We start from the raw sequence: 139,641 nt of genomic DNA on the forward strand, positions 1-139,641 counted from the left end.
TGTTGGGCTCCATGCTGAGTGTGGAGCCTACTTTAAAAAAATAAGAATTAAAAATAAAAGCCAAGTGACTATAGGCAAGTCTTCTAAATTCTTTGAACTCCAGATTCCTAGTCCATAAAATGGAAATAAAGAATCATAGTTCACAAATTGTTCAAGGGCGTTAAATCTAGAAAGCTTGACAATATGAAATGTGGTCAAGTAATTCCATCTGTGATAACCTGGGAATGCATCTTACAGTTGTATCCCCAGTCCTCAGCCTGACACACAATATGCCCTTAACACAAATATGCTGAATGAAAGAAGGTCTGAATGAATGTTCTGGTAAGTAAAGAGGTTGGAAATCTAAATCTGACAATGGGAAGAGCCAGAAGCTAAAACTGTGGGCATTTGGTGTGTATTGGTCTAACATCTCAACCTCTCTGAGCCAGAAGATGTGGAAAACAGACTATGTCGAATGCCTGTGGGCACTTGGGAGGGAGGAGGCATCTCCTTATCTGAAAACAAAACAAAACAAAGCAAAACAGAGACTTATACTCCCCAACCCAACCAACTCTCATTTACCAACTCTTCTCCACCATAGGATCCAAGAAAAGGAAGAATATTTGGGCCAATAGACTGCGCCAAAGAAAGAACCTGATAGCATATGAAGAGATCAGTGATCCCGAGGAAGATGACTAATCCTGTAAGTAACCCTTCAGTCCATACCCGTAGCCCTGCAAAATGTACTTGTCTGTTATAGAACTGGTATCCCATCTTGTCGCTTATTCCCCAAACCATTCCTTTCTCCTAGTCCCTTGGGGTGCAGCATTGAAGCTAAATGATGAGGTTTCCCATGCTATTTCTGCTCCCTGCTCAGTATACCCAGGGATCCTCCCTACCTAGAATGATGTGGGCTCCCAAACCCCTGGTCAGCTCCTGATGTGTAGGCCACACTTTCCTGTAGTCTGGGAAAACTCAAAAGACAGGTAAGGGGGTCACTATGGCATGAGCATAAGGTTCACTTTGAGGAGCAGTGGGAGATGCATGCTGATGATGAAGTAGGGTAGAATCAGAGTGCTCACAGCCAAGCAGGTGTGGATGAGGAGTTTGGTATTGATTTATCAGTCAATAGGAGCTCACTGCCACTGATTCTCCTTCTCTTTCCTTGCCTCAACCTCAGGGATGTACAAGTGCCCATGATAAGAAGCAGAACCTGGTGGCCTTTCATGAACATGGGCATGGCTGTGAATTCCTAGCCATCAGGTGTATAGCAAGCAAAAGAAAGAGTTCACAATAGTGAAAAGTTAAGCATGATTTTTGTTACTGTGCGCCAAATATTCTGTTAGACATGAGTTTTGTTGATGAGTAAAACATATACCTAATACATATTTCTTTCTGTGTATCCATGCACTTATCTTAGAAAATAAGTATTGTATTGTCAGGTAATTCTCTGCATAGAACAGCACTACCCTCCTCCCCAGATGTGCAGATGTGACTGCTGAGGGCAGTTTTGGGTGTTTGATTTCACATGTTTTCCTCTGCATTTACACACACACATACGGTACTACTATAAGCATTTCCCACGTGCTTTTTCCCCACTACCAGCGTGTGTCCTGGACAAGTACCATTCATTTTGTTCCTGTTCAGCAGGTGCTCCATGTTGTAAATCCACATTATTAATTTACGTTGTATTAGTCATTGACAGTTAATAAACATGTACAAGCTTTTCTCAGTTGTTTGCTCCTTTCATTCTTCTGCACAGAGCCCTGTGCATATGTGTGAGTGTTTCTTTAGCACGCAGTCTTAGAAGTGTAATTGTTGTGTCAAAGGGCTCATTCATTCAACAAACACCTATTGAACATGTACTGTGTACTGAACACTGCTCTAGGTGCTTGAAAGACATCAGGGAACAAGACAGACAAATGTCCCAGCCCAAATGGAGCTAACATTCTAATGGGTGATGTTTCCAGTTTTTATTTTGATGGACACTATACACCCCAAATTCTGGGGCAGGTGCTGGTTGGACACCTTGGCCTTTGCTCTCTGTAAGATCTCCTTAGTAAGGGGCTGGGATAGTCCATTTGGAAGTCTGTGAGAGGAGACAGAGATAAAACCATCAACTGGGGAATGTAGAAGAATAGAAAAAGGAGTGGTCCCCTGGAGAGCATATGGTGCGCAGGAATGGAAGTTTGCTAGTCATGATGCAGGAGAGCAGCAGATGGAAAAATCCACTGGACAAAAGTATGAAACTGCCCATCAAGGGTCTCATGACCAAAGTTTTGAGGGCTGGGGAGGGGATGAAGAGTTGAGAATGGGAGAGTCTCCTCCTATACATACCATTGCAGACCACATAATCAGCTCTGGGAAAAGGAAGAGGGGAGTCTTTGAGGGAACAAACCATTGTGTGGTACATTAAGGGACATTAAGGTTTCCAACAGAGGTCACCAAGGTGACTTGCATTGGACATCAAATACCAGCCCCAGATGGAAGCAGGGTTGGTGCTATTTTAACCATCCACTGCCCATCACCTCAGCCTCCCAGCAACCACCCAGCCTTGGCAGGTCTCTACTCTTCCGCTGAGGCTTCCATCTCCCCTACCTCTGCCTTTGTCCCACCTCTGGACCTGTCTCCTCATCCCAATAGATTTGGATCCAAAGCAGGGAGAAGCCATAAAGCCACAGATGATTGGGTCCTAAGGAGACAGACAAGAATTAAAGGCTCTCCTGGGGGTCTGACTGATCATTATGACTCGAGGCTAAGTCCACATTTGCTGGGCCGGAGTTGGGTCTGCCCTCTCCCATGTACACACTATGACAGCTGCAGGGTTGCTGTCCTCACATCAGCCCTGAGGCTGGGTCTCCTAAAGCCCTGAGAGTTGGTGGACCCTACTCCGGAGGACTTTGCCCTGAGAGATTGAGAAAAGCCTCAAAGAATCACCATTCATTGGAGCTCTAGACAAGACAGACAGGTGAGGAATAAAGCATGGCCAGGGGTATAGGCAGATAGGGATACATACATGAACTCTTTCTGACCAGCATGTTCCCCATGATACAGCCTTCACAGGGGCGACCCTCCCCACAAAGTCAGCTCCTGGGGAATGTGTATCGAGGACATCCTTGTTTACCTGCTTCTTTGAGAATATTATCCTGTCACTTGTCACACCTCTGGGTGGGACAAGTCCCAAATCCAGGACTTTACATCCCAGGACAAGAACACCATCTGCAGGAATGGGGGAGGTCTGGTTCACTGGGGTCTTCTCAGCCCACCTTCCATAATAACCATATAAAGTGCAATTAATATTCACCATGCATTTAATAGATGTTATATATAAATAGAGAGAGATTATACACAGAGACACTGGCAGATGTCAGACTTCTTGCCAGAGTTCCTGTAAATTGCATGTGTGGGATGGATGGGCTTGGAACTCACTGAGACTTCAGACATTAAGGAGAATAGGTGTGGGGGTACCTGGTGGCTCAGTTGGTTAAGCTTCCGACTCTTGATTTAGGCTTAGGTCATGATCTCACCGTCTGTGGGATTGAGCCCCGCTTTGGGCTCCGCACTACTGACAACGCAAAGCCTGATTGGGATGCGCTCTCTCTCTCTTTCTCTGCCCCTCCCTGCCCTCTCTCAAAATAAATAAATAGGTAAACTTTTCAAAAAAGGAGAACAGGTGTGTATTGGAGGGGGAACATGAATAAGCTCAGGTTCTGTCCCAAGTCTCAGAGTAGAGGACAACATGGATGGCCTTGAGGGTATAATCCTAAGTGAAATAAGACAGAGGAAGACAAATAGCATGATTTCACTCATACATGGAATCTAAAACAAAACATAACAAAAAACAGACAAACAACACAAAAACAACCTAGTAGAGAACAGATTGATGGTGACCAGGGGGGGAAATGTGTCGGAGGGTGGGCAAAATGAGTAAAGGAGCTCAATTGTATGGTGATGTATGGTAACTAGACTTTTGGTGGTGATCACTTTGTAGTGTATACAGATATTGAATTATAATATTGGTACACCAGAAACTTATGTGATGTTATATACTAATTTTACCCCAATAAAAAGATTTATTCTCCTTAGGGAGACACATGTACTTGTGGGAATAGTTTTTGAGCCAGTGAAATAGGCCAATGATGCCTTTGACAACATTTTATGTGTTTTACCGTTTTATCTAAATATTACTATCATAAAACGCATGAAAGTTTCATTGTAGGGTGCCTGTTTCAGACTCTCTGTAAGCAGGTAGGGCATGCTGAATATTCCTCTTTGCTTTGGCATGACTAGCCATGGAGCAGACAGACTAGAAATGGTCCCTTCTCACGGAATCTGGCTGGCTCAGCCAGTGGAGCACGCAACTCCTGACCTCGAGGTTGTGAATTCAAGCCCCACGTTAGGGGTAGAGATTACTTAAAAATAAAATTTTTTAAAATGGTTCCCTCTCTACAAATGCATTTCTCTCCTTCATTATTACTATGGAGGGCTGAAGGTACCCCAGGCTCTGATATGCTTCTTTCTCAGCATTCCTTACATGCATCCTAGGGGACTTTCCCATGTAGGAGGTAGGGAGTTCATGGTCATTAGTGTGCCATCTGCCCAGTGTAAGTAAGGGTGTTGAAGGTCCAACTAGCCGTTTAGCTGTGAGTGTAGTTCTTGATTTTTTATCCATTTTACCCTGTTTGAAGTTTCTCCAGATATATTCTTCTCTTCTTGGTTGTTTCCTCCTGCTCATTTTGGCTTCTGGCTCCCTTCCCCCTTGAAACTCTCATCTGAGCTACTTTCTGTTTTTAAGGAATCCATCACAATTTCTGGTCCCCAAATGACATCCTTTCTTGTTTCCTGGTACTCTATACAATTTTTTTCTGTTATTTCAGTGGAGAGGTAGACAAGTTTGCTCAAGCAGCCATCTTCAGAACATCTTTAAGGGTGTTTTTTAAACTTCCGAGTAGAAACCGTTCTTTTACTTTTATTGTGTTCAGAGAATGTCCCTTGCATTTTCTACGTTTTGAGGGGCAGCTTCAAGATTTATTTGTAGCCTATTACATGGTCAAATGTATTAATGTTCATGGGTATTATACAGAAAGTTGGGCAGATTCCTGATTACTTTCTTTAATGAACAGTTATTGGAGTTGCACCTTAGAGGCAAAAAGGGCTACTGCCAGCCAATCTATGTAAGTGTTGGAGGGCAATCTACCAATGAACTTTTCAATGAACTCACCAGATGATTATCCTAAGCCCCCCCCCCCCCCCGCTCTTTGTCCTTTTTGACTCTGAGTTTGGACTTTTTCGGAGGCTTTGTTACAAAGAACAGCTCTTGCCTCTGGTGATTTGAGGTGTGATCTTGTCTCCTTGGACTTCTCTCTCAGTCTGATCCCACCTTGTTTCTATCTTCCAGGAGTGTTTCAGCATTTCTGGTGGCCCACCAGCACCTTTTCCCTGTACTGTTAAGAATGTATCCTGGGACACCTGGGTGGCTCAGTTGGTTAAGCGTTTGACTCTTGATTTCAGCTCAAGTCATGATCTCATGGTTTGTGAGTTCAAGGCCCACATCAGGCTCTGCACTGTCAGTGCGGAGCCTGCTTGGGATTCTCTCTGTCCCTCTGTCTCTGCCCCTCCCCTGCTTGCAGTCTCTTTTCTCTCTCTCTCTCTCTCTCTCTCTCTCTCTCTCTCTCTCTCTCAATTAATAAATAAACTTAAAAAAATAATTTGTCCCTGGCATGCCTGGCTGGTTCAGTCAGTAGAGCATGCAACCCTTGATCTAGGGCTCATGAGTTTGAGCCTTGCATTGACAGTGGAGCTTACTTAAAAAAAAAAAAAAGAATTTATCCTTAAAAACACTTCCCAAATCAATATAATGTTGGGTGCGATGGGAGAGAGACGTACCGTCTTTATTTGCCATCCTCCTCCGATCATCTGTTTGTAGATGTAATGAATTTTTGTCACTATATGAGTGTAATTTTCCTCCATTTTTTAAGGTTGCACACCCAGCATGGAACCCAAAGCAGGGCTTACTTATGACCCTGAGATCAAGACCTGAGCTGAAATCAAGAGTCAGATACTTAACCAACCGAGCCACTCAGGCGCCCCAATTTTCCTCCATTTTATTCTCTAAATGGCATTTTATTCTCTAAATGGTTCTTGAAACCTATCAATTATTGTGTATAAGGGGCGCCTGTCTGACTTCATCAGTAGAGCACACAACTCTAAATCTCAGGTTGTGAGTTCAAGCCCCACGTTGGGTGTGGAGCCTACTTTAAATTTTTTTTTTAAATTATTGTATATAATATTTTGTAACCTGGCTATGTGCAGGTTCCATTGGGGATATGCTTTTGGGTTTTTTTGTTTTGTTTTGTTTGGCTTATAACAGCAAACATTTTATATGCTCAGGATCTTATGGGTTAGCTCTTTGGGTCGGGCCAGGTGGTTCTTCTGCTGGTCTTGCCTGGGATCACTCATTCGACTGCAGTCAGTTTGCAGGTTGGTAGGGTGCTCAGCTAGCCTGAGTCTTTTTACTTCCTGTGGTCTAATCCTCAAACAGGCCAGCCTGGGCTTCTTCACATGGCAGGCTTAGGTCCTCTGAGACCTGCTCCTTCCCCAGGCTCTGCTCTGCAGTCTCTCTTGCACCAATGCTAGCACAGGACTCAATGTGTTTTATTCCCCAAAGGAAAATTCATTTCACAAGGCAATATCATTATAAAAGGACAATTTATTGAAGATTTCATAGAGAAGACTAGTGGAGGTGAAGGAAGTATATATTTTACAGAGCTGAGAAGTTCATTGCAAAAATCACCTAAACTGCCTTCCCTACCCCCAAAAAAAATCACCCTTAAAGGGTGCCTGGATGGCTCAGGCAGTTAAGTGCCCAACTTCGGCTCACGTCATGATCTCACAGTTTGTGGGTTCGAGCCCCACATCAGGCTCTGTGGAGCCTGGAGCCTGCTTCAGATTCTGTGTCTCCCCCTCCCTCTGCCCCTGCCCAGCTTGCATTCTGTCTCTATCTGTCTCAAAAATATATTAACATTAACTTTTTAAAACTTGCCTTTAAGCTATTCTACTGTTTCTGTAGCCGGGGTATTGTGGTACAAGAGTACCTGGCTCCAGGCATCCTAAACAGACCAGGTTCGGCCACTCGCCACTGACAAAACCCAATGCCTGAGAAACGAGTGGTAGTGGAACAAGAATGGAAATGATTTCAATGAAGCCAACACCGGGAAGACAGCAGACTAGTGTCTCAAAGACTGACTCCAAAATGCCAGAAAGTTCCAAGTTATATAAGGAAAATGTGGGGTAAAGGCGAGTGGGTAAGTGCAGGTGGGCAATGAAGGTCAAACTGATCGTTGTCTTGGGGTCAGTCACATGGGGTCTTGCTGGCTCAGGGCAGTCCCTATTGCTTGGGGAGTGTACTTGCAGTTCCCATCAGGGGATGCTTTTGCCCTGGGGTCTTCCACCTGAGCTAAGAGACAAACAGGAAAGAACCCAACTAGAAAGCTCGAGGTCAAAATAGAGGCATCTAAAGTCCTCTTTCCATTCTTCTATTCCTTCTAAGACAGGGAAACTGAAGGGGCCCCATAATATACTGCTTTATTCCTGCCTCTGTTCTGGCTAGGACCTCTACCCCCCTCCTTACACACACCTTATAGAAAACGGTGTATGTACTCCTTGTAAAGGTCATGGAGTTAATGATTTCTTTGGAGTCTTCCAGTACAGTACCTTTCCAGACCACTGACTCCAGGCCTGTGCCCCCAGGGCATAAGTGACTTATGGAGGACACCTGAGCACTTATCCCTGGGTTTTTTTGGTATTTTATTTTATTTTACTTTATTTTATTTTAAGAGAGAGAAAGAGCACAAGCGGGGAAGGGACAGAGAGAGACAGAGGATTTGAAGCAGACCCTGGGCTGACAGCAGTGAGCCCGCTGTGGGGCTCCAACTCATGAACTGCAAGATCATGACCTGAGCCAGAGTTGGACACTCAGCCGACTGAGCCACCCAGGGGCCCCGCATTCATCCTTGTTTTGACTAGTTCCTGGATGCCTGAGAGGACAACGTACACCAGATCTCCATCCTCAATAAAAACCTCAGACCCCAGGGGCACCTGGCAGACTCAGTCGGTAAAGCATGCCAACTCTTGGCCTTGGGGTCATGAGTTTGAGCCCCACATTGTGGGTAGAGCTTACTTTTAAAATAAAATAAAATCTCTTCCTTAAAAAAAAAAAACTGCAGACCCCAAGCAAAAATGAGACTCTCTCTTTTCCTCTCTAGTCTCCATTCTACTATACTCTATCACTTCTACTAATCAATAAACTCTGCCATCACTTCCTCTTCAGTTCTCCATTTCTATTCTTGTGTGAAGCCAAGGACCCTCTTGGCTGGTCCTGTGGGATCCCCTCTGGGTCCTTGGCCCTAGCCAGCATACATCACCTCCATCTATCCCGAATCCTCATATTTGCCCTTTTTCTCTTTTGGACAATTTTACTCTGCTCAGACTTGGGTTCTCCACAATCAACACTTAACATGGCCTTCACAAGTTCAAATGACCATTGTTTAAGGCCAGATTCCCAAAGAAACAGACTTTGGGCATATAGGATGTCTCCAGGCAGATTATACAAAGAAATGCAGCTCAGAACTTTGCATGAAGAGAGGGAGGAAGGAGAGACTTGATCTGCCCAGCTCACTCCCGGATCCTTTTCTTGTTGGTCAAAATGCACCCCACAGGCATGAAGGCATGAACTCCCCACATTTCCAGATTGCACCACCTGACCCCTTTGACAGACGTTTGGGAAGCCAGATTACACACTTCTGAGACCCAGCATTTCATACAATCAGAAGTGATGGGAGGAGCCAAAAAGCCCAGGCGTGCAGCTCACTGGCCTGGCTTTAGAGCAGCATCCAAGGGTGAGCGCTAAGTACTCCCAGGCAAGTCCTAAGTTCACCTGGTAGTTGTACTAGCCATCTGTGCTAGCTAATTGCCTTTATCCACTATCTCTATGATAAGCAGGTGCTTACAGCTTGGAGCCAAGCACGTAGGTGAAACTCCCAGGTGACAGGTAAATGGGATGCTTATCTTCTTTGACAACCACATTTCAAAGATATGGCTCCAATGCTCTTATTAAGAAAGGCATTCCTGGGTTATAGGCTGGCAACAGTCTTATTTAGCTCTTAAAAAGATGTACAGACATATCAAAGAGGCAGAGAAAGATTCAAAATCCTAGGTTTCTCAAGGAAATGCTTGAAGAAAAGTGAAGGAGGGGAAGTCTCCCTTTTTTGGCAACAGGGAAAATTCAGTTTTGTGTTTATTTACCCTAACAATGTTCCTCTTTGGTTATTCTTTTACAGTGACACTACCATTTTTATGTTTTTAAATGTAGATTTATTTTGAGAGAGAGAGAAAGCACACAAGTCAGGGAGGGGCAGAGAGAGAGAGAGAGAGAGAACCAAGCAGGCTCCTCACTGTTAGCACAGTGCAGAGCCCGATGCAGGGCTTGAACCCACGAGCTGTGAGATCATGACCTGAGCCGAAGTCCAACATTTAATGGACTGAGCCACTCAGGCGCCCCAACACTATTAAATGGAGATATTTAAAATATCTCCATTGCCATTTCTGCCTTTCTCGGGGAGTTTGTAGCCACCAAAATATTCAGTAAACCCATAGTAAGAGGCAAAGGAAAGCAACCATCATAATTACAATAGAATGAATTTAAAAGTTCAATAAATGGGGGTGCCTGGGTGGCTCAGTCAGTTGAGCTTCCGACCTCAGCTCAGGTCATGATCTCACAGTCCATGAGTTCGGGCCCCGCATCGGGCTCTGCACTGATAGCTCAGAGCCTGGAGCCTGCTCGGGATTCTGTGTCTCCCTCTCTCTCTGCCCCTCCCCAACTCATTCTCTGTCTCTCTGTCTCTCTCTCTCTCTCTGCCTCTCAAAAATAATAAAAGAAAACTAATAAAATTTTTTTTCAAAGTTCAATAAATGTATTTAGCTAGTATATTGAAAGTGAAAAAAATAAAATAAAAAATAAAAGTTCAATATAATACTCACCCTTGGTGATGGAAGGGAAACCTTTATGCCATACCAGGTTAAAGCAGATTCTTGCTTAGTATTGTGCAAAAATTATCCTTCCTCGCACATTCATTTTACTGCTGTGTGGTTGCCTTTATTGCTTGGACTTTCTGTCTTTAAACTTCTGACAATCTGTATGCCTGAAACTGTCTCTATTCCACCTTATATAAAAGTTCCTTTCTTTCAACACTTTGGAGTTATTACACCCTAGTCTGCTTGCATCTGGTATGGTATTTGAGAAATCTGATGTCAGTTAAATTACTTTTGCTTTGTAAGTAAACTTCTATTTCTCTGTAGATGTTTTAAAAATCATTTTTGGGGGGCACCTGACCGGCTCAGTTGGTGGAGCACGTGACTCTTGATCTCGGGGTTGTGAGTTTGAGCCCCACACTGGGTGTAGAGATGACTTACAAATAAACTCTTTAATAAAATAAAATGAAAATAATTTTGTTATCTTTCATAATCTGGAATTTTACTGTGTCTAGGGGAGTGTATATATGTGCATGTCTTTATCTATTCTGTTCAGCATACTATGATCCCTTTAAATCTGAAGTCGTCTAAGTCTGAGATACTCTCACTCATTTTTTTAATGTAAGCATTCTGTCCTTACGAGGCTACTATTAGATGGGTCTTGACATGTATACATCTATCCTCCATATTAATTAGCATTTCTTTCATTTACTCCATCTCTATCCATTCCTCATCATGTTTCTTGCCTTTTCAAATGCATCTGTTTTAATATCCAACCTAGCCCACTGAATTATTTATTTGAGAAATTAATATCTAGTATTCCTAATAGTTCTGTAAGCAGAAAGAGCTGGGGTCCCCAGAAAAAAAAAAAAAACAGACACAGCTTTCTTGACATAAGAAAAGTTATTTTAGGCCCCCAGTCGACTTGTAAAAGAATATAACAAACAGTCACTATCAGGCCAGGAGATAGTCTAATCCCACTCAAAAGTGAAGACTGACCAGATGCATGCTGAGTTATCTTTGCAGGATCTAAACCCCTTTAAGCACTCAGAGACTGGATGATCTGGAGCCAGAGAACTGATGATGCTGGCCCTTGCTGGCCCTTGTGACTTTGACCTGGACTCAGTCACCTTAAAATGACTTTTGCCCCAGTTCCATGCTGTAATTCCCTATTGTGCAAGCCCCTTCATAAATATGTATGCACTCTTAGCTTAAAACTAACCTGGTTTTAGGGGCACCTGGGTGGCTCAGTCAGTTGAGCATCCAACTCTTGATTTTGGCTCAGGTCATGATCTCTAGGGTTCGTGAGTTCGAGCCCTGCATTGGGCTCTGTGCTAACAGCATGGAGCCTGGTTGGGATTCTCTGTCTCTGTCTCTCTTTCTTTCTCTCTCTCTCTCTCTCTCTGCCCCTCCCCCATTCTCAAAATAAATAAATAAGCTTAAAAAAATTAACCTGGCTTTAGTTGTTGGAGGAGACACTGCTTTGGGAAATATCTCTGGTGTTCTCCTATACCTGTTGCAAGTAAAACCCTTCCTTTTCTTATTCTTTGGCTTAGTTTTGTCTTTTAGCTAGACACCTACCAAAAGGTGAACCCGGGTTCAGGTAAAAGTTCTATATAACCTTCTGGGAAGATATGTAGCCTGGACATTCCTTGTGGGTTTGAGGGTTTGGAGGTTGGTATGTCAGGGTAGAGAACTTCTAGAGTTGTCCTCTGGGCTCAGCTAATCCTTCTTTTCCCTCCCCAGCCTGTGACTCCCCAAAGAAACTTCCAGGACTTCTGCACCAAGTGAGGATGTAGAGGGGCTTCGGGGGGGGGGGTGTTATTTGTTGTAGTTTCCTAGCCCAGAGGGTGAAGGGAAGAATGCCTGCCTATATACTGGCTAGCCTGACTGCACATTTTCTATGAGCTTTCCAAACCCACTCTGCCCCGATGTAACCATGCCTCCTCAGACTGGCACTGGGCCAGCCCTGCCACTTTTTTGCTTTGTGGTGCTTACAGGACAGGTAATGAGCCTTTCAAAAAATATAAGGAGACAAAAGGACACAGTTAGAGAGCTCCACCTCAGCTTATCCTCCATCGATGACCTCTGACCTTTTCCCACTCTGGGCCATCGCATCCCCGACTGGGGACCAAACCATCAAGAGTTTTGTGACTAGGAAGTATTCTGAAACCTGACCAGCTCCTTACCTCTTCTGTGGTATCTGCTATTGCTTGTTCAACATCTTCATCTATAGCTACATTTACATTTTATTTATTTATTTGCTTACTTACTTATTTATGAGTTTGTTTATTTTGAGGGGGGAGGGGCAGAGAGAGAGGGAGAGAGAGAATACCAACCAGGCTCCATGCTGTCAGCACAGAGCCCGATGCAGGGCTTGATCCCACACACTATGAGATCATGACCCGAGCCAAAATCAAGAGCCGGACACTCAACTGACTGAGTCACCCAGGTACCCTGCCTTATATTTTAGCAGACATTTGAAGTCATTACTTAAGACAACAACAACAATAGCTGAAATAGATATACCAATTACCATGTGACAGGGGCTATTCTAAGTGCTTTACATATATTAACTCACGTAATCATCATAACCATCCAGTGAGTTCAATAACTATCCCCAGTTTACTCTTGAGTAGACTGAGGCACAGAAAGATTATGTGACTTACACAAGGTCACACTGCCAGTAAATTGAGAAGCCAGAATTTGACCATGTGCAGTTTGACTCCAGAGTTTACACTTTAAAAAGCAACTGTTCTACAATTCTACCATTAATTTGCATCTACAGTCATCCCTTAAACAACATAAGAACTCTCTTTTCTTTCCTCTTCCTCCCCTCATCTCCCATGTTTATATTACCTGGAATTTTAGTTCAAGATGGTGATCTTTAAAATTTACAATCAAAACTTATTTAGACTTTTCAATGAATGTTACTATTTTTCCCCTCACCATTGCTTACCAGAACCCCCTTCTGGCTCCTTAATCCAGTTTCCTTCTGCTGGATCACATACCCTAATAATCCTTTAAGAAGGGGTAGGTGTGTGATGAATTTTCTGAAATATTTTTGCTCTCATCTGGATTATCTTGTCTAGATACAGGTTTTTTGAAATATAGGTTCAAAGTTATTTTTCATCAGCTCTTTGAAGAACTCCTCCACTGTATTCTTTCTTCTCTCTTTTCTTGCTGGGACCTTTCAGGATTTTGTTATCCTTTAGGATTTTATTTTTAACCTAGAAATTTTATTTCTATGGTGTGTGTGTGTGTGTGTGTGTGTGTGTGCGTGCATGCGTGTAAATCATGCTTAGAATTTAGTGGCTCTTTTCAGTTTGATGATTGTCTTTTTTCAGCTCAGAAAATTCTAGAACATTATTTCTTCAAGTATTGCCTTCTCCCCACTGTCTATTTTCTGTGTCTGAAGCTCCTATTTGATGAATGTTGAAACTTCTGGGGCCTATCCTCCATTTCCTTTATTTCTTTCATACTATCTACTTCTTAATCCTTTGTGCTGTAATGTGAAGTAATGCCATTGCACGAACACATTTTTTTTTCATTGAGCTACTCCAGTTTCTCTTATTGATCTGCAAAAGCTTGTTTACATATTAGGGATAATTACTTTTAATTTGTCGCATATTGTAGGAGACCAGAATATGCCACCCCAAAATATGCCTCTTTGGCATAAGGATGGCTTTGAGCTGATCATTTTGAGAAACAGCAGATAGAAGCTCAGGTCATGATCTCACAGTTTGTGGGTTCGAGTCCCGTGCCAGGCTCCATGCTGACCATGCAGAGCCTGCTTGGGATTCTCTCTCTCTTCCTCTCTGCCCCTTCCTGACTCGCATTTTCTTTCTGTCTCAAAATAAGTGAATGAACTTTTTAAAAAAAAATAATAAATAAGCTTTTTAAAAAAACCAGCTTGTTGAGCTCTAGTGTTGGGCCTAGTGGCAGTAAGGAATGAAGAGTGAAATAAGAAGGATACCATATTCAACTACAGTCAACTGCCCTATTTCTAAATATAGAGAGGAGAAAGATTATTATCTGTGGTGGCTTGCACATGCATTAAAAATTATCTGGGAAGATAAACAAAAAGTCTCTTAAACATCCAGAAACTTCTCTCATAAAGAAACACATGCGAATTTTAACAGCAATACCATTTTCACCTAGTAGGTTGGCAAAAAATCCATGTCTCATGACTCAGGATGTTGGCAAGGCTGTGGTGAAATTGGCACTCATACACATTGCCAGTGGGAGAGCAAGATGGCCATGCTGGCTCCTGTTGGACCTGCCATGCTTGTTTCTACCTCAGGGCCTTTGCACTTGCTGGGGCCTCAGCCAAGAACACTTTGTCTAAATAAGCATGGGACTCACTCCTTCTTGCCAATCTAGGACTGACTCAGCTCCTTGTCTGCTCGACAGTGAGGCCTCCCTGACTACCCCCTCACTGCCCCCTGCACACCACACTCACATCACTTATTTTCCTCACAGTGTGCATCTTTTTTTAAGCTTATTTATTTATTTTGAGAGAGCCAGAGACAGCCTGAGAGGGGGAGGGATAGAGAGAGAGGGAGAGAGAATCCCAAGCAGGCTCTGCACTCCCAGCAGAGCCTGACGCGGGGCTTGAAACCACGAAACTGTGAGATCATGACCTGAGCAGAAACCAAGAGTTGGACGCTTAACTGACTGAGCCACCCAGGCTCCCCTCTAAGATTTTATTTTTAAGTAATCTCTACACCTCACGTGAGGCTTGAACTCACAACCCTGAGATCAAGAGTCGCATGCTCCACTGACGGAGCCAGCCAGGAGTCCCTCATAGGGCTCATCTTTATCAGAAATAATTAATCTCTTTTCCTCTCTTCTGCTAGATCAGGGATCAGCAATTTTTTTTTTCTGAAAAGGACCAGATAATAAATAGCTTAGGCTTTGTGGGCCATGTGGTCTCTGTTGCAACTTGTCAGCCCTGCTGTTGTAGCAATAAATAACCATAAACAATATGTAAGTGAGCAAGCATTATTGTGTTCCAATAAAAGATTTGCAGACACTGAAATTTAAATTTCATACTTTTCAGGTGTCACAAATTATTCCTCTTCTTATTTTTTTTTCAAGTACTTAGAAATGTGCAAACTATTCTTGGCTCAGGCCATACAAAAAGAGGCAGCAGGCTGCTGAATTTGGCCTGTAGGTCATAGTTTGCCTACTCTTTTGCTAGAACACCAACTATAGGGATTATTGTCTGCTTGATTCAACCCCAGCACCTAGAACAGTGCCTGGAACCCAGTAGGCTCTCAACAGGTTTCTTGAGTGAGGAAGTGAATGGAACAATGAGTTGAGTAGCAAGTTACTGAAGGAGCGGAGAAGTGAGTGAATACTTGAGAGCCAGTTCAGCCCTACTGTCAGGGCCTTAGTTTACCCCTGTCTGAACCTAGGCAGGCTCCCCCAAGAAGACTTAGAAACAGATGAGAAGGCTGAGACCAGAGTTGCAATGCAGCATCTTTATTCTTCCCCTTTAGCTCGAGGGTGATCCTGACAAACAGCTTCTGCCAAGAGAGGCAGAAAGGACTGGGCTGGGCAGGGATTCCCCAAAGACCTGGTCTCCTCCTCCTCCCATGGTGTTGGGCTTAGGGCCATGATCCAAGCTCAGCATCCCTGGGGAGGAGGGAAGTGGACCACTCTGCAACCTCTGCAGCCCCCTACCTCCAACAGCCATGATAATGGGAACCAGCCACCTCCACACAACAGGCAGGAGGGACCCAGGAGAGGGGCCCCATCTTCCTCCACGTGCACAGGAGCATGCGCACAGGGGCCCAGGGAGGAGCAGGGCATGGTCAGTGTCCAGACACAGGGCTCTGGCCTGTGGCCCAGTTGGCAAACATAAAGCCTAGACTGATTGCCATGAAGAGGACCCCCAGGAGACCAAAACACAGAGCCTGTGGATGAGAGGGAGACAAGATGCAGTTGGTTGGGTCTCCACACCAGAGCTCCTCCTGAGAATGTCCCTCTAGCCCTCCATCCCCTCCAGAGTGCCCCATGCATTCCAGACCCTCCTGCTCCCTCCCCTTCCTCAAAACCAGCCCCTTCCTAAGAATTCTTCTTTCATCCTTCTAGAACACTTCAGAGAGTACTCTCCTATATCCTCCTTGAAAGTGCTCCTGACCCTCTTCAAATAGTACTCCTTCTGTTGTCTGTAGAATGCTCCCTCTGTCTTTGCAGACCCTGCTGGTACTCTGTCTGCTCAGCCCCTTTCTAAGACAATCTCCTTCATTCTTCCAGACCACCTGCTCCCTTCCCCCCAGCCCCCTCTTGAAAATGTTCTTTTTATCTCTGGCCATCCAGGAGTGCTCTCTCCTCAGAATTCTCCCTCTTCCCCCAACCCTCTCCTGGAATGCTCACCTGGATCTTAGGCCAGGAGTAGAGGGGCTCCACCTCAGTTGGTACAATGCGGAGGTAGAAGATGCTAGGAAGGATGAAGATGAGGCTAGGGGCTGAAGTGGACCCTGAAGGACAAGCAGGAGGGACAGAAGCCAATGTAAGTTTGGGGTACCAGGCCCGTATTAGGTGGGGTCTGGGATTGGGGTTAGGGGTACTAACCAATAACCCCAAAGATATCCCGGATGGTTGGCACACAAATGACAAGAACATTGACCAAGACAAGCAGGATCAGGGCTATGGCCACGTGTCGTGGCCAGCTGAAGTCTCTGCTTGGGAAGAACAGCTGCTGCAGGGCCCGGCGGATCTGTGGTCAGAGTAGGGCAGGACACCAGTCAGGGCCCACGTGCTGCCTCCCCACTCCATGCGGTCATCTGACTTTAACTCCACCCTCCATCTGAGCACCCATCGTGCCTCCACCCTGTGTGAGATGCCTGATTCCCCCTCCATCTGACTATCTACATGTCCCCCTCGTCTGACCACCCATCGGTGCCTCCACCTTCTGAATGAGTATCCCACCGCCCTTCTGACGATCCATGTGTCTTCCTTCTGTCTGATCACCCATCGATGCTTCTACCCACTATCTGAAATCTCTGCCTCCCTGTCTGACCACCCTCTTGTCCTTCCATTCTGTCTTAGATCCCTGCCTCTCTTTTGCCATCTGACTACCTCAGCCTCCCTTCTCTGTCTGAGAGCCTTGGCCCCCCCTTATACCTCACTACTTCTGCCTCCACTCTTTTTCTGTCCATCCCTGTTTCTTCATTCTGAGTGTCCATCTCTATGCCTCTACCCTGTCTGAGTATTCCTGCCTCCCTCTTCTGTCTGGCCAGACATCTGTGCCCCCTCCCTCCAACTGACTACCCCTCTCCCTCTCATTCTCTCTGCCCTGACATCTATCCCCCATCTGTCTGACCATCTATTTTTGCGTTCTCTGTCCATCTGCCAACTTTGCCTTCCCTATCTGTCTATCCCTGCCTCCTCCATCCATAAATCCACTCCTATCTCCACCCCCCAGTCAGACATCCATGCCTATGCCTTCTACATCCATCCACATCCCTCCACTCCATGGGCCCACCCTCAACCCCACGCACAGGGAACAGCACAACTGGCACAGTGAGAGTCACGGCGAGCAGCACTGCCAGGCGCACACAAAGGATGAGCAGGTCCTGCTGGCTGTACATGTGCAGCATCTCCGCCTCCACGCTATCTGGGATGTGGGACATGGGACATGGGATGCAGGATGTAGTGGGAGCACTAGGACCAGTGTCCCAGAAACACAAACTCATACACACACACACACACACACACACACACACAACAAAATCTACATGTGTGATGTGCACCCTCTGTTTGGAAACCGATGGGTCCAGTGCACGGAGGAAAAGCACTCAGGTTCCTGCCCCAGCAGTCTGCCCACTCCCCACTCCAGCCCCCACCCAACCCTGGCCCCAGCCCCACTCACTGTAAAAGGTGAGGTATCCAAAGGTCGCAGTAAGCCCATACATGCAGAACATGGCCCCAATGGACACGTTGGCCACAGCCTGCATTCTGTGCTTGGAGGGCCTGAGTCATAGAGGTTATGGAACTGTCATTCCCAGACCCCTGGACTTGGTACAGGCGCTTCCAAAGTAGCCTGCACTCTCCAGAGTCCCCTTGTTCCTGAGCTGACATTCAGCTGGTACATGCTGGGATGCCCATCTCTACCTCCCCTGTGTGATTAGCCACGCCTCCCTCTGTCCAGCCATCTCACCCCATATGACCATCCTTGTCCATCTCCTCTGTCTGCCCATCTTTGCCTTTCCCTCACATCTGACCATCCATGCTGTGCCCCCATCTGATCATCCACACATCCCCCTACCATATAATCCCTGCTCCCTCTTTTGTTCACCCATCCCCCATTCTATCTCCCCATCCCCATCTCCTCATCCCCATCCACGTATACTACACCCTCTTTCTGATCATTCCTGCCTCCCCACTCTGTCCATTCACACTTGTACAGGATGTTAAAAGTAGAATATTTAAGCCCTAATCAGTAAAAAGTCACCGCCCTGCATTCCCCAAGGCCACTTCAACCGCCCCCCACCACCGGCACCAAATAGCCACCATCAAGCTACAGTACAAGGACCACTTGAGGGGCTGTCGGACATTATGACTCTCCTACCAGTTTCTGGCCCATCACATATGCCCACTTGCCTGCCCACTCACCGGCAGAGCTCTGTGTAGATGGGTAGCACCTCAGGGTGACAGACGAAGGCAAAAGCCATAATGGGCACCGTGTAGAACATCTAGGGGAATGGCCCAAGTACATGAGGTTAGAGCCTACAGGGTTATATCCCCTCCTCATCCGCCTGACCCCACCATATAAGACACCATATAAGACACATGGAAGCCCCCCGATATCTGATGCCCAGCTCCACTGTGAACAGAGTGGACCATGTGACGGGACCAGAGGGCCTAAGTGTGGTGCAAGCTCCAAACACATGCCTGCACACCCACCTGTGAGTCAACTGTGAACATATGGGCCTCACAGCTTCTGTTGAGTCCCTGGATGGGAAGGGCCGTAGGGTTCTTGCTCTCCACTTCCGTCTCATTGAGACCTACAGGACAGCCAAGCTGGAACTTCTTATAGATGACCTGGGGGAGGGTGGGGAAGCGAGGTCATGGGGAAGGCTATGACCCAATGTTCCAAACTCTTGCTTCACTTTTTCATGTTCTTCTCTTTCAGACTCACCGAGATGAGAAAAAACAGCATACAGGTCAAAGAGAGACCGCTGGTATATCCCAGGTAGCCTGCAAGAGGTAATATAGAGAGCCTCAGAGGGGCGCCTGGGTGGCGCAGTCGGTTAAGCGTCCGACTTCAGCCAGGTCACAATCTCACGGTCCGGGAGTTCGAGCCCCGCGTCAGGCTCTGGGCTGATGGCTCAGAGCCTGGAGCCTGTTTCCGATCCTGTGTCTCCCTCTCTCTCTGCCCCTCCCCCGTTCATGCTCTGTCTCTCTCTGTCCCAAAAAAAAAAAAAAAACGTTGAGAGAGCCTCAGAAATCCAGGGACTCCCTACAGCAAATATCAAGCCCCAGTTTGGCCTTCAAGGCTACCTCACCCCAGTTAGGCCACATGTTGCACAAGCTTTTACTTCTTCCTGAACCAGCCTCCTCTCCACAGCAAACTCCTATTTATCTGTTAAAACCCACATCAAATAAGCTCACCCCTGGTATTCCATAGCCCTTGAAAATGGGGATTTTCTCAATCTGGCTCCCTTTTTCTGACTCCACTATCCAATGAACAACACAGGAAGCCTCTTACCCAAGTGTCTCATGAGGGCCAGTGGCAGGATGATTAACACACTGACAATGATGATGAGGAGGTTTCCCTTCAAGAACCAGCCCCTAGGGAGACAGGCAAACACAGTGACTAGCTGCCTGCCAAAGAAAACTGTCAGGCAGACAGTCATAAACGACAGCCGGACACACAGATTTCTACCTGCAGTCAGGGGAGGTGAGCTGACGTCTCAGCTGTGAGAAGCCATTCAGGTGGTCACAGTGACAAATGGCACAATAGGATTGACAGAAACAACCAGACTGATTCTCAGACTGTCAGTCAGACACTGTCAGAGGGACACAGCTAAGAAAGAACACACGCACAGCTGGACAAAACTGTGCCATCAGACTCGCCAGCAGACATACAACCAGATGGGCAGAAAATGCCCCAAATCAGTGAGACTCACACAGTCCAACACAGAGTACCAGACACAGAGTGAGTCATGACCCTGGTGTGTCTGACAGGCAGAACAACAGTCTGATGATCTGGTAGTCAGGCAATGATGCAAAGTCAGACAAGAAGTCAGGAACACACACATGTGGTTTTTTGAACAGGTCAAGGTTTGTCGAATATCTAAAAGTAGCCAGGCCAACTTGGCCATATAGCCAAAGACCGAACTAGAGACAAAATCAGCCAGCTGGCTATACTGTTGGAACCAAGTTCAAAAAAAGAGTGGAAACTGTACAGATATTGGAGGGAGGTACCCAGGTAAGACAGTTACACAAAATCAGCTGAAAAACTGCTCATTTGTTCAAAGGAATTTTATTAATTGCCTGCTATGTTCCAGGCATTCACACACTATCTCATACACACAGTTACACAGAAATAAACCAACAAAGCACCACTGGCCATATATATACAGTGGGAGATAATTATAATAATTAGACACACCTAGTCACACAGATTATCAGATACCTAAATGGCTTCAGAATGAAACCAAAGATCTAACAGGATACACAGAGTCAGCCATTATATACAAACAACTGAACAGATTTAGCTAGCAGATGGATCCAAAATCAAACATACAGTCAACTAGACGCATACGCAGAACATCAGTCAAACACACACGGCTGGAACCATAGTACAGAGGACATATAGTCAGAGTAGAGGATCACACACACTCAGCCAGAGAGAATTTGCCAGAAAAAAATGGTTGCCAAATTAAACACACAGGTGGGATTCTACTGGAACATACAGTTGGAGCAAATCACATATACGTAGTTGGCACCACAGTCCGCTGCACACACACGGTTGCAGTTAGTGACCGTGCACTTCGAGCTAGACAGATTTCCGCCAGCCTGATGGACCCTTAATCAAACAGAATCTGCTGGACAGGGAAAGTCAGAGTAAGCAAATGTCAAACACACATGGTTGGGATCACAGCATTCAGAACACAGCTGTAGTCAGTTGTCATACAGCTGGCCACAGAACCTGCCAGTACAGCAGTCCAGAACCAAATCCACAGAGTTTAGGTCTACTCGATATGTACAGTCGCCTGGTCAGTATCAGAGTGTACTGGACATACGGAGTCGGCTACCCAACAGAATCAGCCAGAACAAGTCACAAAAATCAACGCGTGGTCTGCTGTATAGTCAGATCAACGGTCACACTTTCTGTCGGCATCATAATATGTTAAGAATCACAGTCTGACCAGACTGGCCAGCCCAACAATCTCTGAACACCGAGGAGTCAACTGAGCACAGAGTTGAAGATGGCAGCCAGACCGCACAGGTAGAGTCAGTGGCCTGCAGGCCAGAGCTAAGGGGTGTTTCTCACTCACCCCTCAGGGTCCATTTCCAAGAAGGTGCCGATAACCAGAGGGAGTTCGGATTTGATGATGAACAGGTAACTGGACATGGCTGGTGCAGGTGGGGGGAGGTATAAGCAGAAGGATTCCCCTCATCCTCCCAGCCCAGCCTGAGGAAGCCCACCCCACCTCACCCTCTTCCCCCAAGCTGATCCCCTACCTCCCAGAGTCCTCACCCCCAACATTGTGCAGACAGATCACCGCAGCCACCACGACTTTCCCTGCAGGCCCCAGCGCCCTCTGTCCCAGCTGCTCATAGGCTCGGATGCCTGGGGTAGGGAGACAGGAAGGAATGCGCTGTGGGTCCAGGAGGCTAGGCAAGGGGTAAGGAACTGGGTGGGGGGTGGAGGGGAGCAGTTGAGGGTCAGGGAGCTGACGAACTGGGGCTTGGGGTAATTGGATCTCATTGATGGAAGCTGGAGATGAGGGTTAAGCAGTTAACTTGGGCTGGGCTTGCAGTGGAGCCTGGGAGGTGGGAATCTGTGACCAGAGAAAAGGTTGGGGACCAAATGTGGGTAGTGGGTCGTGGGATTCTTGGGTTGTGAAGCTGGCTTCCACAATTAGGGGGAGCTGGAGACTGAGGAGTGGAGGTGAGAGGTGGAGTAATCTGGGTGTGGGGAGGGTCTGAGAAATGAGGTTTGACGCCAGACTGAGGGTGAGGGGTGAGGATTGAGAAGAGGAGATCTGGGAGCCCAGATAAGTTCTGAAGGCCAAGGTGCGGTTTGAGGTCTGGAGTCCAGGGAGTTAAGTATGGGGTCTGGGGTCCTGGGTCCAGGATCTGGGATCCATGTGGTACTTTCAGAATCTAGGGTTTGGGCTGAGGTCTAGGGTCTCAGGTCAGAGGGGTAGATCCAGAGTCTGGGGTCCAAGATCTGCGTTGAGCTCTGGCCTTACCTACAACACCGGCACAGGTCAGCAGGAGATGGATGGAATATGAAGATAGAAACGCAATGCATAGCAGCAGGGCCCTGTGGCAGATGGCACAGCTCAGACTTGGCCCCCAGGCCTCCTGCATGTCCCACACAGCACCCCTACCCCCTGGCCCAGGCCACCCCGGCCGCCCAAAACTCACAAGAAGAAGAGGACCCCTGTGTGAGCCATGGCATAGGCCAGTCCCAGGATGCCACTGCCCATGATGGCGTTGCTGAGATTGAACACGGACATTCCAAACGATGTCTTCCCTTCGAACTGCAGGTAAGGGCCAGGCCGGGCACACATGGGGAAGGAGATCAGGTAACGGGACCAGCGCTGGGGCCCAGGAAAGACTAGGGGAGAAGTGACCAGGGCGGGGAGAAGCCCAGAAAGGACTATAGGACGGAAACTAGGAAGGAAAAAAAAGTGGAAGCCAGGGAGAAGCTGGGGAAGCAAGAGCTAGGAAGGAAGAACTAGGAGGAACTTTGGAGGGGAGCAGCTGGAAATGGAGAGGAACAGGGGAGGAGGGCGGAGCAGCCACCAGAGGCAAAACAGCGAGGGAGGAGAGTGGCTGGGGGGCCAGAGCGGCTGGGGACAGGAAATAGCCAGGCAGGGAACCCCTGGGAAGAGGGAACAGTAGGGGAAGAGATGAGCTGGGCAAGGTGCAGCCAGGACAGATCCTGTGAGGTCACTCACATCCATGAACTCGATTGGCTTCCTCCCAGGAGCAGGAGGATGGCTGGGCAGGAAGCCCTCGCGTTCCTGCCTGTAGCTGGAGAAGGCAGGGAAATTGGGGCTGGTGAGAGGGTAATCCTGACCTCTAACCTTTGTCCCCCTGGGCCCCCGACTCACCCCAGAGCATCCGCAGGGAGGGCTCCGTTCATCTTTGGGTCCTGAAGTTCCATCCTGTGGGCAGAGAAATGGGGGTGGGGATCAGAGATGGGGGGGGGCTACAAAGTAGGGAGAGCTAGATGAATAGGGTAGGGGGTCAGACAGAGACAGATGGAGAAACAGAAACAGAGGTGAGGCAAGGGGAACAGGAACAGAGGGATGAGAGAGACTGAGAGATAAATGGAGAGACTCGAAGACAACAGTGAGAGGACGACAGAAAGAGATGGGAGGCAGAGAAGGGAATCGGAGGGGGAGGGATGCCAACAGTTACTCAGACAGGCAGAAAAAGAGGGCAGCGAGAGACAAATAGAGGGGGAGAGGGGCAGAGACTGAGAGAGAAAGAGAGAGAGAGAGAGAGACCGACCCCACAGCAGACGAGATGGCCATTTGGAGCTGGGATAGCCTGTCCTTCCAGAACCCACACTCACTCTGTCTCTCTTACTGTCTCTTTCCTTGCCACCTCCCCCGGCCCCCCCCCTTCCCTCCACCCTCACCGCTTGGCCAAGCCTCTTACTCCTTACAGGGACACGTGTCGGCCCAGCTGCCCCACCCCTCCTAACGCCCCCTACCCCCCCCTCCCGGCCTGGGCCCCGAGCCTGAGCCCAGAGCTGATGCAAGCTGTTGCAGGAGCTGGAGGTGGGGGGCCAACTTGGTGACCTTAACCCCCCACCCCCACCCCATGCTGCAAACTGCCCTCCGCCACAACTCTGAATATCCTCACTAGAGGCCAAAGACAATTCTCCAATCAGAGCCTCCTTCCAGGGATAGAAGTGACCCAGGGACCCCCACTTAATCCCCCTTTTAGGGATTAGATTAGTATTTTTCTCAGACCCCTGTCAAGTCCTAAACACTCGTTCTTCTGGCAGAAATAACTTTAGAGACACTTCCAGACTTAAGATCCTTCTTGGTCTTGGGGTGTCTCAGGAACCTGCTCTGAGCCCTAATCTCCCCCTCCTGACGATGAGCTATCTCAGAAACCTGCATCAAAAGCTCCATCCCAAGGCCTGATGTGTTTCCTGGGGTGGAGGTGCTCCAGGAGGGGCCCCTATCTTCTGGATGGAGTGTCTCTGAAGATACCCCCTCACCCCGCGCGCGCGCGCGCGCGCCCAGAGCTCACTTCCTGGGAGTGCAGTATCTCAGAAACTCCCATTCAAGGTCCCCATCATTGCTAAAAGTGCCTCTGGGAAACCCCCTCCCCAAGCCCCTACTCCCCTTCCTGGGAAGGGGAGGGCTCTCCAAGAGTCCCATCCTCAGTCGCGAGCACTCTCTGGAGACTCTCAATCACTTCTGAATTCACTTCCTGGGAGCTAGGTACCATTCAATTCTCCACTAGGGCTAAAAATGTCTCCAGGGGAACCCCCCTCCCCGGAGGTTCCCCCAGAGAACCTCTCCCAGGATCCCCACTCATGCCTCGGGGTCTCCGGAGCCCCAACCCGGCCAGTATCCCCTCCTCACCTCCCTGCTCCTCTCAGCTCCTGAAGCCACCGTAACTCACTAGGGCTCTGGGACCCCACGGCCCCGGCAAGGCTCCCCTTCAGCGGACCCTGCCCCCGCCCCGCCCCGTGGCCAATCAGCTCCTCCGCGCTTGCTAGGTGGCTAATCAGCGCAGCCCGCGCCGCATCTGGCCCGCGGATTATTTTTTTTTTCTAGGAAGAACTTTTAATTTTAATTCAGTTTCCCTCCATCTGGCTCTCGGCTGAGGACAGGGGGTGGGGGAGGAGGGCGCCCTCCTTCACCTGCACCCACGTGGAGAGAGACAGAGGTGTGTGGGGGCCTTGGGTAGGGGGAGGTGGACAGAAAGATTGAGGGGGTAGATCCACACTTAGAAGGACATGCAGGCAGAGGCAACTGACTCAGGGATCAGACACACGGAGGATGCAGAGAGGAGAGACAGACATCGTAAGGGAAACGATCACAAATAGAGAAAGGCGGGCAGGCGACACAATACAGGGACAGACAACAGAGAGGGCAGAAAGACAGCCATGTTGAGGAGTGGTCGATAGGCAGAGGGGCAGCCATGGGGAAAAAAAAGAGAGGTGCAGACAGACTCAGAAGCAGACGGGGGAGGGGGGGAGGCCTCCTCAGAAGCATCTGGAGGAAGGCGACAGGCAGTCAGGCCCAGTAATAAACAGGAGACGCAACTGGCAGACAGACAGGTGGACACAGCCAGACACATCCCCAGAGGCTGGGAACAGACACACCAGCAGAGAGAGACAAGGGGAAAGAGGGAGTGGTTGAGGTAGGGAGACACCTAGAGGGACAGATGACGACAGGCAGAGGGAGAGTCAGATTCAGGCAGAGGGACAGACAGGGTAGATGGACAGACCTGGGAGCGGCAGTGCGACAGGTGCAGGAAGACACAGCCAGGCCACTATGGGCTGACCTCAGAGAGAGAGCCTAGCTTAGGCAAAAAAAAGTGCTGGACCCCAGCCCAGGCATTGGGTGGGGATTGTCCACACCCTAACTGAGGAGCCCCACTGTCTGTCTGTCTGTCTGCCTTCTATGTGGGTCTGTCTGTTCACTCTCATCCAAGCATGTGACAGGCATGTCTGTCCCAGGCAAAGCATGTGTCTCCTGCACAGAGTCAGGAGGATCGGACTTGGGGTCCGGGCCCAACTCCACTGGGCTGCTTGAGGCCCTGGTGGACAAGAGGCCTCTGTCTGGGCCTCTTCACCCTCCTGCCCATCCCCCACAGGGAGCACAGAATTCCCGGAAAGGCCAGGGGCTGGCTGGGGCTTCAAAGCTAGCCTAGATGCCCCCACCCTACCCGCAGTCGGAGGAGGGTGAGGGATGGGGCGGTTACTTCCCCCGCAGCAGGAGAGAACACTCAGGGGTCACAACCCCATCCAGGGGCTCAGAGGTAGAGGCCGCCTCACCCATCACCCACAGAAGCACAAACTTGCACGCAGACTCACAGCCACACACAGAGAATATGGGCTGACATAAGAACACTCACAGACTGCGCACGGAGAGCCCAGGTCACATTGAGAGTACAGTCACATACTCAACAGCCACACCAAAAGACTCACTATTCCAGGTATCATCACCCCCAGCCTCAGCGTCGCGTCCAGAGAACACAGACCGACACGCGATGGGCTCGTGCTGATTTACAGCCCCTCTAGACTCATGGACATCATCACCCAGGGACTCAACAGCCATACCCTAGGGAGCCGACAGGCAAATCGCACACAGACTCACAGCTGCACACAGAGCACACAAATATGATTTCCTACAGCCGACAACATCATGCGTGGGCCCAGTGTCTCACAAATCAAATCAGAAGAGACACATATAGGGGTGCACAAACAGGGAAAGCAGGGAGGCAGAGAGTACACTGTCATTACAAAGGGGGAAATCCAGAAAATACATCTCAAACTGCATGGAGATGAAACAAAGGAACCAGAGAGTACACAAACAGCAGCACCAAAAGAAACACACACACCTACACTAGCTCACCACAGACAGACACAAACAGGGTGTCAGAGAAGAAAGGCACACAGACACAGGAGACACACGCCTACGGGCAAGACAAACACACTCAGCGCCCATCAGCATTACGAAGGAGACACGTAAACACCCAAGGAACATACACACGACCCCATAGAGACGAACTGCGCAAACAGACCACCGTTGCCATAGTGACACACCCAGTTGCCATAAAGGGAACACAGGAGTTGGACAGGCAGCCATGGTCACAAGATACACCCAGGCAAGTTGCATAGGAAGACACAAGTGGAGCTCACATACGTGTGTTTGTGGCTGAGAACATGTACAGGCAGATGAGATACATTGAGGATATTCAAATACACACACACACACACACACACACACACACACACACCACAGAGTCTCCCCTTGTCTATCCCGGCCTATTCTGATGTCTCTCTCCTCTCATGGTCCTCCTCCCCCTAGAGCCATTACACATCTGTGCTAGAGGCTGGCCAGGGAAAGAGACACCTGTTGGCAGAGGCCTTGGCCTACCTGGCTATGGTATGTGTGGCGGGTGGGGTTGGGGGGGGGTGGAGGCTAGGCAGATGTCTAGATTTCAAGAGAAGTCTGAAGCGTCCTGCCCAAAAAAGCTAGTATACCTTGGACAACAAACAGATACCCCCATCCACCACCTCCCAGCAGCAATGTCCTGCCCTGATCATTCCCTGGCCCTCCAATATTGCCCAGTGCAGGGCCGCCAGGCACACAGCAGGTGCTCAATAAATGCCACTTATCAAGTGCCATATTATCATCATTCTTATTTTTATTTCTGCCAAGTGAACTCTTCTCCGGGAGGGACGAACCTGCACCCAGCTCCGCACCCTATAGCTTAGCTAAGTTTCAGGGCACTGAAAATGGCAAGTGTTCAACATATGCTGGTAGGAGGGAAAACAAAGGGAAAGGGAAATCTGGCTGCGGAGGGAGGGCAGCTTGCTTTAGAAGGAACAGATGTCTTTAAGCTTGACCAAGGCCTTGAGACTGTGCCAGGGATAAGAATGCTTTGTTAATTCACCGAAGTAAGGTCCTTTCTCGGGGTCATTTAAGGCTTTTGTTGGTTCAGTAAAGCAGACCCTTGTGTGACGTTTGGGATTCCTATCGAGTCTATTAAAAGTCGGCTTGGGTTCCTGTCGGTTCTTATAAGCAGATCCCTGCTTTTCATTAAAACAGGTCACTGCTCAGCAGCCTTCAGGGGAGGGAGCCACAGAGCAAAGCAGTTAACACCAAGAGCTTTCCCCGCTCTGCCACTTACTAGCTGTGTGGCCTGGAGCATATTCTGAAACCTCTCTGTCTCAGCTTCCCCCCGCGGCATAGTAACACCTAACTCTTAGGGCCCCTGGGAAAACCCGAGTGAATTAACACAGGTAAAGCGCTGAGAACAATGCCTGACACACAGTAATTGCTCAATAACATATTTGTGAAAGGAATTAATGAATTCTTCTCCGCCTGTGAATGCAACCCCCTACTGGGCTGCATTTAGGATTCTAATCTCCCCTTTCAGGCAGGCTCCCCACTGAGAGACTCTTCCGTCCCTCAAAGCAGCCCCGGGGCAGCAAGGCTTTTTTGAGTCTGTGTCTAGTCCCCTGCACCTGGACCACCCCTGTCTTTCCCTCCCCCGGTTAGATGCCCTCCGGTACAGAACTGGCCTGGCAGCTCCCAGCTCCTTGACCTCTTCAGGAGGCTGAGGGGAGGACACCTTTACACTCAGTGGGGTGCCGGGTGGGAGCTGCAGGCCGACACCCTACTTCGGGAAAAGCCTGGGGAGTTCAGAGCCTGGATCCTGTCCCCCAATTCCCCCGGGCCCTGCTGGAGGAAGCAAGTTTCTTTGCAAAAAATTAAACATCCTCTTTGTGAGAGGCAAGAAAACAGGACGTGGGAAGCATCCCACAGGGTGAACATGGGCCCCCAATGCCTGGCACCCCCTCCTCTCTGTGGAGCAGAGGCCAGGTGGCTTGAACCCTTGCTTTCTCACACTTGCTCACCTCTGCAGGGGAGCCGTTGTTCCCACCGCCCCACAAGGCCCTGGAGCGCTGCCACCAGCTCTTGCTTCCTCCCTGGCTCTCGGGACTCCTCCAGGAAGTGCTTTCTCCGTGTCTCTGCTTGTCTGTCCACAACTCCCAGGGCCTGGCATAAATGCAGAGCGCACCACTGAGGAAAGAATAAAGGACCAAGGCAACAAAAGCGTGGATTCAACAAACATCTACTGCATGCCACCTGTATGCCAGGCCCTGTTCCAGGGTCGGGAGGCAGCGGTGAAAGGGACAGAACAAAATTCCCACCTAGTGAAGCTCATATTTCTAAGGAATGATGAATCAATCGTTCAGTTCTTTGAATACTCACCAAGCTTGTTCTCACTTCAGGGTCTGCACTCGGTGTTGCCTGTGCCTGGAATGCTCTTCCTCCAAGTATCCCTAGGGTGCGTTTCCCTTTAGGTCTCAGCTCAAATGCCACCTCCTCAGAGAAGCCCTCCCTGACTATGCTGTCTAAAAGAAAAATTCGGGGCACCTGGGTGGCTCCGTCGGTTAAGCGTCCGACTCTTGGTTTCGGCTCAGGTCATGATCTCACAGTTCGTGAGTCTGAGCCCTGCATGGGGCTCTGTGCTGACAGTGCGGAGCCTGCTTGGGATTCTCTGTCTCCCCCTCCCTCCGTCCCTCCCCTGCTTGCTGTCCATCTCCCTCTCAAAATAAATAAATAAACTTTAAAAAATAAATAAAATAAAAGAGCAACTCAAATCCTCTGCTACTCTCCATCGCTTTCACCCTACTTTATTATTCATCATGGATTTTATCACCACCTGACAAACATTATATATTTACATACACGATAGTATGTTTAATTTAGTACAGTTATTTTACTAAGTAAATGTATATAGATACCAGCGTATTTATATATATCAGCATACACATTTACATATTATATGCATAAGACATGTGTATTATATGTACATGATACAAAATGCATAAATAGGTTATATATTTTCTTATATTTACATGTAACAGTATATTTATATTTATTATATTTCTTACTAACATATAACTTATATACTAGTGGATGTTATACATCACTATATTTCTATATAATCACATACATATCAAGCAGCACATATGTTTATATACCTAATGTAATCTATATTCTCCCTATATATCTACAACCTGGGGATAATTACAGTAACTTCTTCATGTGGTTGTTATAAGGATTAAAATGAGTTCAAGGAAAGAATTCAGCAGTGCACTGGAGCCAAGCACAGGTTTGCAGACTGCTTGTTCCATTTTCAGGAATCCTGTCAACCAGTTGGTAAAGAGCTATTGTTTAAAATGAAATAATATAAACTTACAATTAAATAAGTTAGTTTTTTTAAAAGGTGATATTCAAAACTCGTCACTTCCTGATTATTTTACTACATTTCATTCTTTATGCTCTTGAGGAAATTTACCTCTATTTGAACTGTATGGTAGAAATATTACATAATGGTGCACTACCGCCATCTCTTCCGAACTCTGTGTTCCGTGACTACACTTTGGTAATTTAAAATCTGACAAGACGATACTATGGAAACCATGTAAAACTGGCAAATGTGAGAAATCAGGGCTTCCCCCCCCTTTCCCCCCGCCCAGAGAATCGCTTGTTAGTCATTTACCAGCACATCACTGAGAGCACTTTAGGTGCTTTGGCACATTGTAAACGCTATAATGAATGTTTCCATTATTCTATTTGCTTGTGCACTGAGTCGCATGATCTTTTTTTGTGGGTCGAAGTTCAAAACGTTTGAAGAACACAGAATTACAAAAGGACAGACGCTGTGCTAAAGTACACGCATTTAATCCTCCCAATAACTCTGTGAAGCCTATATTAGTGATCCCCATTTTACAGAGGGAGAAACTGAAGTTCTGAAAGGGTACAATTGAAGCAGCGCTATGAATTGGCTGACGTGGATTCGAATTTTGGCGCACAGCGGTTTCAGCGCTTTCGCGCACTAAATTAACGCACTTTCCTCACTCTCACGTTTGCGACCCTAGCAGTAACTTCACCTCGCGCCACGCCTAAAAGGAATGGGTGCCGTCGTGCTCGTTGCATCTTGGGAAATGTAGTCCCCAGTGAACCCGACGGTCCAAAAACACGAGGGGCGGGGAGTAAAGCGATCTTAGCCTTGGAACAGAAGAGTCCGTTCTTGAGCCTCGCGACATTTCGGCGTCCCGGTGCGCGATTTCAGCGGCTTGGGTCTTGCCCGTTGCATGCTGGGAACGGCAGTCCGCGAGACCGGCTACGTCGACACAAGATGACGGGGCTCACGTCGTACGTTCAGGTTGGCCCCGCGTCGCGCCGGAGCCTTCGCGTTCCGCGATGACAGGCCCCCCACGCTGTGGGGGCCCTTAGGCATGCGCGACAGGCATTCGGGTTGACTGAGAACACAAACTGAATCAGCCTTGCGACTTTTGGCCGGTCTGCGCTCTCGCCGAGGCTCGGGCTGCTCACGGACCGGTCTCCTTCGTCCCCCTTCTCCCCACTCCGAAAGCTAAGGTAGGCCCTGGGGTGCGGAGGATGGGGGTCCAGGCCGAGACGGTTGAGGCACACCTGCTCTGTCCCGCCGACGAGGGAAGGAGAGAAGTTCGCCTTCCGTGCTGCAGCCGCGTAGACTGGGCGCCTGGTGCCGGGTGGGCTCCAGACCCAAGGTTTGTCTTTAGAAGGGAACCGCTGTGCGGGGTGGACGGAGGGGTGAGGGTGGGGACTCAGGGGTCCAGATATCGGCGGAGCCTCCTTGAGTGGGGTCCGGTGGTCCCAATGGGGACATGGACGTTGAGGTAATGATGCGAGATCCGGAGTGTGGCCAGAGGACTGTTTAACGGAGGGGGCGGGTAGGTCGCATGAGAGTAATGAAGGTCTGATGGGCGTGTTACCGGGGAATCAGTGGGGGCTAATAGGAGTGTTTTAGTCAACATGCTCACGGGGGCGGGGGTGTGTTCATTGATTAACGAAGGGATAGTAGAATGGACAACTAGAAAGAAATTGGATAATTGGAGGTAGATGGGGTGTGATCTGTGATCCCTGAGGGATTGCTGGACGTGTGGTATTAAACAGGTTCATGAAGAGCGGCAGGCGATAGTAATCAAAAGGATAATGGTGAAGCAGTGGAGGGGATAATAGAGGCCAGTGGGAGTCATGATCAAGGAACTAATGGGGTCAGTGATCAAAGAAAAGTGAATGAGAGGTTGAAGGTGGGTTGTAGTCACGGGCTTTAGGTAACCACGGCATGATAATTGTGGAATTAATGGGAACAGAGTGAGCAAAGGGAGGGTAATAGTAAGCTGCTGGGTGTGATCATCAAGTGATTATTGATTGGGCGCTTGGGTGGCTCAGTTGGTTAAGCATCTGACTCTTGGTTTTGGCTCACATGATCTCACAGTTCATGGGTTCGGGCCCCACGACAGGTTCTTCACTGACAGCGGGGAGCCTGCTTGTGAATCTCTGTCTCCCTCCCTCTCTGACCCTCCCTGGCTTGTGCGGCTCGCTCGCTCTCAAAAAAAGAAATAAAAATTTAAAACTTAAAAAGGTGATTATTGAGGGGGCAAGGTGGGCATTGAGGGAGAATGGGGAACTGATGGATGGTCATCAGGGATTAACGTGGTAATGAAGGGATTACAGGGGACTAATGGTGTGATATATGAGGGATCAGTTGGAGGGCTGAGTTAATGGGAGCTGATAAATCATAGTCACCGAGAGCTTAATGGGGAGTTAATAGGCCATGATCCTCTATGTATTAATGGAGGTTGATAAGGATGTAGTAATAAAGGAGTTACTGGGGACCTAATCATTTCGGGATTAATGGGGAATGGTGTGGAGAGAGATTAAGGGGGTGAGGAGTACAAGGAGGTAGTATTAGGATAACGAGGGTGAAAGCAAGGGATTGACAGCAGGACGATAGGGCTGTGTGAATCTAGGGGCCATGAAGACAGCTGGGGAGATGGTCAGTGAGATGTTAATGGTGGGTGGAGAAGGGTTCAAAGTGAGAGTTGTGGGGCTAAGTGTGTGCAGCATGGGTGGCAGCAGTGGGAGGTCAACAGGGTCAGTAATGGGTCATCTAGAAGTGTTGGGTTTGGGGGATCTGTGGGGTGAGTGGGGGGATCTTTGAGGGAGCAGTAGAGCCTTAGAATTCAGTGATGGGGTCCCTCGGGCCTTGTGAGGTCAGTGGGGTCAGTGACCAGGCTCCACTTTTCCCATCTGCTGAGTGAGCTGTCATGGGGCTCATGGGGAGTTTGTGTGGTTCTCACTGCCCTGCAGAAATAGGTGGTAGCCCACTCACCCAGTTACTGATATAGGGCGGCATCAGCTTACTGTTGGCAGGTCCCTGGGCAAACAGCGTGAGATGGGACGGACATCAAAGGACAAGCGGGATGTCTACTACCGCCTGGCCAAGGAGAATGGCTGGCGTGCCCGCAGTGCCTTCAAGCTGCTACAACTTGATGAGGAATTCCAACTCTTCCAAGGTCCCCACCTGGCGGGCGAGTCACCGGGGGATGGGGTGGGCAAAGGGAATGGACAAGTGGGCCATGTCTGCAGAGCTTCCTGTGGTAGGTGGGCTGACGTGGAGAGTCTGTGGGACAGGGGACAGGTAGGAAGAGGGACAGGTGCTTGAAAGGAGTTGGGCATGGATAGAATGTGGGAGAGGGGTGAACTTTGCAGGGCTCGAGGTTGGGGAGGTGGGTGCAACTGACCACTACACCTTCCTGTGTGTGTTCAGGCGTGACACGGGCAGTTGACCTGTGTGCAGCCCCGGGCAGCTGGAGCCAGGTGCTGAGCCAGAAAATTGGGTGAGTGTGGAGTCCCAGATGGGGTGGCCGGGAGGGGAGGGTAGGCCAGGTCAGGGATGAGCCAGGAGTGAAAACCGGGTTGACATGGGCCCATGCTGTCTGCAGGGGTCAGGGCTCCGGCCATGTGGTGGCTGTGGACCTTCAGGCGATGGCTCCATTACCAGGTGTGTTACAGATCCAAGGGGACATCACCCAGGTAAGAGCATGGCTGGGGGCGTTGGGGTATATCTGGGGCGAGAGCCCCTCCAACCTGGGGGCTATGGAGAGTGGAAAAGGAAGAGCAAGAGAGCATAACCTGAGAGAAGCCAGAGAGAGCGTAGCAGTGGAGAAACAAGATCCGGCAGGTCGTCATCGCAGAGACAGCCAGAAATGACAGTACTAGGTCCCGAGAGATGGAGCCCAGTCTTAGACCGGCAAAGCCTGACGGTCTGGCTGACCCAGGGTTGCTGGCTAGGGCCGTGGGCAGGTGGGGTAAGAGGGCTGCGGACAGGGGGCCTGGGACCACTCATCCTCCCTCTCTTCCATAGCTGTCCACTGCCAAGGAGATCATCCAGCACTTTGAGGGCTGCCCCGCGGACCTAGTGGTGTGCGACGGGGCTCCCGATGGTAAACAGCAGGGGTTGGGAGGCCAGGCGGGGGCCCTGTGTGTGTCCTCCTCTGTGGCTCCCACCTCTGTTGGCTTCTTCACTATTTCAGCTACTCCCTGCCTCTCCCCTCTACTCTCAGCTGTTCCCCGCATCTAGTAACTTCTCCCTACCCCTGCTTCCTGGTCTCTGCCTCTCTCTCCACACCGTACCATTTTGGTTTTGTCTGTTATCTCCCCTTCCCTTTGCTCATCTCTCACCTGCAATTGTCTATTTCTATTGTACTATGTGTTCATTCATTTTTTTTCAGTCAGCCATTCATTCAGTGCACATTTATTGAGCGCCCGTTGTGTGTCGGGCACTGTTCTACACATGGGAAAAATATTTGTGAATAAAATTCCACTAATCTGATCTCATAGACCTGATGTTCTAGTGGAAGCATATGGAAAAGAAACAAATGATAGCCATGTAGCATGTGAAGAGGTGAGTGGTACCATGAGGAAATCAATGAAAAGGAGGAGGAGACAGGAAGTGCCTGTTGGAATTTTAAGTAAAGTGGATGGGAAGGCCCCCCCCACCCTGACTTTAACACAGAGACGTAAAGGAGGTGAGAGAGTAGGTCAAGGGCATATCTGGAGAAAGAACAATCTGGGCAAGAGGACCAGCCAGTGCAAAGTCCCCAAGGTAGGAGCGTGTTGGGCATGTATGAGGAATAGCGAGGATATCAGTGTGGTTGGATCAGAGTGAGGGGAGAGTGGTAGGAGGTGAGGTCAGAGAGTTGACAGAGGGCAAGATCCCGTGTGGGTCCTTGTGGGCCACAGTGAGGACTGTGGCTTTTTCACTGAGATGAGAGCTCAGAGGAAACCAGGAGAGGGTTGTGAGCAGAGGACGGCCATGCCTGACTCAGGTTGTAACAGGATCCCTTTGGCTGCTGTGAACAGTGTGAGGGTCGGAGGGAGGAGGCCACGGCAGTAGTCCAGGGAAGCAATGACAGTGGTAGCGGTGGTGGAGACGGGAAGAGGGTTGATCCAGGAGATCTTTTGAAAGTACAGCCGACCAGACTTGCTAATATTTGAACGTGGATGTGAGGAGAGAATGGAAGGTGTATGGTACTAAGGCTTTTGGCTGGAACAGCTGGAAGGATCGGATGAGATGGGGAAGATGGTGTAAGGAGTGGAGTTTGAGCAGGCAGGTCAGGAGTCTGGTCTTGGACATGTTGAGTCTGATCTATAGTCAGGCGTTCAGGGGAGCAGTCTGGGTTGGAGGTAGAAGTGATGGTAATGGTACTCGTGTAGGAATGCCTGGCTGGCTCAGGCAGTAGGGCGTGCGACTCTTGATCTTGGGGTTGTAAGTTCGAACCCCATGTTGGATGTGGAGATTACTTTAAAAAATAAAATCTTTGAAAACAAATTAATGATACTTATGTGTAAGGTTGTTTTGAAAATTAAAATGAGTAAAGGTTGGGAGGTCAAAATAAGCCTCCAGTTGGCAGATATTACTTTGCAAGCAGAACCTTAGCAGTGAAAGAGCCTGGGATATGCTTTTAGCATTCTGACTTCTCTGGGACAGGAAGATGGCCAGAACTTGGATGGCTCCCCCTAACACTGTTCCTCTTGCTGCAGTAACTGGCCTCCACGATGTTGATGAGTATATGCAGGCCCAGCTCCTCCTAGCTGTGAGTAACCTTGGCTGCCCCTGCCTCAGTTTGGACCCCTCATGCCCGTCTCCACCTCAGCCTTAGCCATTTGTCCCACCCACAGGCTCTGAACATTGCTACACACGTCTTGAAGCCAGGGGGCTGCTTTGTAGCCAAGGTAAGTCTCAGAGAACCTGGTGAGGGGTCAAGAGAGGTCCTCAAGGGCCGCCCTCATGCCTTCATCTCTGCCTCCTCCCCCTACAGATCTTCCGAGGCCGGGATGTGACTTTGATCTACAGCCAGCTGCGTGTCTTCTTCTCCAGTGTGCTGTGTGCCAAGCCCAGGAGCAGCCGCAACTCCAGCATAGGTCAGTGGGGTGGAAAGGCCGGGCAGGTGGATTCGCGTCTTGGGGACACATCCTGTGCAGGGCAGAGGCAGCAGTCTCCCCTCACTCCACCTTCCACCCACAGAGGCCTTCGCTGTCTGTCAGGGTTATGACCCCCCTGCAGGCTTCCTTCCGGACCTGACAAAGCCCCTGCTGGACCACTCATACGGTGAGAGCCAGAGCCCTGGGCCTCTCCCTGGGGAGACTTCTGCCCCCTTATGGAATTTCTATCTCAGGAGGGCCCTCAGCCCCACCCCTTGGTGGAAACTTACCCTTTGTTGAAATTCTGTCCCAAGATGATCCTTAGCCCCACCGTGTGGTAGAAATTCCACCCCTGTATGGATGTTTTGTCCTAGGAGGACCTTCATCCTGGTCCTCTAAGGGTTACTGTCAAGTCTGGTGAACATTCTGTCCTGAGTCCTGCCCCAGTGGAGATTCCTCCTACCTCAGATTCTAGCCTAGGAAGACTCGGTCATGCCCACAGGTGGATACTGCACCCCTGCATAAGAATTTTGCCCCGAGAGAGTCTTTAGCCTGGTCCACAGTGGGAAAAGGCACAGAGTCTGCTCTTAAGCACGCTTGAGTGAGACAGAGTTCAGGCAGCGTATGGTAGAATGGCAGGTGGATATAAGTGCAGTGTGAGGAAAGCAGGGGAAGGTGATATTTTAGAACAGGTGATCATGGAGGGCTTTCCTAAGGAGGTGATCTGAACCAAATGAAGTATTCCTGGTGAAGGAGTGTGAGAGTAGCTGGTAGATACATGGGGAAGACTCTGAACCCTTGCTGTAGCCCAAGTCCTAACTGGTCCCAGGCATCCCAGCCCTGTCCTGTCTTACTTCTCCCTGCTTGTCAGATCCAGACTTCAACCAATTAGATGGACCCACTCGCATCATTGTGCCATTTGTGACCTGTGGGGACCTGAGCTCCTATGATTCAGACCGCAGTTACCCACTGGACGTGAGTGCCTGACCAACAGTAGGTGGATGGGGGCTCTGTCCTAGGTTCCCAGGTCCTCACCGTCCCCCCACCATGTGTCCCTGCAGCTGGAGGACGGCTCAGAGTACAAGTACACTCCACCCACGCAGCCCCCCATCTCACCACCGTACCAGGAGGCCTGCACGTTGAAGAAGAAAGGGCGGCTGGCCAAGGAGATCCGCCCCCAGGACTGCCCCATCAGCACTGTAGACGCGATGCCCCAGCCCCTGGCTGCTCCACAGCGCCACACCCTGCTGCCCTCTGAGGTCTGGAAACACGTGTCCCTGAGCCCAGTGACACCCCCCCACCCCAGCTTTAACTGCACCTTGTTCTACGCCCAGATCACATGATTTCTGGGGCCAAAACACTCCTCCCTGCCTCCTAAGAGCTATAAAAATCAGTGGGTAAGACCAAGTCTACTGAATGGAAAAGCTTAGGCAAGTATCTGAGTCCTTTTTCTTTTTCTTGGGTAGGTGGAAGACAATGGAATGAATTGTTCGCCTTAATACATTCAGGTAAATTTGCCTTTTTATCTAAGAGTTTGAGTAAAGGGCACCTTCAAGAAAAAGCTCAGTAAAATTTCACCTTTGAAATTTTTACTTCAACTGGTAAGATTTCAGTCAGCCAGCCTTTACAAAGTGCCTGATGCTGTGTGCCAGGAACTGCTTTAAGCATTTTACATATTGAGGTATTGAGTAAACATTTATTAAGCACATGCTGTTTGCTGGGCATTGTTCCAGGTTGGGAGATAGAGCAGGGAACAAAACAGGCAAAACTCCTGGCCCTCATGGATCTTCTAGATTGGGAAAGAGGTAATAAAAACAGCTTATGAGTGCAGGAGTTTCTACACATGCATACACATGGACACACCCACTACATACACACACACATATATATATATACGTGCACATTTATAGCTCGCATTTCCCTGTAGCTTGAATTGTAACATTGTATATATACACAGGTGTATTATACACACACACACACACACACACATACATATATGAAGGTAATATGGGATATGAAATTTTTTTTAAGTTTTTTTATTTTGAGAGAGCATGAGCAGGGGAGAGGCAGAGAGAGGGAGAGAGAGAATCCCAAGCAGGCTCCACACTGTCAGCACAGAGCCCGACACGGGGTTTGAATGAGTCAGATGCTTATCCAACTGAGCCACCCAGGCACCCCTGAATATGTTTTTAAATAAAGTAGGGTAAAGAGAATCAGGAATTCTAGGAGTGCCAGTTTGCAGCTTTTAAAAGGGTTGCCACGGAAGGGCTCGCTGAGGTAATGTCTGAGCAAAGACCTGAAGGAAGATGAGGCAGGGGATCCGTGTGTTTATCTAGGGGAAGAGCGTTCCACGGAGAGGAAATAGCACATCCAAAGACCCTGAGGTGGAACCATGCCTGGTGTATGAGGCAGCAGTGAGGGGCCAGTTTGCCTGTAGCAGAGTGGGCTAAACCTGTCTGTGCTGGAGGACTCCTCATCTTCGGGAAGTCATGTTAGAGGAAGTCCCTTTCTGACACTGGCATAGCAGGTTTTTAGACCAAGTCTTCTGTTAAAAAAAAGAAATGAGAGGTGCCTGGGTGGCTCAGTCACTTAAGCGTCCAACTCTTGATTTCAGCTCAGGTCATGATCTCATGGTGCATGAGCTTGAGCCCCACCTCAGGCTCCGCACTAATGGGCTCTAATTTAATGACACAGAGCCTACTTGGGATTCTCTCTCTCTCTTTCTCTCTCTCTCTCTCTCTCTCTCAAAAATAAATAAATGAAATTTAGAATCCTTTTTTAAAAAAAGAAGCAAAAAGGATACCTTTTTAAAAATGAAACAGTGATGGGGCGCCTGGGTGGCTCAGTCGGTTGAGCGTCCGACTCAGCTCAGGTCATGATCTCATGGTCTGTGAGTTCGAGCCCCGCGTGGGGCTCTGTGCTGACAGCTTGGAGCCTGGAGCCTGCTTCGGATTCTGTGTCTCCCTCTCTCTCTGACCCACCCCCGTTCATGCTCTGTCTCTCTCTGTCTCAAAAATAAATAATAAAACATTAAAAAAATTTTTTTAAATGAAACAGTGAATCACAGTGGAAAAACATTATTTGCCATCCCTATATATAATATCCTCTATATTAAAAAGCTCCTATAGGGGCACCTGGGTGGCTCGGTGGCTTAAGCGTCTGACTTCAGCTTAGGTCATGATCTCACAGTTCACAAGTATAAGCCCCACATGGGGCTCTGTGCTGACAGCTCAGAGCCTGGAGCCTTCTTCGGATTCTGTGTCTCCCTCCCTCTCTGCCCCTCCCCTGCTCACTCTCATAAAATTTCTGTCTCTCTTTCTCTCTCTCTCAAAAATAAAATATTTAAAAAAAATTTTTTGAAGAAAATAGAATAGCTAACAAGCACATCAAAAGCTGTCTCTCAGGGAAATGCAAGCTAAAACTAAGATGATTGGCAATACTAAGTGTCCAGAAGAACATGCAACAATAGAAACCCTCATATATACCAGTGGCAGCATAAAATGGTATGGCCACCATGGGAAATCGTTAGCCATTGTCTAAAGCTACATGTGTGCTAGTTACACTCCTGAGAAATAAGTACTGGAATTCCTAGCGGGCACTATTTGTACGCCCAGACAAGATAGAGCCCAAACATCCATTGACTATAGAATGGATCATTAAATCACAGTATATTCAGGAGCCCCTGGGTGGCTCAGTCAGTTAAGCAGCTGACTTCAGCTCGGGTCATGATCTTGCGGTTCGTGAGTTGGAGCCCCACATCAGGCTCTGTGCTGACAGCTTGGAGACTGGAGCCTGCTTCGGATTCTGGGTCTCCCTCTCTGCCCCTCCCCCACTCACACTCTGTCTCTCTCTTTCAAAAATAAATAAACATTAAAAAAATAAATCATGGTATATTCACAGCAGAGAAGTACACAGCAATGAAAACATTCTACAGCTATAAAAAAATAACACCATGTCACTCATTAAACTGAACGTATATAAAACATTTGTGTATTTGTTAAGGTTCACAATAGAAATGGGGGAAAAGTCACAAAACTGTTAGTACCTGCACCAACGATCATTACAGTAGAAGAAAGTGGGAAATGTACTTGTTAAAACTTTCTTTCTCCTTGGTTTTAGTTAGCTGGCAATCTGATATAACTCGGAAGCTGTTTGCTGTCAGGAAAATGAGAACTGGCATTGATGAACTTGTTTTCAAAAATCTCATCATCGGGTCCTGAGCATCCGAGTGGGAACCTGCAACAACCACCATGAACACAGCAAGGAAAGAAACATCACGGAACGCCTGTCTGTGCTGCAGAGGGGATTCTTGAGCCAGGTCTTGCCCCCTCTCTCAGTCTTTCCAGGGGCATCCTGGTTATGTCCAGAATTCACCCCCAAAACAGGGATTCTTAACCCAGATAGAAATCAGGGTATCTGTGAACATAACGGAGGAAAATATTACATCTTTATTTTCACTAATACTGAACTGAAATTTCACTAATATAACTGAAATGTAGCTTTACCCCCAAATACAAATGCTGGCAACAATTCACAATACTAAAAGCGGTGCCTGTACCTTCCCACCAATACAAATCAGTTCCTTTTTAATGTTGAGGTTTTTGCAGGCATCTTGAAATCCTGTTCACGTTTATCACTACTTTGAATTATAGAAGATCTTATAATTTGATGTTCTAATAAAAAAGTCAATATATTACTGTATCCCAGTATTGTTTCATTTGAATGTATATAGTAATATTTTTCCCATTGAGGTATAATTGACAATAACATTATATAAATTTAAAGTATACAACTGAATTTGATACGTACCTAACAGTAAGTTAACATGAATCACCTCATGGTTACAAATTATTTTCTTGTGATAGGAGCTTTTAAGATCTAGTCTCTTAGAACTTTTCACATATACAATATTGATAATTCTAGTCACTATGCAGTACATTATATCCCTGAACTTATATGTATAACTCCAAGTTTGTACCTTTTTTGACTACCTTCACCCATTTTGCCCCCTGTCCCTGGTGACCACTGATTTGTTGTATGTTTCCTCGAGTTTGGTTTTTTTAGATTCCACATGTAAGTGAGATCTTCACTTCCCAGTATTTGTCTTTCTCTGACTTACTTCACTTAGCACAATGCCCTCCAGGTCCATCTGTGTTGTCACAAATGGCAGGATTTCTTTCCTTTTTATGGCTAGATAATATTCCTTTGTATATATAAATACATACACCACACTTTCTTTATCCATTCATCTGTCCACAGACACCTAGGTTGTTTCCATAATTTGGTTATAAGATCCCCTATTAAAGATGTCAGAAAGGGGGCACCTGGGTGGCTCAGTCATTTAAGCATCCGATTTTGGCTGAGGTCATGATTTCACAGTTCATGGATTCGAGCCCCACATCTGGCTGTCTGCTGTCAGTGCAGAGCCTGCTTCGGATCCTCTGTCTCCCTCTCTGCTCCTACCCTGCTCACTCTCTTTCTCTCAGAAATAAACATTAAAAAAAAAAGATGTCAGAAAGCCTTGACTGCAGTGCTGAATTTCTACAATTTAGCAAACAGGAGCTAACAAACTCACCAGCTACAAACTCACCAGAGCCTGGTTCTGCCTGTATCTTTACTCCTGTATCTTCAGAAACACGTTCTCTGTCTATGCCTCCGTTCAGTGGCCTCAGGACCACGCACATCCCAGTCGGTGACCCTAGATGTTTCTGTGTGACCCTAAGGATGTCCATACTGAGTCTGTAATGCCAGATGTCGGGGGTGGGGGACACACTATGGAATGTTAACCCAGGAGTTTTGTCACCCAAGCAGTGTGACCCCAGAAGTGTATGACAAAAGTGTCCTTACAACAGCCTATGTGACCACAGCAGTATCCACACCCATTACCGCACAAATTCAACATGTCTACACTAGAATCTGAGGCCCCAGGAGTGCAAGCCTATCCCCATCGCCCCAAGAGTATCCATCTAATCCAGGAGTATAGGGACACCTGGGTGACTCAATCGGTTAAGCATCCGACTTCAGCTGAGGTCACAATCTCGTGGTTCATGGGTTCGAGTCCTGCGTCGGGCTCTGTGCTGACAGCTCGGAGCCTGGAGCCAGCTTCAGATTCTGTGTCTCCCTCTCTGCCCCTTCCCTGCTTCCACTCTGTCTCACTCTCTCAAAAATAAACATTAAAAAAAATTAAATTTCCAGGAGTGTAAACACACCAGCCTTTGGGACCTGGTGGGTATCTGCATCTCAGGCTCTGTGTCCCTAGTTGTGTCCACCCCCATCTGTGTGACATCCAACATATACACACACAAGTTCCTGTGATGAGAGCAATGCCCAATCCCCAGAATGTGTGACCCAGCGATTTCCACACCCCTGAGTGTGTGGCTCAGGAAGGACCAGCCTGACCCAGGCCCGGTCTCTGACTTCGAGAGCACCCCGTCTGGCCCTGAGTGTGGATACCCTAGCCTTACAACTCCAGGGCTGTCCACGCCCCTCGATGTGACCAAAGCCAGTTTATCCACAGAGGTATGTGTACCCCATGCCACGTGTCCCCAGTTGAGCCCTTACCTTAGTCTGACTCCTGGAGTATTTCCACCCCAGTCTGTGATGATAGTTTATTTTCCAGTCTGTGAACCTAGGCTTGCCATAACCCGGTCTGTGTCGCCCCAAAACGGCACACACCCCAGTCTGACCACTAGTTTGTCAGTTCCTTGGACTGTGTGACAACAATGGATATCCGTTCCCCAGTCTATGGCACCTCAGGGGTCACCACACCTCAGTCATCGTCTCCCCAGGGACCTCTACAATGCAGTTCATGTCACCACAAGGTTATGTGCACTCCAGTCCATATGATACCTGGAGTAATCAAAAACAGTCTCTGTGACCCTCTAAGTGTCCAGATCCCAGAGCTCGTGACCACAGAGTTGTGAAAACTCCAATCTATTTGACCACAGATGTGCCCCCTGCCAAGTACGTCAGTCCGTGGTAGTGCCCACACCCCAGTGACCTCACCAATGGTCATATGTCAGCCTTTGTCACCACAGGAGTGTTCCTCCACATGTGATCCCGGGAATCCCCAGACCCCAGTGTGTGTCCTCAGGAACATACCCCTATCTGTGTTACTGCAGAATTGTTCACACCCCAGCCTGTCACCATGGGCTTTCCACCTCCAGGTCAGTGTCCCCTAGGAGTGATCATTCCCCAGACCTTGAAATGCCAGAAGTGTCCACACCCCAGTCTGTGTCACCCCAGGAGGGCCCACAGCCAGCCTGTTTCTCTGGAAATGTCCACACAATAGCCTGTCTGTGTAACCCCAGGATGATCAACTTTCTGTGTGACCACAAGAGTAGCCACCACCCAGTCTTCATGTCCCCAGGGTGGCATACTCTTACCTGTGTGACTCCCAGGGTTTTTACACCCTAGGCTGTATGGTCAAACAAGTCTCCATGCCCCAAACTCTGACACCGGGGAGTCACTCCCTGGTCTACAACTCTAGGATCGTTTCCACACATCAGTCTCTGTGGCCCCAAATTCATTCACTATATTGTGTGTGTGGCCACAGGAGTGTCCATTTCCCAGTCTGTGTGACTCTGGGAGTAGCCAAGCTCCAGTCTGTATGATTCCAGGAGTGTCCACATCCCAAACAATGTGAGCAAGGGGGTGTCTACACCCCAGCACATGGAACCACAAACATGTTCTCTTCCGTGTCTCTATGACCACAGATGAGTCCCGGTCGTGTCCACATCCCAATGTTTGACTACAGAAACCTCCACAGCCCAGCCCGTGTGACCCCAGGACTGTCTACCCACTCAGTGTGAATCCAGAAGTGGCAAGAGCTTTGCCTTATGTGACCAAAGGTGTTTCCACACCACAGTCTCAGTGGCACCATGAGTGTGTTCATGTCAAACTGTGATCACAGAGGTGTCCACACTCCAGCCTGGGGGACACCACAGGTGTCTGCAGCCCAGCCTGGGATGTTCCAGGAGTGGTTTTGCCCCAGTCCAGCCACTTCAGGAGTGTCTCCCCGCCCCAGTCTCCATGACCTGAGTGTGTCCACACCTAAGTTTCTGTGACAGAAGCTATGTTCAATCCTGAGTGTATTTGACTCCAGTGTTGTCCAAACGGCACAGCATCCAGCACAGTGTTGTGCACGCCCCAGTCTGTGTGGCCTCGTGAAGGTGTGCTCCCATCAGGACGACCACAGGCGTATGAAATTCCTCCCACCAGGATGACCAACCTGTAATGACTGGTGGGTCCACACTCCAGTCTAGGTGACCCAGAGAGGACACCCCCCCCCCAATCTGGGTGACCAAAGAAGTCTCCACATCCCAGTATGTGTGGCCACAGGGGTGGCAATCTCCCATTCAGTGTGACCAGAGGAGTACCCATGCAAAATTCTGTGTGACCACAGGGGTGCCCACCCCCCATCTGTGTGTCTCGAGAGACATCTCTGCTCCAGTTAGTGTGATCCCAATAGAGTCCACACCACAAGCTGTGTGACCACAAAAGTGTCCATGGCCAAGCCTATGATAATCCAGGAGTATCCATGCCACAGCCATTTGGCCACAGTGGCATCTACCTCCCAGTTCATGCATCTTCAGCAATGTTCTTGTCCTAGTTTGTGACCCTAGGCATCTCCAGAGCCCAGAATTTGTGTTTTTTTAAAGTTTATTTATTTTCAGAGTGGGGGGCACAGAGAGAGGGGGACAGAGGATATGAAGCGGGCTCCACAGACAGCAGAGGGCCTGATGTGGGGCTTGAACTCACGAACTGGGAGATCATGAGCAGAGCAGCAGTCAGTCGTTCAACCAACTGAGCCACCCAGGTGCCCCAGACCCCACAATTTGTGATTGAGTGTGTCCAAAGTTGTGATTGTGTCCAGAAGATACCAGATCATAGTCCATGTGACCCCAAGAGTGTCCACACCCCTAACGAGGTGATCTGAGAGGTGTCCAAACTCATCTGTGTGACACCAATGTTGTCCACACGCCACTCTGTATGGCACCAAAAATGTCCACCTACCAATCCCTAGACTCTAAGAGAACACATCTCAGTCTGTGACACTTTAGGAATGGCCACACCCCATTCTGTGTGACTTTAGCCATGTCTACATCCCAGTCTGGGTGACCCCTAAAGCCTCCACATCCTAATGTGTGACCCCAGGAGGGACCAAGCCTAGTCTCTGTGACCCTAGGAGGTCCACACTCCAATCAGTATGTCCCCAGGGTTGCTTACACCCAAATCTAGTGACTTCATGAGTGTCTACACCGCCATATGTTTGATCCTGGGAGGGTCCCCCCGCGACTGTGTGACCCTGAGAGGATCCATACACAAATCAGTGTGACCCTAGAAGGAGTCATGTCTGGAGGAAGAGTGATCCAAACAAAGGGAAAAGCCCGTGCAAAGGCCCTGAGGTGGGAGCATTCTAGGTACAGTAGAGGAACAGAGAGGAGACCAGTGTGGTGGGAGCAGAGTGAGTGCAGGGGCCAGTGGCAGGAGGTGAAGTTGGAGAGGTGACAAGGGCTGGGACTGGAGAGCCTTGTAGGCCACAAAAAGGACTTTTGCTTTTTCTCGGAGAGATGGAAACACAGCAAAGGTCCGAGCAGAGGAGAGCTGAGGGCTGACTTGGGTTGTAACAGAAGCCTCTGGCTGCTGTGAGGACAGACTGAAGCCCCCGAATCAGATCAGAGATGAGGCTGATCTTTGGATGGCAGTGGCCCCAGGGGCCAGCACCAGAACCACTTGACAGGTTTCGCCAGGTTTCTATGTAGTAGAGTTCCAGCCCTCCTCCTGTCCTCCAGAAATGGGAGAAGCCATGGGGACTGAGTGAAGATGACCTCAGTATAAAGCCTTAGGTCAGCCCTGCATTTCCCCAGGTCCCGGGTTTTCCCCTTTGGCAGATGAGTATAAATCTTTCCTTCCCTGCCAGTCTCTCCTGAGAGTCTCTACTCGCCAATTCTCTCCAACCACACCAGCCTCCTTGACGTTCCTCAAATACACCAAGCACTATTCCCACCTCAGGGCCTTTGCACCTGTCATTGCCCCTGTGCCTGGACACTTTTTCCAAAATATATAAGTAGTTCACAGTTACATGGCTGCCCCCTTCATTTTCTTTGCTTAAAGATCATCTCGGGAAGCCTTCCCTGACTATGCAGAACAGCACCCCATCCCTCTCTAACCCTGCATCCTGCCTTGTTTTCTTCACAGCACTTAGCACTTCCTAATAATAAACATCTACTTGTCAAGTCAGCCAGGGCCCTGAGTGTAGCCACCAGGGAGGCGGGGTACACAGGGCACACACAGGTGGAATTTTGAAGGGACCATTTACGGAGGTACAAGGAGGGTTCAAGAAACCAATCACGCTGCTGGCAGCGGAGGAGTGCTGTGACCATTCCTAGGCTTGAGAGGGCAGGAAAGGAAACTGTGTTCCTGAACCCTAGGGGAAGCTGGAGCCCAGCGCTGACCGGTGAGCACCTGGCTTTCTGTGTCCTCCCACTGTCCAGTTACCTGCCAAGGCCTCTCAGGCCAGCTCAGTTGGAAGCCAGCTATGGCAGACTCCAGCTGATAAAGTTCACACAGTCAACCTCTTGGGACACAGAGCAGGGGAAGGAGGGAGAATGGACTGGGGGACAAATGGAATATCCAGCAGCTTAATTTAGTGTTTTCTATCATCTATCAAATAATACCGAGTGGGGCGCCTGGGTGGCTCAGTTGGTTAAGCGTCTGACTTCGGCTGAGGTCATGATCTCGAGTTTCGTGAGTTTGAGCCCCGCATCGGGCTCTGTGCTAATGGCTCGGAGCCTGGAGCCTGCTTTGGATTCTGGGTCTCCCTCTCTCTCTGCCCCTCCCCCACTCACAGTCTGTCTATCTCTCAAAAATAAATAAACATTAAAAGAATTATATAAATAATAATAATAATAATAAAAATAATACTGAGTATGGGAAGTCCCTGAAGGACAGGGGTTTGTATGTGTTGTATTCCCTTCTGTGTTTTTAGTACCTAGAGCTGTACCAGGCACATAGTAGGTTCTTTTATTTTTAATTATTTTTTTAATTTTATGTTTATTTTTGACAAAGAGAGAGAGAGTGTGTGTGAGTGGGGGAGGGGCAGAGGGAAAGGGAGACACAGAATCCCAAACAGGCTCCAGGTTCTGAGTTGTCAGCACAGAACCTGACGCGGGGCTCAAACTCATGGACCACGAGATCATGACCTGAGCCAAAGTCGGCCACTCAACCGACTGACCCACACAGACGCCCCATTTTTTTTTTAGTTTTTTAAATGTTTATTTATTTTTGAGAGAGAGTGAGTGGGTGAGGGGCAGAGAGAGAGGGAGACAAAGGATCCAAGCAGACTCCTCACTGTCAGCACAGAGCCCAATGCTGGCCTTGAACTCACGAACCATGAGATCATGACCTGAGCGGAAGTCGGACACTTAACCAACTGAGCCACCCCAGTGCCCCCATAGTAGGTCTTAATAAATACTCACTGAAAGAATAAATGACATAAAATAATAGATATAAAAGTATAATGCAAAAGCGAAAGGATAAACCCCAGACAGGGAGAAAATATTTTCAAAATGCAGTTCTTGGCAAAGGACCAGTATCCAGAATATATAAAGAATTCCCACAGTTGAATAAATTGGTACAGCCACTGTGGAAGACAGTACAGAGTTTCCTCAAAAAATGAAAAATGGAAATACTAGCCAGTAGTAATTCCACTACTGGCTCTTTACCCAAAGAAAACAAAAATCTAAACTCTAAGAGATACACGCACCCCTATGATTACTGCAACATTATTTACAATAGCCAAGATACGGAAGCAGCCCAAGTGTCCATCCACAGATGAATGAATAAAGAAGATGCGGTGTATATGTACAATGGAATATATGCAGCCATAGAAAAGAATGAGATCTTGCCATTTGTGACAACACGGATGGACCTAGAGGGTATTATGCTAAGTGAAATAAGTCAGGGAAAGAAAAGTGCCATATAATTTCACTTATATGTGGAACCTTACAACAAAAGAAATCAACAACAAACACAAAGCAGAAGCAGACCCATAAATACAGACAACAAACAGGTTGGTTGCCAGAGGGGTGGGGGTGGGAGGAAGGGCAAAATGGGTGAAAGGGAGTGGGAGGTACAGGCTTCTAGTTATGGAATGAATCACAAGAATGAAAGTCACAGTGTAGGGAACATAGTCAATGGCATTATAATAGCACTGTATGGTGACAGACTGTAGCTACCCTTGTGGTGAGCAGAGCATAACACGATCATTATGTTGCACACCTGAAATTAATGTTGCAATTTGTGTCAACTATACTACAATGTAAAAAGTAAATAAGGGGCTCCTGGCTGGCTCAGTCTGTACAGCATGCAACCCTTAATCTCGGGATCATGAGTTCAAGCCCCACGTTGGGCATGAGGCCTACTTAATAAGGAAATAAATACATAAATAGAAAATAATAAAAACAGAATTCCCACAATTCAATAAGAAAACCAAAAACCCAAGGGCGCCTGGGTGGCTGTCAGTTGAGCATCCTACTTTGGCTCAGGTCATGATCTCATGGTCTGTGTGTTTGAGCCCTGCATCAGACCCTGTACTGATAGCTCAGAGCCTGGAGCCTGCTTCAGATTCTGTGTCTCCCTCTCCCTCTGCCCTTCCCTTGCTCATGCTCTGTCTCTCTCTCCCTCTCAAAAATAAATAAAAACATTAAAAAAAAAAAAGAAAACCAACAACCCAATTTTTGAAATGTCCAAAGATTTGACCAGACACTGCACCAAAGAGGAAATACACATGACATTAACCTGTGAGTAGATGCTCTACATCATTAACCATTAGGGAAATGAAAAATAAAAACCACAATGAGATACATTGCACACTTATTAGAAGGACTAGACTGAAAAAAGGCTGACCATGCTAAGTGTTGGGGAAGATGAAACTCACCTACAGTGCTGGTGGGAATGTTAAATGGTACAGACACCTTGCAAAAACAGTTTGGTGGTTTCTCATAAAGTGAAACATACATTTTCCACACGATGCAGCAGTCCAACCCCTTGGTATTTATCCAAGAGAAATGAAAACATGTTCACACAAAAAACTGCACACCAGTAATTATAGCAGCTTTATTTGTAATCACTCCAAACTGAAACAACCCAAATATCCTTCTTTTTTCCATTTTTTAAAGTTTTATTTATTTAAGTAATCTCCACACCCAGTGTGGGGCTATAACTCATGACCCCAAGATCAGGAGTCACATGCTCAAGGCTCCTGAGAGGCTCAGTCGGTTAAGCATACGACTCTTGGTTTGGGCTCAGGTCATGAGCTCACGGTTTTGTGAGTTTGAGCCTTGCATCAAGCTCTGGGATGGCAGCACAGAGCCTGCTTGGGATTCTCTCTCTCTCCCTCTCCCTGCTCCTCCCCCACTCACGCTGTCTCAGTCTCTCTCAGATAATTTAATAAACTAGGGGGAAAAAAAAGAGTCGCATGCCCTTCTGACTCAAGGTAGCCAAGTGTCTCATCAAATCTCTTTCAATTGGCCAATAAACTAACAAATGGATACATCCTTACTTAGTACTCAGCAATGAAAAAACAGACTACTGATGCATACAACATAGAGGAATCTCAAATGCACTATGCTAAGTGAGGGAAGCCTGAATAGTAAGGTTACGTACTGTGTGATTCCACTTACATGGCATGCTGGCAAAGCCAGAACTATGGGAATAGCACCGAAAGCAGGGGTTTTAGGGTGGAGGGAGGGGCTGACTTCAACATGGTCACACAAGGAACTGTTCAGAGGGGAGAGAACTGCTCTGTGTCCCACTTGTGGTGCCAGTCAACTGACCATTTTTGTTTGTCAAGCCTCAGAGAACGGTATGGTACAAAGGGGAAATTTTGCTGTATGTAAAATATACCTCAATTAGGGCGCCTGGGTGGCTCAGTCAGTTGAGTGTCTGACTCTTCATTTCGGCTCAGGTCATGATCCCAGAGTCGTGGGATCAAGCCACACATCGAGCTCTGCATTGAGCATGGAGCCTCCTTGGGATTCTCTCTCTCTTTCTGTCTGTCTCTCTCTCTCTCTTCTTTCTCTCTTTCTCTCTCAACACCTGGGTGGCTCAGTCAGTTAAACCTCTGACTCTTGGTTTTGGCTCAGGTCACGATCTTGCAGGTCATGAGTTTCAGCCCTGCGTCAGGCTCTGCACTGGTAGTGAGTAGGGAAAGGGTTACATTAGGCAGGGAGAGAAAAGGGGCCTTGAGGGAGGCAGAATGCAGCTACACGTGGGAGGCTGAGAAAGTAGCAGCAGCAGCAGCAGCAGCAGCGGAGTTTGGGGAAGAAGAGGATGAGATAAATGTGTTCCCATCCCGCTCGGGCTAGCTCCATGTGTGGAGTCTCACAAACTTTCTAATAAGTTCCCAGTAAAAAGCCAGGACAGAAATCCCCAGCAGTTATTATCAAGTCAGGACCCCTCTCACTCTTGAGAGCTTTGTACTTTCCCTCAATAAACTCTATGGCTCTGCTCGCTCTCTGTTGTCATCCATCTGTGAGATTCATCCTTCGACTCCGTGAGACAAGGACCAGTGTCCCTCCCACCCTCCAGTAACATTCTGGTGCCGAGACCCTGGGACGGCCAGAGGGTGAGTAACAATGGACTCTTTCTCCTTTTCTGAATGCAGGATCTCCTTACCAAGACTCTCAAAACCAGGCACCTGTCGGCCAGTTAAAAGCAGGTCGTGTGGCCGCCAGTCTCGAGTCTCAGGCTTCTGGGTAAAGGTTGGTCAATCCCCCCTTGTGAAAGGGGAACGTTGGCCTAACCCTAACCAGTTCCCCTTTTTTCTGCTCTCGGCTTATTCTTCCTTCCCCTGTCCTTCTTAAATGCCTTCTAAAACCTCTCCAACCCCGATGATCAATATGCTCCGGCAATTAGGGGCTCGTCTCAGGATCTGGAATCCCTCGTTATAACCGTGGCTCGTTCTCCACCAAACACCTGGGGATCTCTTGGGTGCAGCAGTTTCATAGGGGGCCCTACTGATTTTGTCACGTAGGGAGGAAATGCTGTTTGTGTAGCTTTCAGGACCTCCCCTTTAAAAGTGTCTCTCGTGAGAGTCTCGAGGAAGCAGAGAGATCTTTTCCGTTTTTCTGTTGTTTGGGGAGACAAATGTTTTATTGTCAGATATGACTCAGTCTTCCGTGTGGTCAGTGCTCTAGGCTTGAATGCGAGCAGACAACATTTGGGTCGTTTCCCCTCATGACAAGCTAGAAGCAGCTTACTATCGTCAAGTGTTTTGTATTCCCTTGGTGTTGAACATTAAGAATGGGACGAGAGATCTACCATCAGTGCCTTCTTTGTGGGCAGCACCAGCGGGAACCTTAACAATCGGGACCCATCTGCTGATAGGATGTGAGGCATACAGGAAGGAAAGATGCTTGGGGCGGGGGGAGGTGAGGAAATAATGACCGTGTGGACTAGATTCCATGGGTTGGGGGTGCAAGCAAATTGGTACGACCGCGAAATGAGGGCCCTGTCAAGGGGCCTCCAAAGACGGAGGTCGTCAGAGACCCTCTCGGTCATGGGAAAGGTTCATCCAGGGGCACACATAAGGACTGGCGATCCAGCACTCTGAACCTGCCCTGTGGCTCCCATTGGGCACCCGAGACACGTAAAAGGATGGAGACCGGCCCTGGGGGTCACGGCCCGGGGAAGCCTCCTCCGTACGCAGCACATGCCTCCCCGTAACCGCCCCAGCTGTTTGCTCGCACCCATAAGCTTTACAGATAACAAACCTTGAATCACTAAGCTCGCCAAACTCCTTAAGACATTTAGAAGGATCCAGAGGAAGGAAGGCAGGGTTGGGTGGGGGCTAAAGCAGCGGGTCACAACGGCTACCCCACTCATCCAATCCTTCTTAGACCCAGGGTTCCAGGCCATCCTCTCACCTTGGGGAGGGCGGGTCAGGGACGCCTTGATTCTAAAGGGGAGAGCTGATATGCTGGGATGTGTCATAGTCACTCTATAATATAATAGGTACTTGAGGTTCTTGACTCCTACCCGGATGGCCAGATGGGTCACAAACCCTTTGCAATGGGGAACTCCTCTGGAATGTGTTCTGAGAAGTTGGGAAAGATTTGATCCACAAATGCTCAAAAGGGAGAGCATGAAGTTTTTTTTTTTGTTCCCAGGCTTGGCCTCAATATGGCCTGGGGGATGGAGAGTCCTGGCCTCCTGAGGGGAGTATTCAGTAAAGTACTATCTTACAGTTAGATCTATATCGTAGAAGAGAGGGCGAATGGTCAGAAGTTCCTTATGTAAGACCTGTAAGTTAGGTGCCGACCTCCTGCCCCTGTAAGGAGCCCAGAAGGGCAAGTATTCGTGGACTTGCCCCCTGAGGCCTCTTCTCAGGAAAAGCCACCTGTTAGACCTTCATGTCTTCCTTATCCAGGATTGGCAGGGATGAGAAATCCTCCCCCTGAAAGGAAGGCACATTCAATGAATCCATTGACCGAAAAGCCTCCTGGTGAATTTGACCCCATGACGTTTCCATTTTTCCTTGCAAGATTCTAAGCAAATAAAAAGAACCTGGGCAAATTTGCAGACAACTATGATCGATACATAGAAGTGTTCCAAAACCTGACCCAGGTTGCTGAAGAAAACACAGGCCATCCCTAATGAAGGGGACTCTGACCCTCTCTTGCTGTTTCTCCTAATACACTCTGGTTACGCTAACTGTATATGGGGGCTTCTCCCTCATTCATTTCCTGGGTCAATGACCATGATGATTAGGGCCCAACTGTCTTTGGTTGGTGTACCTTGGGATAGAGACACTAAGCAGTATTCCCAAGCATCTGCCCAAACTCCTTTTGTTTCAGGGAAGTTTCCGGTCTTCTCTGGCCTGAAATGGACTGCCTAATTCCACTTGTTGGTAGAAGAAAATCTGTATCTGCTCATCTGTCCGAGCTGACAAGCTCTGGGACCAGGAGACCTTTTTCTCTGCCCTCTGGCCTTTTATCAGCCTCCAGACCTCTTGGTGGCACCTCACCTCTTCTGCCTTCTCCTCCCCATCCTATTTCTGTACCACGTGGGTGCAGCTTCCATAACTGACTCCTAGACCATCTGGGTGCCTCTGGCACCATGGGTTCCTCCTCCTCCCCTCGCTGTCAAGGAGCCAAGAACACCCCCTTAGACTCACACCGTCCATTTCAGACCTCCTCACTGGTGCCCCAGGTAAAAATTGACAATGGGGAACTTTTTAATGGACACAGGTGGAGCGTAATTAAGAAAGACGTGTCTTTTGAATTATCAGAGTTAAGTATATAAAACTTTTTCTACGTAGGTTTACTGAAGGCCAAATAAGCTCATAAATATCTCTGTTGCAATTTGTCAGCAAAAAGATGGCTTAAAATGATGGTTAATTTTGTCTGTCTCAAAGTCTTCATGCGTAACTGTTAAGGTAGCTTTCAGGGTCTTTGGTTACCTAAAACATTAAAGGTTCATTTAGATAATAAACTGGATTGAATCCATTGGACATTTAGGCCTTTTCCAAATCAAATGGAATATGAACGCATTGCTTCCTAAACATAGGTTTGTGCTTTTGGCTAAGAGGCAGAAAAACTAAGGATATTTAAATCTGTTGAAAAAAAAACATGGTTTGTGCTTAATTGATTCATACATTTGCTATCTACAAAAATATTCTGATGTCACGGACAGTTCACAATTGGTCACTACTGGAGACTAAGGTTTCTAAGAGTTAAAACTCTGCTAAATGTAATTAAGCAATGCTCCACATTTGTATTGTTTCTATTTAGCAAAGGAATGGGTGCCTGTGCCTTACGAGGAGTGCATAATATATGATGGGCTTTTACCGGGATTACATGGGAGCCATGTTGCTACACTTACCCCGCGGTATGCTGATTTGTAACTACGTAGATACTGTAAAGTGGACATCCACATGGCTGGAACATATTCATGTGGGCACTGCTGAAAAAGGCAAGGGAATAAACCTCGACTTTGGCCCTTTTAGACCCCTCGAAGGCCGATTTTATCCTTACAAAAATGGTTTTTGCCAGCCTTTTGAAATATATTTGTAAAGAGGATTACTGTTGGGCCAAAATAAAATTAGCGCATCCTTCCACAACCGGGGAAGTCTTCCACCTCAACCTCCTCCTCTTCGGGTCCTCGATCTGTATATCCAGACTCAAAAATGTGAACTTCTGCTCCCTGCTGCCCACTTTACCCAGGCCCTTCCCGTAATGTAACAGGCTTGTTGCCCCTACAAGAAGCTAGAGTGACAGAAGGGGGGACCCAAGGAGGCATCACCATAATAACATTACAGGTAGCTTTTTCATTGTAAGATTTAAGACAGGTAAAAGGATATCTAGGTAAATTTTCTGATGATCTAGATAAATATACAGAGGCTTTTCAGAATATTACACATGTTTTTAAATTGACCTAGAAAGATATGAATGATGGTGTTGTTAAAGCAGTTGCTTAAGGAGACAGAGAAGCATGAGGTTCTGGCAGTGGCTGAAAGACATGGGGATGGGAAACTAATGAATTATCATGGGGCTGGAGTTCTTATAGGGAATTTCCTGTTTCCTACTGGGGCCCAGGTAGACACATCCCAAGATCCTAATTGGGACTGTGACCATCCCATTGAGGAAGGATATCGCCGCCACTTCCAAGCTTGTGTTTTGGAGACATTAAGGAGGTCTAAATTTAAGCCCTTAAATTGTGCTAAATTAGCCACTATTTTATAAACACAGAATGAGAGCCTGATGGCCTTCCTGGAGAGGTAGAGGGAGGCTCTCATTAAACATTTGGCCATCTCCCCTGACACCCCTAAAGCTGAGATGATTTTAAAGGACAAATTTGTCAATCAGCCCTAGATATTCAGAGAAAATGCAAAAATTGGCTGTTGGCCTGGAAGGGACCCTGGGGGAGCTCTTATGAGCTGCCAATCAAGTAGATTACAACTGATATCAAAAAAAAAAAAAAAAAAAAAACAGGAAAGGAGGCTTAAGAAAAACCTGAGGTCTTAGTTGAGGCCTTACACACTATGTCAGACCAGTCTTCCCGAGGTCCTGGCACCAGATGCCACTTATGTGGCCAGTTGGGACACTGGAAACGAGACTGCCCTCAGAAGGGACAACAGAAGTCAAAGCCCTGTAAGCCATGCCCCTTGTGTGCAGACAATCACTGGAGGTCTGAATGCCCTCGGGGACCTCTATCTGCAAGGGCTCAGATAACCAGTGTCCCTGAAAGGGACTGATGGGTTCTGGGACTCTTCAAGGTGGCTTCGGGAGCCAACTGTCTATTGGAAGCCCAGACCCTCGGGTAACTCTGGAAAAGTCAGGTAACTAAAAAGCTGGTTCGTTTCCTTCTTGATACCGGAGCCACGTTTTCAGTCTTCCTTTCCACTCCAGGCCAACTATACAGACACGGTATACTGATTAGAGTCATTTCCAGAACACTTATGTCTAAATTTTTCTCTCAGCCCCTGGGCTGCATACAGCGAAAACTAACTTTCTCTCATTCTTTCTTGATAATGCCAGAGAGCCTTACTCCCTTGCTAGCAAGGGACATTATAACTGAATTAGCGACTATAGTGCTACTAACTCCAGGACAGAAAATCGTGTGAGTTTGGGGGAATTACTGGATATTGTAGGCGGTGGATACCAGGGTTCAGGAAAATAGCTCACCCGCTCTATCAATGATTAAAGGAGACTCAATCCCACCTACTCTCCCAAGGAAATGAACTGGGGCTAGATACTAGATACTGTCTCCAGCCCTCGGGATGGTTACAAACAGAGCCGGGCAATTACTAATACCGAGCTCCCAGAGCTGGAAGAGCGTTAAAGCACTGCATCAGGCCTTTCATTTAGGGAGGGATAAAACTTATCAAATGGCCCAAAGGATGCTTACTGGGAAAAATTTGTCAAGGACAGTTCGGCAAGTAGTAGCGGCCTGTGAAGTCTGTCCTAGAAGCAATCTTCTCAACCACAGACTTGCTCTCCCAGGCAGTCAAGGACCTGGAGGCTATCCAGGGAAGACTGACAATTAGATTTCACTCACATGCCAAGGTCAAAGAGGTCCCAACATCTGTTGGTACGGGTTGATACTTTTACTAATTGAGTAGAGGCCTTCCCCTGCAAGACAGAAAAGGTGCAAGACGTAATCAAAGCTGTGCTTTATAAAACACATTTTTAGGCCGGGTTCGGTTTGCCTACAAATTTGCAAAGTAATAATGGTAAATGGCTGTCTTGGCTCTTTCTCCTGGTAGGACTCCCGGCTTTTGGAAAAGTTTTACACTGCAAAATAGAGCAAACTGTCTGCTTGCTCAGCAGAACACCAAATGACACCTCACAAGCATTAGATGCTTTAAATCAAGAATGAAACGAAGTTAGGGCCAGACTCTTGGAAAATCGAGCCACCACTGATTACTTACTGCTCCTCCATCGCCTGGGTGGTGAGAGATTCCCTGACATGTGTTGTTTCAAGATGACCAATAATTCCCGTAATCTCACAGCTGATAGATGACATTTGGACACAATTAGGCAAAGTTAGGGTCTCTCCTGGATTGTTTGACCGGTTTGGGAACTGGGGACATCCTAGAGGTGTCATCTTGGTGGTCAGTGTAATCTTTAGTTTGTGTTTTCCTCGTTGCGTCTGCCATTGTTTGTGCCGCCTCCTGCCTGCCAGCCTTCCTGTTGATCCACACCGTGGGCCACCCGACATACCCTTGAGTAGACTCTGACTGCTGGACCCCCACACTGTCCCTTGTCAGCTTGAGGAAGCCAGAGCAGTCATCATCCCTGTTCTCTAATGGCAGTTAGGGACCCTATTCCAGGGGGGAGAAACGAGTAGGGAAAGGGTTACATTAGGCAGGGGGAGATAAGGGACCTTCAGGGAAGCAGGCTGCAGCTACAGGTGGGAGGCTGAGGAAGCAGTGGGGTTTGAAGGGGGAAAAAAAAAGGATAAAAGTGTTCTGGACTCGCCTGGGCTAGGTGCCATGCGCGGAGTCTCACTGACTTTCTGATAAGGTCCCGATAAAAAGCCAGGGACAGAAATCCTCAGCGGCTACCCAGTTGGGACCCCTGTCACTCTTGAGAGCTTTATACTTGCTTTCAATAAACTCTATGGCTCTGCTCACTCTCTGTTGTCCGTGAAATTCATTCTTTGACTCTGTGACAGACAAGGACCAGCGTCTCTCCCACCCTCCTGTAACACTAGGAGTGGTGCCAGTCAGCTGACCATTTTTGTTTGCAAGGCCTCAGAGAACCGTATGGTACAAAGGGGAAATTTTACTGTATGTAAAATATACCTCAATTAGGGCGCCTGGGGGGCTCAGTCAGTTGAGTGTCCAACTCTTGATTTGGTTCAGGTCATGTCCCAGGGTCGTGGGGTCCAGCCCCACATTGGGCTCTGCACTGACCATGGAGCCTGCTTCAGATTCTCTCTCTCTCTCTCTCTCTCTCTCTCTCTCTCTCTCTCTCTCTCTCTCTCTGTCTCTCTCTCTCACTCAACTTTTTTTATACCACAATCTACACTTCCTCTCTGCCCCTAACTCCTTATCATATAACATGTCGAATCTAACATACCACATAATTCATGTGCATATTTCCCGTTTATTGTCTGTGGGCATGTACACTTCTCTAGGATGGGGATCTCTGTTTTATTCATGAATTATCTCAAGCATGTAGAGCACATAGCAGGTGTTCGATAAGCGCTGTGAATCAATGAATTAAAGACTAGAGAGAATCTACACATTTTCCACAAAACTGATTAGAGGCAAATCTTCAAATGCAGATACCAAAACAGAGATTTATTGTAAGGATCTTCTCTAAAGGTGAAACCAGAAAAGCTAAGCAAATCAAGCAAAACTAGGTCTTTAGGTTGTTACTTTTTAACTCAGAGAAATCCATATTACGACAATTTTTACTTCCAATAAGATTACAGCATAAGAACAAAATTTATAGGTGTGGAATTTTATGGTGCTGATACAAAAAAAAACATACGTTGACTAAGAACAAGCTTGTATTTGTATTTCTCAGTATTTTATTGCCTTAGCCAGGATGTCAACTAACTATATAAATTTCAAACATTTAAGAGGTACAAATTAACTCACTAAAATATCTGTCAGAGCTTTCTGCATTAATCAAATTTGATGTATTATAACCTACAGGGGAAAAATATGTGTGACAGAAACTCAAAAATAATTGAATGAGCATAATATTCAAAAGCATGTACTTGAATTATTACGCTTAAATGAAGAGAAAAAGAGCAATTTCCTACATGTGGTGAAAGATTTTAATCCAATTGGACACCCTCAAGTTATATTAAAAATATGTTTCGGTCTCTTCCAATTGCTTTAAAGAATAGTTGTAAGTTCAACACTCGATGCTCACTAATTTTTTCAGTATTTATTAATTTTGTAAAAATTATTTTAAGTTTTGACCACAGATAATTCCTCAATTTGAATAAGCAGTTTCTCTCTTTAGCCAAGAACCAACATTATGTTTGATGGTGAAACACCAAAGGCATTTCCATTAAAATTTTCAAGCAAGAAAAGTAAAGGATGTCCCATCTCAAATATTATATAACATTTTCTGAATATTCTGGCAAACTCATAAGATATGAAATAGAAATAAGAGACCTAAGTAGTGGAAGGAGGAGAGGAATTATTATTTTTAATCAAAAAAATGATATAATTGGCCAGTGAAAATCTCTTAGGATCTTTAAGAATTTCACTAAAGTGTTGGTAAAATGCAAAAACTTACTATTGTAAATAAATATAAAAATGCTAAAAATATCAAAAAAATTCTCTCTCTCTCTCTCTCTCTTTCTCCCTCTCTCTCTCTCGGCACTTGGGTGGCTCAGTCGGTTAAGTGTCCAACTCTTGGTTTTGGCTCAAGTCATGATCTTGCAGTTCATGAGTCTGAGCCCCAAATTGGGCTCTGTTCTGGTGGTGTGGAGCCTGCTTGGGATTCTCTCTCTCTCTCTCTCTCTCTCTCTCTCTCTCTCTCTCTCTCCCTTTCTGCCCCTCTCTCAAAATAAATAAACATTAAAAATATTCTCTCTTTACCCCCTCTGCCCCTCTCCCCTGCTCATGCTCTCTCTCTCTCTCTCTCTCTCTCTCTCTCTCTCTCTCTCTCTCAAATAAAAATAATATGGGGTGCCTGGTTCAGTCAGTTAAGCGTCCAACTTCAGCTCATGTTTTGATCTCGCAGTTCATGAGTTCGAGCCCCGCATTGGGCTCTGTGCTAACATCTCAGAGCCTGGAGCCGGCTTCAGATTCTGTCTCTCCCTCTCTCTCTCTGCCCCTCCCCCACTCACGCTCTGTCTCTCTCTTTCTCTCTCAAAAATAAATATTAAAAAAATTTTTGAGTAATAATAATAAAGTATACCTCAATAAATGTAACTTCTCATATGCAATATTTTGCAAGCAATAGAGAATTCTTTGTCTATAAAGAGGGCACTCGTGGGATACCTGGCTGGCTCAGTCAGTAGAGCATGTGACTCTTGATCTCAGGGCCATGAATTCAAGCCCCACGTCAGACACAGAGATCACTTAAAAAATAAATAAAGATTTTTTTTAAAGGGCACTTGTGATGAGCACTGGGTGTTGTATGGAAGTGTTGAATCACTATATTGTACACCTGAAACTATTATTAAACCGTATGTTAACTAACTGGAATTTAAACAAAATCTTTAAAAAGGGGAGGGGTGCTGTGATTGTGCCTCATCTCCACGTGGTTTCTGCACAGACCTGTCTCAGGAATGCACCTGAGGAAAAGAAGGAGCCGTGGTCATACTGCTGCAACTCAACATAGTGCTTTGTTGACTATCAGGACCTGAATTGTGCCCCCTGTACCAAAAAAAAATTCATATGGTGGGGCCCTAACCCCCAACATGACTACATTTGGAGATCAGGCTTTTAAAGAGGTAATAAAGATTAGGGGCGCCTGGGTGGCGCAGTCGGTTAAGTGTCCGACTTCAGCCAGGTCACGATCTCGCGGTCCGGTCCGGGAGTTCGAGCCCCGCGTCAGGCTCTGGGCTGATGGCCCAGAGCCTGGAGCTTGTTTCAGATTCTGTGTCTCCCTCTCTCTCTGCCCCTCCCCCGTTCATGCTCTGTCTCTCTCTGTCCCAAAAATAAATAAACGTTGAAAAAAAATTTTTTAATAAAAAAAAATAAAAAAATAAAAAATAAAAAAAGATTAAATGGGGTCATAAGGGGGCCCTAATCTTATAGGGCTGGTGGCCTTATAAGGGAAGTGAAAGAAATCCCCAGGCACTTTTTCTGCACACACGGGCACAGAGGAAAGACCATGTGAGGTCAAAGCTAGAAGGTTGCCGTCTACAAGCCAGGAAGAGAAGCCTCACCAGACCCAAGCCCGATGGCACCTTGACCTTGGATTTTCCAGCCTCCAGAACTATGAGGAAATAAATGTCTGTTGTTTAAGCCACCCAGGCTGTGGTATTTTGTTATGGCGGCCCAAGCAAACCAATACATTGCTTCTCAGTTTCGGATCTGACTTCAGAAGACTCATCTTGGCCACATGCGAGGGCAGCAGTGTTCAAGTGAAAGAAGAAAAATGTGACATATCTTCCTTGTCTAGGTATGAAGGGGCCACTGGAGCTCAGAGAGGGGATGTACAGCCCCGGGGGAAGCCCAGGGATGAAATCCGCAGCACTCTCGTGGATCAGTTTCCAGGAGCTGTGTCCACACAACATCCTGGGCCATGCTGCAGTATGCGTAAGAATGGTTTGGGAGAGCTCAGAACTGCCCCAAGTCTCCCTCTAAAGCCCCACCCAAAACTGGATCATGCCAGACTGTTCTCCCACAGAACACATGTGCAGTTTTAGAGCCATCAATGCCTTGCTTCAGGAGAGTAGCCGTGATGGTGTGATCTCAGGCCTGGTGGGAGCCCAACGGACGGGACTAGTGTTGGAGTCTCTCTAGGTGACAGGGGCTGGGGAAAGCTGGAGTGAATCGTGGGTCACATCTCATGTGAAACTTCTGCCGGATGCAGGATCTGGGACCGATTACCAGCTGGGCTGGGCTGGTGAATGAGAGGCTCAAAGGGCAATTGGGTGTGTGCGTGCCTGCATGGATGTGTGTCTGGGTGTGTGTGCGTATCAGCATGTGTAACGTTATGCGCGTATGTGCATGGTGCACTTATGCCTCTGTGTGCATATTTATAATGCTTCCATACGTGTATGCGTATGTGGTACGTGTGTGCGTTAAAGCTGTGCTGCTTTGGCTACAGGAGATGCTAGGGTGCAGAAAAGCCCAGCAGATACAAACGGGCCTGTATCCTGACAAGGGTGTTTGTGAAAAGCAATTGTGCATAGGCATGAGGACATGCTTGTGCATGAGATTCCAGTTCAAACCCCTATGGCCACGGATGCACGCCTGAGTGTCTGTGTCTAGGTGTGTACACGTGTACCCGAGGGTGCACATGCATGGCTATGTATGAGCACACAGGTGCAGGGGAGCCCAGTGGCCCAGGCTTATGTGTCTAGGGTCTGGGCACGTATACCCTGGGCGGCCAAGCGTGTGCAAATGTGAGTAAACAGGTGCATACGGCGGGGTGGAAATGGATGTGGGTACACACGTGGCCCTGGGAGCCTGTGTAAGGGCACGGGTGTGGCATGGTTGCAAGTCGTTGTTTATTTATTTATTCATTCATTCATTCATTCATTCATATATTTTAATCTAATTTAACTTATTTGTTTTTTAATTTAAATCCAAGTTAGTTAACATACAGCGTAATAATGATTTCAGGAATAGAATCCAGTGATTCATCCCTCACATAGGACACCCAGTGCTCATCCCAACAAGCGCCCTCTTTAATGCCGATCACCCATTCAGCCCATCCCCCCACCCAACACCCCACCAGCAGCCCTCAGTTTGTTCTTTTTATTTAAGAGTCTCTTATGGTTTGTCTCCCTCTCTGTTTTTATATTATGTTTCCTTCCCCTCCCCTATGTCCATCTGTTTTGTTCTCTTAAATCCCACCTGTGAGTGAAATCATATGAGGTCTGTCCTTCTCTGACTGACTTATTTCACTTAGCATAATACACTCTAGTTCCATCCAGGTTGTTGCAAATGGCAAGATTTCATTCTTTTTGATCACTGAATAATACTCCATTGTGTGTGTGTGTGTGTGTGTGTGTGTGTGTATATATATATATATATATATATATATATATATATATCACATTTTCTTTATCCATTCATCCATCGATGGACATTTGGGCTCTTTCCATACTTTGGCTATTGTTGATAGTGCTGCTATAAACGTGGGGGTGCATGTGCCCCATCAAAACAGCACACCCAGGGGTACCTGGGTGGCTCATTCAGTTAAGCGTCCGACTTCGGCTCAGGTCGTGAAATCGCGGTCCGTGAGTTCAAGCCCTGCATCGGGCTCTGTGCTGACAACTCAGAGCCTGGAGCCTGCTTCAGATTCTGTGTCTCCCTCTCTCTGACCCTCCCCCATTCACGCTCTGTCTCTCTCTTTCTCAAAAATAAATAAACATTTAAAAATTTTTTAAAAAACCCAGCACACCTGTATCCCTTGGATAAATACCTAGTAGTGCAATTGCTGGGTCATAAGGTAGTTCTATTTTCAATTTTTTGAGGAACCTCCATACTGTTTTCCAGAGTGACTGCACTAGTTTGCATTCCCACCAGGAGTGCAAAAAGATTCCTCTTTCTCCACATCCTCACCTACATGTGTTGTTGCCTGAGTTTTAATTTTAGCCATTCTGATGGGTGTAAGGTGGTATCTCATTGTGGTTTTGATTTGTATTCCCCTGACGATGAGTGATGTTGAGCATCTTTTCATGTGTCTGTTAGCCATCTGGATGTCTTCTATGAAAAAGTGTATTCATGTCTTTTGCCCATTTCTTCACTGGATTATTGGTTTTTTGGGTATTGAGTTTGATACGTCCTTTATAGATTTTGGAGACTAACCCTTTATGTGATATGTCATTGGTTGCAAGTATTTTTGTTGTCCCAAGTCTGGGTGTCTATGCTCATGTATCCTTTGGTGTCCATCAAAGTACAAGTGTGTGTGCAAGGATACCACAAGTGTCTGGGCGCCTGGGTGGCTCAGTCCGTTAAGTGTCCCATTTTGGCTCAGGTCATGATCTCGTGGTTCATGAGTTCAAGCCCTGTGTCAGGCTCTGTGCTGATAGCTCAGAGCCTGGAGCCTGCTTCAAATTCTGTGTCTCTGTCTCTTTCTGTATGCCCCTTCCCTGCTTGTGCTCTCTCTCTCTCTCTCTCTCTCTCTCTCTTTCTCTCAAAAGTGAAGGAACATTTAAAAAAAAATTTTTTAATAGAGTACCACAAGGGTCTAGGAGGCTGAACCATGATGTTTGTGCACATGTATATCTGGTCACCCGTGAATACGTGCATGCCCAAGTTCAGGTGTGTCCGTGAACTCAGGCCCGGGTGTCTATGTACATGTACCCCTATGTGCCCATAAACATGTATGTGCATGGGTGCATATTTTTCTGTGGGCCTGGGTCTGGGGGTTTGTGCACATGGACCCTGTATAAATGTGCACGTGTGGGGGCAACTGGAAGGCTCAGTCGGTTGAGCATCTGACTTCATCTCAGGTCATGATGTCACAGTTTGTGAGTTTGAGCCCCACATTGGTCTCTTTGCTGACAGTGTGAAGCCTGCTTCAGATCCTCTTTTTCCCTCTCTCTCTCTCTCTGACCCTTCCCAGCTTGCATTCTCTCTCTCTCTCTCTCTCTCTCTCTGTCTGTCTCTCAACAATAAATAAACATAAAAAAAATGTTTAATGTGCATGTGTGTATGGATAGGTGCAGGTTGTGCCCATGGACCCAGGTGTCAGTATCTGTGCATGTATAGCTCTGGGGGTCCATGCCTGTGTGTGTGTGCATGGTTTCAGATGTGGCCATAAGCTTGGGTCAGGGCATGTGTATATATGTACCTCTAGGGGCCCATGCATGGGTATGCTCACGTGTTCAGATGTGCCTATGGCTTGGATCATGGTATCTCTGTGCGTATCTCCGTGGGGCCCAAGTGTGGCATCTGTGCGTGTGTACGTGGCCACGTGGGGAGGATGGGTATGTAGCTTCACTTCCACCTACAGCTGGTGGGGGATTATAAGGGAAACTGAGGAATGTGTTTTCTGTAGGAATCTAGGGTTTGGCAGAGCCAGGGAAGTGAAATTCAGGACCCTTTTGCTCTTCTTAAACCTTGTTACTTGGGACAAAGCTAGAGCTTGGAAATGACCCTTCTTTCATTCAGCCCCATGCTCCCCAAGTTAAGCACTGTGCTGGGTTCTGCGACAACCCAGAAACGATGTGGCCAGATTCCAGACTCCAGGAAAGATGGGCAACGCTTGGAAGCCAGCATGTAAGAAGCAGAAGCACCAGGAAGCCACTCAGAGAAGGCAGAGGAGACCCAAGTAAGATTCCCTAGAGGGTGGGGGAGGAAGGCACAGGGAATGGGCCCCATGGCATTGGGAGGGGCCTGGACACACAGGGATGGGAGTAGAGAGAGAGAAGTCAAGGTAAGGGAAATTCAGAAGACAAAGGCCCGGGAGTGGAATGGCATTGGCTTGATCAGGAAGCTGCTTCTGGCTCTCCGGTCACTTGGAAACCGAGTGCCCAGGCCTGGGAGGGGCCCAGAGATCAATGAGGATTGGTGGGCAGGGGGAGCCATGTATCTGTCCAGGGAACAGGCAGCTTGCACTTCGAAGGCCACTGGAGCCTAGGATAAACCACGTACCCTTTCTGGGCCTCAGTATTCTTCACTGCCAAATAGCTTGCCTGCCTGTAGCCCAGGCCCGGGGAAGAATTTTGTATGAAAGAGCAGCCCATGGCAGGGGCGCCTGGGTGGCTCAGTCAGTTGAGCGTCCGACTTCGGCTCAGGTCGTGATCTCGCGGTCCGTGAGTTCAAGCCCCGCGTCGGACTCTGTGCTGACAGCTCAGAGCGTGGAGCCTGCTTCGGAGTCTGTGTCTCCCTCTCTCTCTGCTCATGCTCTGTCTCTCTCTGTCTCAAAAATAAATAAAAACGTTAAAAATATTTTAACACTAAATGCACATTTTAAAAAGTGAAAGAAAAAAAAAAGAGTTGCCCACGGGCAGTGAGCAAGGAGGTTCTCCCCAGGATTGGGCCACCTTCTTTCTCCTCTGCCATCTCTGAGTCCTCACACTCTGCCCCCAGGGGCAAGGCTTGGAAATGGGCTGGGGGAGCTGCAGGGAGGCCAAGCCTGGTGATGCTGCACCCCTGGGCTAGGAAGGCATTGCCACACCACTAACCCTTGTTCCCCACCACCGCACCCAAATACACCAGGGGATGCCCAGGGACCCCAACACTCTTCCTAGCTCTGGTTGGACGAGGGGTGACCGGCTGCTCCTGAATTCCAAGTCCAGCCCAGATGTAGAGGAGGGTCTCCCCTCCCGGTCTCAGTCCCCCAGCCCTGCCAGCTTCCCCTGCAAAAAGCCCCTTGGGTGTGGTGTCAGGACCTGCCTGTGCCCCCATCTCAAACCCAAAGCCGATGGCTTTCTTCTAGACCCTCCAGGGGACCACCACTCCTGACTGTGGAATGTCAGGCAGCAACCCACTGTGCATTGATAAAAGACACTCGGCCAAGGCGGAAAGTGGGGGCAGAAATGCAGCATGGGGCTTGGGGCTGTGTCCATCAGGAGGAAGGAACGTCCTTTTCTGAAGTTCACAAAGGCACTTATGCGAGCTAGTGGCACCCCTCAGCATCCAAGTCTTTAAAGGCAAAGTCAGGACAAGAGTCTGAAAGTGGATACAGCTCCCAGGGCTGGAAACGCCTTAGTTAGCCCCTGGATAGGCCTCTGAGCTGGAAAAAGCCTCAGCCATTGTCTAGTCCAGCCCCCCACGGCGTCAGGAAAAACTGCGAAAGGCTTTTACGGGCACAGAACTAGCCCCAGGTGCGCTTTCAGTGGAACGCTAGTGTCATCTAGCGGACCTCCATGGCCTATCTGATCTATAGGGGGCATCAACCTTGACTCTGGCCGGGCCCTTTTGAAACTCTACAAAGATGGGAGTTAACACGTGCAGGGCAGATGATTTCTGCTCATAAACACACAAATGGATTTTGTCCTGTCCAATTAGGACTGACTTCTGCCCTGAAGAAAAAAAGATGAGAGCCGCCTGGGTGGCTCAGTTGGTTGAGCCTCCGACTTCAGCTCAGGTCATGATCTCATGGTCTGTGAGTTCAAGCTCCGCGTCGGGGCTCTGTGCTGATGGCTCAGAGCCTGGAGCCTGCTTCAGATTCTGTGTCTCCCTCTCTCTCTGACCCTCCCCCGTTCATGCTCTCTCTCTATCTCAAAAATAAATAAACGTTAAAAAAAAGAAAAAGAAAAAAAAGATGATTCCAAATAGAATAATAGATTCTAGTGCATCTATTGGCAAATTCATTTCAGTAGCCCCAGGAGCCTATCTATGTCTACTGGGCAGAATGTCCTTTGAGTTGATTTTAAGTCCTCACCAGTCCTCTCCTTCGTAAAAGACCTAACGAAAATCTTTGGCATGGGTTCACTTTATATTTGTAAGAGTCATGACATTATCATTTGTGAAATTATCCTTTAATACGATCAGCTCATAGCGCAGATGAGGTCACAGAGTGGGGGAGGGGAAGAACTTGCCTGAAGTGACCCTCAGGGGATGGGGCTGGGAGACGGAGCTGAATCCAGGCTATTCTGAGCTCTGCCCTGTTCCCTGGGTGTGGAATGGGGATCGTAACACATCCCCTACTCTGAATATGCAGAATGACACTCTGGGGTGAGGACGCCCCCTGTTGGTTCCCACCCTCTGTGTTGTGCCCTGATGCAGATCTAAGACACAACCAGCCCCCTACCCCCTGGGCCCTCCAGGCCAGTGGCTTATCAATAAAATGCAGGTAATTGTGGCTCCTGCCTTCTGGCATGGAGAAGATTAAGCGAGATAGTGGATGTGAAGCTCTTCAAATAATCCGGTGCAGGGGCGCCTGGGTGGCTCACTGGGTTGAGCGGCCAACTTTGGCTCAGGTCATGACCTTGTGGTCTGTGAGTTTGAGCCCCGCATCGGACTCTGTGCTGACAGCTCAGAGCCTGGAGCCTGCTTTGGATTCTGTGTCTCCCTCTCCCTCTGCCCCTCCCCTGCCTCTCTCTCTGTTAAAAATAAACATTAAAAAAAATTAAAAAACAAACAAAAAAAATAGTCCAGTGCAGAGTAAGCGCTCAATAAATATCAGCTGTCAGGTAGTAGGTCTGTTTGCTTTGCAGAATTTCCAGTGGTAGACATTGTGTAAAGGATGCTGTGGGGCACTTGGGTGGCTCGTCTGTTATGCATCCAACTCTTGAATTTGGCTCAGATCATGATCTCAAAGTTCATGGGATCAAGCTCCAAGTTGGGCTCTGTGCTGACAGTGTGGAGCCTGCTTGGGATTTTCTGTCTCCCTCTCTCTTTGCCCCTCCCCCTTCTTGCATTCTCACTCTTTCTCTCAAATAAATACACTTTTAAAAAAATTAAAAGGGGGCACCTGGGTGGCTCAGTTGGTTAAGCGTCCGACTTCGGCTCAGGTCACGATCTCATGGTTTATGGGTTTGAGCCCTGCATTGGGTTCTGTGCTGACAGCTCAGAGCCTGGATCCTGCTTCGGATTCTGTGTCTCCCACTGTCTCTGCCTCTCCCCCACTCAAGCTCTGTCTCTTTCTCTCAAAAATAAATAATAAACATTTTTTTGAAGTTTTTTTTTTTTTTTTTAAATTAAAAGGATGCTCGCCTTCCAGGTTCTGGCGCCTAGCAAGACTTAGCTCCTCTATCCTTAGCCAAGACACCCAGTAAGTGCTCCCTGGGTGGTGGATCAGTGAGTCAGAGCCCTGGCCAGCAAAGACACGCCTGACTTGCTCTCTCTGGCAACCCCATGCTTCCACCCAGGAGATCCTGGGCCCCAGAGGATAAAGGGGGAAAAGTACAAGGAAAGGTGACTCCCTGCCCGGTAACTGTGGGGTGCTTGAGGCAAGTCAGCTCTTAGGGCCTTGGTTTCTCCATCTATACAATGGGTATGTGGAGCTGGAAATTGCTGAGGACCTTTGCAGCCACCGTTCAGGGAGAAACAGATGGTCTCCAAGAGCACAACAGCTAGAAGCTGAGGCTCTCCCAGGCCAGGCCTTGCTTTCGGTGACAAAGCACAGCAGACAACAAAGGGAGAGGCACTCCCACGCCCCCCACAAGAAGTTGCCCAGCAGGCTGAGTTGGCTCAAGAGTTGACTGAGAGCCCAGGTGCCCACGTTTCTTGGCTTGTAAGGAGGAAATTTTGGTTCACGTCACTCCTGAGGCCTGCCTGGGGAACTTACAGAGGCCTGGGGATGGACTTAGTAGCCTGAGCTGGTCCAAGGTGAATGCATTCTTTAGGGATCTCTGTGTTGTGTCAGAAACACAAGTTAAATCATGGGGTGCCTGGGTGGCTCAGTCACTTAAGCATCCAACTCTTGATCTTGGCTCAGGTCATAATCTCACAGTTCATGAGTTTGAGCCCTGAATTAGGCTCCATCCACTCTATGCTTCAACCACACTCATCTCTCTTACAACTCCCAGAATTCCCCCATGCCGTTCCCACCTCTGGGAATGCCCTTCCTCCTCCTCTCTCTTGGCAAACACCAACAGATCTGTCAACGTTCGGCTAAAGTGTCATTGTCACAGTGAAATGCTCCTTGGGGTTTCCACGGCATTAATCACAGAATCATGCAGTGGGATATGCCTGAGGATGTCTCTCCAGCTACACTGGGAGGCTTAAAAGGCAGGGAGTCGACACAATTCATCTTTAAAAAAAAAAGCCAAATCAGCTGAAGGAAGGCAAAGGAACGTACTCAAGTAACCAAAGAGACCTGGGCAGAGTGGGCATGGGACACATACCCCATCTCTCACTGGGAGTGGGCTCTGTTTTTATTTTGATAGCTTCGTCCTCAGTGGGCTCTCCTCATGTATGGCCACCTTGCCTCCACCTGAACAGCTAGGAGCCCTGAGAACCAGAGAGACCTTGTTCCTTGAAGTCCCAGCTTTAGGTCATGTAGCCCGGCTTGGGTTGCCTGCCCCTTCCTGAGCCTGCACTCAGAATGACAGATTGCTTTGATGGACCAGGCTAGTCATGAGTCTATTCCTGGAGCTTTGCGCAGGGCAGTGCCAGGGGGAATTAGTCCCATTAAAGACCACATGCACTGGAGGGGCACCTGGGTTGGCTCAATTAAGCGTCCAACTCTTGATTTTGACTCAGGTCATGATCTCACAGTTCTTGAGATCGAGTCTCATGTCAGGCTCCATGCTGATAGCATAGAACCTGCTTGGGATTTTCTCTGTCTCTCTCTCTCTCCCCCTACCCTGCTCATTCATTACCTCTCTCTTTCTCACAAAAATAAGTAAATAAACTTAAAAGAAAACACATGCACTAGGGTGGGTGAGGTGTGTTGTCGAAAGAAAGTGGAGGGTTTAATGGAAGAGCAAAGGGGTGCTGAGTTAACAAGAAGAATATCTACCTACTGCGGTAGGCCACCACCGAAACCTTCAATGCAATCACTGGCAGCCTTAGTCCCTCTCTGCCTGCCATTAGGAGATCTTCAGTTTTATGCAGTAAAGTCACCTCATCTCTCTCAGCCACCAGAAATTCTGCCTCCCGTGACAGATTAAAGGGTAGTTTATACTAAAATGTCAACGTCTTCCAGAGGAGGTTAAACATGTTTGTGGCAGAGGCTGTCTAAACCACAGGAAAGGGTTCAGTCTAGTGGTGGGATTTAGGGCAGTGTGGCAAAAGGGCAGGGGAGAGCTCCAGGAGGACTTCCAAGGACTCAGTGGACCAAGCAGCATGAGATGGCCCAGGAGGAAAGAGAAACCTCTTTCCCATCTTAGGTCTCCATGCAAGACAGATGGCTCTCCCAGGCATGTCAGACTTCTAGTCTCTTATGTTCCCTTCCTCTGAGGGATCTGTAGGCCAGCCTGTCATTTCAGCTCTGTTCCAAAGCTGTTAGATAGATGTGTATTCATCAAGCATCAATTTCTAACACTGAGGAAGGATCTTTCTAAGGAGGGAGAAAGTTCATTCTGGATGATTATAGGTATGTTCTGGATGGCAGGGTCAGAGGAGAGGTTTCAGGAAGCAGATGAGACAGGTAAGAACATTCAAATAATTGTTGTCTACTCTTCCATCCATCCACCCACTCACCCTTCACCCAACCACTCACCTAGCCTTGCACCCATTCATCCACCCATCAGTAACCCACCTACCCATTCATCTACCCACCCACCCACACACCTACCTAACCAACCACCCACATAATAACTACTGACTGCTGTGGATCCATCCTACACTGTGCATCAGGAGCACAAAGATGAGTTGTGTCGACCCCTTGCCTTTTAAGCCTCCCAATGTAGCTGGAGAGACATCCTCAGGCATATCCCACTGCATGATTCTGTGATCAATGCTGTGGAAACCCCAAGGAGCATTTCACTGTGACAATGACACTTTAGCCGAACGTTGACAGATCTGTTGGTGTTTGCCAAGAGAGAGGAGGAGGAAGGGCATTCCCAGAGGTGGGAACGGCATGGGGGAATTCTGGGAGTTGTAAGAGAGATGAGTGTGGTTGAAGCATAGGGTGGATGGAGGGCTGAGGCAGAAGTTGAAATTGGAAAGCTGAGCAGAGACTTTTAATTCCTGGCCCTGGGAATCCAGGGGTGGCACACAGAGTTTGGCCAAACACCTGGAGGTGGCCAGCCCGCTCTTGCTCCAGGCCTCAAGGAGACATGCCTGCTGGCCCACAATTCAAAGAAACAAAAGACTTCAAACCTCAGGAAGGATGCCTTTATGGGAACAGTCTCTGAGATGGATGGACGCATAGATGCACAGATGGCTGGTTGGTATGCAGATGCAGTCAAGGACTCTGGCCCATGTCTCAAGCTCTGGGTTCATGTGCCAGGGACTGGGGCATTAGGCATGTGCATCCCAATGTACTTGGCTCTGCAAGGCTGGGGGAGGAGGGGCTTGCAGGATGCATGGCCACATTGCTGAGGGAAGAGAAGAGAAGAGAGTCTGAAGGTCGTGGCCGGGGCAGCCATGCTGCTGATCATCTCTAACCAGAAGGTTCTTCTAGCTGGGGCTCTAGGAATTTTCTTGAGGGAAGCAGCTTCTGTTTTTTCCTGTAGGTGAATTTTTATCTAAAAACAAAAAACAAAAACAAAAAACCATCCTAGGGGCGCCTGGGTGGCTCAGTCGGTTGAGCATCTGACTTCGGCTCAGGTCATGATCTCACAGTCCGTGGGTTCGATCCCCGTGTCGGGCTCCATGCTGACAGCTCGGAGCCTGGAACCTGCTTCTGATTCTGTGTCTTCTCCTCTCTCTGCTCCTCCCCTGCTCCCACTCTGTCTCTCTGTGTCTCTCAAAAATAAATAAACATTAAAAAAAATTTTTTTAAATAACCATCCTAGAGGTACCTGGGTGGCTCAGTCAGTCATCGTGTGGCCATGATCTCACAGTTCGTAAGTTTGAGCCCCACATCAGGCTCACTGCTGACAGTGTAGTGTCTGCTTCAGGTCCTCTGTCTCCCTTTCTCTCAGCCCCTCTCCTACGCTCTCTCTCTTTCAAAGGTAAATAAACACAATTTAAAAAAATTAAAAATAAAATTTAAAAAACCCATCCTAGGCCTCTTGTCAGGAGCACTGGGTGCCATTGGCTCTGTTTGATGGTGTTGTCTTTCACAGGAAGTAAGAGCCAAGAGGACCGTCGAGCATGTGCCCTAGGGATGACATACCTGGCAGGGAAAAGGGCTCAGTGGCTGAACAAAACCCCATGCTGCAGCCCGCCAGGTGTCAGGCCCGGTCAGAAGAGGCCTACAGCTGTAAAAGCTTGACGTGAGGTTGGGGAAGTCAGATCTTGGGTCACCAGAGGGACCTGGGGCGGGGGACAGTGTCCCAGGAGCCCCTTGGTTGCTGGGAGCTGTGGAGAGGCCTCAGCTGGCTCTGGAAGGGAGGGGGCAGCAGCTTGCAGGTGGGGTGAGGCAGGGAGCTGATGGCAATAAGGCTGCAGGGTGAGGAAGAGCCCCAGTGCTCCCCACCCCAAAACCAGAGATGGATTTGGTGGCCCCATCCAAAGTGCTCCCCAGGCAGGCAGAGGCCAGCAGCACCCACCCCTCCCTCACTTACGCTATTTGGCTACTTGATAGAGTCCCGTAGTCAACACTTGCTGGACATTGCCTGGAAGCCCAGCCTGGCCCAGTGCAGGCACTGGGGTCCCAGACAGGACAGAGGTGCAGGCCCTGCCTAGTACCTGTCTCCTGTGCAATAAGGCTTATGAAGACGGGATCTGTCAGGGTGTGGGAGTCACCGAGGCAGGGGGTAGGGAGGCCTTTCCCCCACCTCAGAGGCAATAGCAAGGTGGATCTTGAAGGGAAACTGCCAGAGCTCAAGGATGAGAAGCAGAGGCATCCCTGGCGGAGAGCACGGCATGGGCAAAGGTGTGGAGGTGTGCAAAGAGAAACAGAGATGGGAATGAGGTGTGCTCCCCATGACAGGTTCTGTGAGGAACCAGACTCTGGGATATGGAACAGCTGCACTGGGGAAGATGGAGCCCCTTCAGGCTGAGACCTCACTGCCTAAACCTCCTTGAGGGTAACCCAGGTGTGGGGCTTCCCTTAACCCTCACCTCAACCTGGAATCTTATGACTCCTTTCTAGAGAGAGAAAGCAAGGCAAAGAGGAAAAGAAGCCGTCCTTCAGAGAAGAGCATGTGTGTGTCCTGAAGAAAGTTCTGTGACCGATGCAGGGAGGACCACATGTTGGAACTTGGCTGGGCCAGAACGGGCTTGGGGATAGGTCCTGTGTCTGCTGGTCATACCTCAGCTTGGGGTCAGCCGCCATGGTTTCCAGTTTTCACCCAGCTACCAGCTCATGGTGGGACTTTGAGGAAGTCACTATCTGTCTAGACCTCAGTTTCTCCATCTGTTTAATGGCATTACTGATGCTCTAGGCTCAAGGCCACTTAATTAGGAGTCTGTGGACTAGAGGTTCCAAAGAGACCCCGAACTTGCAGCAAACTCCATTAAGTGCTGTCGAAGCCCTCCAGCTAAAGACCCCCCAGGAATACACCTGTGGTTCAACAAGTTGGGTCCATTGCTTGTTGCAACAAGAGAGAGAGAACACTGTGGGAAACCGTGGCATGTGTCAGCCTCAGCTGTTAGAGAGGACTTCTAGGATTGGGCCGGTTTTAGGTAATTTGGTGGCAGGTTTAAGGAAGCAGGGCTGTGCTCTGGCTTGGAAGAAGGCTGATTCTAAGATTGGGTATCTTAATACATTTTATCTAGAAATAAGGAAGACTAGGGTGAGGTTAAAGTTGAAACTGGTAAAGAAGCAGCATATTAGCCAGGTTAGGGGACTATTTGGTCATTTTTGTGGCTTGGACAATGTCCATGTTCTGTCGGTGTTCACACGTGATTATGGAGTGGTCTTGTTTTTGTCTTGATCGATTGCAGTTGTAGAGTGGCCTTGTCTGAGGTGGATGCTCTATGAAACTGATCATGTTCAACAGTAGGACCCCAGGGTCTGGCTGCGAGTGTGAGGCCAGCTCATGGATGTGGGGTTGCTTTTCTCCTTCTCAGGGTGTTCCTAAGGAGAGAGCTTTGATCAGATTTTGATCGGATTTTCTGGGATCTCACAAAGAAACAAATGCTTAATCTCTAAAATCACCACAGCTCAGATAGGCTTTGAATAACAGATACCTATCCATAGATGGTCCTTCACGTGGGTCATCACACGTGGCCTTAGTGGCTGCCTCCATGAAATGGGCGGCTCCTAGGACAGCCCCAGGTTGTGTGGGGAAGAGCTTAGCCACCCACAGAGGCTTCAACAGTGCTGGTGAAATTAAATCACTCTGGAAAAGTGACTTTGTGAAATTAAATCCTTCAATCTTAAAAACAACATGGACCATTGAACGGCAGCAAAAAAGACTGTTGGGCTTTTCTTCTCTGTGCTTTTTATTGTTTTTCTTAAATTAAAACAATTTTTTTGAATGTTTATTTTTGAGAGACAGACAGAGCACGAGTGGGGGAGGAGCACAGAGAGAGGGGAAGACACAGAATCCGAAGCAGGTTCCAGGCTCTGAGCTGTCAGCACAGATCCCGATGCGGGGCTCGAATCCACCAATCGTGAGATCATGACCTGAGCCAAAGTCGGACGCTCAACCGACTGAGCCACCCAGGCGTCCCTAAATTTTGTTAAATGTTTATTTATTTTTGAGAGAGACAGAGTGCAAGCAGAGGAGGGGCAGAAAGGGAGGGAGACATAGAATCCGAAGCAGGATCCAAGTTCCACGCTGTCAGCACAGAGCCCAATGTGGGACTCGAAATCATGAACCGTGAGATCATGACCTGAGCCGAAGTCGGATGCTTAACTGATTGAGCCACCCAGGTGACCTCTTCTCTGTGCTTTTTATTTTTTTTAAAAATTTTTTTTCAACGTTTTTATTTATTTTTGGGACAGAGAGAGACAGAGCATGAACAGGTGAGGGGCAGAGAGAGAGGGAGACACAGAATCAGAAACAGGCTCCAGGCTCCGAGCCATCAGCCCAGAGCCCGATGCGGGACTCGAACTCACAGACCGTGAGATCGTGACCTGGCTGAAGTCGGATGCTTAACCGACTGCGCCACCCAGTCGCCCCTTCTCTGTGCTTTTTAAAGTGTCCTTTTCACAACCCCAACGGAAGGGAATTTGGCATCTAACAAAAATGTATACGTGTTTCTCTTTTGCCCTGGCAATCCCTCTTCCAGCAGCTTGCCTTGAAGATACACCTCCCACAGTGTGAAAATACATAGGTACAAAGTCATTCGCTGAAGCATGGTTGATAATTGCAAAATATTGGCAACAATATCAGTTCCTGCACATAGGCAATGGTTGAATAAACTGTGGTACGTTCACTCAATGGAGTCTTACACAGCTGTAGAAAGATCAATGCTATGAACTGATGAGAAGTGATTCCAAGGACATATGTTAAGTGAAAAAAGGAAAGCGCACAAAAGTATCTGGACCTAGAGGGTATTATGCTAAGTGAAATAAGTCCCACAGGAAAAGACAAATACCATAGGATTTCACCTATATGAGGAATCTAAAAAAAAAAAAAAACACAGACATACACAGATTATATGGATATATAGGATTATGTCACTCACACTCTGTCACTCAAAAATAAATTAAAAATGTCCAAAAAAAAAGGAGTTGGGTGCTCAACTGAATGACCCACCCAGGCACCCCATAAATTAAAAAAAATTTTTTGAGAGAAAAGTATCTACAGTATGCAACCCTTCATGTAAGAAATAAGAGGGTTTAAGTAAAACATGTATATTTGCATATCTTTACAAAGAGAAGCATATTAGGGACAAACCAGCAGCCATTTTTTAAATTTTTTTTACTGTTTATTTATTTTTGAGAGAGAGAGAGAGAGAGAGAAGGCAGAGAGTGAGTGGGGGAGGGGAAGAGAGAGAGAGAGGGAGACACAGAATGTGAAGCAGGCTCCAGGCTCTGAGCTGTCAGCACAGAGCCCGACGCTGGGCTTGAACTCACAAACCATGAGATCATGACCTGAGCTGAAGTCAGACCCTTGACCAACTGAGCCATCCAGGCTTCTGGAAATCAGCAACTATTAAAGTTGGTTGCTTGGAGGGGCTGGGTGGGAGCAGGCTAGAAAGAATAGAATGGAAAAGTGATACTTCTCTGAGCATACTTGTTGGTATAGTTCTGACTTTTAAAACCATGTTAATGTTTTACATACTTAAAAAATAAAGAAAATTAACAAGGACCAGGAAAATCCTAATATGGAATACAAACAGAAACAAATTAACCTTAACTGTATTTCAAACACAGCCACACTGAAGGAGAGCAGGAAAAAGAACTAACCCAAGTAACTTTTGAATATGGTATCCATCAGACTGAAGACAAAAGGACTGTGACAAATATTGACCTCTAGTTGGTAGACGTGCCTTCCATAGTAGTATCAGTTAGTGCATCTGAAAGTACTGAATGTGTATCTTAGGATTGAGATAAGTAAATTCTCGTGGATAAAGAGAATCCGGTTTCTCAGTACTGGATAAGGGAGTTACAAATACAGAAAACGAAAGGCTAGGATGAACACTCTGGTGTTGGATTGGTATTGTAGATGTCAGTAGGAACTCATAGAATTTAATATATAAGTAGAAATATGGATGTGTGGGTGGACTTACATACATATGTATATATGGATTCACTACATACATGCATCTATATTTATGTCCTAACTCTGTCCTCTGAGAAGGCCTTGAATCAGCAACACTATAGAAGCAATGAGCACTTCTAGTGCCCAGTTCTTGGTTTCCTAAATGCCATTTTCCACTAAAAGGAAACAAGTCTTCTTGGAGGAAATGGCTGACCCCAGAGTCACGACAGGGAATGTACGAGCTGGACCTGAAACATCCTGATGTGATATAAAGGAAAGAGGTGCTCAGAAAATGATGGAGACATGTCCTAAGGACACAGGAACCAGTTGGAGAAGACTCCCACTGGCCAAATCTAGAATAATTAGAACATTAAAATAAACAATAAGAATTATTTTCAACAAATGGTGCTGGGCAAACTGGGTATCTGCATGCAAAAGAATGAAGTTGGAATCTTACCTCACACCATATACAAAAATTAACTCAAAATAGATCAAACATCTAAATGTAAGGCCTGAAACTATAAAACTCTTAGAAGAAAACATAGGGGAAAGCTTCATGACATTTTGGGTTTGGTAATGGTTTCTTGGATAAGATACCAAAAGCACAGGCAACAAAAGTAAAAATAAGTTGGCTATGCCAAAATTAAAAACTTCTGCTCATCAAAAGACACTATCAAATGAGTGAAAAGGCAACCCACAGAATAGGGTAAGAATACTTACAAATTATATATCTGATAAGAGGCTAATGTCCAGAATATATAAAGAACTTCTACAACTCAACAACAAAAAACAAACAACCCCATTTTAAAATGAGCAATGGAAGGTGCGTGGGTGGCTTAGTTAAGCATCTGACTCTTGATTTCAGCTCAGGTCACCATCTCACGGTTCATGGGTTCCAGCCCCGCATAGGGCTCTGTGTTGACAGTGTGGAACCTGCTTAAGATTCTTCTCTCTCTCTCTCTCTCTCTCTCTCTCCCCCCAATTAAATAAATAAACTTAAAAAAAAAACAGGGGCACCTGGGTAGCCCAGTCAGTTAAGTGTCCAATTTCAGCTCAGATCGTGATCTTGCAGTCTGTGGGTTTGGGCCTTGCGTCAGGCTCTGTGCTGACAGCTCAGAGCCTGGAGTCTGCTTCAGATTCTGTGTCTCCCTCTCTCTCTTCCCCTCCTCTGCTCATTCTCACTCTCTCTCTCTCAAAAATAAATAAACATTTAAAAATAATAATAAAAAACAAAATAAAATAAGCAAAGGACTTGAATAGACATCTCTCCAAATAATATGTATATAAATAGGGACAATAACCACATGAAAAGATGCTAAACATCACTAACCATTAGGGAAATATCAGTCAAAACCACAGTGAGATACCACCTCACACCCATTAGAATGGCTACTATAAAAAAATTAATAACAAAAGATAAGAAGTGTTGGCAAAGATACCCCTGTTGGAACCCCTATGAATCGAATGTAGGAGTGTAAAATGATACAGCCCCTGTGGAAAACAATATGGTGGTTCCTCAGAAAGCAAAAAATAGAATTACCATAGGATCCAGGAATTCCATTTTGGATATGTACCCCAAAGAATTGAAAGTAGGGACTCAAAGAGATATTTATAGACCCATGTTCATAGCAGCATTATTCCCAATAGCCCAAAAGTGGAAGCAACTCAAGTGTTTGTTGATGGATGAATGGGTAAACAAAATGTGACATATACATACAAAGGAATATTATTCAGTCTTTAAAAAGAAGGAAATTCTGATACATGCTCTAACCATGCATGAACCTTGAGAACATTATGCTAAGTGAAATAAGCCAGTCACAGAAAGGCAAATCTGTATGATTTCATTTATATGAAGTACTTAGAGTAGTCAAATATATAGGAACAGAAAGTAGAATGGTGGTTGCCAGGGGCTGGAGGAGGGGGAAATGGGGAGCTGGTGTTTAATAGAATACAGAGTTACAAATACAGGGTACAGAGTTTAAGTTTGGGAAGATAAAAATGTTCTGGAGATGGATGGTGGTGTTGATTGCACAACACTGTGAATATATTTAATGTTACTAAACTGTACACTTAAAAATGGTTAAGATGGCTGGGGCACCTGGGTGGTTCAGTGAGTTGAGCATCTGACTTCAGCTCGGGTCGTGATCTCATGGCTCGCGAGTTCGAGCCTCGCATCAGGTTCTGTGCTGACAGCTCAGAGCCTGAAGCCTCCTACTGATTCTGTGTCTCCCCCTCTCTCTCTCTCTGCCCTTCCCCTCTAGTGTTCTGTCTCTCTCTCTTTCAAAAATAAATAAACGTTAAATTTTTTTTTTAATGGTTAAGATGGTAAACTTTATTGGGGCACCTGGCTGGCTCAGTGAGACTGTTGATCTTGGGGTTGTGAGTTCAAGCCCCACTCTGGGTGTAGAGATTACTTAAAACTTAAAACAAAAATTTTTTTAAAGATGGTAAACTTTGTTACATGTTTTTTATCACAATTTTAAAACTTATGCCCAGTGAAAGAAACAAGACACAAAAGATGACATATTGTATGATTTCATTTATACAAAATGTCCAGAATAAGCTAATCTACAGAGACATGAAGAGATCAATGACATTGTCTAGGACTGTCAGGGGCAGATGGGGAGTGACTGCTAACAAGCACAAGGCTTCTTTTGGGGGTGATTGAAATGTCCTAAAAATAGACTGTGGTGATTTTTACACAAGTCTATAAAATATACTAACTACCATTGCATTATACAACTAAGACAGGTGAGTTTTATGGTATGTAAATTATATCTCAATTAAGCTACTTTCATAAATAAAGATGGGGGGCGCATGGGTGGCTCAGTCAGATAAGCGTCTGACTTTGGCTCAGGTCATGATCTCACCGCTTTTAAATTCGAGCCCCGCATCAGGCTTTGTGCTGACAGCTCAGATTCGGATTCTGTGTCCCCTCTCTGTCCCTCCTCCATTCATTCTCTCTCTCTCTCTCTCTCTCTCTCTCTCTCTCTCTCTCTCTCTCAAAAATAAACATTAAGAAAATTTTTTTAAAAAGTCAAATAACAATGAGTGCTGGTGAAGATGTGGATAAATTGGAACATTCATACTCTGCTGGTAGGAATGGAAGAAAATGTCCTCGTTCTTAGAATATGTTGTTATTATGAGACTTGGCATTGACATTAGATTGACTTGCCAAACTAATAATGAAAAATGGGATCTCATTGCCTTAATTTACATCTCTTTAATTATGGAGAGACTATTTAAAAAATGCCTCAGAAATCATAATCCATAATGGCCACAAAGGCTAACTAAAAGATTTGACAAATACACCCACCCTCTATTAAGCTCCAGTGATAAAAACATAAAATACCACATCTAGTAGATGTGAAATGGTATCTAATTATTGTTTTAATTTTGCGTTTCAATGACAACTAAAGAGATTGGGTTATCTTTTCATACATTATATATATTGGTCATTTCAGGGGTCTTCTGCTGTAAATTACCTGAATGTCCACTGTCCATTTTCTAGTGTATTGTTTGTCTTTTTCTTACTGAGTTGTAGACATCTTTTATATGTCCTAGAGTCTAGATGCTAGTTCTTTGTCATACACATCAAAAGACTACATGGAAACAATCAAGTCTGTGAAGCTCAGGGTCACCCATAGTGAGGATCTTCCAGTTTAAATGCCAGGTCTTGCAACTAAGGGAAATATTTCTGGCATATGCTGTGGGTCATTGTTGACTCTACTTGCGTATGTTTGAAAACTGAGGGAAAAATTAAAATGGTAATTCATAGAATGTAGTCTGTATTCTGCTGTTAAGGAAAGAAAATAATGTTTGTGCATCTGGACTATTATATAATAATAATTATTATTATATATTTAATGAATAATTAACTGTTAAATATTTTCACTTGTAATACATGAGTATCAATCTTATGAGTTAAAACTCTAACTTTATGCTAACATCTTTTAATGTTTATTTTTTGAGGGAGAGAGAGAGAGAGCAGGGAACAGGCAGAGAGAGAAAGGAGACACAGAATCTGACGCAGGCTCCAGGCTCTGAGCTGTCAGCACAGAGCCCACTGGGAGGATCGAACTCACAAACCCTGAGATCATGACCTGAGCTGAAGTTGGACGCTTAACCTAACCGACTGAGCCACCCTGGCACCCATATGTTAACACTTTTTAAAGAGACGAGGCATACATATCTCTTCAACTGCCATTGGTATTTCCAAGCAAAGAAGTGGTAATCCCACTCTTTTGTTCAACAGAAAGGGACATTGAAGCCCAGTGAGTGGGCATGACTTGCCCAGCTCATATTGGCAGGTATTAATCTGATTAGATCCTGTATTCCTTAGCTCCTCGGGTCATGGTGGGGTGCAGCTTGGGGTGCAGCTTGACCTGGGCTTTCTTCTTCCTTCCAACTCATGCTAAATATGCAGTATGTACCCAATAAATGCCCCTTTGTAAATCCCTTCGTCAGCCTAAGGATAAGGACAGAGGGGAGTGTCTCGACGCTGAAGGGTAAGGGCTGTAGACAGCAGGTGCTGCATAAATCCTCAGTGTTGGTACAGATAGAACCCAATGCCAATCGTTGGGGGCACTGTAAGTGCTTTTTTTTTTAACGTTTATTTATTTTTGAGACAGAGAGAGATAGAGCATGAACGGGGGAGGGTCAGAGAGAGAGGGAGACACAGAATCTGAAACAGGCTCCAGGCTCTGAGCTGTCAGCACAGAGCCCCACGCGGGGCTTGAACTCACGGACCGCGCGGGGCTTGAACTCACGGACCGCGAGATCACGACCTGAGCTGAAGTCGGACGCTTAACCGACTGAGCCACCCAGGCGCCCCTATAAGTGCTTTTTAAACATGCTCCCAATGGATGCTCTGTTCTAGCCTCCCAGTTCACAGGGAACACTAACTAGTTGCGGGGTTCTCCCTCAAGGCAGATGTGAGCCCAGTAGGGAATTAAGCAGGCAAATCAGTTCTCAAAGACAAGCTAAGTGCTGACAAGGAATCCCCAGAGGAAGCACAGGCGCCTAATTCGTGCCCCTAGGTGACACAGTAATTATAAACGCTTCTGGCCCGTCTCTGGGGGTGGGTAGGGTTGAAGATTCCTTTAGTTCCCTCACCGGAGGGGGAAGGAGAGATCTCGATTTATTTTCCCATCTGTGAAATGGGGGGGACAAAAGTAGCCGGACTTGCGCTGGTGGGCAGTTTGGCCGCCTCGCGGGAGCAGGCTTTCCTTCTCCCTCCCCCATCTTTCCCATCTCAGCTTCCAAGGGTTAGGAATTTGACGATTTGAAAGTTGGTTCTCGGATCGTCAGAAGACCTCCCGAAGCGAACCTTCAAGGGGCTGCATCAGCACCAAGAGGCCGGAAAGGTGCTGGCGCCAACGTTCCGCGCGCCGACGTCCTCCCGCTCCCGGCTCCTCTCAACCTCCCGCTCCTCCTTCCTTCCATCCTCCGGCTCCCCTCCTCCTCCGTCCCCGCCCCTCTCCTGCCCTCTCATTGGCCGAGCTGGCCGGCCAGGCCTCCCCGGGATTTAAAGGGCCCGCTCTCCGCGCCGCCCTGGGAACCGCAGCTGGTCCCGGCCTTGCGGCCTGCGGGGGAGGCTGCCCGGAGGAGGCGGCGACGGTGGCGGCGGCGGTGCGTCCCTGGCCCCCAGGACCGCGGCTTGCTTCCTGCCAGGTAAGTCGCCAGCAGGGCGCGTGCGGCTGCCGGGCTCCCATCCTGAGCCGGCCTCCCCGCGCGGGTCTGCAGCGCACGTCCTGGGGCCCCTCTCCATCACCTTTCCCACTCCTCCAATTGCTACATCCCCTACTACCAACTCCACCTCCCTGCAGTCCCCCGGGCCTGGGCAGAGCTTTGTTGGTGTCTGCAAGAGGCCAGGTGGGGGTGAGATGGGGCACGCGGGGGATACAGGACACCCCCCACATCCGTACAAGAAGAGATGCACACGGCTCCCAAGTGTCACAGGATCTCCCTCTCTGCCCTCCACACAGAATGACTCTACCTTAGAAACCAGGGAGCCCCCTGCCCCCATTTGCTATGTGGGCCTAGAATGTACACCATTTAATTACCATCGGACCTGGACTGTTCACAGCAATGGAGAAACACATTCACCACAGGTCATGGGTTGTGTGGGTACACCCAGGGCGCACACACACACACACACACACACACACACACACACACACAGTTGGTGGCACAGTCTGATGTACCCGACATTCACACCCTCCCCCAGTCCCCGGGTACCATGTCTCTCCGTGAAGGGCCCCAGACCTAAATCTGAATGTTCAAGTCCATCTTGAACATGATACATCCTGGCTCCTTCTATGTCCCCACTTTGACAGGTCTATCCATCTGTCCATCCATCCGTGGGGGTCAACAATGGCCACCTTCAGCCGCCAGGAATTTTTCCAGCAGCTGCTGCAGGGCTGTCTCCTGCCCACTGCCCAGCAGGGCCTTGACCAGATCTGGCTGCTCCTTGCCATCTGCCTCGCCTGCCGCCTCCTCTGGAGGCTTGGTAAGTGCTTGCCACACCATGTGCCACCATGCCAGGCCATATCACACATATCCCATTCATCCATACCAAGCCACATCTTACCCTGCCACATCTTTGCCACACCAAGCCATACTCCAATATGTCTAGCCCCTTGCATCCCACCAGCCCAAGTACCATTCCGCCACACCACGTCCTTAATGCTCAGCCACCCCATGCCACACCATGCCAAGCCACATCCTGCCATGGCAAGCCAGGTTTTTCAGTACGCCTGGGTTCTGGGATTCTGGAAAGCTAAGGTTCTTGAGTCTTGGGATCCTGAAATGTCTACATCCCAAGGTTATTAGATTCTGGAGTGCTGATGTCACAGAGTTATTGAGTCCCAAAGTATCATGTTACAGGGCTTGGGCATTCTGACAAACTGAAATTCTCACATTTCAAGGCATCCAAAATGCTGGCATTCTGGATTTCTAAAATCAGGGCATGATGAGATTTCTGGATTGTAGGATTCTGGAATTGTTTCCACAATGATGGCAAGCCTATATCCAAATGATGAGGTTCCAAGTTCCCAAGGTTCCTCTTGGATGCTGAGAATTTTAGAAATCTGAGATTCAGAGATTCTATAATTTCTTTTCTTTATTTTAAGTTTATTTATTTATTTTTTTAGTAATCTCTACACCCAACATAGGGCTCAAACTCATGACCCCGAGATCAAGAGTTGCATGCTTTATTGGCCAAGCCAGCCAGGCACTCCTACTCTGCTTTCTTTCTTGTATTAAAAAATTTTTTTAATGTTTATTTATCTTTGAGAGACAGAGTGCAAGTGGATGAGGGGCAGAGAGAGAGGGAGACACAGAACTTGAAGCAGGCTCCAGGCTCTGAGCCATCAGCACAGAGCCCGATGTGGGCTCAAACTCACAAGCCGTGAGATTGTGACCTGAGCTGAAGCTGGTTGCTTAACCGACTGAGCCACCCAGGCACTCCTTCTTTTTTCTTTTATTTTAAATGGATGTTTTGTTTTTTCCCAGGTTCATCATTTTGAAATATTTCAAAGTTACCGAAAAGTTAAGGTGAAAGAATGTCATGGGCAACGATAATATGCATTTCCAGATTCTCCAAACGTCAACATCTTGACACATTAGCTCTATCTGCCTATCTATCTATCTACCTATGATCTTCCTGAATCATATGAAGAACGTGCTGACACTACACCCAAATCCTTCAATGTGTGTCCCCCAAGAACATCTTCCCCCAACAACTGCATCCTCACCCATCATCTCTCAAGAAATTTAATCTGGATGCAGTAATAGTATCCGACATAAATTGATATTCAAATTTTTCAGAGTTCCCAAAATGTCCTTTATAGATGTTTCTTTTCTTTAGTTTTTTAAACATTAAAAAAATTAATGTTTATTTTATTTTTGAGAGCAGGGGAGGGACAGAGAGAGAGAGGGGGGAGACACAGAATCCTAAACAGGCTCCAGGCTCTGAGCTGTCAGCACAGACCCTGACACAGGGCTCAAACTCATGAACTGCAAGATCATGACCTGAGCCGAAGTCAGCACTTAGCGACTGAGCCACCCTAAACTTTTTTAACAGAGAGAGAGCATGCGCATGAGCTGGGGAAGGGCAGAGGGAGAGGGAGAGAGAGAATCTTAAGCAGGCTCCACACCTAGTGTGGAGCCTGATGTGGGGCTTTATCTCACGAGTTGCAAGATCATGACCTGAGCTGAAATCAAGAATCAGACGCTTAACCAATTGAGCCACCCAGGCACCCCTGTTTCTTTTCTTTAAACCCAGGCCCTACCACCTATCCAGCTCCCCAACACCCAACACCAGCTCTGGGCCTCCTGCAATCTCACCCCATTCCAACCTCTAGGCCTTTGCCCATGCTGTGCCCTCTGCCTGGGTTGCCCTCCCTTCCCTACCAGGCCATTTAACTTCCTTTTTTTTTTTTTTAACTTTATTTTATATATTTTAAGAGAGACAGACAGACAGCGTGAGCAGGGCAGGGGCAGGGGCAGACAGAGAGCGAGAGAGAGAATCCCAAGTCAGCTCTGCACTGTCAGTGCAGAGCCCAATGTGGGGCTCAAACTGATGAAACGTAAGATCATGACCTGAGCCGAAACCAAGAGTCGGACACTTAACCAACTGAGCCACCCAGGCAGCCCCCAACTTCCCTTTCTTGTTCTCTTTCTCTCTCTCTTACACCTGAAGGGTTGCCATCCTACCTGAAGCATGCAAGCACCGTGGCAGGTGGCTTCTTCAGCCTCTACCACTTCTTCCAGCTGCACATGGTTTGGGTCGTGCTGCTCAGCCTCCTGTGCTACCTCGTGCTGTTCCTCTGCCGACATTCCTCCCATCGTGGCGTCTTCCTCTCCGTCACCATCCTCATCTACCTACTCATGGGGTACGGGCGCAAATCCTCATCCCCACACCATTGGCAAAAGGGCCAGTGGGGCCCCCCAGGTCACTCCTCGTGAGGTTGATCAGGACGGGGAGGGCATGGGGGTATTCCCAGATGGGGGAGGGGGAATCTGGGAGACGTGTTCTTTCTAAAGGCTATGCGGGACAGGCTGGGCTTGGGCTCTCCCCACTGGAGGATTATTCCTCCAGGAGATTCTGCGGGCTCGGGGAAGATAAAACCCTCTCCTTTGTGGTCTCCAAGACCATGGGAGTCATGGGCCAAGACCACCTTCTTTCCTCAGTGAGATGCACATGGTGGACACCGTGACATGGCACAAGATGCGAGGTAGGCAGCCCTGGCCCTCTCACCTGCCCCAGCCCTCCTGCTCCACTCCACATCTCCTAATTCCCCAACCCTGTCTTTCCTTCCCCACTTTTCTCCCTCATCCGCCCACCCCAGTGGACACGCAGGCCTCTGATGCCCCTCACATCTGTGTCTCTCTCTCTCCACCATGACTTCCCCCTCCCGTCTGTCTGTCCTATCTCATGTCCATGCCTGACACGTGAGGAAGGGTGTCTGCTGGTCCTAGGCCCACCTGCTCACCTGCCTCTTTGACACTGTGCCCACCTGTCCACACTTGTCCTCCTCTTTTCCTACCACCTCTCACCTGGTGCCCCCCGCCCCATCTCCCCACGCGGACCTGCTCTCTGCCTGCCCACTTGACCACGGGCGCCACACATAGGGGCCCAGATGATCGTGGCCATGAAGGCGGTGTCTCTGGGCTTCGACCTGGACCGGGGCGAGGTGGGTGCAGTGCCCTCGCCCGTGGAGTTCATGGGCTACCTCTACTTCGTGGGCACCATCGTCTTTGGGCCCTGGATATCCTTCCACAGCTACCTACAGGCTGTCCAAGGCCGCCCACTGGTGAGGTCCTGGGTAGACAGGTGGGCAGGGACTGTGGGAGCCACCACGGGGCAGTGTTCATGGAGCCTTGATCCCTACAGAGCCGCCGATGGCTGCAGAAGGTGGCCCGGAGCCTGGCGCTGGCCCTGCTGTGCCTTGTGCTGTCCACCTGTGTGGGCCCCTACCTCTTCCCATACTTCATCCCCCTTGATGGTGACCGCCTCCTTCGCAAGTGAGCACAGCCTTTGAGGCCTCTGCCCCACAGTGAGGGGGTTGGGTAGGGGCCTGGGGTCTCCCCAGCTCTGAGCCTGTCTCTTAATGCTTCTATCTGTCTTCTGTTACTACAGCAAGAAACGCAAAGCCAGGTAAATGAGGGCAGGTGCTGAGGGCGAGCGGGGCTGACCGGGGGGTGGGGGCACAGTCTGTGACCGCTTTGTTCTTTAATCTGAGGCTATCTGACCATCTATCCCGTGACTAGACATAGACTGAATGCCTGTAGCTCTTGTGTGACCAAGATTGGCTCTGTGACTTTGTATGACTGACATCGTACCACATAACTGGGTCTGGCTATCCATCTGTTCCACTGTTAGGAACAAGTTATGCAACCACAATGGGGAGCGACAAGTATGTGTTGGTGGGTGATGCTGACCTGTCTGTGACTCTAGCTAGGGGCGTATATGGGTTGTTTGCCTATCAGCCGCTCACTCACTGTGTGAGACTGGTGTTCTGGCTGTCTAGCTGTGCCATTGTCAATGATGAGCTGTGTGCCTGTCTTTGGAGAAGATAAAGCTGGGTTGACTGGAACTCTGGCTGGGGATGGGTCTGGCTGTAGCATGCTGTTTGCCTGTCTGTGATGGATTCCACTGGTGAGTCAGCCTTCTCTGACTGCCTGGTGTCGTCTAGCTGAGGGATTGTGACTGACCGTGCGCCTGTGCCTGGCTGCAGGACCGTCCATCCACCTGTGGTGTGACTGTAGGATTTAATCCAACTGTTTGATTGTATGACCCTGTCTCCCACTCACTCGCTGCTGATGGTGTCTGATGCTGGATGAGGCTCCCAAAGGTGGAGTGCCTCGCCCAGTGTCACCTAGCTAAGCCGCCAGGCATCATTCGCAGGAATGATTCCAGACCCTATGCTTTTTCCAGGATGCTGTCTGTTTCTCACCGTGTCTGACTGTACAACGGATGGGATGACTGTCTTGAGTGTAGTATCATGTACATGTGCATAGCAGGGTGCTTGGTGGTGTCTGTGCCTAAATAAAGGACTTCAGTGTATCTTATGGTGACTGAGTCAGACTAGGGAGCTATGAGGCTGGGAGTCTGATGGTATTTGTGTCTGGCCACATGGCTGTGTCAGTGTGTAGCGTGGTGAGGTCAAGTCTCCGACAGTGGCTGGGTCTAGATGTCTGGCCTTGTGAGACTGTAGGGCTGTGTCCTATTATAGGGCAGCTCACACATCTGTTTGAGGCACGTGAAACGAACTGACGGTGTGCAGATGCGTGTGACTGTCACAGTGCCCCTCTTCTGCCACCATGTTTCTGTCTTGTCTTGTCTTGTCTTGTCTGCAAACAACTCAGGCCAGCCTCCAGGGCCTCTCTGACTCTCTTTCCTTTCTTCTCTGCTGCCTTCCTGACCCCTGGGGGCCCTAGGGGCACCATGGTAAGGTGAGTCTACAGAGTGGGGCTGGGGATGCTGACACATGGCGGGGTATCATGCTGGTGCCTAGGAATGATCCCTCTCTCCCCTGCCCCTTTCTCCCCAGGTGGCTGCGAGCCTACGAGAGTGCTGTCTCCTTCCACTTCAGCAACTATTTTGTGGGCTTTCTGTCCGAGGCCACGGCCACGTTGGCAGGGGCTGGCTTCACCGAGGAGAAGGATCACCTGGAATGGTGGGGAGGGCTGGGGGGGCCCCCTCTCCCACAGGGTGCTGCCTAGAGGAGCCGCAGGGAGGGGGAGGGTGCTCCCAGGGGAGGGAACAGCCAAGACAGAGGTGTGGAGGTCAGCTGGCGTGAGACACCACATGAATTTGCATGTCTCTTTTGCCCACAGGGACCTGACGGTGTCCAAGCCACTGAACGTGGAGCTGCCCCGGTCCATGGTGGAAGTTGTTACAAGCTGGAACTTGCCAATGTCTTATTGGCTAAATAACTGTGAGTCACCAAGTCACCACTCCAAGAGTTGAGAGTCCCCAACCCAGGCCCTTCCCCACATTCATATAACAAACATTTACTGAGAACCTATTGTGTGCTAGGCACTGAAGATACTGCAGGGACCAGGGGGGAGAAAAACCAAAATCTCTGCCCCTGTGGTGGTGGCAGTTTTGTGGGGAGAGCAGACAGCAAGAGAAAAAAATACATATTTCAAGTGGTGACAAGTACCATGGTAAAAAAAAAAAATAAAGCAAGTAAAGATAATCTGGGAGTGTTGGCACGAGTGTGTGTGTGTGTGTGTGTGTGTGTGTGTGTGTGTGTGTTGGAGGGGTTTTTGCAATTTTAAATAAATTAGCCAGAGCAAGCCCCCCTGAGGAGGTGACATTTGAGCAAACACCTGAGCAAGGTGAGAGAACAAGCGATGCAAATGTGTGAGGGAGGAGTGTAACAGATGGAAAGCGCAGCCAGTGCAAAGGCCCTGAGGTAGGAGCATACTTGGCACTTGGAGGAACAGGGAGGAAACCAGTGCAGCAGGAGCAGAGTGAGTGAGGGAACCAGTGGAAGGAGGTGAGGTTAGAGAGGTGATAGGGGCCTGGTCCCCTAGGACTTCACTGACCACAGGAAGGATTTTGGCTTTTTGTCTGGGAAGTGGAGCCAAAGCAGGGGTCTGAGCAGAGGATGGCTGAGGGCTGACTTGGGTCATAACAGGACCCTCTGGCTGCTATGAGAGCAGGTGGGAAGGGGGCAAGGGTGGAAGCAGTAAAGAGGCCATGGCAGCAGCACAAGTGAGCAATGGCGGTAGTGGCAGTGGCCATGGAGAGGAGAGGTCAGATTCTGGAAAAATTCTGAGGGTAAGTCTGACAGGATTTGCTGAGAGTTTAGTTGTGGGAATAGGGGGAGAGCAGAGCAAGGGTGATCCTAGGCTTTTACCCTGAGGAACTAAAAGAGTAGAGTTGACATCAGCTGAACTTGGGGATACCGTGGGAGGAGCAGGTTGGGAGGGAAGATCAGGCGCTAAGTTTGAGGCCATTATAAAGATTTTATCCCGGGAGCTCCAGCAGGTCATGGGTTCCTCACCTTGCCCTACGGCCCCCCAGGAAGGGCAGAGGGTATCCCAGGAGCCTCTTGACCCGCATCTCCCCCTTCCAGATGTTTTCAAGAATGCTCTTCGTCTGGGGACCTTTTCTGCCGTGCTGGTCACCTATGCAGCCAGTGCCCTCCTGCACGTGAGCAGGGCAGAGCGGGATATTGAGTGGGGGGAGCTGGGCAAGGGTGGCAGCACCTCCTCACTCACTTCATCACCCCCGGGGCCCCCTAGGGTTTCAGCTTCCATTTGGCTGCGGTGCTGCTGTCCCTGGCATTTATCACTTACGTGGAACATGGTAAGCACAGAGCCCAGCCCAGCAGATGGGATGGAAGGTGGGACAGGGCTGGACCACTGTCCCCTGAGGCTAACCTGACCCCCTTATCTCCTGACATCCACCCCAGTCCTCCGGAAGCGCCTGGCTCGGATCCTCAGTGCCTGCGTCTTGTCGAAACGGTGTCCACCAAACTGTTCGCACCAGCATCGCTTGGTGAGGGTTCAGCCCAACACTCCCCCTCAAAATCGTTACATCTGTCTCCATCTTCTTTCTGTCTCAGGATGCCCAGCCTCCTCTTCTGGCACCTGAGCCATCCCCAGAACCTTGCTTTTATTCACTAGCATCCATTTCTATAAGAAACATTTATCAAGCACCTGCTCTATACACACCTGGCATTTGTCCCCTCACTGAACATTTATTGAGTACCTACTGGTATCAGGCACTATTCTAGGCACTGGAGACACAATGGTGAACAAAACAGACTGAAGTGCCAGCCCTATGGGACAAATATTTTAACAGATGAGACAGTAAATTTTTTAAAAGTCAGTAGAGAATAATAGTTTCTTAGATTGTGATTCATGCCAAGGAGAAAATACATAAGAGAAATGGGAGGGGAAGTATCGAGGAGCATGAATGGTTTTAATTTTAGATAGGGAGGTGACTTTCGAGCTCTTTAACTGAAGGAGATGAGGAAGAGAAGCATTCCAGGCAAAGAAAACAACCCGTGTAAAGGTTCTGAGATGGGAGAGAGCCTGGAATATTTGAGGAACAACAAGGAGGCTAGTGTGGCTTGAGCAGAGCGAGTGACGTGGGGAGAGTGGTGGAGCTTGTAGGTCATGGTGAGGATTTGTTTTTGTTTTTCATTTGCTTGCAATGAGAAATATGGACAGCCTCAGATTTGTGTCCCACCCAGCAACTGACGTTTATCACCCTAAGCCCCCCAACTCAAGTCTCTCCATTCTTCCTCTTCTGCCTGAATATCTCCCCCTGGATGCCCTCAGGCTAAAGTACCCTCATTCTTGGATGAGCTCCCATGGGAAGATCTGAACCATCTTTTTCCTACCCCAGGGCATGCCCTGTGCGCTAGACATCCTCATTCCCGGGACCCACTGTGCCTTGCATCTCCCTGGGTTCCCCTGCCCAGGTGGGGCTGGGAGACAGCGAGTAGATCCAGCTGCCAAACATATCCATCTGTCCCCCACAGGGCCTGGGGGTGCGAGCCTTAAACCTGCTCTTTGGGGCCCTGGCCATCTTCCATCTGGCCTACCTGGGCTCCCTGTTTGATGTCGATGTGGATGACACCACAGAGGAGCAGGTGAGGTGGGGCCCTGGGCTGGAGGTTACTTAGGGTTGTGCTACCTGCTCATGGGAACCACGAGGACAAAGGTGAAGAAGCCGAGGCATGAGGACCTTGTGTCGTGCATCTCTAGCCTGTGAAGCTTGCGCTCCTCAGTCGCTCTTTCCCATTGTCCTTCTGGTTGATTCGTATTGTTGGGGCTCTCATTAGGGCAAAGTGTGCAAACTATTTTCCTTATAGAATTGATTTCACAGAGATAGAGTGCAAAATCCAAGTTTAACTTGTCAAAGAATTAATTATTTCATCATATTTTTGTTTAGGTAGAATTCGCATGGTTTCCTTCTTATTTAATTAAAAAAGTATTTTTACTCAAGTTGAGTGTGCAAAGTCTGGATTCTGCTTTAAGAATGTACATTAAAATGTATATACTATTTTTATTCATGTGGAGTATGCACATTCCAGATTTTACTCCTTTTTAAATGAAAAGCAATTTTAAAAAGACTGTTTCTTCCTATGGCTCTTGCAGGATTCAGGTGTTGCTTCTCTTTTAAATTTTTTATTTTTAATTGAAAATAAAACTTTATTTTATACTTTATTTTATTACTTTATTTTATGCTTTCTGTCATTAAAAGCAAATTTTATTTTTTTATTTTTTTAATATTTATTTATTTTGGGGGCGCCTGGGTGGCTCAGTCGGTTGAGCGTCTGACTTCAGCTCAGCTCATGATCTCATGGCTTGTGAGTTCGAGCTCCGCGTCGGGCTCTGTGCTGACAGCTCAGAGCCTGGAGCCTGCTTCTGATTCTGTGTCTCCCTCTCTCTCTGCCCCAACCCACTCGCATTCTGCCTCTGTCTCTCTCAAAAATAAATAAACATTAAAAAAAAACTTTTTTTTAATGTTTATTTATTTATTTTTGAGAGAGCACAAGCAGGAGAGGCACAGAGAGAGGGGGACAGAGGATCCAAAGTGGGCTCTGCGCTGACAGGCTGACAGGCTGACAGCAGCAAACCTGATATGGGGCTCAAACTCATGAACCTCAAGATCATGACCTGAGCCGAAGTCAGATGCTCAACCAACTGAGCCACCCAGTCGCCCCTAAAAACAATTTTTAATTTTTATTAACGTTGGGTGCAAAATCTAGGTTTTGTTCTATTTTTATTTTTTCTTGTTTTATTTTTTAAAGTTTTTAAATTATTTAAGTAATCTCTACACCCAATGTGGGCCTCCAACTCCCAACCCCAATATCAAGAATCGCGTGCTCTTCCAACTGGGCCAGCTAGGCGCCCCTCTTGTTTTATTTTTATTAAAACATTTAAAAATAGTTCATACATATATCACAAGATTCAAAAACCAAACAGTATTCAAGATAGTCAAGGAAAAGTCTTGCTCCTACTGTCTACCCCCTGCCCTCTTACAAGTAACTACTTTTAGTGGTTTTATTAAAATATCCTTCTAAAATGTAAGCACAAATATAAAAATATATTTTAATTCCCTTTCCCACCCCAAGTTTTGCCCTAAAGTAACTCGTGAATGATACCGTTCTGCATGTTGCTGTTTTCACATAATTCTTGAAAATCTTCCACAAAAGTACATGGAATGTCCTCATTCATTTGTTTTCCACTGTGAGGATAGGACCCAGTGTAATTTGCCCCTTATCAGTGAACACCCAGGTGATTTCCAGCCCTTTTCCTATTGCAAGTGGTGCTAAAGTAAGTAATACCCTCATACCCATGTGGATTCACAGGTATAGACAGAAGTATAGGATCTAGCCTTCATAGTTACAATGGAAAAGTTACCTTTTTGCCCTCCCACCAGCATTGTGTGACCATATCTGTCGCCCTGCCAACAGGGTGCCTCTCACACTTCCTGGATATGTTTGCCAGTTTAAGAGGAGGAAGATTATGAGTGAAGCGGAGTATCTTTTCATTTGTTTAAGAGCCATTGGTTTTTTTCCTTAGTGAGAATGACATACTCCTTTGCCAGTTTTTTTTTTTCTTTTTGAAAGATTGATTTCTAGGAGCTCCTTGTATATTAAGGAGAGTACAGGTCAGAGAGTGGGACTGCCTTGTCTTGTTCTTAAAATAATTTTTAAAGAAGAAGAAAACATGAAAGAAAAAAAAACCCTCTTTCATATGTACCCAGTCTCTTCTCTGGGGCCTCACCTAGGGTTACCATGGAGTCACAGAAATGTCCTTGAGCAAAGGATGAGTTTTTTGGAGATCTTTTTTATTCTTGCCGAGTGGGATTGTCACCTCTTTCTCTCCCACAGGGCTACGGCATGGCATACACTGTCCACAAGTGGTCAGAGCTCAGCTGGGCCAGTCACTGGGTCACTTTTGGATGTTGGATCTTCTACCGTCTCATAGGCTGAGGCACATCTGTGGATCCTCAAAGCTCCCTCAAGACCCCTCCTCAGGATGGGGGATGAGGGAAGGCCCTATCTCTAATTCTTGATCCCTCTCCATCCTTAACCCCCCCAACACTCCTACACACACACGCAGACACACACACACACACACACACACGCTCATGTGTGCACACACATACACACACACACAATTTCCATGCCTGTCTATCCCCACCCCACCACAAGGCGGGAAGGGGGTGGTCCCTGCTGGGGCCTAGGGGTGGAGGATGCTTGGGGAATCAGAGAGGGGGAGATCCAGGGCCTCCCCGCCTTCCTTCTCCCTTTTTATATACAGTTTGTTATTGTCAAATAAAAGTAGGAAAGATACAAAAGGCTCTTTCTTCACTGACCAGTGGGGAATAGAGGTGAGTGAGAAATGGGCACAGCATGGATAAAGGTTTGGAAGCTGGAAATCATGAAGAGGGAGTACATTGTGACTGGTTCGTGGTTAATTTATTATTGTTCACGATTGGATGATGAGCCTGAGGACCGCATAGCTTGATTTGAGTGGGGCCAGGACAGATTGGATAGTTGGATGTGGGCGAGTCCTGATACTTAACTGGCTGGAAAACTGAGGGATCCCTATTCTGATTGGTTGCTCTGACAAGGACAGAGAGGGGGAAAGCAAGACAGATGAAGAGTTCCGCTTATTGGTCCTTAGGACCGAAGCTTGTGGGTTCCAATTGGAAAGGAAGGTCTGGGTTCTGATTGATTGCGCGGTCTGGGGTGCCTGCTGGCTTAGAGTTAGGAAATTCGGATTGGCTCTTCAGAGTTGGCACAGGGAGATTGAGGGTCTCCATTGCAATTGGTCAGCAAGGCTGAGGAGCTTGGGCTTTCACTGCTTCTTCTGACTTGAAGTCGGGAGAGGTAAGAATGACCGCTGAGGAGTTCTGAGCGCTGAGGTAGAGGGCAGAGGCGCAGTGTACAAATGTGATCTGCCTGTCGTATTAAGCGTCCTTGCCGGTTCGGGCGTGAGGATTGAAGATTGCTCCGGGAACCGGTTGCTCTGCCTAAAAAACGAGGGCAAAGGTAAGAGAACACAAAGCAATGCTGACTCAACAGCAGATGAGGAAGATAAACACCAGGTTTCTGATATGATTGATAATGGGATAGGGAAATCGGAGCCACACTCACTGCAGACAGGCTTCAGCCCGAAAACGCCCACCAACCTTGGCGAGTCCCACCTTTTCACCCAACTCCTGACTCGGTCTCAACCAACAGCGAAAATGGCACCACGCATGGGGGCAGGGCCGGCGGCACACAGAGAGCTCCTATTGGTTAGGAGCGGCACTGGTCGCCTTCCCAGCCCCTCCATTGGTTAGCTCCGTAAGGCGAGGACCTGTGAGAGGATGGGTCTGAACCAGGGACTTTACTCCGCCAGCGAGCTAGCCTGGAGCCTGAGGGAGACCGCTGCGACTGCGACTGCGACCGCGCCGCTGGGTGAGTGTCCTCCCCCCCAGTCGGCCACTCCATCCCCTAGCTCCCAACTGCTAAACCGCTGGCCCTCAGCGCCTGCGAGAGACCCTCCCCTTTACACACTCTCCCACCGCCCACCAAACGCGCCTGCGCGCGACCCTCTGCTACAGCGCGGTTGTTGGGACAACAGAAGATCTGCTTTCTCATTGGGCAGCTGGCCTATAGGCTTCAAGTTCTAATTGGTGGTCTCTGTATTTGATCCTTTTTTTGATGTTTAGCACCGCGCCCAAGACCCCCGCCTTCCGCTTTCCTCTTTCTTGCAGGTTGGTACCCTTATGCGCGATTTCAGGAAGAGTCTGCCTTTCCATACACTGAACCTGAGGATTGTAGTGCTGATTAGTTTTCTCTCTTCTGTCCTGCAGTTTCCAGGACTACGGGGAGGGAATAGTTTTCTGTTGAACGATGCTAGACCCTGACCCCTGCAATGGGACTCAACCTGATCGCTGGGTCTCCCCAGCCGACTGTGACTCCTGAGGGCGAGGACCACGCCTGGCCCCTGTATCTCCCTTATCACAGCAAGACCAATGAGAGCTGGAACCTAATCTGGTTCTTGTGTCTGCCCACCAGACTGTGACCAATGAGGGCAGGGGCTAAGCCTGGTTTCTATATCTTCTCTAGCTGACTGTGACCCCCGAGGTCCAGGATCTGACCTGGTTACTGTACCTCCCACATCTTATGGCTCCAGGAGGGCATATAGATTATTTTTAATCCAGTCTTACAGTATATTAACTGATAATTTTAATCCATTTACATTTCTGGTGATAATAAATATTTGAATTTGATTTTATGGTCTCATGCTGTGCTTTCTATTCAAGTTTTTGTCTTTTTTTCTCCTTTATGCTTACAGACATCAACCTACAAAGACATGACCACCAATGCCAGCCCTTTGCACCCATACTGGCCTCGGCACCTGAGGCTGGACAATTTTGTGCCCAATGACTGCCCCACTTGGCATCTCCTGGCTGGCCTCTTCTCTGTCTCTGGAGTCTTGGTTGTGACCACGTGGCTGTTGTCAGGTCGTGCTGCAGTTGTCCCCCTGGGGACTTGGCGGCGACTGTCCCTGTGCTGGTTTGCAGTATGTGGGTTCATTCACCTGGTGATTGAGGGCTGGTTCAGCCTCTACCACGAAGATCTTCTTGAAGACCAAGCTTTCTTGTCCCAACTCTGTGAGTCCTGAGTTCTTAGATGTGCTGTGGGAGGGAATTTTCTGGGCAGGGATTGGCTTAGATATTTATCCAACCACCAAGTCTAACATTATTTTAAAAATTTGTTTACCTTTTTTGTTGGGGATATACTCATATGGGTCAAAAAAAAAACATTTAAAGAGGTATGCAATGAAAATCTACCTTCTGTCCACCAAGTGTCCCCAATTATTAACTAATATTTATAATTGAATATGTTTTTTCCAGGGTTTATTCACACAAAAATTACACACATAAGCCTCAGTTTACCATTTGCAAAAGAGGGATAACAGTAATATCCAAATATATGTAAGTTGCTTAGAACAGTGTTGTCAGACAGTAGATGCCATAACTATCATCATCATCATCGTTTTTTTCCTTTTGTGTAAACAAATGGTAATATACTATAGACACCTCTGACCTTTGCTTTTTTTAACATTTTTAAAAATATTTATTTTTGAGAGAGAGAAAGAGAGAGAGAGAGAGAAGGGGGAGGTGCAGAGAGAGAGGGAGACACAGAAACCAAAGCAGGCTCCAGGCTCTGAGCTGTCAGCACAGAGCCTAAAACAGGGCTTGAACTCACAAACCATGAGATCATGACCTGAGCCAAAGTTAGATGCTTACCCGACTGAGCCACCCAGGTGCCCCTGAACTTTGCTTTTTTTTAATGGCGTTACTCCTCATTGGTTCATGAAGAACTTTCAAAGCATAGATGTTACAGAATTATTTGACTTGTCCAAGTCTTTTGCTGTTATAGATAATACTCCTTTTTGGCCTCATGAATAAAACTACTATTCTTCCATAACACTTTGATCTAGCATACACAAGATTGTGTGGAGATCTGCTTTCATTTCTCTTGTAAATATGGCGGAGAAGAATGGTAGATGTGTGTTTAACTTTATGAAAAACTGCCAAACTGTTTTTAAAAATGGCTGCACCATTTTATTTTCCCACCAGCAGTATATGGGAGTTCTAGTTCCTCCACATCCTCGCCAACACTTGGTATGGTCAGGCGTTTCTTCAATTTTAGTCCTAGTGGATGCGAGTGGTATCTCATTACTTTTCCTTAATGACTAATGAAAGTTTGGGCACCTTTCATATATTTATTGACCATTTGGGAATCCGCTTTTGTGAAGAAACTATTATTGTCTCTTGCCTATTTTTATACTGGGTGGTCTGTCTTTTTCTTACTAATTCTCCTCCCACTCTTTTATTCACTAATCTGTTCACCTCTATGCTTGCATGCTCGCTTGCTTGTGTGCTCTCTCTCTCACTCACTCACTCACTCACTCTTACTCATTGGCTACTTTACTCACTCCATCACCTACACTTAACTCCTTTCATTCCACATTTATTGAATACTAGACAATCACAGCATTACTTACTGTTCTATGTCAGGTGTGCATAAATTATCATTATATATATGTTAACTCTAGAATCCAGACAGCTACCCCATTTCACAAATGAGGAAACTGAGGCATAGAGAGGTTATAAAGCCCAGCTTACATGGGCCCTCATCTCTCACAAGTCTGAGTTCCTTTTCTTGCCTTTATTCTTCATGTATGCCTCTTATTTTCTTCAGGGAAAGAGTATGCCAAGGGAGACAGCCGATATATCCTGTAAGTGTTTGCCTCCATCAAGGGAAACCTGCATTGGTTTGGGGTGGTGATGAGTCAAGGAGCACTAATGGGGTGCCCTGTGGGTAGAGCACAGTGATGCCAGCGTTCTCCAATCCTTTCTCCCACAGGAGTGACAACTTCACGATATGCATGGAAACCATCACAGCTTGCCTATGGGGACCACTCAGCCTGTGGGTTGTGATCGCCTTTCTCCGCCAGCAGCCCCTCCGCTTTGTCTTACAGCTCGTGGTCTCTGTAGGTGAGGAGAGGGCCCACACTGAGTGCTGGAGGGGTTGATGGGGGATCTCCAGACACAGAGGCATTCCTGCAGAGAGGGTCTCTCAACCGTGCCCATCTAGGGCTGAGTCAGACTGACTGACATAGTCCTGAGGTTCTCAAACAGCCATGATACCCTCAGTCTGTATTCTCAAGTAGGGAGGGTTCATTTCTCCTCCTCCTTCATCACAAAGTATCTTGTGAAGGATACATGAGGTGGCCCACCATGGTGGGAAGCCCCTGGATCCTCCAGGATCAGGATTCTGAGCTCCCTTCATCTGACATTCAGTCCTCTTGGGTTCTTACATGGCTAGATTTCTTTAGTTCTTGAATCCTGATCTGTCTTGAATGAAAGCACTTTGAGCTTCCTTAAATTCTGGTGATAATGTACTCTCCTGAGTTCAGAAATGCTCAGCTTCTGATTTCTAGAATTCTCACTTTTGTAACTCCTCAAATTTTTTAGCCATATGATTTCAGAATTCTTAGCTCTCTAGATTTGGGAATCCTGAGCTCTGAGACCTTGAATGATGACTTATAAAATGCCTCAGAATAGCTTTTCCTCTTCACTTTGGTTTCCCTTTCCTCTTCTGCCCCCCACAGGTCAGATCTACGGGGATGTGCTCTATTTCCTGACAGAGCACCGGGACGGATTCCAGCATGGGGAGCTGGGCCATCCACTCTACTTCTGGTTTTACTTTGTCTTCATGAATGCTCTGTGGCTGGTGCTACCTGGAATCCTCGTGCTTGATTCTGTAAAGCAGCTCGCTCATGCCCAGAGCATGCTGGATGCCAAAGCCACAAAAGGCAAGAGCAAGCAGAACTAATATAAGCCAAGCTCAAACACTGGCTGATGAGGAACCCTCCACCAGTCAGAAGAGTCCAGTCCTTACTCCCACAGGTTGGAGGCACAAAATGAATTGATCTGGCAAATGCCTGCTGATGGGTAAGCACCAGAAGGGCCAGAGGCAGAGGCAAGAAAGGAGGTGTGTGGAGCTACTGCCAGGAAGCACTGGGACAAAGGTACAGAGGAACCTAGGCAGTCCATGATGATGGCAGTTTTTAGAATCAGGAAATAAAAGATATGGACCCTAACACTGAGAGATCTTTAATTATTAACCCCAGAGATGCCCTGTGACTGACCCCACAAACCCTTCCATCACTCATTCATTTCACAGATAACCGTTCTCTCAGCCATAGACCCCCATCATCATCACAGAGACCTCTAATTTATAACCTCACAAACCCCCTATCACTGACCCCACAGCGTCCCTTGATGGCTAATTAGATCCACGAGACACCCATTATCTCTTTGAAGAAGTAATCGTCCACTTACACCCTTGGTATTCTCTCCAGAACACACTTTCTCATCCTTTGCAATATGGACAGGCTGAGAACTTTCCAAATCTCTAAGTTCTTCAATTTATTCAACCTCTTGTCTCCTGATCAGGTACCCTACAGACACCCCATCAATAACTCCACAGATCTTTCCTCACTCACCTCAAACAATCCCCATTACTCACTCCAAAGACCCCACCATCATTCACCCCACAGACTCACCTATTTCTACCCTAAAGATCTCCATCACTCACCCCAGAGACCCCACAAAACTCACACAAGACCCATCACTCACTTCACATAACTTACCCCAACAGACCTCCAGTTGTGCACCCTACAACCCCATGACTGACCCCACAGACCCTCTCACTCTTCCCACAAATTCCCTATCATTTACCCTATAAGGTGTCATTACTTACCCTACAAAGCTCCGTAACTCACCTTGCAGAATTTATCACCTCATACCCCACAGATCCCCAATTACCCCACAGATCTTCCATCACTCACCCCACATCCTGTCATCCTACAAACCACCTATGACGTACCCACAGATACCCCTCTCCCTACAGACCTGCCCCCATCACTTCTCCCACAATTTCTCTCATTAACCTCATAGACCTTGAGTCATAAAACAAACAGGTACTTGAGGAATTTGGGGGAGATGACAAAGGATGAAAAAACTACAGATATCCGTAGACTGGCTCCTGGTGACCTGTGCAGAGCAGGACTTCAGATCAATTCCTGGTTCTACTCAAGCCTACAGTGTAGCTTTTGACAAATGCCTCAACGCTAAAGCCAGACACAGCCCACCTTTTGTCCATTGCACTTACCCTCTGTGCCACTTACTGTCCCTTTGACCTTGAGCATGATTCTCCCTGACCTTCAGTGCTCTCATCTGTAAAATTCTAATAATAGTACCTCCCTCATAAAGTTTTTATGCAGATTAAATCAATTACTACATGTAGACTATCTGGAATACACTTTGTATTTGTTGAATGGAAGGATAAATAAACAGATGAAACAGAAAGTTCTCCCCAGGACTATGACAAGGAATTTTTTTTATTTTTTTTTAACGTTTATTTATTTTTGAGACAGAGAGAGACAGAGCGTGAACGGGGGAGGGTCAGAGAGAGGGAGACACAGAATCTGAAACAGGCTCCAGGCTCTGAGCTGTCAGCACAGAGCCCGACGCGGGGCTCGAACTCACGGACCGTGAGATCATGACCTGAGCCGAAGTTGGCCACTTAACCAACTGAGCCACCCAGGCGCCCCTGACAAGGAATTTTTTTTATCTCCTTGTTTCCAGAAGTATCTTTCCATCCAAGGCCCCCTCCACAACCAAGACAGACATCTGACCACATTATACCCCATTTAAAACCTGTGCATCAGTGCCCTCAGGATTAAACTCCAAAATCCAGGCTAATATCTTGTTCATCCCACCCTATGATAATTTTAATGAGAAGCATACTGAAAGTTTTTTAATTTTTTTTTTTTTTTGAGAGAGAAAGAGAACGAGCAGGAGAGGGGCAGAGAGAGGGAGACAGAATCTGAAGCAGGCTCCAGGCTCTGAGCTGGCTCTCAAAAATTCCCCATTATTTTATACCTTCTAGAAAATTGATTATCTAATATTAATACCAAGGAAACAAAAAGATACCAAAATAAAATTGCAGACTTCCCTAAAAAATTAACGTTAAAGAGTAGCATTCATATAACACTGCAACCATAACTGAGGTCCAGGCATCTTGCAGGACTCCTTTGTTAGAAATTACATTCGTAAATGTATTTTGTCTGTATTTTGTCAAACCATATGGATGTGCAATGAAGTGAGAAGCATGCCTTCATGCATATTGTGATTCGAAGAATCTAAAATGTGTTCATTCAGCTGATATTTAGTGGACATACAATGTTATTTAATAACAGGACTGACCTCAACGTGTTGTGAGGATTAAGTAAAACGAAGGCAAACAAAACCCCAGGACCTCCAGAGAGCATAAAAATCGCTTTTTTTTTTTGGTAAGTTATTTATTGAAATACATTATGCAGGCAGAAACTGTAAAAGTCACGCTCCACGAATTTTCACAAAGTAAACTATTCTTAAAAGATTCTGGAAAAAGGATTGTTTTTCCGTTCAGCAGACTCTTTTGAAGCGAGGGCCACAGGCATTTGAAATAGATGACATCATCTGCTATGCAGAAGGGGGAGGCGACTAGGGGCGGGACGCGGGGGTCTTGACGCCAAGCGCAGCAGCTTCCTTTCCCCGCCCATGCCTCTCGCCTGAATGGGTGGTTACTGTAACACAAGTAGTTGAATCCGGAAGTAAAGTGCCCAAACAACCAAACCGCAGACGAGGGGAGGTGGGACCTCAGTAAGCGCCTGCGCACTGGCTGAAGTGAGGCAATACACTCGGCTTTGGGGGCGGGATACCTGGCAACGGCATCCTATGCGCATGCGTAGAGGCCGTCTCCACCCTGTGCCAGGTGGGAGGGGCAGTGGGGGGGGCAGGGTCGCACGGCGCCCTCTGCGCCTGCGCTCAGGCGCAAGGTGGGGCCGCGGGCGCCCGCACTCTAGAGTGTTCACGAGAGTAGGGGGCAACGGTCAACCGTCGCCCTGAGACGGGTGGTGGCGGGATGGCGTCGGCCTCAGGATCCTCGGACTTGGTCGGCTCTGGAGCGCCCCCACCTGGTGGGGGAGCCCAGGCGGCGGCGGCTGAGGAGGAGGAGCGAGAGGTGGTACGGGTCCGAGTCAAGGTGAGGCTGACAGCTGGTCGGCCAGCCCGACTGGGGTGTCCACAGGAGGGGAAGGCGGTGACTGCCCTAGGTTGGAGGGCGGGACCCGAGATCTGGGGTGTTACCTGAGGGGCGAGGCTTGAGGGCGGAATGACAGTGGTGGGGACGGGGGTGGGGCGGGGGGGAGGCAGGACCTGGGAGTGCTGGGCAGGGCCTGAGAAAATGGAGGGGTAGGGGCCTCAGAAATGGATGGGTGGAGATTATGGGTAGAGGGGAGGGGCTCTAGGGCTGGGGGAGGGGCCCTAATAGTTAAGAAGTGAGGCCCTGAGGAATGAGGGGGAGCTGCTGGTGTCTGAAAAGGAGGTGCTGAAGTCAGTTAACATATGTGTTAAGACTACACTTTTCTTGCGTGTCCCCACCCTGGATGAGCTGACACGCTTGTCGGTAAGACAAACAGCTAAATAAATGAGATGCTTTGGACACTGGTGAACGCCATGAGGAAATAACGAAAAAGCCTCTGAACTAGGGAGTTACTTTAGCCAAGGTTGTACCGGGAAGTCCCTACAGAGATATTGAAGAAGCAGAGACCCAAATAAAAAAGGAATCAGCTATGTGCATACCGGAGGAAGAATGGAAGCAGAGAGAACAGCAAGGGCAAAGGCTGGGAGGTGGGGATGAGCTTGGTGTGTTCCCTTAGGTTCCCATATTTCTGGAGCGAGAGGGCAAGGTCAAGAGTGGGTAGGGGGGTAAAGCAAAGAATTAAAAGAGGGGCAGATTGTGAAGGGCCTCTGGCATGTATTCTAAGAAAGCTGTTGCGATAGTTCCAGCAAGTGGTGATAGTGGCTGGGACTAGGGTGGTGGCATTGGTGTTGATGAGAAGAAGGTAGATTCTGGAAAGAAGTAAACAGATCACCTCAGGGTAATACAGGAAGCTCTAAGGTAGAGGTTTGGGAATTCAGAAGAGTTGATACCTGAGCTGTGAGTGAGCCAGTTGAAGAAAGCAGGAAGGACTTTCCAGATAGGGGAATCAGCACAAGCAAAGTCCTGGAGCCAGGATGTATTCAAAGTAACTTCCAGCCATTTGGTAGTACCAGAGTGTAAAGTTCAAAAAAGCTGTCTGAAGAGAGGCTGGCTAGGGTCCTATAGACCCGCCTTCTGGGGACCCTCAGATTGCCTTTGAAGAGATTTAAGCAGGGGAGTATTGTCGATAGATGTGCCAAATTGGTGCAGCATGGAGTATTGATTTAATGGAGGCCAGACTGGACATGGTGATCCTGACAACCATTGGGGGGACACAGAAGAAGGATTGGGTGGGGGCGCCTGGGTGGCTCAGTCGGTTAAGCATCCAACTTCGGCTCAGGTCATGATCTCGTGGTTCGTGAGTTCAAGCCCCTCATTGGGCTGTCTGCCGTCAGCACAGAGCCCGCTTCGGATCCTCTGTACCCGTCTCTTTCTGCCCACCCCTCTCTCTCAAAAATAAATAAACATTTTTTAAAAAAGAAGGATTGGGTGTCTGGACTATTGCAGTAGCCTCGTCCTCACTAGACTGCTGCTTTCTCCCTTGCCTCCAACAGTCTGTTCCTCCAAGAGCATCCAGAGGATCCTGTTAAATCCTAAGTCAGATCACATCCTTCCTCTGCACAGGACTCTCCAAGTCAAAAACCAAAGCCCTCACCATAGCCCAGAACATCTGCCTCCATCTGCCCCTCCCCCAACTTGTATGACCTTGCCTCCCTCACTCCACTTCATCATGGTGATGTAGACCCTGGTGGCCTACCCTGTGTCTTCTCTCCCCAGAAGTGTGAGAACTTCTTGCCACCCGAGTTCCGCTCTTTCGCTGTCGACCCCCAGATCACCTCGCTCGATGTATTACAGCACATCCTCATCCGAGCCTTTGACTTAAACGGGTGAGTTATGGGATGCTGGGGGACCAACCATTAGGCCACCCACCTCAACACTGGTTGTTTGGCTTTTAAGTTGTTGTTTGGTAGGGATTTTGTTTGTTTGTTTTATTATTACAAACACTCCCCCAGTGAACTGCCACTTTTGCCTATCTGGGAATATTTGGGGAAGTGTACTCAGGATAAATTCCTAGCAGTAGTATTTCTAGGTTAAAGGGTGTATGCTTTTTAAAAATTCAATGGATGTTTCCAAAATGCTCTCCAGACAGGTTTTTTTTTTTTTTTTACTGATTTACAATCTCACCAGCAGCATATAAAATGCCTGTTTTCCTCAAAAACATTGGTTACTAGAAAACATTGGAAAATTTGCCAACCTGATACATGAAAAGTGGTGTCTCTTGGGGACAGGTGTAATGTGATGGTTATTTTGTTGTGGTTGTTATTTTGGAGGAATACGTGCACATGGTAGCAAATTCAAAGAGTACAAAAGTGTTGAATACTTAGGCTGTGTCCATGGTTACCTTAGTTATCACACAACATACTTCATTGCATGGTTGCACAAGTGTAAGTGAAGAACAAATTCTTAGTTGTTGTTTGACTTTTTTGCATAAACATTTTTTGTTGTGAAAAATAAACATACAGATTGCTTTATTTTTTATGCAGTAGAAAGGCTGCTTTCTTCCCACCTCTTTCCCTGAACTACCCTGTTACCCTCCCTAGAGGGGACCAATACTCTTTTTCAGTGTGCCCTCTAGATTCAAGCAGGTGTGTATCTGCTTCTGGGTTTGTGTAACAAAGTAGAGATAATCAATCTGATCTCAAGCTGCCCACAGTCTTTGGCACAGTACCCAACACTTGATAGTTGTTCAGCATTGTCTCGGTCTTCCCTGGCATCTTGTGGAAACTGTCCCTGAGGCCTCTGGGGCACTGGGGCACTTGAGAGCTGCCATACTTCCTCTATCCAGGAAGAAGAACTTTGGCATCAGCTACCTAGGCCGGGATCGGCTCGGGCAGGAAACTTACCTCTCACTCCTGTCTGACTGGGACCTCAGCACAGCCTTCGCCACAGCCTCCAAACCTTACCTGCAGCTGCGTGTAGACATTCGGCCCACTGAGGACAGTGAGTATCTGGCACCCTGGGGGCACTGCTCTGGGACCCACCCTTTCCCTAAAGGATGACTCCACCCCTTACAGTACAGTCCCTCACAGTGGGCTTGGAAACAAGGTATATTAGGTCCAAATGCTGATTTGGCCACTAGGCCTCAATTTCTTTATCTGTAAAGTAGAAAAAATGGTATCTTAGGGCCATCGTGAGGATTAAGCACGGAAAATCATGGAACACTGCATGGTTGCGTAGTGAAAGCTCAAAAAATATTACCTCTAACAACCATAATTATATTATATTTACTGTTATAACATATAACCTAGTGATATAGGTTATAATTATATAATGCAGTATAACAATAGAGGTGTAGTATTGTATGTTTCCGTTATAATAACACATAAATATAACAATACTGATTATAATAATGATGGTTGTATTTATTCATTCATCCTGACTCATACTCATTTGTTTGCACACTTGCTCACTCATTCATCATTGCCTTGATCTCTCAGCCACTTCATCTCTTCTTATATTTGTTCCCTGACTCTTGCCTGTGTTGGTTCCTGGGAGCACACAGATAAATTAAGACAGGGACCCAAAAACTTAATTACAAACCATATATTGGATGCTAATATTGTATCAATATTAAATGTCCTGGGTATGGTAATGGTATCGTGGCTGCCAAAGGAAAATGTCCTTGGTAAAAACACCGTTAACTATTAAGAGATAAAGTGTCATGATGTCTGTCAATAATTCAGCAAAAAAAAAAAAAAAACAGGTATCTATATGGAGAGAGCGAGATGAAGCAAATGTGGCAAAAATGTGAACAGGGGAGCTAGATGAAGGGCATATAGGTGTTCAATGTATTCATCTTTCTAACTTTATTGTAGATTGAAATTTTTTTAATAAAAAGTTGTGGAGTGGAAGCCTCAGAAAATTCACATGCCCATTTGGGATGACCAGGGTATTACTAACGTCATACTAACACAAATAGCTAACATGTGTCGAACACTTAGGACCATTCTACACCCATAATATTCATTAGATTGTCAAAACAATCCTACAGGGTAGGCATGATGGTTATCCCTATGTTATAGATGAGGCTCAGAGAAGGGATAGGACTTGTACATGTCACACAGACAGTAAGTGGAGGAGCAGGATTTGAACCCAGGTGGTGGCTAAACTAGCTCCAGAGTCCTTGTTCTTAACCATTTGATTCTGTGAAATTATGGGCTTGTTAAGATTGGCAGCCTTGAAAAGAAGAGAGGCAGAGAGAGAGAAAAAAAAAAACTAGAGTCAGAGAGAAAGATAATGGCAGAGATGGGCAGAGAGACAAATGGAAAAAGGTAGCCAGAGACAAGAACTTCTTTTATTTTTATTTATTTTTATCTTTAATTTAAATACAAGTTAGTTAACATATAGTGTAACAATGATTTCAGGAATAGAATTTGGTGATTCATCACTTACATATAACACCCAGTGCCCATCCCAACAAGCGCCTTCCTGAATACCCATCACCCATTTTAGTCCATCCCCCCATTCACCTTCCCTGCAGCAACCCTCAGTTTATTCTCTGTATTTAAGAGTCTCTTAAGGTTTGTGTCCCTCTCTGTTTTTATCTTATTTTTGCTTCCCTTCCCTTATGTTCATCTGTTTTGTTTCTTAAATTCCACATATGAGTGAATTCATATGATATCTTTCTCTGACTGATTTTGCTTAGCATAATACACTCTAGTTCCATCCACATTGTTGCAAATGGCAAGATTTCATTCGTTTTGATCACTGAGTAATATTCTGTGGTGTGTTGTGTGTGTGTGTGTGTGTGTATACATATATGTATGTATATGTATATACATGTGTGTATATATACATGTATATACACACGTACCACATCTTCTTTATCCATTTATCAGTCAGTGGACATTTGGGCTCTTTCCATACTTTGGCTTTGTCAATAGTGCTGCTATAAACATTGGGGTGCGTGTGCCCCTTCAAATCAGCACTCCTATATCCTTTGGATAAATACCTAGTAGGGCCATTGCTGGGTCATAGGGTAGTTCTATTTTTAATTTTTTGAGGAACCTCCATACTGTTTTCCAGAGTGGTTGCACCAGTTTGCATTCCCACCAGCAGTGCAAAAGGGTTAGCCTTTCTCCACATCCTCGCCAACATCTGTTGTTGACTGAGTTGTTAATATTAGCCATTATGACAGGTGTGAGGTGGTATCTCATTGTGGTTTTGATTTGTATTTCCCTGATGATGAGTGATGTTGAGCATCTTTTCATGTGTCTGTTAGCCATCTGGATATCCTTTTTTTTTTTTTTAACGTTTTTTTGTCTTTGAGAGACTGAGAGAGACACAGCACCAGCAGGGGAGGGGCAGAGAGAGAGGGAGACACAGAATCCAAAGCAGGCTCCAGGCTCTGAGCTGTCAGCACAGAGCCTGACAGGGGCTTCAATCCGTGAACCATGAGATCATCACCTAAGCCAAAGTCTGACACTTAACCAGCTGAGCCACCCAAGCGCCCCCATCTGGATGTCCTCTTTGGAAAAGTGTCTATTCATGTCTTTTGCCCATTTCTTCACCTGATTATTTGTTTTTTGGGTGTTGAGTTTGATAAATTCTTTATAGATTTTGGATACTAACCCTTTATCTGATGTCGTTTGCAAATATCTTCTCCCATTCCATCGGCTGCCTTTTAGTTTTGCTGATTGTTTCCTTTGCTGTGCAGAAGCTTTTTATCTTGATGAGATCCCAATAGTTCATTTTTGCTTTTGTTTCCCTTGACTCTGGACACATGTCAAGTAAGAAGTTGCTGCGGCCAAGGTCAAAGGGGCTGTTGCCTGTTTTCTATAGGATTTTGATGGCTTCCTGTCTTACATTTAGGTCTTTTATCCATTTTGAGTTTATTTTTGTGTATGGTGTAAGAAAGCGGTCCAGGTTCATTCTTCTGCATGTTGTTGCTGTCCAGTTTTCCTAACACCATTTGGTGAAGAGACTGTCTTTTTCTCTTTTCTTTTTTTTATGTTTTATTTATTTTTGAGAGGGAGCAGAGAGAAAGGGAGACACAGAATCCGAAGCAGGTTCCAGGCTCTGAGCTATCAGCACAGAACCTGATGCGGGGCTCCGACTCACCAACTGTGAGATCGTGACCTGAGCCGAACTGGGATGCTTAACCAACTGAGCCAGCAGGTGCCCCCAAGAGACTATCTTTTTTCCTGGATATTCTTTCCTGCTTTATCAAAGATTAGTTGGCCATACGTTTGTGGGTCCATTTCTAGGTTCCAGTGATCTATGTGTCTGTTTTTGTGCCAGTACCATACTGTCTTGATGATTACAGCTTGGTAATATAATTTGGAGTCTTGAATTGTGATGCCTCCAACTTTGGTTTTCTTTTTCAGGATTGCTTTGGCTTTTTGGGGGTCTTTTCTGATTCCTTAGAAATTTTAGGATTGTTTATTCTAGCTCTGTGAAGAATGCTGGTGTTATTTTGATAGGGTTTGCATTGAGTATGTATATTGCTTTGAGTAGTATTGACATTTTAACAATATTTGTTTTTCCAATCCATGAACATGGAATGTTTTTCTATTTTTTTGTGTTTTCTTCAATTCCTTTCATAAGCTTTCTATAGTTCTCAGTGTATAGATTTTTCACCTCTTTGTTTAAGGTTCTTCTTGGGTATTTCATGGTTTTTGGTACAGTTGTAAATGGGATTGATTCCTTGATTTCTCTTTCTGCTGCTTCATTATTGGTGTATAGAAATGCAACCAATTTCTGTACATTGATTTTATGTCCTGCGACTTTGCTGAATTCATGAATCAGCTCTAGCAGTTTTTTGGTGGAGTCATTTGGGTTTTCCACATAGAGTATCACGTTGTCTGCAAAGAGTGGAAGTTTGACTTCCTCCTTGCTGATTTGGATGCCTTTTATTTCTTTGTGTTTTCTGATTGCTGAGGCTAGGATTTCCAACACTATGTTGAATAACAGTGGAGATATATATATGCACACACACACCTGTATGATTTCTGAGTATCTCCTCTTACTTTGGAACATCTTCCCCATCCACAAGCTTATACAAATATTCTCCTACATTTTATTCTTATATGCTTACTATTTTCTTTAAAAATTTTTTTTAATGTTTATTCATTTTTGAGAGAGAGAGAGAGACACAGCACGAGCAGGGGAGGGGCAGAGAGAGAGGGAGACACAGAATCTGAAGCAGGCTCTAGGCTCTGAGCTGTTAGCACAGAGCCCAACGCAGGGCTTGAACCTATGAACCATGAGATCATGATCTGAGCTGAAGTCATGCAACCAACTGAGCCACCCAGGTGCCCCTGCTCATTATTTTCATTTTTTGCATATAAATCTCTACTCTGTGAACACTGTGGTAAGTACACTTAGCTCTTAAAAAATGCCAGATAAACAGTTAATTATGCCAGTATCATTTATTAAAGATACACCTTTTTTACACTGATTTGAAATGACACTTTTATCATACACTGAATTCTCATGTGCACTTGGATTTATTTCTGGGCTTTCTATCACATTCTACTAATTGGCTCCATTTTTATATTGCTGTGCTAACACCATATTTTTATCACATTGGTTTTGTGGTTAATTTTGATAAGGCAAGCATTGCCATCCTCCCACTGTGCTTTTTCTTGGCTCTTCTTTTTCTTAACTATTCTTAAAAAATGTGAATTCTTTCATATGATCCTTAAAATAATTGTATCCAATTCCAGGAAAAACCCTGTTAGGCTTCTGATTGGCATTGCACAGAATTTGTACATTAATTCAGGGTTTGGGAAGTTTGACAAGTTTATAAGAAAATGTAGTACGCATACCATATATTATGTAATACCACAAGCAGAGCCTGGAACAGCACCCCATAATGAAACACTTGGATGCTTCTTCAGGGAAATGTGTGCGCATTCCCACTTAGTAGATTACATAAAGACTATATATAGTCTCATGGCAGTTCAGATCAGGCTTTACCACGGGATAAGTTTGTGCTCATAGAAATCCTTTGCTCATTCTATTAATGGGTTCTTTCTTTCTTTTTTTGGTCAATATAGGATCTCTCTCTCTTTTCCTGTAATATGTTTGGTCTTGAACAGTGCTTTTTCTGACATTCACATGGCTGCATTTCCTTTCTGTTTGTTAGTGTTTACCACATATACCTTTAGATTTCTTCAATTTTCAGCCTTCCTCTATCATTTAGTTTTAGGTATGTCTCTCATAGAAACCCCATAGCAGGATTTATGCTTTTTTTACACAATTGACAGTGAAATCTTTTCCCCTCCAGTCTCTCCCACCCTCACAGGCCCTTGAAATGGAAGCTTTGGGACTCTTTTAATTCTTATTTTTCCTCTTTTCCCTAACTTTTAACCTCTGGGTTTCGGTTAGTAATTTCTTTTTATAATTTTTTTTTATGTTTTATTTTATATTTGAGAGAGAGACAGAGTGCGAGCAGGGGAGCGGCAGAGAGATGGAGACAAAATTTGAAGCAGGCTCCAGGCTCTGAGCTGTCAGCACAGAGCCCGACACGGACTCGAACCCATGAACCATGAATGAGATCATGACCTGAGCTGAAGTCAGACGCTCAACCAACTGAGCCACCTAGGCGCCCCAGTAATTTCTTTTTAAATTCTAGGCTATCATTATATTTTCTTTATAGTAGGTCACTTGTGTCCCAGGAATCCTAATGTAACACTTAATATTACAAACTCCCAATCATTGCGATGGGGTTCTTGAGCGAACGGCTAAAAATTCGTGAGACGTCTTTAGTGCAAAAAGAGGATTTTGCTAAAGCACAGGGACAGGACCCATGGGCAGAAAGAGCTGCACTGGGGTTGTGAGAAGTGACTGACTATACACTTTTAAGTTAATGGGAGTTAGGGATAGTGTAAGTCTCTAAGGAATTTGAAAGTAAAGCTTTTAGGACCTTGAGGGGCTAGCTGCTGTTAACATAAGGTTAATTAGTCTTTAATTAGACAAAAACATGAAGGAAGTAAGGCATCCATGAGTTCCTTGGACAGGGTCACCCTGCATGTTTCAGATATCTATCAGTGGGCTGCAAGCTGTAAGGAGATTTAATTGAAGCTACATTTTCTATTGCCTTTGTTTCTCTCATCAGTGGTATCTTTGTCATTTCACGTTTCACTATACATATTAAAAACTTGTGGCCTGTCACTATTTACTCTCCCTTTTGCCTTCCCCCACTTTGATCCCCTGAAGTTATTCAGTAGTCATTTGCTTAGAGAACTTCTTATTCTCCAATAAGGTGCACAGGTTACATGTACTCCTCTGACCAAAAATGTCTTTCTTTGGCCTTGATTGATATGTGCTGTCTTGCCTGGGTGGGGGGCCCATGCATCTCAAGCGTTTCTTCTCAGCGCTCCATGGGTGCCACAGGCCACTGTCTTCTTGCTTCCAGAGTTGAGGAACAGAACTATTTGCATCTTAGTCCTCCAGGTATCTCTACTTTTTTTACTCAAATCGTCAAGCTCGAGCTCTGCACCTTGAAGGGGTTCTTCTGTTTTGTCTTACATTAAAAAAAAAAATGTTTATTTATTTTGAGAGAGAGAGAGTGAACGAACAGAGAAGGGGTAGTGAGGGGGGCAGAGAGAGAATCCCAAGCAGGCTCTGTGCTGCCAGTGCATAGCCTGATGCTGGGGCTCGAACCCACGAACCATGAGATCATGACCTAAACTGAAACCAAGAGTCGGATGCTTAACTGACTGAGCCACCCAGGTGCCCCTTGTTTTTCTTTTTCTTTCTTTTTTTTTAATATTTGGTCTTTCAGATCATTGGTTTGACCTTCATCATTTTACCTGTTAAGTGTTTTCATGCCTTGGAAAGACCACTCTGGCAGCTGTTGGGAGAGAGTGGAGAGGAACAAAGAGGGAGTTTCAGGTGAGAGATGTGGTGGTTCAGGCTACAAAGCCAAGATGAGAGAAGAGGTGGAATTTAAGTATGTTCTGCGGGCAGAAGCCACAGGACTTAGTGACAGTTTGGCCCTGGGAGTTGAGAGTGGGAGGCTGCAGGGATGTCTCTCAGGTTTCTGGCTCAAGCAGATGAACAGATAGAGACACTGTCTATTCACATGAGGAGCAGAGGAGGAGGTCGTGTCGCAAGTGGATCTTGGGTTCTCTTTTTGGATCCCTTAGGTTTTCAGTGCTCTATGAGACATCCAGGGAGAGGCAGTGACATCCAAATAGGGCCTCGAGTTTGCTCCTCCCTCAGCTGTGTGGCAGAAGGCACAGTGGACTCCATGGACATGCTGCTTAGGGACAGCATTTGCCTGCAAATTACAATGGCTTAAACAAACCAAAGTTGATTTGCTTCATATTGTAGAGTTTGATATTGTATCAAGTATTGTAAGATTTCATATTGTAGAGTTTATAGAGTTTGACATTGCTGTTGTGAGTTTAGCAGCTCTGTGGTTCCAGGGCTGACATCTCTTAAGTTTCTCAAACTTCCCTTCATGTGGCCACTGCCACTTCAGCCACCACATCACATTTGTGGTAGGAAGACAGGATGTGAGGGGAAGTAAAGAAGAGAGGAAAGAGACAAATTTCTATTGATATTCCAAGGGTCAAAACTGGAGAGAGCCAGTATAGCGCTATTTCCTCTAAGACACAAATACTTTCTCTAAAATCTGTCTGGGCTCTGGAGTCCGGTAAACAAGATTCAGATCCAGCCGTACCGTTTCCTGGCTGTCAAGTCTTGGCCAATTACCGTTCCAACCTTTTTTGTCACCATCTACAAAATGAGAATGATCATGGTAATCTCTACCGATTGTGGGGTGAAGGCTACTGTGAATAGAAGATTAAGAGTTTGGGGGCACCCGGGTGGCTCAGTTGGTTAAACGTCCGCCTTGGGCCCAGGTCATGATCTTGCAGTTTGTGAGTTTGAGCCCCGCATCTGGCTCTGTGCTGACAGCTCAGAGCCTGGAGCCTGCTTCAGATTCTGTGTCTTCCTATCTCTCTCTCTCTCCTCCTCCCATGCTCGCTCACTCACTCTCCCTCTCAAAAATAACTAAACATTTTTTAAAAAGAGTTTGGGCTCTTGGGGTACCTGAGTGGCTCAGTTAGTTAGGGGTCTGACTCTTGATTTTGGCTCAGGTCATGATCTCACGTTTGTGGGTTCGAGCCCCATGACAGGCTCTGCACTGGCAGAGCAGAGCCTGCTTGGGATTCTCTGTCTCTCTGTCTCTCTCTCTCTCTCTCTCCCTCTCTCCCTCTCTCTCCCCCCCACCTTGCTCACGTGCTCTCTCTCAAAATAAATAAATAAATAAATAAGCATTTAAAAAAAAAGAGTTTGGGCTCTTGAGCTTTGGGCCTGGGCTTCAAATTTCAGTTCTTTCACTCACTAGCTGTGAGGCCTTGGGTAACTATCTTCTATTGATTGTGCCTGTTCCCTCATAGAAAGAATCATGATAATAATGGTGCCTAACTTAGAGACTATGGATGTGAATGTTAAATGAGTCAATATTTGCAAAGGGCTCAGAATACTTCCTGGCACTTAGCACCATGGAACTGGTAATGTTATCTAGTGTTCTTATTATTTCTATTAAACTTAAGCCCTTGTCACAGTACCTGGCACACAGTAAGTGCTCAATAACTATGACTTCATACATTAAAATATTGCTTAGAGTCTACCCAGCCATTTTGTGAGACCGTTACCACAAAAGAATTATTCATGGTTTAATTTTCGCCTGATTTGGATGACATGGGAAGAGAAGGTGGGAGTCATTCATTGCCCCGTGGGTAGCTTGGCTGTAGTAGGAGAGGAACCCAGCCCTGCGGTCTGGGACTCTGACCCCCATTCTCATATTGTGTCATTCTGTGTGCCTAGGCCCGCTGCTGGAAGACTGGGACATAATCAGCCCCAAGGATGTCATTGGTTCTGATGTGCTGCTGGCTGAGAAACGGTCATCGCTGACGACAGCTGCCCTGCCCTTCACGCAGTCTATCCTCTCTCAGGTGGTTTCAGGGACCCCTGTGGCCAGCTGTAGCTGGCGCCCCAGACTCTGAGCATGCTGTTTGGCACCTGCCCAGCTGACAGGTGGCCTTTCCCCCTCCTTCCTTCACAGGTGGGCCGCACCTTGTCTAAGGTCCAACAGGTGCTGAGCTGGTCATATGGGGAAGATGTCAAGCCCTTCAAGCCACCCCTGAGCGATGCTGAGTTTCACACATACCTGAACCACGAGGGCCAGCTCTCCCGCCCCGAGGAGTTACGCCTGCGGATCTATCACGGTGGTGTTGAACCCTCCCTGCGAAAGGTGAGCTGCCTCGGTCACTCATCACATCCATCACTCGTGCAGTCGTGAATAGCACATGAGACACATGCAGCGGACCACGCCATCATGGGATGGCATGGACATGTTCCAGAGCAGCAAGCTCTCCTTCAGGAGGGCTAGAGGCAGAGGTGGGAAGGCAGACTTTTCTGAAGGAAGACAAAGGCCCCAAGGCCACAGGGTGGATGGTATCGGATATACACTGGGATGTGGTGGCTCGTTTGTAGAACCTCAGCCTTATCCCTTTTGTCCCTGGCCAGGTGGTGTGGCGGTACCTGTTGAATGTGTACCCAGATGGGCTGACAGGCCGCGAGCGGATGGACTACATGAAACGCAAGAGTCGCGAGTATGAACAGCTCAAGAGCGAGTGGGCACAGCGAGCAAGCCCTGAGGACTTGGAATTCATCCGCAGCACAGTCCTCAAGGATGTGCTGCGTACGGACCGGGCCCACCCCTACTATGCGGGGCCTGAGGATGGCCCGCACCTGCGGGCACTGCACGACTTGCTCACCACCTATGCCGTTACCCACCCACAGGTGTCCTACTGCCAGGGCATGAGTGACCTTGCCTCGCCCATCCTCGCCGTCATGGACCATGAAGGCCATGCCTTCGTCTGCTTTTGTGGCATCATGAAGCGCCTGGCCGCGAACTTCCATCCTGACGGCCGAGCCATGGCCACCAAGTTCGCCCACCTTAAGCTGCTGCTGCGACACGCTGACCCTGACTTTTATCAGTACCTACAAGAAGCTGGTGCTGATGACCTGTTCTTCTGTTACCGCTGGTTGTTGCTTGAACTGAAGCGTGAGTTCGCCTTTGATGATGCCCTCCGCATGCTTGAGGTCACCTGGAGTTCGCTGCCACCCGATCCTCCTGAACATGAAGTAGAGCTCGTCGGACCCCCCAGTCAAGTGGCAGACACTGGCTTCAGTGGCCACAGGGGAAGGCCCATGCGACAGAGGCACATGCTGAGGCCTGCTGGTGGAGGAAGCAGTGCTTTTGAAGATGCTGTTGACCACTTGGTCACGACCAGCCAGGGGCCTGGTGGTGGGGGGCGTCTCCTGAGACAAGCCAGTCTGGATGACCTTCAGCAACTCAGGGATAACACGGGCTCCAGGAGGGACCCTCGGGTCCAGCTGCCCCACCCAGCTGCCCTTATCAGCTCTAAGTCCCTCTCCGAGCCCTTATTGAACTCCTCAGACCCACTGCTCTCCTCCTCTTCCCACCCTGATTCCCCATCCTCCTCATCTCCACCATCCACCCAAGAGGCCTCTCCTGCTGGTGATGTGGCTGCAGGATCCCCCTTGATGCCAGAGTTGGGCTCCCCACAAGAACCTGGGAAGTCCCTGCCACCCCCACCCCCACTGGGCCTGCCCCCACCCCAGGAGTTTGGTCGGGGGAACCCATTCATGCTCTTCCTCTGCCTCGCCATCCTGCTGGAGCACCGCGACCACATCATGCGCAACGGGCTAGATTACAATGAGCTGGCCATGCACTTTGACCGCCTCGTGCGAAAACACCACCTGGGGCGTGTCCTTCGCCGGGCCAAGTCTCTCTTCGCTGATTACCTGCAGTCAGAGGTGTGGGACTCAGAGGAGGGGGCCGAGGCCACAGCCCCATCTTGATCAGGTTGCTTGCAGCCTACCATCAGCCCCACCTGGTCTCTGTTCTTTGCCATGAGGGCCTACACATAAGACGCCACCTCCCTGCCTGTCAGCCCTTGACCTGTTGGAGTGCAGGGTCCTCTCTCCCCAGGTCTGAGAGTATGGGACTATGCTTTGGCACTGCCCCGTGGAGGCCACGGCCTCTTTTCTCAGTTTATGTTGTTTCATTTTTAACAACTATACTTTGCACACATGAACGTTGCTGTGGTCTTGTGTATTTCTCCGCCCTCTCCCTGGTTTTTGTTATAGATGTAGATGGAGTCCCCAGGGGCTCTTAACCTGATGGAGCTGAAATAACTTCACTTGGTGGAGGGTGGTTCCTGCTCCCCCAGTGGCAGGAGAGTGGGTGCTGAGGCTTGGTTCTCAAAGGAGAGCCCAGGTCAAGGACTGCCTGGAGATGGCCTGAGGCTGTTTTGTGGTACATCTGTCTGCCTGGGAGCGACTGGATTATGGCTGTGAATGTATGTTTTCAGGACAGGCCCCAAATGAGGGATGAGAGAGTTAGTTCCTGACTCCAAAAGGGCAAGACTCATCACACAGACTGGACGGTATAGGCTACTTAGAAATGTTGGGCCAGCCACTTCTGCCATTCCACATGTCACCATCTCTAGGATCCAGACCCTCCCCTGTGAGTCTTACTGCTGGCAGTCCTGGGCAGGGGGCTGAGGCTATTCTTGTCACTTGCTTTGGGACCAGCCTGAGGGACTGTGGCCTTGCCATGCTTCGGGCTCTAAGCCCTAAATTGGGTTTCCAGCTCACGAGGGCCTGTCTTAACAAGTTAGCAATAGAAACCACTCCTCAGCTTTCTCTCTCCCACTTCTGTTGGCACACAGATCAAGCACTGATAAAACTCAGGCCCTAAAAGAATTCACCCACTTATTTGAGAAGATAATGATCAAAAGAAGGCCCTTTTCCCCACTTACTTTCTCAGAAGGTGGATTCTTCTGTAGGCCAGTTGCTGTACTCCCCAAAGGACATGGCAAATGATGGGTTAGGCAACTGGGTTCCTTCAGGTCCTGGCCAGAAGTTGCTGCACTAGGCTGAGATGAGAGGCATTGGGGCAGCCATCCTCTCATCTGTCTCCCTCAAGAATGCCATATAAAGCTGGAGATCACCCTTAAAAGGTTCCCATCATGACCCGGTATTTGGAGGGGAAGCTGACCATTACTCTGATGAGGGCTCAGGCACCGGAAAAACAGGACAAGACCATTCCGTGTCTAGGGTACTCCCAAGTGCAGATAAGGTGCTCAGACATATGCCATCCAAGGGCTATCCAAGATTGAGCATCTGGCCCTCTGAGGACCTGAAATTTCCCCTTTGTCAGTCACCAGCTGATACCCTTTGGGTGCATTCTGTGAGTAATGAGCTCAGATATTTGAGGGGTCAGACAAGTCAATTTTGTGTATAGCAGCTTGGGACCTCTGAGGGTCAGAGGGGTCCTTTCTGTGAATAGGAAGCTCGGATACCCTGAAGGGCAGAAACCTCTATTAGTCCCTGAGGACACTTGGGGTTTCTCGTCCCTGCCAAGGTGGCAAACAGCACAAGCCACTGACTCCCTTGCCTGAAAGCAACCCTGGAGTAACTAGAGGGAAACATGAGCTCCAGAAACCACAGCACAGCTATGAAGACCTATGGGAAAATGGAAGGCTGTCTCTAAATGGACTATGTTTTGAGTGGCGATGGCTGCAAGCAGCAAATATGGTATCGGTTTAAATTCTGGCTCTTACCTCTCCCCCATGTTGTGTTGGGAAGGCTCTTCTATGCCCCTCATTGCAGACATCATCCAAACCACTTACAGTTGACTGGGGAGCTACCATCAGGGCAGCAAGAACCCTGTTGAGGGGAAGAAATGAGCAGCCAGAGGCAATCACCCCTCCACCCGCCCCCCTTCAGACACCAGGGCTGGCGGTGACACCTAGGGAGATGGGCTCCTCTTGGGGTTTAAAGATGAAACCTCTCAGAGGAATTGTCAAGTGGTGTGCTAGAAGGGACACCACTTGACTCACTCCAGGTGACTGAGCAGAGTTGAATCTGGCCTTCAGCCTTCCCTCAATATGCTGTATATGCCAGAACAGCCACTTACATCAGGAGAACGCGAGCTCACCACCAGAGCAACTAGACACCAGGGTAGCATAACTGCCTCCAGAGAACAATAAACTGGATGTATTTGTTAGCCATTGACATATAACAAATTAACCCCAAAACTTCACAGCTTAAAACAAACATTTATTTTCTCATTTTCTGAGTGTCCGGAATCTGGGAGCCACTCAGCTGGGTGGTTTTGACTCAGGGTCTCATCTGAGGCTTCAGTCAAATTGTCAGCACAAACTGCAGTCAGCCGAATGCGTGACGTGGCTGAATGACCCACTTCCAATGTAGCCCACTCACGAGGCTGTTGGCAGGGGGCTTCGGTCTTTCACCACCTGAGCTTCTCCATGCAGCTCCTCACAACATGTGGGCCCAACAAGCAGGCAAGAGACCACGACCAAGACAGAACTGTAGTGGCTATTATAACCTAACCTCAGAAATGACATACCATCACTTCTGCTGTATTTTCTTGGTCACTCAGACCAACCCTGGTACAACATTGGAGGGAACTACACAGGATGTGAATACCATCAGGCAGGGATCACTGGGGGCTATATTAGAGGCTGGCTACCATACTGGATGACATATAATATCTGAAGCAGAAGTACTGGGACAGACATGAAGAATTTTAAGTACAATAAATAAGAGACAATATTAGAATATAAAACCAGAACAAGTGGGGCGCCTGGGGGGCTCAGTTGGTTAAGCATCCGACCTTAGGCTCAGGTCATGATCTCTGGGTTCATGGGTTCAAGCCCCATGTCCAGCTCTGTGCTGACAGCTCAGAGCCTGGAACCTGCTTCGGATTCTGTGTTTCCATCTCTCTCTGCCCCTCCTCTGCTCATGCGCGCGCGCTCTCTCTCTCTCTCTCTCTCTCTCTCTCAAATTTTTTAAATTTTTTAAAAGAAAAAATAAAACCAGAACAAGTGATATAAAAAGGACCCAAAGAAAATATTAGGTATGAGTATGATAGGAAAAAAGAAACAGAAAAATACTGTAAATGGAGAATATGAAATAGGATGTCAGAAGTTTTAATATAATAGCAATAACACAAATATTTAGAACACAGACACTCATTGGATTAAAAAAAAAAAAGGTCCAACAACATACACAAAGATTAAGAAATGTTGAAAATGAAAGGATGAAGAAAGGATACGGCAGACTAATAACCCAAAGAAAGCTGGGATAACCATCCCAATAGCTAACAATACAATTTAAGATCACAAAATAGAAGGACATAGACTGATTGACAAGGAAGATACGTCTACCATAAACACATATACTCCTAAGGAGTGCTGAACAATACATTGTTAAGCTCGATATATAATCATTACATATATATAAAACACATTCCTTTTCTTTCTTTTTTAAAAATATTCATTTATTTTTGGGAGAGCCCAAGCAGGGAAGGGGCAGAGAGAAGGGGACAGAGGATCTGAAGCAGGCTGTGAGCCCGATATGGGGCTTGAGATCATGACCTGAGCTGAAGTCGGATGCTCAACCGACTGAGCCACCCAGGTGCCCCTATAAAAACACATTCCTGTATAACCCACCACTTAACAAACGGAGAAGACTCCTTTTATGCTTATACTTAACAATTACAAAAATAGACCACGATAGGGCACAAAGAAAAGTTCAATGAGTTCAAAAGTATCAATATTAAGCATTATCTCTGACCATAATACAATAAAGTTAGAAACATCAAAAAGCTAAAAAAAAAAAAAAAAAGCCCCCAGTTTTGGAAACAAACATTATTAAATAACCCTTGGATGAAAGAAGAAATCATAAAGAAACCTTAGAAATGTTTACAGGGGCTCCGGAGTGGCTTAGTCAATTAAGCATCTGAGTCTGGATTTCAGCTCATCATGTCATGATCTCACAGTTGTGAGATGGAGCCCTTGTTGGGCTCTGCACTGGGCATGGAGCTTGCTTAAGATTCTCTCTCTCCCTCTGCCCCTCCCCACCCCCCCCCCCCCCCCGCGTGCCCACACCTCTTTCTCTCAAAAAAAAAAAAATTACAACTAGGGGCACCTGGCTGGCTCAGTCAGTAGAGCATGAAACTCTTGATCTTGGCATTGAGAGTTCAAGCCCCACGTTGGGCATAGAGCTTACTTAAAAATATAAATAAAATGTTAAAAAAGAAATATTTACAGCTAAATAATATAACACTACCCGAAAAAAAAATTGTAGCACACAGCAAAATCAGTTAATAAGAGAAACCTATAGCTTTCAATACTTTTATCAGGAAATAGAAGTTGAAAAATATACACTTTAAGTCCAATAAAATGATTACTTGTGGGAGGAAGAGAACAACAGTTGGGTGCAGGATTAAAAGAATAAATAAAATGAGGGGTTTGCAAGGAACAACAAGGAGGATGTGTCATGAACTCTAAGAATATGATCAGAGATCAGACACTTTGAAAGGCAAACAAGTACTTCTTTTTTCATGGGGGCTCAGATTCTCTGAGGGCTATCTAAGGCCATTATATATGTGGACAATGTGAAATCTATTCATATCCATTCCGGGCATAGGAGGTCTGGATATGGCAAAAGCCAGACAAGTCCATTTTGTGGATGTGTACCATACCGTAATCTGAAAGTTAACAAATCTAGTCTGTGTTGGGAGGGCTGACCCTCAGAAGGGGTTCATTCTATGGATAAGAAATTTAGTTTCCGAGAGCAGACTAACCCGGTCCTCCTTGATGCAGAGCTCAGACACCCTGAAGGCTGGAAAAGACCAAATCATGAGCAGTGAGCTCAGCCTCTGCTTTAGATAATTCCACTGTGTACTGTGAAAGTCCTTTCTGCGGATCAAGGGCTCGGGAACCCTGAGTGATAGCAAAAATGGTTCTGTGGATTGGGATTTATTCCCTCTGAAGATTGGAGCATCCTGTTTTGTAGAAGGTATCGCAGGCAGTCTACTGGCAGGGAAATCAAGAGACTGGCTTCAGGAAGCTGTCAGATAAGGAGGAGGGCTCAAGTCAGAAATGAGAGGTAATAACGCCAGGAAAAAGGATCCCACGACAGGCAGCTAGCTGTTGGGTACAAAGAAGTAAAAATAGGGATCAGGATTAGACACTGAGAAATCGCAGGGTCTGACGTTAAGGACTGTGAAGGGTTAGAACGGCAGGGACAGTGAGGGATAAAACATCGGGCCCTTCAGGTATATGAGAGGACTGAGAGGTGAAGGAAGTTATCTGAAGATGGTAATTATGTCGTCAGGGCCCTTCAGGAAGACGATTGAGATGGCGAGGGACACGTCGGAACCAAGGGGGAAAATCAGGTCAAGGATAGCGAGGGTGATGTCACGGACGGAAAGGGGTATAAGCGAAAGGTCCGAGCGCAAAAGGGATGGAGACCGCTGGGCCAGTGAAGGGATGTGGACCGCAGGGCGCATCAATTACAGGAAGCTTGCCTCCAAGCCCGGAAGCGTGCTGAGGATATTGGTCCGTTTGCTCTGCCGTACCTTCCTCCCACCCCTTTCCACGCCCCTTTACCCTTCGCACCGCCCTTGCTGGCTTCAGCCAATGAACATGCACGCTCGTGCGCGCGGGGGACGTTCCGTGACGTACTCGCTACGTAGGCTTTATCAAGCGTCTTCCCGCGCGGCAGTCTTCCCAGTCTCTCTTCTCCGCGGCGGTAGCTGTTCTTCTGGTCTTTTTGCCTAACTTGCAGGTAAGCAGTGCATGTCTTGCGGGCTAACTGCTCCTCGCCTCACTGATGTTTGCTGTGCCGGCTAGGAGCGAGGTGCACGAGTGGGGAGAGCAGCGGCTTCTGACACGTAGGCTTGGGCTTCTCCCGAGTGGGCGGGTCCCGTGCTCAGGAGTGAAACTTTGCTGTTGGTGGGAGGCTGGTGTGCTATATCCGAGTGCGAGGAATGCTGGGAGGGGTTGGCGACGTCTGTGGCGGCAGTGGCCGCGCGACAGTCAAGTTTGTGGGCTCCTCTTCCCCCACGTGACCGGCGCCATCTTGTTCTCCGGGCACTGAGGGAACGCGGGGATGTTGTGGGCCTGCGCAACGGGACAAAATGACGGGCGTGGTGGTGGAGGGCGGTCTGGGCATGCGCGAAGGCGGCCCGTAAATGGCCGCTTGCCTGGTCCAGTACCGCGGATTCCCGCCTTTTCTGCTCGTGTTCTCTCTTTAGTTGCCTCTTGTTTACTGTCTACTTTTTATTGCCCCCTTTTTTTTCCCCGTCCTTTCTTATTTTCAGTTTTTTTTCTTCCCATGTCCACGGTTTCTCCCACCTTTTTTTCATATTCCCCGTAGTACCCGAATTGACTGCCATGTCTTCTGAAGAAGGGAAGCTTTTCGTGGGAGGGCTCAATTTCAACACCGATGAGCAGGCTCTGGAAGACCACTTCAGCAGCTTCGGTCCTATTTCTGAAGGTGAGACATGAGCCAGATGCGTGATGAGTGGGGTATTTGTGAAAGTCTTGGGAGCCTTGCATTTCAAGAAATATAAGAAAAATCCGGACCCTAGGCTTTTACATTTTGCTTTTCCTGTTGCTAGGCCTAAGGTGTAGTTTTACAGGAATTCCATAGTTTTCAATCGAGAATTGGTGGGAGATGTTCATTGTCTACCCGATGGTCTTTTGTCGCTTTCATTTCTTTTTACCCACATTCTCTCTCCTTTCCCCCAGTGGTCGTTGTCAAAGACCGGGAGACTCAGCGATCCCGGGGTTTTGGTTTCATCACCTTCACCAACCCAGAGCATGCCTCAGATGCCATGAGAGCCATGAATGGAGAGGTGAGGCCTCCTGCCTGCATAGGGGCCCTGCCCCCATCTGCCACTTCCAGCATTCTTTCTGTTTTTCCTTCTGTGTCTGCTAGGGGCAGCGCGGCCACCAAACCCCGCAGTGCCCACTCACAGGAGCGTGACTGCCTTCTGTTCTAGGGGGTGGAGGGCAGCGGCAGACAGAGCCGGGCTGCCTGGGAGGCGACGACTGGTCCTGCATGAGGCCGAGAAGCCACCTGTGGATGGTTGACCTGCCCTGGGCTTAGGTAGTAGAGTCTGCAGACCTGCGGGCCTGGCCCGGAGAGGACCTCGTGAGTCTTCTGGGATGGACTCTGAAGTCTCAAACCAAGAGAGGTGTCTGTCTAGCCCTAATAGTGGGGCAGCTTATAGGAGTGGGGAGGAGAACTCGGCCTGAGTTCAGTCAAGATGTAAGTAGTAGCAGGGGGAACACGGTGGATTCAGGTCATTTTGTGGGGTTCTATAGCTCCTGATAAAGCCATTGTGGTCAAAGGAGCTTGTTCTGGAACATGGCACCCAGAACCTGGTGCCCAGCAGGAGTTTCTGGGCTCTTTTGCCCACCTGCCCTACCCATTCTTCCCTTACCACTGTCCTGTCTGACCACCAATCCATCCTCCTTGTGTCTCCCCACACCTAGTCTCTGGATGGTCGCCAGATCCGTGTGGATCACGCGGGCAAGTCGGCCAGGGGAGCTAGAGGGGGTGCCTTTGGGGCCCATGGGCGTGGTCGCGGCTACTCTAGAGGTAGGTGCAGTGGTAAGTTTGGGTATGGGAGGGAGCCACTTGTTAGTGACCTCTGTCTGGACAACTGCCTTTTAACTTTTTCTTGATCTGCTGTAGGTGGTGGGGACCAGGGCTATGGGAGTGGCAGATACGACAGTCGACCTGGAGGATATGGGTATGGATATGGATATGGATATGGAAGGTCCAGAGACTATGGTGGCAGGTGGGTAGCCAAGGGACTGGGGTACTCTGGTGGCGCTGCTTCCTTCTTAAGAGCTCAGCTGCCTGAGAGTTCATACGTGCCCATTTTAATGTTACTAGCATTTGTTTCTACAAAATGCAATGAAAGTATAAATATGAAATTTAACACGTTCTGGGTTCTGTACAGTGCATTAATTGTAAGATGGCGTAGACATAAACACGTATCATTTGTTAGTTGTGTATATTGCATTTATGCTGTAAGTATCCTACACGTAATTATGTGATTTCTGTGCAGTATTCATGTGCTTGAATATATCCCATTTTACACACTGAAGTGTATGTTATAATACGTCAAAAATGACAGGATATGTAAATAAGTATGGTTGTTAATATCAAGGTGTATATAATACATTCTTGTTAATGCTGACGTGTGTTTTTTCCCAGAAGCCAGGGCGGTTATGACCGCTACTCAGGAGGAAATTACAGAGACAATTATGACAACTGAGATGAGGCATGTGCACCTAATGTAGGTGAGGCTTATATGTTGCCACTGAGCAGACCTCTGTCCACCAGCCCTGTCCTGTTCGTTCACTCCCCTTCTGCCTGCACATTCTTCACCTGTCCCACCTGACACCATTCCTAGGCCTCTTTGTTCTCAGGTGCCTTGTCAGGGCTAGTCTGCTGGGGGTGGGGTGTGTCTAAAAACTTGTCTCCCCTATAATCTACACTTGCTGGGCATGGAGGAGATGAAGCGGTATTGCTGTTGTCCAGCCTTCAGCACTCCTTGTCAACCCTGGGAGGTGAGCATGTTTGCCTGTGCCTTCCCAACATTACAATTCTCCCCCTTCTTACTGTTCTCAGATACACAAGGAATAAAACTTCTGATCCAGGATCATCCTTCCAAATGGCTGTATTTATAAAGATTTTTGGAGCTGCACTGAAAAATCTGTTTAGTACATCAACTTCTATTTTTGAATTGAGCTCCCAAGGTAGCTTGTTACAAAGACCTTTTAGAAAGTTCCATATGTCTTTTAAAGTTTTTCCTCCCATTTAAAGACAAGTCCTGGGACATTTGTAGAGTCTGAGTATTTTTCTTTTTACCAGTTTTTTAGTTTGGGCTCTCAGGATTACGGGCTATGGCAAAAAATGTTTGGTCACTTTTTTTTTTTTTCAAATGATGTGCATTTAGGGACATTTTAAAAACCTGTATACAATGTTTATCGTGATTAGGAAGCAATTTCTAAATGCAGCTGCAAGAACATGATTAGAGGTGATTTGGGGTTTTTTTGTTTTTACTCAAGGTCACCACCCTGATACACAGAAGTTTCTTAGAACTTGTGAATGTCCTTTTCTTTAATACTGGAAGAAAAAATACTCTGTTGTGTTTCACTTAGCATTTAGGATGTCTTTCACGGAGCTGATTAAAAAGTTGAAATGTGAAAACAAACTGATACTGATAGTGCTTTTTCTTTGTTCAACCTAGTTTTCAAACTTAAAATAGGAGATCAAGAGGGGAGGCTTTCAGGAAGGAATTTAGTTGGGGGGTAAGCAGTGGTTGCCAAAAGAGTCTCTGAGTTTGGTTGGGATATATATACATGAAGTGTGGGGGTGGGTCCCTGAGATGACCTCTTCCCATTGTTTTGAATACTGTCAGCTTGGGAATCAGACTGCTTGGGTTTGCATCTCCCTAGTTTTCTCTGAGCATCAGGTGGGTGCCATCACAGGATTGTTCTGAGAATTAAAGCATCAGATGGGATTTAAACATTGGCATAAACAGCATTTCCGGTTTCTTTGAAATGTTGAAAGTTTATTTTGAGAGCACAGGGGTGGGCAGAGAGGGTGAGAATCCCAAGCAGGCTCTGCTGTCAGCGAAGAGGCGGACATGGGGCTCAAACTCATGAATCTGGAGATCATAACCTGAGCCAAAATCCAGAGTTGATGCCTAACCCACTGAGCTACCCAGGTGCCCCAGTCTGGTCTGCTTTTGTACCTTAGCTTGTCTTCATTCCTCAGTCCTGATTCCAGTGAGTCTGTGGCTTCCACCTGGCTGATAGAAAGCCAAGTACCACCAGATTGTAGGTTCCAGAACACCATGAACGGCCTTATTCCCTCATTTATGCAGAGTGTTAGTGAACTCTGTGTTCCCTCAAAAGTCCTATGTTAAAATTCTCCCTTCCCCAATATGATGGTACTTAGAGGTGAGGCCCTTGGGTGGTTAAGATTAGGTGCGGTCATAAAGGGTGGTGCCTTCCCTCTTCTGTTCTCAGCCATGTGAGGATACAAGAAGAGGGCTTTCACCATAGCTAAACCGAGCTGGTACCCTGAACTCAGACTTCAGCCTCCAGAACTGGGTTTATAAACCACCCAGTCTGGTATTGTTACAGCACCCTGACAGACTATGGGTCCCTGTATTGTGAGAGTCCCAGTAGTGGAAGCCTCCTGGTCCCAGCTAGTTGGGACAGGCCTCAAGGACCATTTCACCCAAGCACTTGTGAATCTTCTTTAGCAGGTGGAGAACTTCTCAGCTGTCTGGCCCACTGAGCCAGGACCAGGTAAAGGCATGGCTACCACCACCACTTGGATATTGGGTATTTGAGGAGATACTCTGTGCTGGGTCTTTGGAGGGCTAAGGCAGTGGAGGCTGGCAGGAGGAATACCACTACTGCCGTGTAGATAGGCTACAGCAGGGGGCACCTCTGCTCCCTGCCTGTCAGGAAGTAAAACGTCCTCACCCTTGACGTATCCCAAGACAGGATCCCATAACCTACTGCAAAGTTACTGCAACAAAGTGATCTAAGTGAAGCCCATGAAGACCATAGCTTCCTACACCTAAAAAACTTGGTTGACCTGATCTGTTCTGATGTTAGAAGGTACCTTAACAGGGGTGTCTTGGCTGGCTCCAGTCTGTACAGCATGTGACTCAATCTTGGGGTTGTGAGTTCAAGCCCCACATTGGGCGTAGAGCTTACTTAAAACAGAAGGTGCCTTGTAATCAAGCCCAGGGAGGCCCAGTCTCTTGCTGTTTATTTGCTCTAAAGAAAAAGGCTTAGGACTCCTGTTGGTTTTCTTTGTAATTGCCAATCCAAATTCCCAGGTAATGGGATGCATACCTATCAGTCAGTCCTGCTTTCAGTTTGACCAGAAGTTACCTAGTGTTCTCTAGTGTGCAAGTTCCTCAAGAACCCGTGGAGACCAGAAACTCCGATGCAGAGGTGCCTTGGAAACCTCTGTCCTAAGGCCCATGAAGGCCAAGTAAGTCCTTGGCTTGCAAATATTTCAAGCCTTGGATCTTGCCTATACCCCAAATTTTGATACAAACCTCTACTTTAGACACCCTGCCTCCTTACCCCTTCCAAGAATAAATCCAAGGCCCTGCTCTTCCCACTCCATGTGAGCTAAAAACTGTTTTCAGATCTTGCTTCACAGTTTAAATTTCTCTGCCTCAGGCTCAACAGGTGTAAAATGGGAAATGATAATGCCCACTTCATGGACTTTTAGAACATGGCAAATTACTGATAGTACACCCACACCCATGCCCCATGCACTCTGGATTTGGGGGTGTAGGAAATTTTTTGTTTATTTTGAGAGCAGGGGAGGGACAGAGAGGGAGGGAGACACAGAATCTGAAGAAGGCTCCAAGCTCTGGGCTGTCAGGACAGAGCCCGATGTGAGGCTCGAACCCACCAACCATGAGGAGATGACCTGAGCTGAAGTCAGTTGTTTAACCAACTGAGCCACCCAGGCGCCCCATACCGATGAACTCTTAAAACCTCTCTCCTCGCCTCGTGGCGCCTGGGGGGCTCAGTTGGTTAAGCGTTCGACTTCGGCTCAAGGCATGATCTCGCAGTTTGTGAGTTCGAGTCCCACATCGGGCTCTGTGCCAGCAGCTCAGAGCCTGGAGCCTGCTTTGGATTCTTTGTCTCTGTCTGCCCATCCCCTGCTTGTGATTGCTTTCTCTCTCTCAGAAATAATAAGTGAATCAACTTAAAACTCTCTCCTGGCCTATAAAATGGAGATAATAAAGGTAGCCCATTAAATGAGTTAAGATACAGGAAGCACCTAGAACAGTGGTAGTTAGATGTGGTCAATAAATGTTAGCATTTGTTAAGTGTGATAGGTAATAGAAGGGATGTAGCAATTTTACACATTGAGCAGTTTTTGAAGGATGTGCAAGAGAGACAATGGCTGGAACCTAACCTGATAGAGGAAGAACAACAAGAGACAAAGTTGCAGAGGAAGTCTGAAAGCAGCTAGTAGCCATTGTGGGTTTCAGTGTGGACCTACCAGCGCAGGAGGTCAAAGAGACAGGAGTGGAAATGGACTTGAGACTTGCTGTTGGGGATGTACAGAGAAAGGAGAAGAATGGAGCACTCCGTCAACACTGCCGGCTGGTTACCAGGGGTTGGTGGTCTCCAGTATCCAGGATAAGAAAGTTAATCCAGTTCGACTTCTTGCCTGAGTCCAAATGCTAGTTCTCATGTCTTCAACTTCTGTAACCACAGACGGTAAACCCCTCCAGGGTGCACTTCCCTCATCTTCAAAGTGGCGCTAAATGTCACACCTTTCTCATTGGGGTGGTTGTGACAGTTACAGAAGATGGATGTAGTCAGAGCCTGGTAAGTTCAGGCTGTCCCCAAAACCTGGCTGGGGTGCCTTGACATTTTGAAAAGCAATGAGATGTAGTTCAGTGTATTAACAGAACAAACAAGAAGAAGCAAGGCCAGGGACTATTTATCTATATTGCCGAGGACTGAGGTACCTAAACCCAGGGTCCAGTCTCTCCCAAGCCCACGATCTGGCCACAAATCCTTCACCAAGTAAATGGAATTGAGATCTTAAGAGCATAGGGACCCCATTTCTAGTCCTGTGAAGTGATTTCTGCCTCCTCTGAGTCAGTCATTCACCAGCTTCACCGGCCTTATCTGCACATTCAGCCTCCAGAGCTGTGTGTATCTGGCTCCTTTTCATTCAGGTTCTAGCTTAAACTTATTTCCCATCCCTCCTCCTTTCCCCCAACAGCTCAGCAACACTAACCAAAGTCTGACTTTTTTTAAAAAAAAATTTACCATTCATTTTTTGGAGAGAGACAGTGCAAGCAGGGGAAGGACAGAAAGGGAAACACAGGATCCGAAACAGGCTCCAGGCTCTGAGCTGTCAGCACAGAGCCCGACGCAGGGCTCGAACTCACAAATGGTGGACTCATGACCTGAGCCAAAGTCGGACGATTAACTGACTGAGCCACCCAGGCACCCCTAGGTGTGCTGTTTTGACGGGGCACATGCACCCTATGTTTATAGCAGCACTATCAACAATAGCCAAACTATGGAAAGAGCCCAAATGTCCATCGATGGATGAATGGATAAAGAAAATGTGGTATATATATATATATATATATATATATATATACACACACACACACACACACACACAATGGAGTATTATTCGGTGATCAAAAAGAATGAAATCTTGCCATTTGCAACAACCTGGATGGAACTAGAGTGTATTATGCTAAGTGAAATAAGTCAGTCAGAGAAGGACAGACCTCATATGATTTCACTCACAGGTGGGATTTAAGAGAACAAAACAGATGGACATAGGGGAGGGGAAGGAAACATAATATAAAAACAGAGAGGGAGACAAACCATAAGAGACTCTTAAATAAAAAGAACAAACTGAGGGCTGCTGGTGGGGTGTTGGGTGGGGGGATGGGCTGAATGGGTGATCGGCATTAAAGAGGGCGCTTGTTGGGATGAGCACTGGGTGTCCTATGTGAGGGATGAATCACTGGATTCTATTCCTGAAATCATTATTACGCTGTATGTTAACTAACTTGGATTTAAATTAAAAAACAAAGAAGTTAAATTAGATTAAAATATATGAATGAATGAATGAATGAATGAATGAATAAATAAATAAACAACGACTTGCAACCATGCCACACCCGTGCCCTTACACAGGCTCCCAGGGCCACGTGTGTACCCACATCCATTTCCACCCCGCCGTATGCACCTGTTTACTCACATTTGCACACGCTTGGCCGCCCAGGGTATACGTGCCCAGACCCTAGACACATAAGCCTGGGCCACTGGGCTCCCCTGCACCTGTGTGCTCATACATAGCCATGCATGTGCACCCTCGGGTACACGTGTACACACCTAGACACAGACACTCAGGCGTGCATCCGTGGCCATAGGGGTTTGAACTGGAATCTCATGCACAAGCATGTCCTCATGCCTATGCACAATTGCTTTTCACAAACACCCTTGTCAGGATACAGGCCCGTTTGTATCTGCTGGGCTTTTCTGCACCCTAGCATCTCCTGTAGCCAAAGCAGCACAGCTTTAACGCACACACGTACCACATACGCATACACGTATGGAAGCATTATAAATATGCACACAGAGGCATAAGTGCACCATGCACATACGCGCATAACGTTACACATGCTGATACGCACACACACCCAGACACACATCCATGCAGGCACGCACACACCCAATTGCCCTTTGAGCCTCTCATTCACCAGCCCAGCCCAGCTGGTAATCGGTCCCAGATCCTGCATCCGGCAGAAGTTTCACATGAGATGTGACCCACGATTCACTCCAGCTTTCCCCAGCCCCTGTCACCTAGAGAGACTCCAACACTAGTCCCGTCCGTTGGGCTCCCACCAGGCCTGAGATCACACCATCACGGCTACTCTCCTGAAGCAAGGCATTGATGGCTCTAAAACTGCACATGTGTTCTGTGGGAGAACAGTCTGGCATGATCCAGTTTTGGGTGGGGCTTTAGAGGGAGACTTGGGGCAGTTCTGAGCTCTCCCAAACCATTCTTACGCATACTGCAGCATGGCCCAGGATGTTGTGTGGACACAGCTCCTGGAAACTGATCCACGAGAGTGCTGCGGATTTCATCCCTGGGCTTCCCCGGGGCTGTACATCCCCTCTCTGAGCTCCAGTGGCCCCTTCATACCTAGACAAGGAAGATATGTCACATTTTTCTTCTTTCACTTGAACACTGCTGCCCTCGCATGTGGCCAAGATGAGTCTTCTGAAGTCAGATCCGAAACTGAGAAGCAATGTATTGGTTTGCTTGGGCCGCCATAACAAAATACCACAGCCTGGGTGGCTTAAACAACAGACATTTATTTCCTCATAGTTCTGGAGGCTGGAAAATCCAAGGTCAAGGTGCCATCGGGCTTGGGTCTGGTGAGGCTTCTCTTCCTGGCTTGTAGACGGCAACCTTCTAGCTTTGACCTCACATGGTCTTTCCTCTGTGCCCGTGTGTGCAGAAAAAGTGCCTGGGGATTTCTTTCACTTCCCTTATAAGGCCACCAGCCCTATAAGATTAGGGCCCCCTTATGACCCCATTTAATCTTTTTTTATTTTTTATTTTTTTATTTTTTTTTATTAAAAAATTTTTTTTCAACGTTTATTTATTTTTGGGACAGAGAGAGACAGAGCATGAACGGGGGAGGGGCAGAGAGAGAGGGAGACACAGAATCTGAAACAAGCTCCAGGCTCTGGGCCATCAGCCCAGAGCCTGACGCGGGGCTCGAACTCCCGGACCGGACCGCGAGATCGTGACCTGGCTGAAGTCGGACACTTAACCGACTGCGCCACCCAGGCGCCCCTAATCTTTATTACCTCTTTAAAAGCCTGATCTCCAAATGTAGTCATGTTGGGGGTTAGGGCCCCACCATATGAATTTTTTTTTGGTACAGGGGGCACAATTCAGGTCCTGATAGTCAACAAAGCACTATGTTGAGTTGCAGCAGTATGACCACGGCTCCTTCTTTTCCTCAGGTGCATTCCTGAGACAGGTCTGTGCAGAAACCACGTGGAGATGAGGCACAATCACAGCACCCCTCCCCTTTTTAAAGATTTTGTTTAAATTCCAGTTAGTTAACATACGGTTTAATAATAGTTTCAGGTGTACAATATAGTGATTCAACACTTCCATACAACACCCAGTGCTCATCACAAGTGCCCTTTAAAAAAAATCTTTATTTATTTTTTAAGTGATCTCTGTGTCTGACGTGGGGCTTGAATTCATGGCCCTGAGATCAAGAGTCACATGCTCTACTGACTGAGCCAGCCAGGTATCCCACGAGTGCCCTCTTTATAGACAAAGAATTCTCTATTGCTTGCAAAATATTGCATATGAGAAGTTACATTTATTGAGGTATACTTTATTATTATTACTCAAAAATTTTTTTAATATTTATTTTTGAGAGAGAAAGAGAGAGACAGAGCGTGAGTGGGGGAGGGGCAGAGAGAGAGAGGGAGAGACAGAATCTGAAGCCGGCTCCAGGCTCTGAGATGTTAGCACAGAGCCCAATGCGGGGCTCGAACTCATGAACTGCGAGATCAAAACATGAGCTGAAGTTGGACGCTTAACTGACTGAACCAGGCACCCCATATTATTTTTATTTGAGAGAGAGAGAGAGAGAGAGAGAGAGAGAGAGAGAGCATGAGCAGGGGAGAGGGGCAGAGGGGGTAAAGAGAGAATATTTTTAATGTTTATTTATTTTGAGAGAGGGGCAGAAAGGGAGAGAGAGAGAGAGAGAGAGAGAGAGAGAGAGAGAGAATCCCAAGCAGGCTCCACACCACCAGAACAGAGCCCAATTTGGGGCTCAGACTCATGAACTGCAAGATCATGACTTGAGCCAAAACCAAGAGTTGGACACTTAACCGACTGAGCCACCCAAGTGCCGAGAGAGAGAGAGGGAGAAAGAGAGAGAGAGAGAGAGAGAATTTTTTTGATATTTTTAGCATTTTTATATTTATTTACAATAGTAAGTTTTTGCATTTTACCAACACTTTAGTGAAATTCTTAAAGATCCTAAGAGATTTTCACTGGCCAATTATATCATTTTTTTGATTAAAAATAATAATTCCTCTCCTCCTTCCACTACTTAGGTCTCTTATTTCTATTTCATATCTTATGAGTTTGCCAGAATATTCAGAAAATGTTATATAATATTTGAGATGGGACATCCTTTACTTTTCTTGCTTGAAAATTTTAATGGAAATGCCTTTGGTGTTTCACCATCAAACATAATGTTGGTTCTTGGCTAAAGAGAGAAACTGCTTATTCAAATTGAGGAATTATCTGTGGTCAAAACTTAAAATAATTTTTACAAAATTAATAAATACTGAAAAAATTAGTGAGCATCGAGTGTTGAACTTACAACTATTCTTTAAAGCAATTGGAAGAGACCGAAACATATTTTTAATATAACTTGAGGGTGTCCAATTGGATTAAAATCTTTCACCACATGTAGGAAATTGCTCTTTTTCTCTTCATTTAAGCGTAATAATTCAAGTACATGCTTTTGAATATTATGCTCATTCAATTATTTTTGAGTTTCTGTCACACATATTTTTCCCCTGTAGGTTATAATACATCAAATTTGATTAATGCAGAAAGCTCTGACAGATATTTTAGTGAGTTAATTTGTACCTCTTAAATGTTTGAAATTTATATAGTTAGTTGACATCCTGGCTAAGGCAATAAAATACTGAGAAATACAAATACAAGCTTGTTCTTAGTCAACGTATGTTTTTTTTTGTATCAGCACCATAAAATTCCACACCTATAAATTTTGTTCTTATGCTGTAATCTTATTGGAAGTAAAAATTGTCGTAATATGGATTTCTCTGAGTTAAAAAGTAACAACCTAAAGACCTAGTTTTGCTTGATTTGCTTAGCTTTTCTGGTTTCACCTTTAGAGAAGATCCTTACAATAAATCTCTGTTTTGGTATCTGCATTTGAAGATTTGCCTCTAATCAGTTTTGTGGAAAATGTGTAGATTCTCTCTAGTCTTTAATTCATTGATTCACAGCGCTTATCGAACACCTGCTATGTGCTCTACATGCTTGAGATAATTCATGAATAAAACAGAGATCCCCATCCTAGAGAAGTGTACATGCCCACAGACAATAAACGGGAAATATGCACATGAATTATGTGGTATGTTAGATTCGACATGTTATATGATAAGGAGTTAGGGGCAGAGAGGAAGTGTAGATTGTGGTATAAAAAAAGTTGAGTGAGAGAGAGAGACAGAGAGAGAGAGAGAGAGAGAGAGAGAGAGAATCTGAAGCAGGCTCCATGGTCAGTGCAGAGCCCAATGTGGGGCTGGACCCCACGACCCTGGGACATGACCTGAACCAAATCAAGAGTTGGACACTCAACTGACTGAGCCCCCCAGGCGCCCTAATTGAGGTATATTTTACATACAGTAAAATTTCCCCTTTGTACCATACGGTTCTCTGAGGCCTTGCAAACAAAAATGGTCAGCTGACTGGCACCACTCCTAGTGTTACAGGAGGGTGGGAGAGACGCTGGTCCTTGTCTGTCACAGAGTCAAAGAATGAATTTCACGGACAACAGAGAGTGAGCAGAGCCATAGAGTTTATTGAAAGCAAGTATAAAGCTCTCAAGAGTGACAGGGGTCCCAACTGGGTAGCCGCTGAGGATTTCTGTCCCTGGCTTTTTATCGGGACCTTATCAGAAAGTCAGTGAGACTCCGCGCATGGCACCTAGCCCAGGCGAGTCCAGAACACTTTTATCCTTTTTTTTTCCCCCTTCAAACCCCACTGCTTCCTCAGCCTCCCACCTGTAGCTGCAGCCTGCTTCCCTGAAGGTCCCTTATCTCCCCCTGCCTAATGTAACCCTTTCCCTACCGTTTCTCCCCCCTGGAATAGGGTCCCTAACTGCCATTAGAGAACAGGGATGATGACTGCTCTGGCTTCCTCAAGCTGACAAGGGACAGTGTGGGGGTCCAGCAGTCAGAGTCTACTCAAGGGTATGTCGGGTGGCCCACGGTGTGGATCAACAGGAAGGCTGGCAGGCAGGAGGCGGCACAAACAATGGCAGACGCAACGAGGAAAACACAAACTAAAGATTACACTGACCACCAAGATGACACCTCTAGGATGTCCCCAGTTCCCAAACCGGTCAAACAATCCAGGAGAGACCCTAACTTTGCCTAATTGTGTCCAAATGTCATCTATCAGCTGTGAGATTACGGGAATTATTGGTCATCTTGAAACAACACATGTCAGGGAATCTCTCACCACCCAGGCGATGGAGGAGCAGTAAGTAATCAGTGGTGGCTCGATTTTCCAAGAGTCTGGCCCTAACTTCGTTTCATTCTTGATTTAAAGCATCTAATGCTTGTGAGGTGTCATTTGGTGTTCTGCTGAGCAAGCAGACAGTTTGCTCTATTTTGCAGTGTAAAACTTTTCCAAAAGCCGGGAGTCCTACCAGGAGAAAGAGCCAAGACAGCCATTTACCATTATTACTTTGCAAATTTGTAGGCAAACCGAACCCGGCCTAAAAATGTGTTTTATAAAGCACAGCTTTGATTACGTCTTGCACCTTTTCTGTCTTGCAGGGGAAGGCCTCTACTCAATTAGTAAAAGTATCAACCCGTACCAACAGATGTTGGGACCTCTTTGACCTTGGCATGTGAGTGAAATCTAATTGTCAGTCTTCCCTGGATAGCCTCCAGGTCCTTGACTGCCTGGGAGAGCAAGTCTGTGGTTGAGAAGATTGCTTCTAGGACAGACTTCACAGGCCGCTACTACTTGCCGAACTGTCCTTGACAAATTTTTCCCAGTAAGCATCCTTTGGGCCATTTGATAAGTTTTATCCCTCCCTAAATGAAAGGCCTGATGCAGTGCTTTAACGCTCTTCCAGCTCTGGGAGCTCGGTATTAGTAATTGCCCGGCTCTGTTTGTAACCATCCCGAGGGCTGGAGACAGTATCTAGTATCTAGCCCCAGTTCATTTCCTTGGGAGAGTAGGTGGGATTGAGTCTCCTTTAATCATTGATAGAGCGGGTGAGCTATTTTCCTGAACCCTGGTATCCACCGCCTACAATATCCAGTAATTCCCCCAAACTCACACGATTTTCTGTCCTGGAGTTAGTAGCACTATAGTCGCTAATTCAGTTATAATGTCCCTTGCTAGCAAGGGAGTAAGGCTCTCTGGCATTATCAAGAAAGAATGAGAGAAAGTTAGTTTTCGCTGTATGCAGCCCAGGGGCTGAGAGAAAAATTTAGACATAAGTGTTCTGGAAATGACTCTAATCAGTATACTGTGTCTGTATAGTTGGCCTGGAGTGGAAAGGAAGACTGAAAACGTGGCTCCGGTATCAAGAAGGAAACGAACCAGCTTTTTAGTTACCTGACTTTTCCAGAGTTACCCGAGGGTCTGGGCTTCCAATAGACAGTTGGCTCCCGAAGCCACCTTGAAGAGTCCCAGAACCCATCAGTCCCTTTCAGGGACACTGGTTATCTGAGCCCTTGCAGATAGAGGTCCCCGAGGGCATTCAGACCTCCAGTGATTGTCTGCACACAAGGGGCATGGCTTACAGGGCTTTGACTTCTGTTGTCCCTTCTGAGGGCAGTCTCGTTTCCAGTGTCCCAACTGGCCACATAAGTGGCATCTGGTGCCAGGACCTCGGGAAGTTTGGTCTGACATAGAGTGTAAGGCCTCAGATTTTTCTTTCCTTTTTTTTAATGTTTATTTACTTTTGAGAGAGAGGGAGACAGAATGCAAGTCGGGGCGGGGGGCGGGCAAAGAGAGAGGGAGACACAGAATCTGAAGCAGGCTCCAGGCTGTCAGCACAGAGCCGATGTGGGGCTCAAACCCACAAACCATGAGATCATGATCTGAGCCAAAGTCGGACACTTAACCCACTGAGCCACCCAGGTGCCCCCGGCCTCAGATTTTTCTTTTTCTTTTTTTAATGTTTGTTTATTTTTGAGAGACAGAGAGAGACAGCATGAGCAGGAGAGGGGCAGAGAGGGAGAGGGAGACCCAGAATATGAAACAGGCACCAGGCTCTGAGCTGTCAGCACAGAGCCCAATGTGGGGCTCAAACTCATGAGCCGTGAGATCATGACCTGAGCCAAAGTTGGTCTCTCAACCGGCTGGGCCACCCAGGTGCCCCCAGATTTTTCTTAAGCCTCCTTTTCCGTTTTTTTTTTTTTTAATTTTGATCTTGGGTGTAACCTACCCAATTGGCAGCTTGTAAGAGCTCCTCCAAGGTCCCTTCCAGGCCAACAGCCAATTTTTGCATGTCCTCTGAATATCTAGGGCTGATTGAGTGACAAATTTGTCCTTCAAAATCATCTCAGACTTAGGGGTGTCAGGGCAGATAGCCATATATTTAATGAGAGCCTCCCTCTACCTCTCCAGGAAGGCCATCAGGCTCTCATTTTGTGTTTGTAAAATAGTGACTAATTTAGCATAATTTTAGAGCTTAATGTTAGACCTCCTTAATTTCTCTAAAGCACAAGCTTAGAAGTGGTGGCACTACCATTTCTTTTTTTTTTTTAATCTTATTTTGTTTTCTTAATTTACATCCAAATTAGCATCTAGTGCAACAATGACTTCAGGAGTAGATTCCTTAATGCCCCTACCTATTTAGCCCATCCCCCCTCCCACAACCCCTCCAGTAACCCTGTTTGTTCTCAATATTTATGAGTCTCGTATGGTTTGTCCCCCTCCTTCTTTTGTTAATTTGCTTCCCTTCCCTTATGTTCATCTGTTTTGCATCTTAAAGTCCTCATATGAGTGAAGTCATATGATATTTGTCTTTCTCTGACTAATTTCACTTAGCATAATACCCTCCAGTTCCATCCAGGTTGTTGCAAATGGCAAGATTTCATTCTTTTTGATTGCCGAGTAATGCTCCATTGTATATATACACCACATCTTCTGTATCCGTTCATCCATCAATGGACATTTGGGCTCTTTCCATACTTTGGCTATTGTTGATAGTGCTGCTATAAACATTGAGGTGCATGTGCCCCTTTGAAACAGCATCCCTGTATCCTGCGGATAAATGCCTAGTAGTGCCGTTGCTGGGTCGTAGGGTAGTTCTATTTTTAGTTTTTTGAGGAACCTCCATACTGTTTTCCAGAGTGGCTACACCAGTTTGCATTCCCACCAGCAGTGCAAAAGAGATCCTCTTTCTCCGTATCCTCACCAACATCTGTTGTGGTCTGAGTTGTTAGTTAGCCATTCTGACAGATGTGAGGTCATAACTCATTGTGGTTTTGATTTGTGTTTCCCTGATGATGAGTGATGTTGAGCATTTTTTTCATGTGTTGGTTGGCCATCTGGATGTCTTCTTTGGAAAAGTGTCTATTCATGTCTTTTGCCCATTTCTTCACTGGAGTATTTGTTTTTTGGGTGTTGAGTTTGATATGTTCTTTATAGATTTTGGATACTAACCCTTTATCTGATATGTCATTTGCAAATATCTTCTCCTATTCCGTCAGTTGCCTTTTAGTTTGGCTGATTGTTTCCTTCATTGTGCAGAAGCTTTTTATTTTGATGAGGTCCCAGTAGTTCATTTTTGCTTTTGTTTCCCTTGCCTCCAGAGACATGTTGAGTAAGAAGTTGCTGCAGCCACGGTCAAAGAGGTTTTTGCCTGCTTTCTCCTCGAGGATTTTGATGGCTTCCTGTCTTACATTTACGTCTTTCATCCATTTTGAGTTTATTTTTGTGCATGGTGTAAGAAAGTGGTCCAGGTTCATTTTTACACATGTCACTGTCCAGTTTTCCCAGCACCACTTGCTGAAGAGACTATCTTTATTCCATTGGATATTCTTTCCTGCTTTGTCAAAGATTAGTTGCCCATATGCTTGTGTGTCCATTTCTGAGTTCTCTATTCTGTTCCATTGATCTGAGTGTCTGTTTTTGTGCCATGGCACTACCATTTCTTTAAAAAAAATTTTTTTTAACGTGTATTTATTTTTGAGAGAGAGTGAGAGTGGGGAAGGGGCAGAGAGAGAGGGAGACACAGAACCTGAAACAGGCTCCAGGCTCTGAGCTGTCAGCACAGAGCCTGATGCGGGGCTTGAACTCATAATGGTGAGATCATGACCAAGGCTGAAGTGAGATGTTTAACCAACTTTCACCCAGGCGCCCCGGCACTACCATTTCTTAATGGGACGGTCATAGTCCCAATTAGGATCTTGGGATGAAACTCTCTGGGCCCCGGTGGGAAACTGGAAGTTCCCTATAGGGCATCCAGCCCCAAGATAATTAATGAGTTGTTTGTGGTTTTTTTCAGAGCTTATGGATCAAAATTATCCCAGCTTTTTAGAATGCATCCCAAAGGAGTGTTGGCCTGGTTGGGGAATTACCCATCTAAGGAAAAAGGAGGAAGAAGTGTCCCTTATCTTAATTTTCCATAGCTGGCCAGTAGAAACCTCATCTCCTGGCCCTGCATTTTGGCTGGTTATTCAACTGGCAGCCAAAAGCTTTGTCAGTCTCATGAGGTGCTGGGAGCAGTCGCTCTTATCCAGGCTTGACCCTACCTCTGAGAGCTGACCTTGTCTTCCCTGATTTCTCCTATCCCTCTATTTTTTCATCTGCAGGACGTTGAGGGTATCGACTATGCCCAAGCAAGACTTCCCTAGTTGTAGAAGGATGCACTAATTTCATTTTGGCCCAACAGTAATCCTCTTTACAACTATGTTTTAAAAGGCTGGTGAAAACCATTTTTGAAAGGATAAAATTGGCCATCAAGGGGGCTAAAACTGCCAAAGTTGAGGTCTATTCCCTTGCCTTTTTCAGCAATGCCCACATAAATATGTTTCAGCCATGTGGATATCTGTTTTTTAGTATCTGGGTTGTTACAAATTGGCATACACTGGGCTAAGTGTAGCAAAATGGCTCCTATGTATTCCAGTGAAAGTCTTTTATATATCATAGTCATGTATTCCTTATATGGCACATGCATCCATTCCTTTGCTAAACAGAAACAACACAAATGTGGAGCATTTGGAGGCTGGCAGCAAGGACATCGTCAAGGGCTCCCC

General features: G+C 47.2%; 7 protein-coding genes and 1 long non-coding RNA gene across 31 annotated transcripts in view; 6 read left to right on the forward strand and 2 right to left on the reverse strand.

Moving 5' to 3' along the window:
• LOC101083323 (protein SSX1) overlaps positions 1–1,706 on the forward strand; it is an 8,699-nt gene extending 6,993 nt beyond the window's left edge. For both annotated transcript variants that reach the window (XM_045051064.1, XM_006943700.3), the window contains exons 7-8: positions 581–682; positions 1,160–1,706. In XM_045051064.1, the coding sequence (XP_044906999.1) occupies positions 581–678 (98 nt within the window). In that variant the 3' untranslated portion in view covers positions 679–682; positions 1,160–1,706. The remainder of the gene's footprint in view (positions 1–580; positions 683–1,159) is intronic.
• Positions 1,707–15,479: 13,773 nt separating this feature from the next.
• Positions 15,480–28,930, reverse strand: SLC38A5 (solute carrier family 38 member 5). 6 transcript variants are annotated; one of them, XM_019823762.3, is made up of 16 exons: positions 28,823–28,922; positions 23,316–23,369; positions 23,160–23,235; positions 22,624–22,739; positions 22,446–22,519; positions 21,728–21,820; positions 21,525–21,603; positions 19,730–19,812; positions 19,160–19,218; positions 18,925–19,062; positions 18,634–18,713; positions 17,891–17,991; positions 17,520–17,635; positions 16,591–16,735; positions 16,393–16,496; positions 15,480–15,929 (listed from the first exon to the last, which is right to left on the reverse strand). In XM_019823762.3, exons 2-16 carry the CDS (start codon positions 23,366–23,368, stop codon positions 15,828–15,830), a joined length of 1,419 nt encoding a protein of 472 aa, XP_019679321.1. In that variant the 5' UTR covers position 23,369; positions 28,823–28,922; the 3' UTR covers positions 15,480–15,827. The 6 variants fall into 6 exon arrangements, with proteins under 6 accessions (XP_019679321.1, XP_006943763.1, XP_044906902.1 ...); XM_006943701.3 differs by lacking the exon at positions 28,823–28,922 and adding an exon at positions 24,810–24,902; XM_045050967.1 differs by lacking the exon at positions 28,823–28,922 and adding an exon at positions 24,333–24,353.
• Positions 28,931–31,078: 2,148 nt separating this feature from the next.
• FTSJ1 (FtsJ RNA 2'-O-methyltransferase 1) lies at positions 31,079–40,934 on the forward strand. Of its 9 annotated transcripts, none has more exons than XM_045050853.1 (13): positions 31,079–31,358; positions 33,180–33,337; positions 33,577–33,646; positions 33,752–33,842; positions 34,174–34,252; positions 35,853–35,905; positions 35,991–36,044; positions 36,131–36,233; positions 36,337–36,420; positions 37,105–37,208; positions 37,295–37,492; positions 37,700–37,741; positions 40,353–40,934. In XM_045050853.1, the coding sequence occupies exons 2-12, from the start codon at positions 33,202–33,204 to the stop codon at positions 37,730–37,732; spliced, it is 1,005 nt and encodes a 334-aa protein (XP_044906788.1). In that variant the 5' UTR covers positions 31,079–31,358; positions 33,180–33,201; the 3' UTR covers positions 37,733–37,741; positions 40,353–40,934. The 9 variants fall into 9 exon arrangements, with proteins under 9 accessions (XP_044906788.1, XP_044906787.1, XP_019679326.1 ...); XM_045050852.1 differs by having other exon boundaries at positions 31,080–31,358; positions 33,166–33,337; XM_045050854.1 differs by lacking the exon at positions 31,079–31,358 and adding an exon at positions 31,371–31,510 and having other exon boundaries at positions 33,166–33,337.
• A 9,611-nt stretch (positions 40,935–50,545) lies between these two features.
• PORCN (porcupine O-acyltransferase) lies at positions 50,546–93,780 on the forward strand. Of its 4 annotated transcripts, XM_045050561.1 has the most exons (16): positions 50,546–50,862; positions 81,698–82,112; positions 82,778–82,950; positions 85,144–85,336; positions 85,635–85,678; positions 86,076–86,257; positions 86,338–86,468; positions 86,584–86,601; positions 87,885–87,899; positions 87,998–88,123; positions 88,284–88,384; positions 89,534–89,610; positions 89,703–89,766; positions 89,873–89,958; positions 90,950–91,060; positions 93,311–93,780. In XM_045050561.1, the coding sequence occupies exons 3-16, from the start codon at positions 82,815–82,817 to the stop codon at positions 93,410–93,412; spliced, it is 1,386 nt and encodes a 461-aa protein (XP_044906496.1). In that variant the 5' UTR covers positions 50,546–50,862; positions 81,698–82,112; positions 82,778–82,814; the 3' UTR covers positions 93,413–93,780. The 4 variants fall into 4 exon arrangements, with proteins under 4 accessions (XP_044906496.1, XP_004000525.1, XP_004000526.1 ...); XM_004000476.6 differs by lacking the exon at positions 87,885–87,899; XM_011291711.4 differs by lacking the exon at positions 50,546–50,862 and having other exon boundaries at positions 81,214–82,112.
• A 104-nt stretch (positions 93,781–93,884) lies between these two features.
• LOC123383328 lies at positions 93,885–94,694 on the reverse strand. The gene is made up of 2 exons (XR_006592912.1): positions 94,583–94,694; positions 93,885–94,458 (listed from the first exon to the last, which is right to left on the reverse strand). It is a non-coding gene; the product is annotated as an uncharacterized LOC123383328 (long non-coding RNA).
• Positions 94,346–100,299, forward strand: LOC101094572 (EBP cholestenol delta-isomerase). 3 transcript variants are annotated; one of them, XM_019823770.3, is made up of 6 exons: positions 94,747–94,888; positions 95,143–95,187; positions 95,772–96,090; positions 97,688–97,724; positions 97,853–97,983; positions 98,601–100,299. In XM_019823770.3, the coding sequence occupies exons 3-6, from the start codon at positions 95,790–95,792 to the stop codon at positions 98,822–98,824; spliced, it is 693 nt and encodes a 230-aa protein (XP_019679329.1). In that variant the 5' UTR covers positions 94,747–94,888; positions 95,143–95,187; positions 95,772–95,789; the 3' UTR covers positions 98,825–100,299. The 3 variants fall into 3 exon arrangements, with proteins under 3 accessions (XP_019679331.1, XP_019679329.1, XP_004000529.1); XM_019823772.3 differs by lacking the exons at positions 94,747–94,888; positions 95,143–95,187 and adding an exon at positions 94,346–94,477; XM_004000480.5 differs by lacking the exon at positions 95,143–95,187 and having other exon boundaries at positions 94,750–94,888.
• Positions 100,300–101,847: 1,548 nt separating this feature from the next.
• Positions 101,848–116,226, forward strand: TBC1D25 (TBC1 domain family member 25). 2 transcript variants are annotated; one of them, XM_004000481.5, is made up of 6 exons: positions 101,848–102,082; positions 103,859–103,968; positions 104,928–105,082; positions 113,927–114,054; positions 114,165–114,353; positions 114,629–116,226. In XM_004000481.5, exons 1-6 carry the CDS (start codon positions 101,963–101,965, stop codon positions 115,988–115,990), a joined length of 2,064 nt encoding a protein of 687 aa, XP_004000530.1. In that variant the 5' UTR covers positions 101,848–101,962; the 3' UTR covers positions 115,991–116,226. The 2 variants fall into 2 exon arrangements, with proteins under 2 accessions (XP_004000530.1, XP_019679332.1); XM_019823773.3 differs by lacking the exons at positions 101,848–102,082; positions 103,859–103,968 and adding an exon at positions 111,873–111,982 and having other exon boundaries at positions 104,958–105,082.
• Positions 116,227–121,636: 5,410 nt separating this feature from the next.
• RBM3 (RNA binding motif protein 3) lies at positions 121,637–125,244 on the forward strand. Of its 4 annotated transcripts, none has more exons than XM_011291709.3 (7): positions 121,637–121,792; positions 122,384–122,503; positions 122,758–122,864; positions 123,508–123,613; positions 123,710–123,815; positions 124,238–124,323; positions 124,655–125,244. In XM_011291709.3, exons 2-6 carry the CDS (start codon positions 122,401–122,403, stop codon positions 124,296–124,298), a joined length of 483 nt encoding a protein of 160 aa, XP_011290011.1. In that variant the 5' UTR covers positions 121,637–121,792; positions 122,384–122,400; the 3' UTR covers positions 124,299–124,323; positions 124,655–125,244. The 4 variants fall into 4 exon arrangements, with proteins under 4 accessions (XP_011290011.1, XP_019679333.1, XP_006943771.1 ...); XM_019823774.2 differs by having other exon boundaries at positions 124,238–124,319; XM_006943709.3 differs by having other exon boundaries at positions 124,241–124,323.
• The last annotated feature ends 14,397 nt before the right edge of the window (positions 125,245–139,641 follow it).

Source organism: Felis catus, chromosome X, assembly GCF_018350175.1.
Source record: "Felis catus isolate Fca126 chromosome X, F.catus_Fca126_mat1.0, whole genome shotgun sequence".
NCBI classification, from domain to species: Eukaryota; Metazoa; Chordata; class Mammalia; order Carnivora; family Felidae; genus Felis; species Felis catus.

Excerpts from the sequence above, each read along its gene's own strand:
- PORCN (XM_045050561.1), top strand. The coding sequence starts at position 82,815 with ATGGCCACCTTCAGCCGCCAGGAATTTTTCCAGCAGCTGCTGCAGGGC. Across the intron at positions 88,385-89,533 it reads GTCTTATTGGCTAAATAACT|ATGTTTTCAAGAATGCTCTT; the intron begins GTGAGTCACCAA and ends TCCCCCTTCCAG. Across the intron at positions 89,767-89,872 it reads TATCACTTACGTGGAACATG|TCCTCCGGAAGCGCCTGGCT; the intron begins GTAAGCACAGAG and ends CATCCACCCCAG.
- RBM3 (XM_011291709.3), top strand. The coding sequence starts at position 122,401 with ATGTCTTCTGAAGAAGGGAAGCTTTTCGTGGGAGGGCTCAATTTCAAC. Across the intron at positions 122,504-122,757 it reads CTTCGGTCCTATTTCTGAAG|TGGTCGTTGTCAAAGACCGG; the intron begins GTGAGACATGAG and ends CCTTTCCCCCAG. Across the intron at positions 123,816-124,237 it reads TCCAGAGACTATGGTGGCAG|AAGCCAGGGCGGTTATGACC; the intron begins GTGGGTAGCCAA and ends GTTTTTTCCCAG.
- TBC1D25 (XM_004000481.5), top strand. The coding sequence starts at position 101,963 with ATGGCGTCGGCCTCAGGATCCTCGGACTTGGTCGGCTCTGGAGCGCCC. Across the intron at positions 103,969-104,927 it reads CGAGCCTTTGACTTAAACGG|GAAGAAGAACTTTGGCATCA; the intron begins GTGAGTTATGGG and ends TCCTCTATCCAG. Across the intron at positions 114,055-114,164 it reads CGCAGTCTATCCTCTCTCAG|GTGGGCCGCACCTTGTCTAA; the intron begins GTGGTTTCAGGG and ends CTTCCTTCACAG.
- SLC38A5 (XM_004000473.6), bottom strand. The coding sequence starts at position 23,741 with ATGGCCATCTCGTCTGCTGTGGG. Across the intron at positions 21,821-22,445 it reads GACCTGTGCCGGTGTTGTAG|GCATCCGAGCCTATGAGCAG; the intron begins GTAAGGCCAGAG and ends TCCCTACCCCAG. Across the intron at positions 18,714-18,924 it reads TGTTCACAGTTGACTCACAG|ATGTTCTACACGGTGCCCAT; the intron begins GTGGGTGTGCAG and ends CCATTCCCCTAG.
- FTSJ1 (XM_045050850.1), top strand. The coding sequence starts at position 31,380 with ATGGGGGTCCAGGCCGAGACGGTTGAGGCACACCTGCTCTGTCCCGCC. Across the intron at positions 33,843-34,173 it reads TCCAAGGGGACATCACCCAG|CTGTCCACTGCCAAGGAGAT; the intron begins GTAAGAGCATGG and ends TCTCTTCCATAG. Across the intron at positions 37,209-37,294 it reads ACCGCAGTTACCCACTGGAC|CTGGAGGACGGCTCAGAGTA; the intron begins GTGAGTGCCTGA and ends GTGTCCCTGCAG.
- LOC101094572 (XM_019823772.3), top strand. The coding sequence starts at position 95,790 with ATGACCACCAATGCCAGCCCTTTGCACCCATACTGGCCTCGGCACCTG. Across the intron at positions 96,091-97,687 it reads AGCTTTCTTGTCCCAACTCT|GGAAAGAGTATGCCAAGGGA; the intron begins GTGAGTCCTGAG and ends TATTTTCTTCAG. Across the intron at positions 97,725-97,852 it reads GGAGACAGCCGATATATCCT|GAGTGACAACTTCACGATAT; the intron begins GTAAGTGTTTGC and ends TTTCTCCCACAG.